Source organism: Salmo salar, chromosome 10 (genome assembly GCF_965601325.2).
Source record: "Salmo salar chromosome 10, fSalSal1, whole genome shotgun sequence".
Taxonomy (NCBI): Eukaryota; Metazoa; Chordata; class Actinopteri; order Salmoniformes; family Salmonidae; genus Salmo; species Salmo salar.
Window position 1 is genome coordinate 43,562,540 of NC_138300.1, and position 144,179 is coordinate 43,706,718.

The 144,179-nt window shown below is 42.9% G+C and overlaps 2 protein-coding genes, 1 long non-coding RNA gene and 1 pseudogene across 9 annotated transcripts; 2 read left to right on the plus strand and 2 right to left on the minus strand.

The window, feature by feature from the left end:
* Positions 1 to 50,231: 50,231 nt before the first annotated feature.
* On the plus strand, positions 50,232 to 64,394 carry LOC106560423 (uncharacterized protein C1orf87 homolog). The gene is made up of 6 exons (XR_014379034.1): positions 50,232 to 50,600; positions 51,010 to 51,161; positions 51,416 to 51,614; positions 51,987 to 52,861; positions 53,150 to 53,260; positions 63,284 to 64,394. It is a non-coding gene; the product is annotated as an uncharacterized protein C1orf87 homolog (long non-coding RNA).
* Positions 64,395 to 65,740: 1,346 nt separating this feature from the next.
* Positions 65,741 to 73,863, minus strand: LOC106560413 (cytochrome P450 2J5-like; annotated as a pseudogene).
* Positions 73,864 to 81,841: 7,978 nt separating this feature from the next.
* LOC106560426 (terminal uridylyltransferase 4) lies at positions 81,842 to 101,119 on the minus strand. 7 transcript variants are annotated; one of them, XR_001318602.3, is made up of 29 exons: positions 100,881 to 101,052; positions 99,554 to 100,124; positions 99,215 to 99,375; positions 97,807 to 97,935; positions 97,312 to 97,489; positions 96,948 to 97,036; positions 95,556 to 95,607; positions 95,173 to 95,242; positions 94,786 to 94,912; positions 94,333 to 94,452; positions 93,965 to 94,150; positions 93,443 to 93,617; positions 91,871 to 92,418; positions 91,581 to 91,731; positions 91,295 to 91,381; positions 91,079 to 91,182; positions 90,921 to 90,978; positions 90,690 to 90,793; positions 90,312 to 90,515; positions 90,090 to 90,167; positions 89,744 to 89,921; positions 89,619 to 89,666; positions 89,215 to 89,297; positions 88,849 to 88,985; positions 88,421 to 88,575; positions 86,791 to 86,888; positions 86,418 to 86,564; positions 85,457 to 85,633; positions 81,842 to 82,394 (listed from the first exon to the last, which is right to left on the minus strand). XR_001318602.3 is itself a non-coding variant. In XM_014123315.3 (29 exons), the coding sequence occupies exons 2-29, from the start codon at positions 100,047 to 100,049 to the stop codon at positions 82,306 to 82,308; spliced, it is 4,692 nt and encodes a 1,563-aa protein (XP_013978790.3). In that variant the 5' UTR covers positions 100,050 to 100,124; positions 101,038 to 101,119; the 3' UTR covers positions 81,842 to 82,305. The 7 variants fall into 7 exon arrangements, 6 of the variants coding, with proteins under 6 accessions (XP_013978790.3, XP_013978791.3, XP_013978792.3 ...); XM_014123315.3 differs by having other exon boundaries at positions 85,955 to 86,564; positions 101,038 to 101,119; XM_014123316.3 differs by having other exon boundaries at positions 85,955 to 86,564; positions 97,819 to 97,935.
* Positions 101,120 to 129,241: 28,122 nt separating this feature from the next.
* gpx7 (glutathione peroxidase 7) lies at positions 129,242 to 141,847 on the plus strand. The gene is given in 3 exon segments (NM_001140889.2): positions 129,242 to 129,402; positions 131,603 to 131,864; positions 141,580 to 141,847. Coding segments are annotated over 3 exon segments (555 nt in total). The 5' UTR covers positions 129,242 to 129,273; the 3' UTR covers positions 141,744 to 141,847.
* Positions 141,848 to 144,179: the final 2,332 nt, after the last annotated feature.

Below are 144,179 nucleotides of genomic sequence, written 5' to 3' on the forward strand. Positions count from 1 at the left end.
CCTTGCGCTTTCACTTTAGAGGCCCGCCTGCCTGCAGGAGTGATACATTTGGTAGAATATGTTAGGTTTATCGTAATTCTTCATCCCATAATATTGAAGGCAGTCCAATGTTATAGCTATCTTCAGAAAATAGCCAGTAGCCACCCAAACTGGGCCTATCTGAAATATGAAAATGATCAATAAAATCACCAGGTAGCCTAACATTATGTTCTGGCAAAGATGTGTCCGTAGTACATTGCTAAACTGTATATATACTGAACAAAAATATAAACGTACGTTTTTACTGAGTTACAGTTCATATAAGGAAATCAGTCAATTGAAATAAATTCATTAAGCCCTAATCTATAGATTTCACATGGGGTGCAGACATTTGTGGGTTGGGTTGTGGGGCCTAGGCCCATCCACTGGGGCCAGCCAATCAGAATGATTTTATCCCCAGAAAATGGCTTTATTACAGACAAAAATACTCCTCAGCAAATTTAAAGATAACAAAAACTATTTAGTCCAAATGTTGCTAAATATCATGTGGCTGTCCATGGAACTGATTTCTGTCTGTGTGTGTGTGTGTGTGTGTGTGTGTGTGTGTGTGTGTGTGTCTGTGTGCGTGTGCGTGTGTGTGCGTGGGTGTGCGTGCTTGCGTGCGTGCCCAAGAAAACAACTTTTTTTGGACTCACCCTACTGGTAGACTAGTTGAATGCCAATGCCATCCTTCTCTCTTTCATGTTGACAATATGGTCTATGGCTCTGTACGCTTTTAGTTTTTGTTTTCATTGGCTACCTAACAACATTTTTTGCTACCCTAACTAGCTAAGCTAGTTAACTAGGCTACATCTAGGCTACACATTGAACCTCAATCATCTCAGGCCAGTGGCACAATATATGAATTAAACTAAAACAGGAAGCTCCCACCCTCAGGTCTGTTCAACGCTGGTCCGATCAATCGGATTCCACGCTTCAAGATTGCTTCGATCACGTGGACTGGGATATGTTCCGCATTGCGTCGAACAACAACATTGATGAATACGCTGATTCGGTGTGCGAGTTCATTAACAAGTGCATCAGTGATGTTGTATCCACAGCATCTATTAAAACATTCCCCAACCAGAAACCATGGATTGATGGCAGCATTCGCGCAAAACTGAACCACTGCTTTTAATCAGGGCAAGGTGACCGGAAACATGACCGAATACAAACAGTGTAGCTATTCCCTCCGCAAGGCAATCAAACAAGCTAAGCGTCAGTATAGAGACAAAGTGGAGTCGCAATTCAACGGCTCAGACACGAGAGGTATTTGGCAGGGTCAATCACGGACTACAAAAGAAAAACCAGCCCCATCGCGGATCACGATGCCTTGCTCCCAGACAGACTGAACAAGTGTTTTGCTCGCTTTGAGGACAATACAGTGCCACTGACACGGCCCGCTACCAAAACCTGCGGGCTCTCCTTCACTGTAGCCAACGTGAGTAAAACATTTAAACGTGTTAACCCTCGCAAGGCTGCAGGCCCAGACGGCATCCCCTGCCGCGTCCTCAGAGCATGCGCAGACCAGCTGGCTGGTGTGTTTACAGACATATTCAATCAATCCTTATCCCAGTCTGCTGTCCCCACATGCTTCAAGAGGGCCACCATTGTTCCTGTTCCCAAGAAAGCTAAGGTAACTGAGCTAAATGACTACCGCCCTGTAGCACTCACTTCCGTCATCATGAAGTGCTTTGAGAGACTAGTCAAGGACCATATCACCTCCACCTTACCTGACACCCTAGACCCACTCCAATTTGCTTACCGCCACAATAGGTCCACAGACGACGCAATCGCCATCACACTGCACACTGCCCTAACCCATCTGGACAAGAGGAATACCTATGTAAGAATGCTGTTCATCGGTTACAGCTCAGCATTTAACACCATAGTACCCTCCAAACTCGTCATTAAGCTCGAGACCCTGGGTCTCGACCCCGCCCTGTGCAACTGGGACCTGGACTTTCTGTCGGGCCACCCCAGGTGAGGGTAGGTAACAACATCTCCACCCCGCTGATCCTCAACACTGGGTCCCCACAAGGGTGCGTTCTCAGCCCTCTACTGTACTACCTGTTCACTCATGACTGCGTGGCCATCCACGCCTCCAACTCAATCATCAAGTTTGCAGACGACACTACAGTGGTAGGCTTGATTACCAACAACGACGAGACGGCCTACAGGGAGGAGGTGAGGGCCCTCGGAGTGTGGTGTCAGGAAAATAACCTCACACTCAATGTCAACAAAACAAAGGAGACTTCAGGAAACAGCAGAGGGAGCAGCCCCCTATCTACATTGATGGGACAGTAGTGGAGAGTTTTAAGTTCCTCGGCGTACACATCACGGACAAACTGAAATGGTCCACCCACACAGACAGCGTGGTGAAGGCGGCGCAGCCGCGCCTTTTCAACCTCAGGAGGCTGAAGAAATTCGGCTTGTCACCAAAAACACTCACAAACTTTTACAGATGCACAATCGAGAGCATGCTGTTGGGCTGTATCGCCGCCTGGTACGGCAGCTGCTCCTCCCATAACCGGAAGGCTCTCCAGAGGAGGGAAAAAGGTCTGCCTAAGTATGGTTCCCAATCAGAGACAACGATGGACAGCTGCCTCTGATTGGAAACCACACTCAGCCAAAACAAAGAAATAGAAAAACTGCCCACCCCACATCACACCCTGACCTAACCAAACTAGAGGAAAATAAACGTCTACGGTCAGGGCATGACAGTACCCCCCCCCACCCCCCAAAAGGTGAGGAGTCCCGACCGCAAACCAGAACCTATAGGGGAGGGTCCGGGTGGGCATCTATTCTTGGCGGCAGCATTGGTTCGGGGCGTAGCCCCCACTCTGCCCGCTGATCCTCCCGCTTCTGTGTTGCCAGAGGAACCAGACCGTGGATCATCGCCGGAGGCTCTCAACTGCCGACCGCCGCTGAAGACTCCGGACTGCCGGGCGCCGCTGAAGACTCCGGACTGCCGGGCGCCGCTGAAGACTCCGGACTGCCGGGCCCTGCTGAAGACTCCGGACTGCCGGGTGCCGCTGAAGACTCCGGACAGCGGGCCGCCGCTAGAGGCTCCGGACTGGGGACCGCCGCTAGAGGCTCCGGACTGGGGACCGTCGCTAGAGGCTCCGGACTGGGAACCGTCCCTACAGGTTCCGCTCCATGGATCATCACTGGAGGCTTCGTGCCATGGATTATCACTGGAGGCTCCGGACCATGGATTATCACTGGAGGCTTCGTGCCATGGATCATCACTACAGGCTCCGGGCCATGGATCATCACTGGAGGCTTCAGACCATAGATCATCACTGGAGGCTTCTTACGTGGAGCTGGAACAGGTCTCACCGGACTGGGGAGACGCACTGGAGACCGGGTGCGCAGAGCTGGCACAGGGTATAATGGGCCGTGGAGGTGCACTGGAGGTCTGGAGCTTAGGGCTGGCACAACCCATCCTGGCTGGATGTTTACTTTAGCCCGGCAAGGGCGGAGCGCTGGCACAGGACGAACTGGGTTGTGCAGGCGCATTGGCGACACAGTGCGTAGAACTGGCGCAGGATATACTGGGCCGTGGAGGCGCACTGGAGGTCTGGAGCGTATGGCTGGCACAACCCGTCTTTGCTGGATGATCAATCTAGCTCGACAACTGCAGGGCGCAGGCACAGATCACACCGGCCTGTGAATGCGCACTGGCGACAGTGCTCATCATCGCATAACACGGTGCTTGCCTCGTCACTCGCTCCCCACGGTAAGCACGGGGAGTTGGCTCAGGTCTCCACCCTGACTCTGCCAAACTCCCCGTGTGCCCCCCCCCCCCCCCAAAAACAATTCTGGGGCTGCCTCTCGTGCTTCCGTCGATGTTCGTTCTCCCCGGTCCAGCTCGTCTTCCCAGTAAGCGCACGCTGCTTGGCTTTCTTGTGGTGGGATCTTCTGTCACAATCGCTATCTTCGAACTCCCGATCATAAATAAACCAAGGCGCAGCGTGCATGGAATTCCCCATCTTTTTAAAAACATGAGAAAAACATGATGTTCTGGGGCTGCTCAAAGGCAGCTACACAAAAACAAGATCCCACAACTCAAGGAGGGAAAAAGGGCTGCCTAAGTATGGTTCCCAATCAGAGACAACGATGGACAGCTGCCTCTGATTGGAAACCACACTCAGCCAAAACAAAGAAATAGAAAAACTAGATTGCCCACCCCACATCACACCCTGACCTAACCAAACTAGAGGAAAATAAACGTCTCTAAGGTCAGGGCATGACAGAAACAACCACATCATCAACATGGACAGCTGTGAGGAGGAGGGTTTGTTCTCACGGTCTTTCACCATTTTCCGGAACTTCTTTGGGTTAGACCCTCAGAGAGAACTGCTTCTTAAAGTAACTAACTTTTGTCTTCCGGATAGCCTGAGTGCACTTATTTCTCATTTGCCTGAACAACAGTCAGTCAGCCTAAGTATTTGTGTGCCAAGCCTTTCGTGAAATGGTGTTCTTGAAGTGGAATAACTCTGCCAGATCATGTTCGAACCAGGGGCTGAACCTGTTTTTAATTCTCATTTTCTTAATAGGGGTGTGCTTGTTAACAATGCCACCTTTATTTAAAGGTCTAAGCATCTTCGACTGAGGGGCTCAAACTGATCAAATTCCCTTTGAATTTTCTTTGAATGTTCTTAATCGACTGATAGCAAATAGCAGGTCTGATCTGATAAGAATCCAGGACTGGCTCCAGTTGAGAAAGGCACACACACACACCGGCAGTTTAAAACTACTTCCTAGCATTATCCTCTGAACTCATGAGCAGGTACCCATCCTAATACATTAAGCATATCAAAGCAGATAGCCTTATTCAAAAGAAGATTCATTTCAAAATAGGGATTTTTCAAACCTGACATGTTAGTGTGCAGGATATTCCAAATTGAAGAGAAAGATGTTTAAATTGTACAATTTAAAATGTTTAAATCGTACATTTTGTGTTCACATCTGAGCCTCTGCGCTGCTCTGTTCTGCTCACCAGAAGTGCCAGAGGACGATCCTATGGGAGCATACACAAACCCCTTGACTCCAGACTCCTTGACTTTTTCCACATTTTGATACAATACAGCCTCATTCTAAAATGGATTGAACACTTTTTTCCCCTTATCAATCTACACACAATACCCCATAATGATAAAGGAAAAATACGTTTTTAGAAATATTTACAAAAATATTTTAAAAACAGAAATATTGTATTTATATAAGTATTCAGACCCTTTACTATGAGACACAAAATTGAGCTCAGATGAATCCTGTGTCGTGTCTTTGGGGTACCATTAAACTGAAGACATGTTTATCAATTAACTCCCTGTAATTATCACGCGATTAAACTGATTAATCGTTTAATTGTAATTAACTAGGAGATCGGGGCACCAAGGAGAATATTCAGATTACAAAGCTATAATTTTCCTAATATAACTTTCCTATATTATAATATTATATTCTATTATAGTATAGGCCGATTATCTTGTGGTTTAAATGGTGTATTTTACCTCACGTCCAGTCTCATTCCAAACGTCGTAAATTGTTGTATCTGCACGAACCCAGTCTTTACTAAAATCATCCATACATCAATTGTCTTAAAATCATTTATTTACTAAACTAATTAATTCACAGAAAGTATACAAACAGTAATTATCGTCACAAAGAATTGGTAGAGTAATGTGCCCTAGTGGTCTAAAACAGGCATGGCTGGTGTCTTGTAGAACAATGGGTCATAAAGGTTCAGCTGAGGAGGTACACAGAGTTCATTAATATTAACAATTGACAATTGAACGCTCACTCATTCGGGAACAATTGCAATCAATATATATTTACGCTCAGTGTGTCGTCGGGATCCTGGTTGGAGCGTCGTTCTGTGGAGAGTTTTGTCTCTCCTCTCTCTCTCTCTCTCTCTCTCTCTCTCTCTCTCTCTCTCTCTCTCTCTCTCTCTCTCTCTCTCTCTCTCTCTCTCTCGGTTAGAATGGATCTTTCAAAGCGACATTCATTAATGTCGTCATAGAATGGATGTTTCGTTGGTCTTCGCGTTCAATGATATAATTTACTTAGCTGCAGACTAATAATGAATATCAAAGACTTGTTCTTATTCTGTCAGTATCAATAGTCTAAAAGTTAACCACGTGGTATAGTTCACTTTCAGTAGAGTACTTGGATGGTCAAACCTATTGGCCCACTTCTCGCAATGGAGTGGAGGCCTGGTCTGTTAGAAATGTAAATCAGGGTGTGTTTTATAGTGACCATAGAACAGGCTTGTCAAATGACGCCTGGTCCTGTCTGTGTCCCTGGGGGGCGTGCCGATGACTGAGTTAAGCTTGGTACAGAAATCCAATTCTATCACATTAACATCAGTACATAGCATCTCAATGTATTACAAATAGCTTTATCCTTATTAATACATTCTATACAACCATGTGGTGCAAGTCTCATCTCTGAGGCTATTATATAAACCGTTTTATGGTAATATGGCTATATTGTCTCTTCTGAGTATCACAAAATTTTACCAAGCGGACCAGTTCGTAGCTGGATTCTTCACCAGTCTTCCATACCTTCTCCAGAACACAAATGTCGCTTGGCTCCCCAATTCTGTGAGTTGGAAGAATTTCCTGTGTCTCTCTATGGGCCATGTGGCCAGAGACACTCCTGGAATTTTACCACTCTTTCACACAGGGACTGGGTGGGGGAAGGTAGGTTGGGGGATGGTGCAAAGGGGGGGAGGGGGTCAACTGTCCTCCCTGTACTCAAAGAGGCCAACGTCATGACACCTGTTTCCATTGATCATCCTTGAGATGTTTTTACAACTTGATTGGAGTCCACCTGTAGTAAATTCAATTGATTAAACATGATTTGGATAGGCACACACCTGTTTACATAAGGTCCCACAGTTGACAGTGCATGTCAGAGCAAAAACCAAGCCATGAGGTTGAAGGAATTATCCGTAGAGCTCCGTGACAGGATTGTGTCGAGGCACAGATCTGTGGAAGGGTGCCAGATTTTTTTGCACTATTGAAGGTCCCAGTGTCCTCCATCATTCCTAAATGGAAGAAGTTTGGAACCACCAAACTGAGCAATCAGGGGAGAAGAGCCTTGGTCAGGGAGGTGACCAAGAACCTGATGGTCACTCTGACAGAGCTTCAGAGTTCCTCTGTGGAGATCGGACAACCATCTCTGCAGAACTCTACCAATCAGGCCTTAATGGTAGAGTGGCCAGACAGAAACCAAGATTGAACTCCTTGGCCTGAATGCCAAGCGTCACGCCTGGAGAAAATCTGACACCATCCCTACGGTGAAGCATGGTGGTAGCAGCATCATGCTGTGGGGACGTTTTTCTGAAGCAGGGACTGGGTTGAGGGAAAGATGAAAAGAGCAAAGTACAGGGAGATCCTTGATTAAAACCTGCTCCAGAGCGCTCAGGACCTCAGACTGGGGCAAAGGTTCAGCGACCCTAAGCACACAGCCAAGACAACGCAGGAGTGGCTTTGGGACAAGTCTCTAAATGTCCTTGAGTGAACCAGCAAGAGCCCGGACTTGAACCCGATCGAACATCTCTGGAGAGACCTGAAAATAGCTGTGCAGTGATGCTCCCCATCCAACCTGACAGAGCTTGAGAAGATCTGCAGAGATCAAAGGGAGAACCAAACTACCCCTCACAAAGTTTACTATTGAGTCCACATTTTCAGCTAAGTTACTTACTCCTAGTATACAAAATATGTATTATTTTTCATTCCTCTATATTAACATGGGGGGAGGTCAATAACTAGTTGCTTGACAAAGTCCTACAATTTCAGCAGTAGCGGTGCATGGTTAAAATCACAGGGGAAGCCAAGCAAGGAAAAAATAGCAACATTACAACCTATGTGTTATGATAATTGCATTGTTTGCTCTATAACCTGTTAGTTTATATGCCTTCCCACCGTGATATACAGGCCTAAGGCCGAAACAATAGGAAGAAACAGTGGCAAAATAAATTGTTTCCCATCACAAAACCAGAGAGCAACATCTGTCCAATGAAGTCCAGAAAGCATATTGCATGTAACAAACAGTTACAGAGACAAACTTATCACAGAAGTCAGAGTTATACTTAAACTAAATATTTATTCACTTATTAATAAGGGAGCAGGTCAATACAATACAAATATACAAAGTGAATCGATTGAGTGCTCTGCGATAATAATGGCTGGTCGACGAATCACCCTCAGATGATTCATTGAGAGCCCCAAGACAAAGGTACAAAGGTCTTCTATAGCCAAAATGCACCCCCTTCAATCTACATGACAAACAACAGATGTACGGAATGGGTCACAAGGTTAAGATTTGTATGAAAGATACTAATAATTCACATCAGACAGTATCTGCTGTAAAGACTGTTCTCATTGTGTAGAAACCAGGGTCTGGCCCGAGTAATCTCGTTATAGAACAGAAACGTTAACTGATGCTATGGAATGCGATCTTGTTAGGTTTTTCACCCAAAGCATTGTAAATCTTCTGTCAGCATTAAGCCCCCCCCCAGAGGCCCACTTTCTGTTCACACAGACACAATAGAGTTATAACAACCATTTGATCCAATAACAGTATTATAACATAATCTTGTAATTTCTCTCACAATGTGTGTGCTTGCTTGCAAGTCCAAAAATATGTTGACTCACACTACTTGTAGAGAAACGCCAATGCGATCCTCCTCTTTCATGTTGAAGAAACGGTCTATGACTCTGTCAACCAGTACATGCTTTTAGTTTTTGATGCCCTAGACTGCCTGGCTAAAATGCTTGCTCGCTAGCCTAACTTCCTTTCATGGGCAATGATGAGCCATCAAGTTAACATTAGCCTCCATGTACAACATGAACTTCCATCCTCTCAGGCCAGGCGCACAATGTATGAATTAATGGTTAGATCAGTATCAGCATTACAATCATTGGCCAGTATAGAGAATTAAGTAAAACCACAAGTCCAAATCCCTATCTCCATCCATGGCTAATTTAGGAAAGGGACAATTTTAGCTCTCCACCAGAGGACAACAACACAACAATTGAAGTTTTTTCTATCAATAACATTGGGCTTTGATGTGGTGTGATTGGTGTGAAGCCAAATCGAAACTGGCTTCCCTTGACAAATATTTTTTGGTGAACCAGGACCATTCACAGTTTAGCTCACTCAGTGCTTTTTCCGGTGAGATACATTCAGTCTTTTGCGAATTGAAGGACAATTATTAAATGAAAAATCCATTGTTTGATATGTTTTTTTCTTTGTCAATTTTTGGAATCCCTTGGCATCCATGAATACACATCACTGAACTTCAGAAGGATCTAAATTGACCCCTGTTGGAGCTTTTAGGAACTTTGAGTGGTTCTGAAACAGTTCCGACCAATATTTCTGTGAACCGCACGCTATGTGAATGTCACAACATCAACTTCCTTATATTTCCTAAAAGTGCTGGCTGTCCCGATTTATATGCGCTATTGCAAGCACAGCTGTGAGTTTCACAAACACAGGAAATTGGTTATTTGCATAGGGAGCGACAAGTCACATTTTCTGGCCTACCCACACAAATGAACGATTTCCTGTGCCTGTGAAACTCACAACGCGCTTGCAATAGAGGCTACAGTCCAAACGCAAAGTAGACAGCCCTTTACCCTCAGCCCTTGAATGACATTTTACATTGTCATATCTGAGTGTACCTTAAAAAATGTATTTTATTTTATTTCACCTTTATTTAACCTGGTAGGCTAGTTGAGAACAAGTTCTCATTTGCAACTGTGACCTGGCCAAGATAAAGCAAAGCAGTTCGACACATACAACAACACAGAGTTACACATGGAATAAACAAACATACAATCAATAATACAGTAGAAAAATCTATACACAGCATGTGCAAATGATGTAGGATAAGAGAGGTAAGGCAATAAATAGGCCATGGTGGCGAAGTAATTACAATACAGCAATTAAACACTGGAATGGTAGAATGTGCAGAAGATGAATGTGCAAGTAGAGATACTGGGGTGCAAAGGAGCAAAATAAAGAAATAAATACAGTATGGGGATGAGGTCGATTGGATGGGCTATTTACAGATGAGCTATGTACAGGTGCAGTGATCTGTGAGCTGCTCTGACAGCTGGTGCTTAAAGCTAGTGAGGGAGGTAAGAGTCTCCAGTTTCAGTGATTGTTGCAGTTCATTCCAGTCACTGGCAGCAGAGAACTGGAAGGAGAAGTGGCCGAAGCTAAGGCTAGCTTTTTCAAGCAGAAATGTGCATCCTGTTGCACAAACTCAAAAACGTTCTGGGACACTGTGAAGTCCATGGAGAATAAGAGCACCTCCTCCCAGCTGCCCGCTGCACTGAGGATAGGAAACACTGTTACCACCGATAAAGCCACTATAATTGAGAATTTCAATAAGCATTTTTCTACGGCTGGCCATGTTTCCACCTGGCTAACCCTACCCCGGTCAACAGCCCTGCACTCCCCACAGCAACTCGCCCAAACCTCCCCCACTTTTCCTTCACCCAAATCCAGATATCTGATGTTCTGAAAGAGCTGCAAAATCTGGACCCCTACAAATCAGCTGGGCTAGACAATTTGGACCCTCTCTTTCTAAAACTATCTGCTGAAATTGTTGCAACCCCTATTACTAGCCTGTTCAACCTCTCTTTTGTATCGTCTGAGATTCCCATAGATTGGAAAGCTGCCGCGGTCATCCCTCTCTTCAAAGGGGGAGACACTCTAGACCCAAACTGCTACAGACCTATATCTATTCTACCCTGCTTTTTTAAGGTCTTGGAAAGCCAAGTTAACAAACAGACTACCGACCATTTCGAATCCCACCGTACCTTCTCCGCTATGCACTCTGGTTTCAGAGCTGGTCATGGGTGCACCTCAGCCACGCTCAAAGTACTAAACGATATCATAACCGCCATCGATAAGAGACCTAGGTGTCTGGTTAGACTGTACACTCTCCTTCCAGACTCACATTAAACATCTCCAATCCAAAATTAAATCTAGAATCGGCTTCCTATTTCGCAACAAGGCATCCTTCACTCATGCTGCCAAACATACCCTCGTAAAACTGACCTTCCTACCGATCCTCGACTTCGGCGATGTCATTTACAAAATAGCCTCCAACACTCTACTCAACAAACTGGATGCAGTCTACCACAATGCCATCTGTTTTGTCACCAAAGCCCCATATACTACCCACCACTGCGACCTGTACGCTCTTGTTGGCTGGCCCTCGCATCATACTCGTCGCCAAACCCACAGGCTCCAGGTCATCGACAAGTCTCTGCTAGGTAAAGCCCCCCTTATCTCAGCTCACTGGTCACCATAGCAGCACCCACCCGTAGCATGCGCTCCAGCAGGTATATCTCTCTGGTCACCCCCAAAGCCAATTCCTCCTTTGGCCGTCTCTCCTTCCAGTTCTCTGCTGCCAATGACTGGAACGAACTACAAAAATCTCTGAAATTGGAAACACTTATCTCCCTCACTAGCTTTAAGCACCAGCTGTCAGAGCAGCTCACAGATCACTGCACCTGTACATAGCCCATCTATAATTTAGCCCAAACAACTACCTCTTCCCCTACTGTATTTATTTATTTTATTTATTTTGCTCCTTTGCACCCCATTATTTATTTTCTACTTTGCACTTTCTTCTACTACAAATTTACCATTCCAGTGTTTTACTTGCCTTATTGTATTTACTTTGCCACCATGGCCTTTTTTGCCTTTACCTCCCTTATCCTGTTGGGGCTAGGGGGCAGTATTGAGACATTTTGAAAAAAATATGTGCCCATTTTTAACTGCCTCCTACACCAACTCAGAAGCTAGGATATGCATATTATTAACACATTCGGATAGAAAACACTCTGAATTTTCTAAAACAGTTTGAATGGTGTCTGTAAGTATAACAAAACTCATATTGCAGGCAAAAACCTGTGAAAAATAGATAAAAAAAATGTGAATTTTGTGACTGTACTATTTAGTGTCATTGTTTTATAGATACCATAGTGAGAAAGGATTCATTTCGCAACTCCTACGGCTTCCACTAGATGTCAACGATCTTTATAAAGTTGTTTGAAGCGTCTATGATAAACAGAGAGCAAATTAGAATGCAGGGAAGTTGACATGTCGTCACTTCATTTTTTGGCGCCTGCGCATAAATCTGAGAAGAGGGAGTTTGTCATAATCGTTTATCTAGACACTTGATAGGTTGTGTGAAAATATTACTGATGTTTACTGATGTTTCACGTTAAAAATGGACCAAAAGATTAATGCTAAACAACGTTTGTCATGTTTGAACGAACGTAAATAGATTATTTACTAGTTTTTTTTTAGCTTTTCGGCGTGATTTTACACCCCCCCACCACGTTTTGTGGGAGCCTACTGAACGCTAACTATTTGGTGTTATTTGGACATAAATTATGAACTTTGTCAAAATAAACCACATTTGTTCTGGACCTGGGATTCCTGGCAGTGCCTTCTGATGGAGATAATCAAAGGTAAGGGGATATTTACAATGTTATTATCGATATTAGATGATGCTAACTGTATAGCATAGCCTATTGTTCTTAGCATAGTACCCCGTTTATTGCAAAATGTGATTTCCCAGTAAAGTTATTTTGAGATCTGGCCATTCGGTAGCAATTACGAGATGATAATATATTATTCTTTGAATGACAATATTATAATTTACCAATGTTTTCGAATAGTAATTCCGTGATTTGTAACGCTGGATTCACTGGGAGCATTCGAGCCGAAAAAAATTCTTAATTTCACCGCGACTGTAAATGCTGTTTTTGGATATAAATATGAACTTGATGGAACAAAAAATGCATGTATTGTTTATCTCACCTCATTTGCTCACATTGTATATAGACTTATTTTTTTACTGTATTATTGACTGTATGTTTGTTTTACTCCATGTGTAACTCTGTGTTGTTGTATGTTGTTGAACTGCTTTGCTTTATCTTGGCCAGGTCGCAATTGTAAATGAGAACTTGTTCTCAACTTGCCTACCTGGTTAAATAAAGGGGAAATAAATAAAAATACAAATATGACACCTCCACTGTGTGGCTCTATAGCCCATGCAATAGCGCATGTATATGAAACAGGAGAGTCTAGCAGATGCAACAATAGTAGTTTCACCGCGCTGTGATGTTCTCAGATGGATTTATAGCTCTCAACAGAAAAATATATTATAATAATATCGTAGAATTGAAAGACCACTTTTTTTGTAGTCACAGACAGACAAAATCACTTTTGTTCAAAGCTGAAGTTATAACGAGTCTGCACACATTTGAATGCAGTCTCTGAGCCGCTCAGTGGACATTAAGGAGAGAAGTCTCGGTTGTTAGTTATGAAATAATGCCAATATTTTACTATCACTATGTATAATCATACTTATTTTACAGTTATAAGAAAGGTGAAATGTTATAGTAAATCGTTTATAATTTGATTGTTGCTATATTTAGAAAGTATTTCAGTAATTTCAAGCCCTATTGTCCCAGTTTTGTAGACTAGATAAAAAAAAATGTATATATGAATACGAATATTTGTACTATATATTTGAGGTTGCGTCCTCAAGAGTGAGTACACCTCAGCAATTTATCCAGGCCTTTCTAAAATACTACAACATTAACAGTTCTTTTTTATGGCCATCTCATTGTTCTTTCGAAGGCCAAACCCACCATTGGTGTGCGTGGCCAAATACCTCTATTTGATATAATCTAACCATAGCACAGCCTGGAGTTTATTAAACAGCATTACTGGCACTTGGATTGGAAACGGTGCTGTGGTCACATGCTGCTATTCTGTGGCTACAAGACAATCCTCATCATTATTTTGATTTTGATTTGAAATTTTGATTTGATTACCTTGGCTAATTAAGAAGCATGTATAATGATAACTGGCTGTCCTTTCTTTTTAAATGTCCTTTCTGCTCAGCCACATTTCCAATAAACACATCTCATCAGAAAGAGGAGGAGGCAAGGGATAGAGGGAGAGAGATGGGAAAAGGAAAACAGGGAGAGAGAGAATTAGGTGCAGAAGGAGGGAGGGAGACATAGGGAGATAGTGATAGAAAGAGAGAGAGCGACAGAGAGACAAAGATAGCGATAGAAAGAGAGAGAGGGAGACAGAGAGAGACAGAGATTCCCGAGAGTGAGAGAGAGTGAGAGGGAGAGAGACAGATAGGGAGAAAGTGAGAGACTGAGAGACAGAGAGAGAGGGAGATATGGTTGAAGTAAGGATTAAGGTTAGGGTTAGGATTATGTAAGAGTTATGGTTATTGTTGGGGATTAGGGTAGGGGTTAAGGTTAGGGTTTAGGGTATGGGCGTCCCAAGAATCCCAGATAGCAGTAACCATCTCATTATCCAATTCAATGGATTTTTAATGACACTCTATACCCAAACCAGACCAGCAAACAGGCTCTGACTGCCAGCACCACTTAAACAGTGAGAGAATAGTCTTTAATTTAATTTCATACAGGAGCTAGAGGTCCTGAGTCATCATAGGTTATAAAACTACTGATGTGAAGAATATCTATGAGTATACAGTAGGCTCTGCATCAACCTCTGACGGGTACACAAACTCTTTCTGTGTCTGAAATTACACCTTCTTCGCTATATAGTCCTCTTCCTTAGACTAGAGCCCAGGTACAATGAATATACATTGAATATACAATGACTATACAATGAACATACAAAGAATATAAAATGACTATACAATGAATATACAATGAATATACAATGACTACAATGAATATACAATGAATATACAATGAATATACAATTGTCATGACGTTGGCCTGTGGGTAAGGTTTATAACCCCCCCATAAATACCTTTCTCCCTTCCCCTCTCTCTCTGACCCTACTGAAGGACTTTTGAATAGCCTTTGTTAAATATAGAGTGTCTGGGAACATCAAACAAGTTGGGGGAAAGGAACCATATTTCGGTAATAGAACCAGTTGGAAATATGCGTTGGAACTTAATGAGTATGGATGTCAGTTCGGTTGTCATCTGAGACATTATGACTGATGACAGGACGACATAAACTGTACCTGGGAAAGTCTACACATTCTAGTTATCCGATTCACATGGAATTGTTGTGCAATTTAAATGTTTGATATTGAAACTGTTTGTTAGAAGATTAAATGTAATTTTAGCTTCCAAATGAGAGAATTGGGTTTTCATAAGGAAAGTGCCCTGCTTAATCAGTGGCCCGCCCCTGTGAAGAGACAGGGGTTATAAACGATGAAACACACCCTTCTCCCTCTCCACTATATAAGCCTTTGACGAAAAGATAACCACGAGTTCCGGGTACAGGAGGTCTGCAGCCTCTGCGTTAAAAGGACTAACATTTTAAGTACAGAAGTAAGCTAACCTCGGAGTGAGCTTTGATTGCGAATGGTATGAACTTTGAACCCTTATTCACTACAGAAGTGATACTTCCTAGCCGATGAGTTAGCAGCGGCCGCTGTAGACGTGGGCTAGGAAAGGACGGACAGCGTATACAGTCTAACACACCACGAAGATCTCTGTTGGCCAACCCGGCCAGCATCTACGACCAAACTACCGAAGCGCAGCTCAGAGTAAATATTTATTGCATTTTCCTTTTCCAAATGGGCGGTAATTTAGAATGCATACGATAATGTATTTACGATGGCATAGCAGCTTCTCCCTTTGTTACTCAGCCGTCATGTCGGCTGGTTACACAAAGAGAGGGGGTTGGGCTTGAATGAAAATGCCACCAGGGACATTTTCTGTATGACATAATTTGCATTCTGTGTATATGTAATTCTGTGTGATTAGTTTAGGTATTTGGTAAATAAATAATTAAACCCAATTTTGTATTGCTGATTCAACTTGTTAGCCAGGGTTTGTGAAGATAACCAACAATTTACAACGTTTGGAATGAGATTGAGGTGAGGTAAAGAATACGTCATTAAATCAGAAGACTCAGAGATCAGATATTATGATATCTGAAAGTTATATTAGGAAAATTATAACTTTGTAATCTGAATATTTTCCTTGGTGCCCCGACCTTCTAGTTAATTACAGTTACATGATTAATCAGTTTAATCGCATAATAATAATTACAGAGAGTTATTTGATAAACATGTCTTCAGTTTAATGATGCCAAAGACACAACACAATGAATATACAATGAAAATACTATGAATATACAATGAAAATACAATGAATATACAATGAATATACAATGAAAATACAATGAATATACAATGAATATACAATGACTATACAATGAATATACAATGAAAATACAATGAATATACAATGAAAATACAATGAATATACAATGAAAATACAATGAAAATACAATGAATATACAATGAATATACAATGACTATACAATGAAAATACAATGAATATACAATGACTATACAATGAAAATACAATGAATATACAATGAATGTACAATGACTATACAATGAATAGGGTGCCATTGGGTATGAACACTCTATTACCGGTATCCCCACTGACATAAGCACGCACGCACACACACACACAGAGAGAGAATGAGACAGTCATCATACACTCTGCATAGACACACCCACAGTGTGTTCATACAACAGTCATATATACACAATATGTTTTACTAAATAAATACTCCCTTCATCCAAACATTGATATATGGCATTGTTACAGAGATTAAACTGGATTTGCGTTATAGAAAGAAAACATCCTCAGCATGCACATGATATATAAGACATATGATACATAAGACACAATTGTTTCCGACCCTCCCTCCCTCTTTCCCTCCCTTCTCTTCCTCTCTCCCTCTCTCCCACTAGCCTTCTCTCCCTCTAGCCTTCTCTCCCTCTAGCCTTCTCTTCCTCTCTCTATCTCTCCCTCTAGCCTTCTCTCCCTCTCTTCCTCTAGCATTCTCTCCCTCTAGCCTTCTCTCCCTCTCTCTTTCCCTCCCTCATCCTATAGATATTAAACAGTAATGAGAGTCCCATCTTTACCCTAACTACATATTTCACAGTTCATCACAGCTTGTGGGGCGGGGGAGGGGGGTTCTCATTTCATCGCTCATTAACTCCAACGCCACTCAATTAATAACCGCAATCCATGTCTTCATCCCAAATGGCATCCTATTCCCTATGTAGTGCTTTACTTTTGACCAGGGCTCATAGAGGCGCCACCAATGCCCCTTTATTCACAGAACGGCACAGAGTATTTCCTCATGTGGACCGTAGGTTGAGAAAAACTGCTGTGTTCTAGCCCAGTGGTACTCAAACTTTATCAGCGGGACCCTCTTTTTTGGGCCAGAATTTCTGAGGACCCCATTTATGGGTGATCCCACCGCACCCCAAATCTAATGACATAAACGTGACATCGGTTAAAAAAAATTATAATCTACTTAACAAATAACTCATTCAATTTCTCTCAAATGATCTTTCTCAATAACGTTTGTATATTGTCCCCTAAAATAATATTTACTCTTATTTGTTTTATTGGTGACCCCACAACTTTGAATACCACTGTTCTAGCCTAATGTTGCAGTGGTTTAGAATAACATCTATATTTGTTTTCTGTACTCAGAGAGGGAAATCTGCCTAGGTGATGCCTGGGTGAGACAGTGTGGTCATGTCCATACAGGCCCTGTGGATGCCTGTCTCTCTCTGCCATCCTCTCCATCGTGATAATGAGATTTCGCAGAATGGATATGCGTCCCAAATGGCACCCAATTCCCTATTTAGTGTACTACTTTTGACCCTGATCAAAAGTAGTACACTATACAGGGAATATGGTGCCATTTGGGACACAAAATAGATTTTTGCCACCCTGACACGCGGAGGCCAGGTTGAGAAAATACCATTTCCCTGAGAGGATGTGTAAGGACGAGAAAAAGCCGAAGAAACAAATGTGTTTCATCAGGGGAAGACGGGAGGGGGACGCTCTGGAATGGGTATTCACGGAGAAAAAAAAACGACATTTATCATGGTTCCCTTTATCACGTCTGTGATTTAAGATATGGGGAGCGGAATGAAGATCACACAATGGAAAAAGGTATCTTCTCTCAAACCAGAAGATTGAGAACAGCAAAAATAAACGGAAAATGCACCTCTAACATATTTAACATGATTGTACAAATACAGTACAACGCTAGTAAAATAGGTATTTTCTTCAGTAGTATTTCAGACAGGAAACCCAAATATTCGTTGACCATTTATAAAATAGATGAGAATGCATTTGGTCTTTGTATTAGGCTCTGCTCCTTCAGGGGAGCTCACTGCCAGAGTAATGCTCAGTTATTACCATGATAATGAACTACATGTAGTGAGCGAGTTATAGCTGTACCCATCCCCGACAGGAACAAAAGCACAGCCAAACAGGGGTTTCCCGGCGGAACTGGCTTTGCCTAACTATTTCAGGTGTTTACCTTTAGAGAAATCTGATGAAAGAATGTAGATTTTCCAGACTACATTTTAGTCACTATCTTTAGAGGAAATGGCACATGTTGATCTGTAGAACCCTCAAACTTAAATCTGGGACTCAAAATCCCAGACTGATTTAGACCTGGAACACCAGGTGGGTGCAATTAATTATCAGGTAGAACAGAAAACCAGTAGGCTCCGGACTTGGTGGGGTAAGAGTTGAATACTCCTAATGTAAAACATTGTTTTATTAGAGTTAGTTGCTTGACATTCAAGTTGTCATGCCTTTAACTATTAATTATATCTTTTCAATAACTGTGTTAGGGGAAGTTCCTACCTTTTTAGTTCTCTTAAAGTAGATCAAGCAAAGAACCAGTCAAGTGTTTAATGATTCATGACTGCAGTGACTAAAGAAATGCAATGATTTTGCTGAGCAGGACGGGGAGAGATGGAAAAACACAAGTACCCTTGGAGGTGTGAGTGTGCGCATGTGTACATGTGTGTGTGTGTGTGTGTGTGGGGGGGGGGGGGGTGTGTGTGTGTGTGTGTGTGTGTGTGTGTGTGTGTGTGTGTGTGTGTGTGTGTGTGTGTGTGTGTGTGTGTGTGTGTGTGTGTGTGTGTGGTGCTGGGGAGAGAGAGAGAGAAAGAGGGAGCACAAGGGGAATGCATTAATGTGGTATTGATCAGTGTGCCTGTGACATCACTATCAGCTGAGACCAATTGGAAGGTCATGGTAACTCACTCTGACTTAACCTTACATGTCCATCTCTGAGAGAGAGAGAGAGAGAGAGAGAGAGAGAGAGAGAGAGAGAGAAGGTGGGAGAGGAAGAGATAGATAGAGAGGGGGCAGGGGGAGAGACAGCGAGAGAGAGGGATAGAGAGAGGGAGGGAAAGAGGGAAGGTGTGAGAGGAAGAGATGGATAGAGAGGGGGGGCAGAGGTAGAGACAGGGAGAGCGAGAGATGGCGAGAGAAAGAGAGAGAGAGAGAGGGGGGGGGGAGAGAAAGAGGGAGAGAGATGGAGAGATGGAGAGAGAGAAGGGCAGGAGGGGAGATGGGGAGGAGCATCCTGCACACACACGATCCAAAGCTATTTCCATGACAGAGAGAGGATAGAAAAATGTTGAGTCATTGTCTGCAGCCTTTACATTATGAAATCTCAGTAACTTAAAAACCCCCCAAAAAATGTATGCATCTGTAGGCCAGAAGAAATCATGCACTGTGAAAACCATGATAAAACTGATTGATCTGATCATGATGAATGCGCCATTAAATCCAGTCCAGTAGGGAACAAAGATGGAGTGTGACTAATAAAAGGGAAAGGACAGTGAGGGTCTGTACTCAGTCTGTGTGGAGACCTACAGCTTAAAGAAAATTATTCCTGTAAAGTACTGTGTGCTGAAGCCAGCTGGCCAGTAGGGGTAAATCTATGGGTGCTCAGGTCAGACTCAAAGGCAGAAGTTCCTAGAAAGGATTGTTGTTCACACTAAGATGCCCTGATCTGTCTCTCTCTGTCTATATCTGTCCCGATCTGTCCTTCTCCGTCCCCCTCTGTCCCGCTCTGTTGCTCTCTCTGTCTCTCTCTATGTCTCTTTCTGCTTCTCTCTTTCCCTCTCTGCCTCTCTCTGTCCCTCTCTGCCTCTCTCTGCCTATCTATCTCCTGCCCTGTCCTTCTCTGTCCCTCTCTGTCCCTCTCTGCCTCTCTCTGTCCCTCTCTGGCTCTCTCTGTCCCTCTCTGCCTCTCTCTGTCCCTCTCTGGCTCTCTCTGTCCCTCTCTGTCCATCTCTGTCTTTCTCTGTCTGTCTTTGTCCCTCTGTCCCTCTCTGCCTCTCTCTGCCTCTATGTCTCTATCTGCCCCTCTCTGTCCCCTTTTGCCTCTCTGTCCCCTCTCTCTTTCGCTCTCTCTCTCTCTCTCTGCCCCTGTCTGTCCCCCTCTGCCTCTCTCTGTCCCTCTGCCCCACTCCTTATCTGTCCCTCTGCCCCCCTCCCTCTCTGCCTCTTTGTCCCTCTCCGTCTCTGCCTCTCTGCCGTAGGGAGAGCATGGCACACTATAAAGAGGATTTGTGGTGGAGGGTTTTGTGAAGAGGCAAGCTGTGCATTGTTTGGAACCCATAACTCACCTTTAAGACTCAGGGCCTTCATGTCCTTGATTTTATGATGGGACAGGCTGCCAGCAAACCCAAACTTTTGGAAGTTACCAAAATCTATAATGTCCTGTCCATGCACACTTTGTGCAACCTATCAAACAAAGAATGCATGTTTCACATACTATCAATTCATAGCAAAAACATATATCAATCTAGCCTGGTCCCAGATCTGTTAGAGTTCCTGCAAATGTCAGCTCCATACTCTCAGATAAAGGAAATGACTAGATCTGTGCCTGTCTCAGAGCCCAAACTCCCCTGTTATCTCTCCTGTGAATCTCTTTTTGTTTGAAAGAGAGGAAGGCTGGTGGGTATAGGAAGGAGGGAGAGAGGATGGTTGGGTGAGGAGTGAGGAGGGATATTAGGAGTGATGGAGCCAGCCTGACCAATCTGGGTTTTGTGAGGGTGCCTTTTGGGACGTGGGCCCTATCTCTCTCCAATAAGACAAGACCTTAAAATGCCCCCTTTCCCATCTCTCTCCCATCTCTCCCCATCCCATAGATTACAAAGTCTAGGTATCACTGCTACAGCCACATATTCTTGATATTGTATGTATCATAGCAAAGAGACCAGGACAAGGGGATTGTGTGATATTAGCATGAATGAATTATTCTGATATTGATGATGGTATTTCCCATGCAGACATGAATGAAGAGGCCTGTTGTACTACCAGTGGAGTAACAAGTGAAAGCATGGGGACTCCCATACCATACACACAGGCTGGATAACTCCTCTTGTAATTACTACACAAGCCTGGCTCTTAGCCACATCTCACACCAGTGCAGGGCTAGTATAGGATTACAAAACATATCCAGGGCTTTCAACAGTAGCCTCCGCTGCAGGTTCCATTGCCAAACATACACATTTTAATAGGCTACTGTGTAAATACAACATAAAGTGATTACATTTTCATCATTATAAAGATAAAATGTAATTTCCCTCACCTCTCAATGGAGAGTAGCTAACTGTTCAAACACACACACACAAACACACACACACACACACACACTGGCTCAAACACACACACACACACACTGGCATGCAGGCACAAAGGCACATACACACACTAGGTAGACCAATCAGTATCTTCCAACAGTGCCATTTAGGAGGAGTCAGGTGTGTGGCGACCCGTTGACCCTGTTCAGCAGACGAGACTCAGCTCTGTGATATACAGGCATCATCATTAGCTCATCATCAGAGATTACATACTCACTCCCACAAACACAGCCATTCAGATCACACACACACTCCCACAAACACAGCCATTCAGATCACACACACACACACACTCCCACAAACACAACCATTCAGATCACGCACACAATCCCACAAACACAGCCATTCAGATCACACACACACTCCCACAAACACAGCCATTCAGATCACACACACACTCCCACAAACACAGCCATTCAGATCACACACACACTCCCACAAACACAGCCATTCAGATCACACACACAATCCCACAAACACAACCATTCAGATCACACACACTCCCACAAACACAGCCATTCAGATCACACACACTCCCACAAACACAGCCATTCAGATCACACACACAATCCCACAAACACAGCCATTCAGATCACACACACTCCCACAAACACAGCCATTCAGATCACACACACAATCCCACAAACACAGCCATTCAGATCACACACACACATACAGTGCATTCGGAAAGTGTTCAGACCCCTTGACTTTTTGGACATTTTGTTACATTACAGCCTTAATCTAAAATTGATTAAATTAAACAATTTCCTCATCAATCTACACACAACAACCCATAATGACAAAGCAAAAACTAGTTTTTAGAATTTTTTGCTAATTTATTACAAATAAAAACAGACATACCTTATTTACAGTCCACCTGTGGTGAATGGCACCTAAAGACTCTCAGACCATGAGAAACAAGATTCTCTGGTCTGATGAAACCAAGATAGAACTGAAGCCAAGCATCACGTCTGGAGGAAACCTGGCACCATCCCTACGGTGAAGCATGGCTGTGGCAGCATCATGCTGTGGGGATGTTTTTCAGCTGCAGGGACTGGGAGACTAGTCAGGATTGAGGGAAAGATGAACGGAGCAAAGTACAGAGAAATCCTTGATGAAAACCTGCTCCAGAGCGCTCAGGACCTCAGACTGGGGCGAAGGTTCACCTTCGGACAGGACAACAATCCCAGTGGCCCAGCCAAAGACTGGACTTGAACCCGATCGAGCATCTCTGGAGATACCTGAAAATAGCTGTGCAGCGACGCTCCCCATCCAACCTGACAGAGTTTGAGAGGATCTGCAGAGAAGAATGGGAGAAAATCCCCAAATACAGGTGTGCCAAGCTTGTAGCATCACACCCAAGAAGACTCAAGACTGTAATCGCTCCCGAAGGTGCTACAACAAAGTACTGAGAAAGGGTCTGAATACTTATGTAAATGTGATATTTCTGTTTTTTAAAACCTGTTTTTGCTTTGTCATAATGGGATATTGTGTGTAGATTGATAAGGGGGGGAAAAAACAATTTAATCAATTTTAGAATAAGGCTGTAACTTAACAAAATGTGGAAATAGTCAAGGGGTCTGAATACTTTCTGAATGCACTGTACGTGTAATTCAGAAAGTCATCTCCCGGCTGAGGCGCACAGCCTCCTTACATCCTTACAAGTACCAGGACAAAGATGTCTGAGGGGGAGGGAGGGAGGGTGAGCATATGTTGGTTTGTTTGCTGGACAAATTAATCATATCAAAGTGTTAGAGAGAATGTGGCTGGGTTTGAGTGAACTATTTAGCGTTTGGTTTAGCGGCGGCTATAACAAGCATGTATTTCTTTAATTGATAATGATGTGCACGGGTGTGTGTGTGCCTGCGAGCATGTGTTGTTGCATGTGTGTGTGAGTACAAACTGTGGCCTATATAGTGTGTCCCAATAACCTGTATAAAACATGTCTATAAAGATGTATGACAGTGGTGGTATGATATTCACACACTAAGATGCCATGAGAGCAGCTACTTCAGACTACAGTCCAGGGACTAATCATTAGGTCACACACTGATAATGGAGATCATAGCAAGAGTATATTAATCCACATTTAAATTCATTAATAAAACAAGACACCAACAGATCACTGACTGAACGGATGAGCGGACTGGATACTGGATGCATGATGCACTATCCACCAACAAGACTAAGCTAGGTAGCGTCCCAAATAGCACCCCATTCCTTATATAGGGAACAAGGATAGATAGGGACAGGGCATCTGGACATCTCACACCTCATTAACTTGATGGGATACTAATAATAATGAATAGTATTAATAATAAAAACTAATAATAATAAATAATACATCATACTAATAATACTAATATAAAATAATACTAATAATAATACATAATAATAATAATACATAATAATAATAAAACATAATAATAATAATACATAATAATAATAAAACATAATAATAATAATGCATAATAATAATAAAACATAATAATAATAAAACATAATAATAATAAAACATAATAATACATAATAATAAAAGCCATATAACAACAGCATACTAAGTGTGCAATTCATATTCTAAAATATATTGCACTGTATGTGGGAGGGTCATGCTTGAGTCTTCCTCGCTGGCTGTGTGGCGGAGAGGAAAGGAGCTGTCTCCCAGGGAGAGTAAAGGAGCTGTCTTCCTGGGAGAGGCAAGGAGCTGTCTCCCAGGGAGAGTAAAGGAGCTGTCTCCCTGGGAGAGGAAAGGAGCTGTCTCCCAGGGAGAGGAACGGAGCTGTCTCCCTGGGAGAGGAAAGGAGCTGTCTCCCTGGGAGAGGAAAGGAGCTGTGTCCCAGGGAGAGGAAAGGAGCTGTCTCCCAGGCAGAGTAAAGGAGCTGTCTCCCAGGCAGAGTAAAGGAGCTGTCTCCCAAGGAGAGTAAAGGAGCTGTCTCCCAGGGAGAGGAAAGGAGCTGTCTCCCAAGGAGAGTAAAGGAGCTGTCTCCCAGGGAGAGGAAAGGAGCTGTCTCCCTGGGAGAGGAAAGGAGCTTTCTCCCTGGGAGAGGAAAGGAGCTTTCTCCCTGGGAGAGTAAAGGAGCTGTCTCCCTGGGAGAGGAAAGGAGCTGTCTCCCAGGGAGAGGAAAGGAGCTGTCTCCCTGGGAGAGGAAAGGAGCTGTCTCCCTGGGAGAGGAAAGAAGCTGTCTCCCTAGGAGAGTAAAGGAGCTGTCTCCCCGGGAGAGGAAAGGAGCTGTCTCCCTGGGAGAGGAAAGGAGCTGTCTCCTGGGCTCCATTGAAACGTCAACACATCAGGAAAGGCACTAGGAGACTGATATAAGTCTGTACAATATCTGGGTTTCAGAAGTAGTGGGTATCTGGCATAAGGGTACCTGGCATCCCCCAAATAGAAATCAGCATGTGCATCAAATGGACACGTGCTTAAAGACACATTTGAAATGCTCTGTGGATAGCATTCATTTCAATTGTATTTCTAACTGCATTCACTTCTTCATTACCCTTGAATAACTCGTCTATTCACACTTCGTTCAGGGTCATCTTTGTTGTACTGTACCCAGTGGACTCCTAAAGTGTTAGACTCACACATCTATTATATTTGGCTCTCTCCAGGGGGCAATCTTCTCAGGCTGCTGTTGTGTAATGCTAATCTTTTTGAAGGTACAGACTGTACTGTTGTTTAATGCTAATCTTTCTTAAGGTACAGACTAAACTCTCTCTTCTTCTTCATGCATGGTAGGTGGCTGCTCCTGCCAGCTCCTGGCTGCTCCTGGCTGCTCCTGGCAGCTCCTGACTGCTCCTGGCTGCTCCTGGCAGCTCCTGGCAGCTCCTGGCTGCTCCTGACTGCTCCTGGCTGCTCCTGACTGCTCCTGACTGCTCCTGGCAGCTCCTGGCTGCTCCTGACTGCCCCTGACTGCCCCTGGCTGCTCCTGGCTGCTCCTGACTGCTCCTGGCTACTCCTGGCTACTTCTGTCTGCTCTTGGCTGCTCCTGTCTGCTCCTACTGTAGCTTCCAGTACACCAATGAGACTGCTGCATGTCCCTTCACCTGAGGTAGTTCTTGACAAATTCGCTGGTCCTTTGAAGACAGATATTTCACCAGATATTTACAGGCACTATGAGGCAATCCAACAGTTTTTTATTAACGGTATCTGTGGCATAAAATGTCTCACGAGATGCACATCCGTTCTCTATTTGAACTCACTGTCAGGGGTTGCGATTTAGTCAAGCAAGCAGGGATAAGAAGTTTTAATGCTGTCTGCCGCTCTGCTCTGTGCTGCTGTTGATGTTGTTATCTGGTTGCCTGCCTGCCTGCCTGTCTGTCTGCCTGTCTGCCGCTGTCTGTCTGTCTGTCTGTCTGTCTGTCTGTCTGTCTGTCTGTCTGTCTGTCTGTCTGTCTGTCTGTCTGTCTGTCTGTCTGTCTGTCTGTCTGTCTGTCTGTCTGTCTGTCTGTCTGTCTGTCTGTCTGTATGCATGTATGCATGTATGCATGTATGCATGTATGTCTGTGTTCAGCAGAAAAAGCAAGTCACTTTGAACGCTACAGGCCCTCCCTGTCCACTGCAGTAGGGTCAGGAAAAAATCAATTTGCATTTTAACACAAGGGCCTGTGTGTGTGTGGTGTGTGTGTGTGTGTGTGTGTGTGTGTGTGTGTGTGTGTGTGTGTGTGTGTGTGTGTGTGTGTGTGTGTGTGTGTGTGTGTGTGTGTGTGTGTGTGTGTGTGTGTGTGTGTGTGTGTGTGTGTGTGTGTGTGTGTGTGTGTGTGTGTGTGCGCGTGTGCGTGCTCCTTCTGAACCACACCAGGTCAGGGCTCACTGAAGGGAGGACTCTCTCATGGCTTCTGACATCCTCTTAATGGAGAGACAAAGGTTGCCACGGCAGCCTGCTGACTGACAGACCTGAATTTCTGTCCTGTCCTGCGACCCAGAGTGCACACTATTCCCTTTATAGTGCACTACATTTGACCAGGGCCTATAAGGAGTAGGGTGACATTCGGGATGCATCCCCAGTCACACTGATACACACTTCTGTGTTTTTGGTATTCAGTTCATCGGCTGAATACACACACAGTCAAATCAATGTTGTTTTATTCAGGGTACTGTAATTCACACAGATTCACACAGGGTACTGCAATTCACACAGATAAACACAGGGTACTGTAATTCACACAGATTCACACAGGGTAGTGTAATTCACACAGATTCACACAGGGTACTGCAATTCACACAGATAAACACAGGTTACTGTAATTCACACAGATTCACACAGGGTACTGTAATTCACACAGGGTACTGTAATTCACACAGATTCACACAGGGTACTGTAATTCAAAAAATAAATAAAGATTTTCTCCCCATGAAAATCGATAATACATTTGGAAATATCAAATCAAATCAAAAGTATTTATAAAGCCCTTTTTAAATCAGCTGATATCTCAAAGTGCAGTACAGAAACCCAGCCTAAAACCCCAAACAGCAAGCAATGCAGGTGTAGAAGCACGTAGGCTAGGAAAAACTCCCTAGAAATGCCAGAACCTAGGAAGAAACCTAGAGAGGAACCAGGCTATGAGGGGTGGCCAGTCCTCTTCTGGCTGTGCCGGCTGGAGATTATAACAGAACATGGCCAAGATGTTCAAATGTTCATAAATGACCAGCAGGGTCAAATAATAATAATCACAGTGGTTGTCGAGGGTGCAACAGGTCAACACCTCAGGAGTAAATGTCAGTTGGCTTTTCATAGCCAATCATTGAGAGTATCTCTACCGCTCCTGCTGTCTCTAGAGAGTTGAAAACAGCAGGTCTGGGACAGGTAGCACGTCCGGTGTACAGGTCAGGGTTCCATAGCTGCAGGCAGAACAGTTGAATCTGGAGCAGCAGCACGGCCAGGTGGACTGGGGACAGCAAGGAGTCTTCCGGCCAGGTAGTCCTGAGGCATGGTCCTAGGGCTCAGGTCCTCAGAGAGAGAGAGAGAAAGAAAGAAAGAATTATAGAGAGCATACTTAAATTCACACAGGACACCAGATAAGACAGGAGAAATACTCCAAATATAACAGACTGACCCTAGCCCCCCGACACATAAACTACTGCAGCATAAATACTGGAGGCTGAGAATAAACTGTGTGTCCGTGTTTTTCTGTATTCCACATGCTAAATACATACAGTTAAATCAATGACAGTGTAATGAAGCGTAATTCACATGGATGTACAGATGTAGGATCTTAGTTGGAGACAGTTTTCTACAGCAAGAAAACAATACTGCAGCATCAGCGCATGTGGATTATAATTAATGGAAATTTTTGTAGGGGTTGAAACATTTTTCGTAAGGGAAAAGTTATCCTGCAACAGGCTGATCAAATTAAGATTCTACTTCTGTAACAGAAAATGTAAGTTCTCCCATTTGAGTATAGGTGATAGATGTTTAAAACGGCGCTTTGACCTGAAATATTGAAATATGTTCCGTGTTAAAATATACTGAATAAAAATATAAACGCAACATGTAAAGTGTTGGTCTCATATTTCATGAGCTGAAATAAAAGGTCCCTGAAATGTTCTATACGCATAAAAAGCTTATTTCTCTCAAATTTTGTGCACAAATTTGTTTACTTCCCTGTTAGTGATAATTTCTCCTTTGCCAAGATAATTCATCCACCTGACAGGTGTGGCATATCAAGAAGCTGATTAAACAGCATGATCATTACACAGGGGCACCTTGTGCTGGGAACAATAAAAGGCCACTCAAACACAATGACACAGATGTCTCAAGTTTTGAGGGACCGTGCAATTGGCATGCTGACTGCAGAAATGTCCACCAGAGCTGTTGCCAAAGAAATTAATGTTCCTTTCTTTATCACATAGTTTTAGAGAATCTGGCAGTACGTCCAACCGACCTCACAACCGCACACCATGTGTAACCACTCCAGCCCAGGACCTCCACATCCGGCTTTTTCACCTGCGTGATCATCTGACACCAGGCACCTGGACAGCTGATGAAACTGTGGGTTTATACAACCGAAGAATTTCTGCAATGGTATGGGCAGGCATAAGCTATGGACAACAAACACAACTGCATTTTATCTATGGCAATTTGAATACACAGAGATAGTGTAACGAGACCCTGAGGCCCATTGTCGTGCCATTCATCAGTCACCATCACCTCATGTTTCAGCATGATAATGCATGGCCCCATGTCGCAAGGATCTGTACACAATTCCTGGAAGCTGAAAATGTCCCAGTTCTTATATAGCCTGCGTTCTCACCAGAGATGTCACCCATTGAGCGTGTTTGGGATGCTCTGGATTGACGTGTACGGCAGCGTGTTACAGTCCCCGCCAATATCCAGAAACTTCGCACAGCCATTGAAGAGGAGTGGGACAACATTCCACAGGCCACAATCAACAGCTTGATCAACTATATAATAAGGAGAAGTGTTGCACTGCGTGAGGCAAATAGTGGTCACACCAGATACTGACTGGTTTTCTGATCCACACCCCTACCTTTTTTTTAAAGGTATTTGTGACCAACAGATGCATATCTGTATTCCCAGTCATGTGAAATCCATAGATTAGGGCCTAATGAATTCATTTAAATTGACTGACTTTCTTATATGAACTGTAACTCAGTAAAATCTTTGAAATTGCTGCATGTCGCGTTTAAATATTTGTTTGATTATAGTTTGAAGTAAAATAGTCTGAAGAAAATGTTTCAGATGACCTTCAACAAGATGGCGGCTCGCTGTATGCCTCAGTAACTCCAACAGTTCTGTTCCACTAAAAAGGCTCAAGTCTAGCTGCTCCGGACGTTTCCCCCTTCCGGGCCGGGCCTGAGATTGTAAATGGATGATAGCTGCCATTTGTGAAGGTTACACACAATGTTCCCTGAATAATGCTAGTGCCACCAATTACTGTGCAGCCAGGTGGTTTGGTGCTCCCTCAGAGGCACAATGTCCAACCACAAACACCTTGAATTTAATATTCAAACACTGCAGTGCCAAAAGGATTCATTATTAAGAGTTGGCTACAATGAAATATGTCTTGTAAACAACTTTAATTGTATTGTCCTAGATCAACTTAGAATGTATTTGAAAGAATGCACACAAACCATGGTAATATACTATGAGCATGGTCTCTTTTCCTAAAATGACAAATGCTTGCAAATAATGGCTTCAATTAGGCTACTATATCCACAATTAAACCCACCAGACTTACTTTCATCTGAACGGTCACCTTTTAAATGTCCACTTTGTCCTTAAGAGGCCTATTTGAAAAAAAGTTGAAGCCTCCTTGAAGGACATTTAAATGTCTCATCATTTACATTTGGGCAGAAGGCATTTATAAAAATGTTAAATGAAGCTGCCCTCTGAACCAGACCTGGGACTGCTGATGGATCACCTGGAGCTCAGCAGGTGTGTGTGTGTGTGTGTGTGTGTGTGTGTGTGTGTGTGTGTGTGTGTGTGTGTGTGTGTGTGTGTGTGTGTGTGTGTGTGTGTGTGTGTGTGTGTGTGTGTGTGTGTGTGTGTGTGTGTGTGTGTGTGTGTGTGCATGCGTGTGCTCACCCAGGAGTGTTGGGGAGATCCTGGTCTGGACATGAAGCTTTGATTAATGTCTTTTCCACCACAGCCAGTCAGGAGATGTACTACCTGCCATGTTGAGAGCCCATTGTTTAATCCAACAGACGCATCATTTGCACAGCGACGTAGGTTAACGACAGAAAGATAACCATTAAAATATAAATTAATCACTACTACATTTATCTCCTCGTTCATTCTTTGTGCCTCTCCCGGTAGACAGACACTACACACAGCGGTGCGCACAGACACACACACACACACACACACACACACACACACACACACACACACACACACACACACACACACACACACACACACACACACACACACACACACACACACACACACGCGTTAAACAGGAGTCTGTCTCTAGCTCTGACAATTTTGGGACTTCCACCTTGGTTTCCAGCTCTGTGAGATTTGCCTGTTTTATCTTGGCTGAGGGATTCAGCTGGCTTCTGGGTGCATGTTTAGATTGAGCTGGCTTCAGGATGCATGTTTAGATTGAACTTCCTTCTGGTTGCATGTTTAGATTGAGCTGGCATCTGGGTGCATGTTTAGATTGAGCTGCCTTCAGCTGCTTTCTTGGTGAATGTTTAGGTTGACCTGGCTTCTGGGTCCATGTTTAGATTGAGCTGGCTTCTGGGTGCATGTTTAGGTTGAGATGGCTTCTGGGTGCATGTTTAGATTGCGATGACTTCTGGGTGTATGTTTAGATTGAGCAAGCTTCTGGGTGCATGTTGTGGTGGTTCATTTCTTTACTTTCAAATGAGGAGAGACAAACTTCTCACACAAGTCAGAGTTATACCTAAACTAAATCTTTAATAGTTAGAGCTATGCAATAGCAATGGCTGGTCGACGAATCACCATCTCTGATGATTCTTTGAAAAGCGGCGAGACAAAAGTACAAAGGTCTTTTATAGCCAAGATCCACCCCCTAGTCAACATAACAAACCACAGATGTTTGGAACGGGTCACAAGGTGAGACTTTTTAAATGAGAAAGGAGTATCCCGTAGCCAGATAGAATTCGCTATAAATTATCATTCAGTTTGGTCCCTAAAACAAGGTTCCAATCTCGTTCCTGGTACTTCATAGCACAAAAACACCAACTCATCCAATGGCATAAATCAATTGTCAACTCCAGATACTCCCATCTCAAGTAAAACCCATTCTTGACCCCACTCCTGGACAAGCTCACTGAGGGGAGTGAGCCTCTAGGTCATACACTATCCCAGGATAAGTGCAACATCAGAGATGACATACAATGGTTCCAGACACTACCACACACATCCCCCAATGTCAAAGGAGGGAGTGACTGGCGCACAGACATTGTGGAGACAAGTAATTGGTTCCCCATTAATCACGCCATCCCTTCACATGGTTTAAGAATAGGTAGACATATTCACATATGAAGACAATGTTCCTTTCTGTCCTCTTCCCTTTCTGATATTCTGCACAGCACCAGGGACATGTGAAAGACAAGCCTGACCTCTCCCCTCTCTGGGCCCCAGGTGACTGAGCCCCAGCTGAGAGAAGAAGTGCAACTGCCAACACCAGAGTCCGAAGGGATACATTCTCATAACAAGTATATCACATAAGTATATTATGCATATAAGACATCTTAATTATCTATGTTACACAACTAATTCTGATTCTTCCACCACAATGTTTAGATTGAGATGGTTTATGGGTGCATGTTTAGGTTGAGATGTCTTCTGGGTGCATGTTTAGATTGAGATGTGTTCTGGGTGCATGTTTAGATTGAGCTGGCTTCTGGGTGCATGTTTAGATTGAGATGTGTTCTGGGTGCATGTTTAGATTGAGCTGGCTTCTGGGTGCATGTTTAGATTGAGCTGTCTTGTGGGTGCATGTTTATATTGAGATATGTTCTGGGTGCATGTTTAAATTGAGCTGGCTTCTGGGTGCATGTTTAGATTGAGCTGTCTTGTGGGTGCATGTTTATATTGAGCTGGCTTCTGGGTGCATGTTTAGATTGAGATGTCTTCTGGGTACATGTTTAGATTGAGCAAACTTCTGGGTGCATGTTTAGACTGAGATGTCTTCTGGGTGCATGTTTAGATTGAGCTGGCTTCTGGGTGCATGTTTAGACTGAGATGTCTTCTGGGTGCATGTTTATATTGAGCTGGCTTCTGGGTGCATGTTTATATTGAGATGACTTCTGGGTGCATGTTTAGGTTGAGATAGCTTCTGGGTGCATGTTAAGATTGAGATGTCTTCTGGGTGTGTGTTTAGATTGAGATGTCTTCTGGGTGCATGTTTAGATTAAGCTGGCTTCTGGGTGCATGTTTAGATTGATCTGGCTTCTGGGTGAATGTTTAGATTGAGATGACTTCTGGGTGCATGTTTAGACTGAGTTGACTTCTGGGTGCATGTTTAGATTGATCTGGCTTCTGGGTGCATGTTTAGACTGAGATGTCTTCTGGGTGCATGTTTATATTGATCTGGCTTCTGGGTGCATGTTGAGATTGAGATGACTTCTGGGTGCATGTTTAGGTTGAGATGGCTTCTGGTTGCATGTTTAGATTGAGATGGCTTCTGGGTGCATGTTTAGATAGATCTGGCTTCTGGGTGCATGTTTAGATTGAGATGGCTTCTAGGTGCATGTTTAGATTGATCTGGCTTCTGGCTGCATGTTTTGATTGAGATGACTTCTGGGTGCATGTTTAGACTGAGATGTCTTCTGGGTGCATGTTTATATTGAGATGACTTCTGGGTGCATGTTAAGATTGAGATAGCTTCTGGGTGCATGTTAAGATTGAGATGTCTTCTGGGTGTGTGTTTAGATTGAGATGTCTTCTGGGTGCATGTTTAGGTTGAGATAGCTTCTGGGTGCATGTTAAGATTGAGATGTCTTCTGGGTGTGTGTTTAGATTGAGATGTCTTCTGGGTGCATGTTTAGATTAAGCTGGCTTCTGGGTGCATGTTTAGATTGATCTGGCTTCTGGGTGAATGTTTAGATTGAGATGACTTCTGGGTGCATGTTTAGGTTGATATGTCTTCTGGGTGCATGTTTAGGTTGAGATGTCTTCTGGATGCATGTTTAGATTGAGCTGGCTTCTGGGTGCATGTTTATATTGAGCTGGCTTCTGGGTGCATGTTTATATTGATCTGGTTTCTGGGTGCATGTTTAGATTGAGATGACTTCTGGGTGCATGTTTAGATTGAGATGACTTCTGGGTGCATGTTTAGATTGAGATGACTTCTGGGTGCATGTTTAGATTGAGATGACTTCTGGGTGCATGTTTAGGTTGAGATGTGTTCTGGGTGCATGTTTAGGTTGAGATTACTTCTGGGTGCATGTTTAGATTGATCTGGCTTCTGGGTGCATGTTTAGATTGATCTGGCTTCTGGGTGCATGTTTAGATTGAGATGACTTCTGGGTGCATGTTTAGATTGAGATGACTTCTGGGTGCATGTTTAGATTGATCTGGCTTCTGGGTGCATGTTTAGATTGAGATGACTTCTGTCCAGAGCAAATCCAATGTAGGTCCTCTGTAAAAAAATGACTCACTCAGAAGGAGAGAAAAAGAGCTGTGATTCTGGCAACCTCCTCCTCTGCTCCATCGCCAGCCAGGCCCCATCTATCTCCTGTGTTTAATTTGCCTGCTAATCAATTAGGGCCTGTGTGTGCACACACACAAGCACACAAGAACATGCACACACACAAACATACACACATACGCACAGAAGAGCACACATACACAGACACACACACGGTGCACGCACACACACAGTGCACGCACGCACACACACACACTTCCCTTCGGCCAGCCGCATAAATGAGGCCAAAGAAATTAAAGCCACATTACAAACCAGGGCCTTGAATAGATCTGACTAATGTATGACTAGACACTGGACAGGCAGCGTGGAGGTATTGCTTTTGTAATGAGCTTTGATTTTCTCCAGCCTCATCTATGTCAAACGAGTGTGTGTACAGAGGTTCTAATTGATTAGCAGGGCAAACGATGGACAAACAGCCCCGTTAGTTCCATTTGTGCCAAAAAAGTGTCTACTGCACTGTAAAACTTTTCCCTGTAAATTTGCAGCATTATACTGGCACCACAGTTGACAATTTAATACTTTTGCTTTACAGCAGAGATGCTGTAATATGTTTTACAGTACTATTTTCCTTACTGTAAAGACATATTACAGCATCCTTGCTGTACATTTACAGGGATACTGTCATGTTTTACAGTAAGGAAGACAGTACTGTAAAGTAAAATTACAGTATTAAGCTGGCAACTCTGGTGCCAGGATAATGTAGTAAATTCACAGTGAAATTTTACCTGAAATCTAAATGTAAGAAAAACAATAGATTTATACATAAAATGTATTTATTCAAAGTGGTAACAACATTAACAACAGAATTGAGACAACAGAAGTAACAAAAGTGAACACATACAGTACACTACATGCTCGTCAAAAATGAATATGGAGTTGGTCCCCCCTTTGCTACTATAACAGTCTCCACTCTTCTGGGAAGGCTTTCCACTAGATGTTGGAACATTGCTGCAAGGACTTGCTTCCATTCAGCCACAAGAGCATTAGTGAGGTCGGGCACTGAAGTTGGCCGATTATGCCTGGCTCGCAGTCGGCATTCCAATTCATACCAAAGGTGTTCCATGGGGTTGAGGTCAGGACTCTTTGCAAATCAGTGAAGTTCTCCCACACCGATCTCGACAAACCATTTCTGTATGGATTTGCTTTGTGCACAGGGGCAATGTCATGCTGAAACAGGAAAGGGCCTTCCACAAACTGATGCCACAAAGTTGGAAGCACAGAATTGTCTAGAATGTCATTGTATAATGTAGCATAAAGATTTCCCTTCACTGGAACTAAGGGGCCTAGCCCAAACCCTGAAAAACATCCCCAGACCATTATTCCTCCTACACCAAACTTTACAGTTGGCACTATGCATTCGGACAGGTAGAGGCCTCCTGGCATCCGCCAAACCCAGATTCATCCGTCGGATTGCCAGATGGTAAAGCATGATTCATTTGGGGCTCCCGAGTAGCGCTGCAGTCTAAGGCACTGCATCTCAGTGCAAGAGGCATCACTACAGTCCCTGGTTTGAATCCAGGCTCAATCACATCCAGCTGTGATTGGGAGTCCCATAGGGTGGCGCACAATTGGCCCAGCGTCGCCAGGGTAGGCCATCATTGTAAATAAGAATTTGTTCTTAATTGGCTTGCCTAGTTAAACAAAAAAAATAAAAAATAATAATCACTACAGAGAACGCGTTTCCACTGCTCCAGAGTCCAATGATGGCAAGCTTTACACCACTCCAGCTGACGCTTGGCATTGCGCATGGTGAGCACAGGCTTGTATGCAGCTGCTCGGCCATGGAAACCTATTTCATAAAGCTCTCAACGAACAGTTCTTATGCTGACGTGGCTTCTAGACGCAGTTTGGGACTCTGTAGTGAGTGTTGCAACCGAAGACAGATGATTTATACGCGCTACGCGCTTCAGCACCCAGTGGTCCCGTTTTGTGAGCTTGTGTGGCCTACCACTTCGCGTCTGAGCCGTTGTTCCTCCTAGACCTTTCCACTTCACAATAACAGCACTTACAGTTGACCAGGGCAGCTCAAGTAGGGTAGAAATTTGACAAACTGACTTGTTGCAAATATGGTATGTTGAAAGTCACTGAGCTCTTCAGTAAGGCCAATTTACTGCCAATGTTTGTCTATGGAGATTGCATGGCTGTGTGCTCATTTTATACACCTGTCATCAATGGGTGTGGTTGAAACAGCCGAAACCACTAATTTGAAGGGGTGTCCACATACTTTTGTATATATAGTGTATGTAACCAAATAAGATAATCATTACAACGCTAATGTAATAACTAGATTGTGTGCCTGTGTGTGGGCTGTGGGGGGAGAGAGAGACAAAGAGAGAGAGGAAGATGGAGTTAAAACTGGGACTGGGTACAATCCTAGATTATAGATGGGCTATGTACAGGTGCAGTGATCTGGGAGCTGCTCTGATAGCTGGTGCTTAAAGCTAGTGAGGGAGATAAGTGTTTCCAGTTTCAGAGATTTTTGTAGTTCGTTCCAGTCATTGGCAGCAGAGAACTGGAAGGAGAGACGACCAAAGGAGGAGTTGGCATTAGGGGTGACCAGAGAGATATACCTGCTGGAGCGGTGGGTGCTACAGGTGGGTGCTGCTATGGTGACCAGTGAGCGGAGATAAGGGGGGACTTTACCTAGCAGGGTCTTGTAGATGACCTGGAGCCAATGTGTTTGGCGACGATTATGAAGCGAAGGCCAGCCAACGAGAGCGTACAGGTCGCAGTGGTGGGTAGTATATGGGGCTTTGGTGACAAAACGGATGGCACTGTGATAGACTGCATCCAGCTTGTTGAGTAGGGTATTGGAGGCTATTTTGTAAATGACTTCGCCGAAGTCGAGGATTGGTAGGATGGTCAGTTTTACGAGGGTATGTTTGGCAGCATGAGTGAAGGATGCTTTGTTGTGAAATAGGAAGCCAATTCTAGATTTAACTTTGGATTGGAGATGATTGATGTGAGTCTGGAAGGAGAGTTTACAGTCTAACCCGACACCTAGGTATTTGTAGTTATCCACAAAGTCAGAACCGTCCAGAGAAGTGATGCTGGACAGGCGGGCAGGTGCAGGCAACGATCGGTTGAAGAGCATGCATTTAGTTTTACTTGTATTTAGGAGCAGTTGGAGACCACGGAAGGAGAGTTGTATGGCATTGAAGCTCGTCTGGAGGGTAGTTAACACAGTGTCCAAAGAAGGGCCAGAAGTATACAGATTGGTGTCGTCTGCATAGAGGTGGATCAGAGATTCACCAGCAGCAAGAGCGACATCATTGATGTATACAGAGAAAAGAGTTGGCCCAAGAATTGAACCCTGTGGTACCCCCATAGAGACTGCCAGAGGTCCGGACAGCAGGCCCTCCGATTTGACACACTGAACTCTATCAGAGAAGTAGTTGGTGAATCAGGCGACGCAATCGTTTGAGAAACTAAGGCTACTGAGTCTGCCGATGAGGATGTGGTGATTAACAGAGTCAAAAGCTTTGGCCAGGTCAATGAATACGGCAGCACAGTATTGTTTCTTATCGATGGCGGTTACGTTGTCGTTTAGGACCTTGAGCGTGGCTGAGGTGCACCCATGACCAGCTCTGAAACCAGATTGCATAGCGGAGAGGGTGCGGTGGGATTCGAAATGGTCGGTAATCTGTTTGTTGACTTGGCTTTCGAAGACCTTAGAAAGGCAGGGTAGGATGGATATAGGTCTGTAGCAATTTGGGTCAAGAGTGTCACCTCCTTTGAAGAGGGGGATGACAGCAGCTGCTTTCCAATCTATGGGAATCTCAGACGACACGAAAGAGAGGTTGAACAGGCTAGTAATAGGGGTTGCAATAATTTCGGCAGATAATTTTAGAAAGAAAGGGTCCAGATTGTCAAGCCCAGCTGATTTGTAGGGGTCCAGATTTTGCAGCTCTTTCAGAACATCAGCTGAAAGGATTTGGGAGAAGGAGAAATGAGGGAGGCTTGGGCGAGTAGCTGTGGGGGGTGCAGTGCTGTTGAATGCAGTAGGGGTAGTTAGGTGGAAAGCATGGCCAGTCGTAGAAAAATGCTTGTTGAAATTCTCAATTATAGTGGGCTTATCGGTGGTGACAGAGTTTCCTATCCTCAGTGCAGTGGGCAGTTGGGAGGAGGTGTTCTTATTCTCCATGGACTTTACAGTGTCCCAGAACTTTTTAGAGTTTGAGTTGCAGGAAGCAAATTTCTGTTTGAAAAAGCTAGCCTTGGCGTTTCTAACTGCCTGTGTGTATTGGTTTCTAACTTCTCTGAAAAGTTGCATATCGCGGGGGCAGTTCGATGCTAATGCAGAACGCCACAGGATATTTTTGTGTTGGTTAAGGGCAGTCAGGTCTGGGGAGAACCAAGGGCTATATCTGTTCCTGGTTCTAAATTTCTTGAAAGGGGCATGCTTATTTAAGATGGTGAGGAAGGCATTTAAAAAAAATAATCAGGCATCCTCTACTGACGGGATGATGTCAATATCTTTCCAGGACACCAGGGCCAGGTCGATTAGAAAGGCTTGCTCGTTGAAATGTTTCAGGGAGCGTTTGACAGTGATGAGTGGAGGGCGTTTGACCTCTGAACCATTACGGGTGCAGGCAATGAGGCAGTGATCGCTGAGATCTTGGTTGAAAACAGCAGAGGTGTATTTAGAGGGCACGTTGGTTAGGATGATATCTATGAGGGTGCCAGTGTTTGCGGCTTTGGGGTTGTACCTGGTGGGTTCATTAATAATTTGTGTGAGATTGAGGGCATCAAGCTTGGATTGTAGGATGGCTGGGGTGTTAAGCATGTCCCAGTTTAGGTCACCTAGTAGCACGAGCTCTGAAGATAGATGGGGGGCAATCAGTTCACATATGGTGTCCAGAGCACAGCTAGGGGCCGAGGGGGGTCTATAGCAGGCGGTGACGGTGAGAGACCTGTTTTTGGAGAGGTGTATTTTTAAAAGTAGAAGTTCAAATTGTTTGGGTACAGACCTGGATAGCAGGACAGAGCTCTGCAGGCTATCTCTGCAGTAGATTGCACCACCGCCCCCTTTGGTCGTTCTATCTTGTCTGAAAACGTTGTAGTTAGGGATGAAGATTTCAGAGTTTTTGGTGGACTTCCTAAGCCAAGATTCAGACACAGCTAGGACATCCGGGTTGGCAGAGTGTGCTAAAGCATTGAATAAAACAAACTTAGGGAGGAGGCTTCTAATGTTAACATGCATGAAACCAAGGCTATTACGGTTACAGAAGTCATCAAAAGAGAGCGCCTGGGGAGTAGGAGTGGAGCCAGGCACTGCAGGGCCTGGATTCACCTCTACATCCCCAGAGGAGCAGAGAAGAATGAGTATAAGGGTACGGCTAAAAGCTATAAGAATTGGTCGTCTGTGACGTCCAGAATAGAGAGAAAAAGGAGCAGGTTTCTGGGGGCGATAAAATAGCTTCAAGGTATAATGTACAGACAAAGGTATGGTGGGATGTGAATACAGAGGAGGTAAACCTAGGCATTTAGTGATGATGAGAGAGATATTGTCTCTAGAAACATCATTGAAACCAGAAGATGTCATAGCATGTGTGGGTGGAGGAACTGAGAGGTTGGATAAGGTATAATGAGCAGGGCTAGAGGCTCTACAGTGAAATAAGCCAATAAACACTAACCAGAACAGCAATGGACATTGCATATTGACATTGAGGAGAGGCATACTTAGCTGAGTGATCAAAGGGTCCAGTTAGATTCAGACAGCTAGCCGGGCCATAGGTAGCAAGCTGGTGGAAGATGGAGGGAGGTCTGTTTTTAGCCACCTCGTGCGTTTCCGTCTGTGGGTTAGTGGGGTTCCGTGTGGAAGGGGGGACCAGTCCAAGTTGGCAAAATAGTTAGTTATAGTGGCCCAAGAAAAGTGTCCGATAGACCTATTCAGATAGCAGCCGATAAGACAGCTAACGATTAACTAATCGTTAATCGTTAGCTGTGGGCCGCAGATGGGCGATCAGGTTACGTCGCGACGGAGGGGCCAGTTGGATAACTCCCTCGGGCAGATAAAGTCGGTGGTCCAGTCGTGAGTGCCCAATGGGGCTCCGCAAGGGCAGTAAAGCGGGTCAGGATAGGTGATTGTAGCCCAGGAGACACTTCAGCTGGCTAGCTCAGGAAAAGCCCACGAGTGGCTGACGGAACTCTTCAGCTGGCTAGCTCCGGGATAATGTGTGTTAATTCCGGGACTGACGTTGCCAATAGTCACTCAGGTAGCAGCTAGTTAGCTGCAAGATCCAGGTGTAAATGTCCAGAGCCTGCGGTAATCGGGGAAAGGAGAGAGAATAGGTCCGGTGTGCTCTGGTCTGAGTTGCGCTGTACAAAAACTGGCGATAGCTTTTCGAGCTAATGGATAGCTGAGGACAGCTAACCGTGGCTAGCTGAACTCCAACGTTAGCCAGTGAAAATGGCTAACCTCTGGCTAGCTTCTGTTGTGGATTTCGGATTTGAGGTAAATAATACTTTCTTTTTTAAATTGGTGAGGCGGGTTGCAGGAGAGTGCTTTGAGGTTGAGTTTTAGAAGAAAAAATGTAAAAAGATAATGCGAAGAAAAATATGTAAATATATATATACACGATACACGACAAGAGGAGGGTAAAGGACGTCTGAACTGCTACGCCCTCTTGGATAGATAAATGGATTGCCATTTATGCTCTCCCCTTTGAGAATAATATATCATGGTGACATCTAGATGGCGACTAATATTAGTTATTTCTTGTGAAGGCTGCTATCCTACTTGAAATACTGTATCATCTTGGGCGGGGAAAAAATGTGCCATGTTGCTAGCTTCCGCCGCCGACACTGTGTTAGGCTACAGCCGACCAGTTGCACTGCACCTTAGGTTGGCAGGCACCTCAATACAACATGATGCACTCATCATTCGCATCGGCTTTAGCAGCTCGTGAGTACGGCCCACAACGTGGTTTATGCAAGATGCGGCCCGTCAATACGAACGAAATATGGGTCATCTTTACAACTGCTAGAAACAAGCCATTTCTCTGTTGTAATGGTGGAAACATAGAGGTCACAAATCTGTGCTCAGTGTATTTTTATGGCACTCAGGGGCTGCGATACAGCCTATAATCACCAAAAAAATGTATGGGTGATGTTTTTCTACATCGCACTAGATATTTACGAGCAATTTAGAGCATACCATTAGCCAGCTGTCTAGTTAGGTTAGCTAAGGAAATGTACACTAAGTCAATGTTAGCTAGCAATAAATGTACTTATAAACAAGTCAACGTACCTACCCAGCAGCTGCTGAAAATACTCTTCCATTTCACAGCTGCTTCAAGAAGATATTTACCAAAACTCTCTGAGCTTCACGTGTCTCGCCTGACAACATAAGGTTGGCACCTGAAACTGATCATTTGAAACCTTTAGTAGGCATAAGCTATTCTTGTAAATAAATACAGTATGTTAAAGTCATTTTTACAGGAGGCTTCCGAATTACAGTTAATAAGAATATTTTTCAGCATTTTACTCATAATGCAGTGCCATCTACAGCATGAATGCTGTAAGACACATTTATGGTATTATACTGTGCATCGTACAGTGTCTTACTGTTGAAATTACAGAAAAGTCTTAGTGTACTTTGTATCATTCACAACCCCATGCCATTATTGTCTTACCGTTCACTTAGACACTTTTGGGGACAGAATTTGAACTCCATATGATAAAATCAGGATCACATCGTCTGTCGTAACATCCTTCCTTCCTGTCTAGGGTAGTGTCTCCTGTTGTAACATCCTTCCTTCCTGTCTAGGGCAGTGTCTCCTGTCATAACATCCTTCCTTCCTGTCTAAGGCAGTGTCTCCTGTCATAACATCCTTCCTTCCTGTTTAGGGTATCTCCTGTCGTAACATCCTTCCTTCCTGTCTAGGGTAGTGTCTCCTGTTGTAACATCCTTCCTTCCTGTTTAGGGCATCTCCTGTCGTTACATCCTTCCTTCCTATTTAGGGTAGTGTCTCCTGTCGTAACATCCTTCCTTCCTGTCTAGGGTAGTGTCTCCTATCATAACATCCTTCTTTCCTGTCTAGTGCAGTGTCTCCTGCTGAACATACTGTAAGTCTACCTGGAATTTTTAATCAAGTTGCTTCAGTTTTTGATTCAATACCCCATGCATGTCCAACCCAACATAGGATCCACAGTTCAATAAAATCCAGTATCATTTAACATAGTTAAATATTGTCATTTATGTGTTTTACTTATAAAGGTATGTCATTTTAGTTTATGGTTTTGGTCAACAGTTATATGTGACATTAGCTGACATATGTTACATTACTGTTTGAACTTACCTACTAGGTTTGATTGAATGGTCCCATGAGGTATCTGGAATGTTTGTTTTTTTTAATCTGGAGATTAGTAACCTCTTATGGACAGACAACATAACATAAATGGTATTGTAACATCTGATGCAACTACATGATATTTTAGTTATGGGTTTCTGAGATTAGGAGAGGAGTAAAGGAAGTATTTTGGTTTATAAACAGAAAAAATGCTAGTGCATGGCTGCATGTAGGAGAGTGACTGGTTTAAAGCATCATCTTGCATCAAGTCTTTCCTCGTTTCCTCTAGTAGTCTGTGGTTGAATGCTTCACGTCGACTGACTTTTCAGTTTGGATAGTGATTTCACGCTTTACCCACACCTACCCTGATGCACCTTTGAGGATTCTGCCATCTGTAATCGGGCCCTTAATTAACTGGTGTCCGATATCCGCTGAATCTCTCTTCTCTTCTCTTTTCCGAACCGCACCGCACGCACCTGCTTAGCCTTTTTGCGAGTGCTCGTTTGATCATTAAGATCAGGGATTTACCATTTGACTTTCACACTTCAATCGTATTAGGACGTTTAAAGGGGGATGGGGGCGTGTAGAGACTGACAATGCACTGAAGAATGAGGAGTCATTTCCACAGTCATTACCGTGGGTTCACGGTTTAATCCCTGCAAATCAAACAGAGTGGGGGACCACAGTGGGGTAGTAGACTATATTGAGAAATGTGTATCCTAGGCCCCCAAACCCTTCAAGGGAACAGCACAAAAGGCAGGAAAAGCAGGCAGGCAGGCAATGTCCCACTGGCTATATACACTACATGACCAAAAGTACCTGCTCGTCAAACATCTCATTCCAAAATCATTAATATGGAGTTGGTCCCCCCCATTGCTGCCATAAAAGCCTCCACTCTTCTAGATGTTGGAACATTGCTGCAGGGACTTGCTTCTGTTCAGCCACAAGAGCATTAGTGAGGTTGGGCACTAATGTTGGGCGATTAGGCCTGGCTCGCAGTCGGCGTTCCAATTCATCCCAAAGGTGTTCGATGGGGTTGAGGTCAGGGCTCTGTGTAGGCCAGTCAAGCACAGAATTGTCTAGATTGTCATTGTATGCTGCAGCATTAAGATTTCCCTTCACTGGAACTAAGCGGCCTAGCCCAAACCATGAAAAACAGCCCGACCATTATTCCTCCTACACCAAACTTTACAGTTGGCACTATGCATTGGGGGAAGAAGCATTCTCCTGGCATCCGCCAAACCCAGATTTGTCCGTCGGAGTGCCAGATAGTGAAGGGTGATTCATCACGTCATAGAACGCGTTTCCACTGCTCAAGAGTCCGTTGCCGTCGAGCTTTACACCACTCCAGCCGAAGCTTGGCATTGCACATGGTGAGCTTAGGCTTGTGTGCAGCTGCTCGGCCATGAAACACATTTCATGAAGCTCGCGATGACCAGTTCTTGTCAAAGACCCCAGCCACCCCAGTCATAGACTGTTCTCTCTACTACCTCATGGCAAGCGGTACCGAAGTGCCAAGTCTAGGACAAAAGGGCATCTCAACAGTTTTTACCACCAAGCCCTAAGACTCCTGAACTCCTGAACAGGTAACCAAATGGTTACCCGGACTATTTGCATTGTGTGCCCCCCCAACCCCTCTTTTTACGCTGCTGCTACTCTCTGTTTATCATATATGCATAGTCACTTTAACTATACGTTCATGTACATACTACCTCGATTGGCCCGACCAACCAGTGCTCCCACACATTGGCTAACCGGACTATCTGCATTGTGTCCCACCACCCACCAACCCCTATTTTTACGCTACTGCTACTCTCTGTTCATCATATATGCATAGTCACTTTAACCATACTGTCATAATGGTGGGTGTAGCTGGTGCATGCAGTCAGGCGCAGGAGAGCAGAGAATTGGGAGCAACGTAACTTTACTTAGAATAATGAATAGTGCAAGGTAAAACACTACACTTGCCCAAACACAAACACACGAACATCAACTTTTACGCACAGGCAAAAAACAGCACCCGTCGAAATAACCAGTCACCAACATACCGAACATGACATAAAACAATCCCGCACAACACCATGGGGGAAACAGAGGGTTAAATACATGAACAATAATTAGGGGAATGAAAAACAGGTGTGTAGAAACAAAGACAAAACAAATAGAAAATGAAAAGTGGATCGGCAATGGCTAGTAGACCGGCGACGCCGACCGCTGAGTGCCGCCCGAACAAGGAGAGGAACCGACTTCAGGTGACACATACCTACATGTACATACTACCTCAATATGCCTGACTAACCGGTGTCTGTATATAGCTTTGCTACTCTTATTTTCAAATGTCTTTTTACAGTTGTTTTATTTCTTTACTTACCTACACACACACACACACACACACATGCCTTTTTTTCTCCGCACTATTGGTTAGAGCCTGTAAGTAAGCATTTCACTGTAATGTCGACACCTGTTGTATTCGGCGCATGTGACAAATAAACTTTGATTTGATTTGTGTTGCTTGACGTTGCTTCCAGAGGCAGTTTGCAACTCAGTAGTGAGGGTCGATTTTTACGCGTTAAGTGCTTCAGCACTCGGCGGCCCCGTTCTGTGAGCTTGTGTGGCCTCCCGCCTCACGGCTGAGCCATTGTTGCTCCTAGACGTTTCACCTTCACAATAACAGCACTTACAGTTGACCGGGGAAGCTCTAGCAGGGCAGAAATTTGGCGAACTGACTTGTTGGAAAGTTAGCATCCTATGACGGTGCCAGGTTTAAAGTCACTGAGCTCTTCAGTAAGGCCATTCTACAGCCAATGTTTGTCTATGGAGATTGAATGGCTGTGTGCTCGATTTTATACACCTGTCAGCAACGGTGTGGCTGAAATAGACGAATCCACTAATTTGAAGAGGTGTCCACATACTTTTTCATATACAGTATCAATCAAAAGTTTGGACACACCTACTCATTCTAGGGTTTTTCTCTATTTTTACTATTTTCCATATTGTGGAGTAATAGTGAAGACATCACAACTATGAAATAACACATATGGAAACATGTAGTAACCAAAAAGGTGCTTTGCACACTCTTGGCATTCTCTCAACCAGTTGTGTTGTGACAAGGTAGGGTTGGTATACAAAAGATAGCCCTATTTGGGCTATTGCAGCAAATAAATGCTTTACAGAGTTCAAGTAACAGACAAATCTCAACATCAACTGTTCAGAGGAGACTGCTTGAATCAGTCCTTCATGGTCGAATTGCTGCAAAAAAACAACTACTAAAAGGACACCAATAATAAGAAGAGACTTGATTGGGCCAAGAAACATGAGCAATGGACATTAGAAATTAGAATGGTGGACATCTGTCCTTTGGTCTGATGAGTCCAAATTTGAGATTTTTGGTTCCAACCGCCATGTCTTTGTGAGACGCAGAGTAGGTGAACGGATGATCTCCGCATGTGTGGTTTCCACCGTGAAGCATGGAGGAGGTGGTGTGGCGGTGCTTTGCTGGTGGCACAGTTAGTGATTTGTTTAGAATTCAAGGCACACTTAACCAGCATTGCTACCACAGCATTCTGCAGCGATACGCCATCCCATCTGGTTTGCGCTTAGTGGGACTATCATTTGTTTTTCAACAGGACAATGACCCAACATACCTCCAGGCTGTGTAAGGGCTATTTGACCAAGAAGGAGAGTGATGGAGTGCTGCATCAGATGACCTGGCCTTGGACCGCAGAGTGAAGGAAAAGCAGCCAAGAAGTGCTCAGCAGACTGTTGGAAAAGCATTCTAGGTGAAGCTGGTTGAGAGAATGCCAAGAGTGTCCAAAGCTGTCATCAAGGCTAAGGGTGACTACTTTGAAGAATCTCAAATATAAAATATATTTTCATATGTTCAACACTTTTTTGGTTACTACATGATTCCATATGTGTTATTTCATCATTTTGATGTCTTCACTATTATTCCACAATTTAGAAAATAAAAAAATAATAAAGAAAACCCCATGAATGAGCAGGTGTGTCCAAACTTTTGACTGGTACTGTGCATTTATAGTGTATCTAGGCAAATGCCAGATATGACAAAAAAAATGTCTGTGCTGTATTCCATGACTTAATCAAAAGATTACAATGGTATAAGAACTTGAATGATTCAGACTGATTTCCATAAGGAATATAAAGTAATTATGTCAATTAGGCTCCCTCTTTATCTATATCCAGGCCTCTTATCAAGAGTTAGGCCTGTTTCCTTATCATGGACACACATTTAATTAGAAATCCATTCCAATTAATGATGATTTAATGAATTTACAGTTAGTCTGGCTCAAGTAGTAGGACAGATTTCCCTTTTCAGTAAAGCTAGAATGGGCTTTAGAATGGGGACAGCACATTCAGCTGTTTCCAAACAAACAAACACACAAAGACAACCTTTTTATCACAGGATATGACATAAGATTTTAGAGAAATCTGATTAACAAAAACTCAAAAGATTATGTTCAACAGGTGTGTTCAAGGCTATGGAAGTTCCATGGGGTTCAAAACCATGCACCACCACCTCATTGTAATGATTCATTTGAACTGACTAGCAATGGATCTTAATGTGGACAGACATTCTGCTAGCGGAACGCCGTTCCGCCAGCGGAACCCCTAGCCAAAAGCTAATGGAATCGCATGGCGCGAAATACTAAAAATACCACAATTCAATTTTCTCAAACAAACAACTATTTTACACCATCTTAAAGATAAGACTCTCTTTAATCTAACCACATTATCCGATTTCAAAAAGGCTTTACAGCGAAAGCAAAACATTAGATTATGTTAGGAGAGTACGTAGATCAAAATAACCACACAGCCATTTTCCAAGCAAGCATATATGTCAATAAAACCCAAAACACAGCTAAATGCAGCACTAACCTTTGATGATCTTCATCAGATAACACTCCTAGGACATTATGTTATACAATACATGTGTGTTTTGTTCAATCAAGTTTACATTTATATCCAAAAACAGCTTTTTACATTGGCGCGTGATGTTCAGAAAATGCATTCCCACCAAAAACTTCCGGTGAATTTACAAAAATACTCATCATAAACGTTGACAAAATACATAACAATTATTTTAAGAATTATCGATACAGAACTCCTTTATGCCATCGCTGTGTCAGATTTTAAAATAGCTTTTTGGCGAAAGCACATTTTTCAATATTCTGAGTACATAGCTCGCCATCACGGCGAGCTATTCAGACACCCGCCAAGTTCGGGGCAACATAAACTCAGAATTAGTATTAGAAATATTGTATTACCTTTGCTGATCTTCGTCAGAATGCACTCCCAGGACTGCTACTTCCACAAGAAATGTTGTTTTTGTTCCAAATAATCCATATTTATGTCCAAATATCTCCGTTTTGTTTGTGCGTTCAGGTCACTATCCAAAGGGTAACGCGCGAGCGCATTTCGAGACACAAAAAGTCCAAATGTTCCATTACCGTACTTAGAAGCATGTCAAACGCTGTTTAAAATCCATTTTTATGGTATTTTTATCGTAAAATTGCAATAATATTCCAACCGGACAATAGTGTATTCATTCAAGGAGAAAAAGAAAAAATTGCATGCTCGCGGGAACGCATATATCCAATCCCTTTGTCCTCAGGCAGACCACTCAGAAAGTGAGCTACTATACTCTGCCCAGAGACAGGAGAAGGCTCAATCCGCTTTCTGAAGTCTTTAGACAGCCAATGGAAGCCTTAGAAAGTGCAACGTAACCCCACAGATACTGTAGTTCCGATAGAGAATCAAAAGAAGAACTACAATTCTCAGACTTTCCACTTCCTGCTTGGAATTTTCTCAGTTTTTTGCCTGCCATATGATTTCTGTTATACTCACAGACACCATTCAAACAGTTTTAGAAACTTTAGAGTATGTTCTATCCAAATCTACTAATAATATGCATATTCTCGTTTCTGGGCAAGAGTAGTAAGCAGTTTAAATCGAGTAAGTTTTTTTCATCCGGCCGTGAAAATACTGCCCCCTATCCTAAACAGGTTAAAAATAAGTTATTTCTCTCTCTCTCCATTAAGTCCTGTTGATTTGACTTTAAGCCCCAAGTTCATCTTGCTCTCTGTTTCCCCGTCCCCATGCTTTATTATTTTGCCCTGATGCAGGTCATGTCAATAAAAACACACTACAATAAATCACCAAAGTCTGTACACTTAAATAACTCTCTCAGCCAGGCCAGCTAGTCATCTGACACACACAAGGTCATCTGGGTCGTATTCATTAGGCTCAAGCAAGGAACTGTCTGTCCAACAAGAAAGTTGTCCAATAAGAAACACTCGTTTTCATTTTCCATAATGATTATCAGCCTGCTGAGCACTGGGCCTATGTTGCTGCTCTGCTCACAGCTCAGGGGAGAGGCGGGGTGAGGCAGGTAACCAAGGTACAGAAAGAACATACACAGCACAGAAGCCAGAAGTTTTATGAGTCGGTCTACCTAGCTTCACCCTTCACACAGAGGGCTTCACAGTACAGTACATTAGCACCTGATGATTGATTGAGATGATGGACATAGCTCATGGTAAAATAATCTACATGGTGATTTTCAAAGGTTAACCTATAGCCTACAGGTGGAGACGTGTAAGGACTAATTGCTCATGTGAGTAATATTCTTTACTCTGTGATATGTAGTAGCTCTGAGGCATCCAATATGGAACATAGCCAAATATCTTTCACAATGCTGTGTAGAAGAGAGGTGGTTAAATAATCATACTACTCAGAACAAAGGACAAACAGTAAAATTATTTAATTTATAATTTTCAGGGAAGAATTCTTGTGAAACCTTGACTGCCTTCTTCTGCTCTGTATTCTATTCTGACCAACTGAATCTGTGCTGTTTTCCTCTCCCTCCATCTCTCTCTAGGGGATCGCTACATATCTCATTACCTGTATCATAGCCCTGAGAAATACCTCTGGAACTAAAGCAGTCCCCAGACTAGTTGTCAAGATCATAGGCAGCAAACAGGTCAAGTATTTCATCACAGAAGAGACAGACAAGTGAGTTGAATCAGGTCGATCAAAGATCAAGCTGTGTTCTAAGAATAGAAAATAATGGAATGGCATAAAATAGAATAGAATGGAATGGAATAGAATAACATACAATAGAATGGAATAGAAAAACATAGAATACTATACAATAGAATGGAATAGAAAAACATAGAATACTATACAATAGAATGAGTACTTTACTTTTCATTCAAGTAAAGTAGCAGTAAAGTCTCAATGGTAATTCTGCTTCAAAAAACTACATCTTACACTTGCTTATTACTGTGACTTAACTGGATCTCGATGCATATCTCTTTAACTTTGCACAAGGGTGAATGGAGCAGCTATTCCTCTGGCGGTTGTGGGTAATGTGATGAAGGAACCACCAGACAAACAGGACTCTATAGTGGCCAGATCACACAGACAAGCTGAGGCTGAGGGGGGTGTGGGGTCAGCTTTTCAGGCTACGCTCCACAAGGTAAACCCTGAACCGTAATATAGTCGTTATACTTATGTTATTAAGTTATGTTATTATTATTATTTATTATCATGTAGCTTAGAAAAATATATAATTGTACATTATTTAAAAAATGGTATCTACCCTCTTTTATATGTTGAATAAAAAAAGAAAATATAACAATAATACATAGTGAAAAGATGACATTGCATGAGTAGTATATTTCAAGATAGATAGACAAAGGTGACATAAACCCTATGGTTACGGGATTTCGTTGATGTATACGGTACATTGTTCCCAGTGAGCTGTATCTTTCTAGTGGAGAGCTCAAAACACTGAGTGTTGGGTTCACTTGACAGGCCCCAAACAGACTGTGTGTGACAGCTCCCTCTGGTGACCGTTCCCTGTCCTACATCCATCAGAAGAACCCAGCTGTCATAAGAACTGAACTCAGAGTAGGAACAGCAGCAAGGGCATCTGAGGAGGAGAAGGTTAATTCAAACTACGGCCTAACTGTGATCACTTGATTTAATTTTTATTTTACTCAAACAAAACCGTGGTCTGCACAGTGATCACCACTTTCATACATAAAACAGATGATGCCCACGCTTCATGAAGTTGTATGGCATTGTTTATTTCTACTGATTATCACGTCCTACTGGTGTGGAGCTCAACAAAGGCTTATTCTGATTCCCCACCATAGAAATAGAATCATTCTATATAAATATATTTATATGTAGCCCACTAGTGGTTAGAGCGTTGGGCCAGTAACCAAAAGCTTGCTGGATCGAATCCCCGAGCTGACAAGGTAAAAATCTTTCATTCTCCCCCGAGCAAGGCAGTTAACCCACTGTTCCCCGGGCACCGAAGACGTGGATGTCGAAGAACAGGAAGACTGTCTCTCATTGGCCATCAGTGAGCAGCTGGCTGACTGGCAGGCTTCTTCACCCCTGAGGACCATTCAGGAGGAAGTTGTTGCAATTGAACCTGCCCTCAAAGGGACCATCAGCCAATCACAGATCACTCAGGCGTTTCTGAGACACGAGGTTCCACTGGGATTAACAACGTTCCGTCAGCTCCTCCTAATGTTCTGTGATGCTGACCATCCAGCTCAGGTAGGGTTGAAATTAAACATCACAAAGGAGTTTATTTATGGTCTTGTTTTTTATAGGAAATACTTGTGGTTCACCACTTCAAGTATTACTGCAGCATGGCATTCAAGGTAGTGGCAAGCAGAAGGCCTCCAGTAAAATAAGTTGACTGTTACAACATTTTATAGTTTATAGTTGATATTTCATTCACATCAGTGCAACTGTATGAGAGCCTGAGACTTTACAAAGACCTTCTACAATTCCTCAGTGGTATTGTGTTACCCAAAGAGCTGCAAGATGACATTAAGGTTCTCTATTCTCTTCCATTTTCTTATTTTCTATAAAAATACATCTAGCTGTCTTTCTCAGCCCTTGCATCTCTATAGTTCTCTTCTTTAAATCTTGCTGAAAGTCCTTGTTGATATTTTGACAGGCAGAGTTTGGGCATGTGTCTCACACGAGGAGTCCCCAGGGGTTGCACTGAGCCCCCACCAGCTTCTGTGGATCCCATGGAAACAGAAAGATGGCTCCAAAGGTTCCAGAGAATGGAGAGAGCCATGCACATATGTGACAGCCAGAACACTGGTACAGTTTTAAAAGTTGATTTGTCAAAATAAATCATAATGGGCTGTTTTACCTGAAATATAGGGAACTAATGTACTAAATGCAAAACTTTTTTTTTTAAATCACTGATATAATTCTGATGATATAGATTTTCTTACTAAATGAATTGGGGATATTATTTGATGTACAGTAAACATTAATTTCAAAGAGACATCAGCACTAATGAACTACACTACCAGTATATGACAGAATTTGACATCTGTCTGCCATTTCAGGTTACATAGACCAGGACAAAGCCAGACGTCTGATTCAGAACTACAACCACATGTTCAACCTGAACCTGAGTCCCCTGGGGATCAGTGAGGTCACCCATGGTCATGGAGGGAGAAGACAGGGCAATGTCCACCTGGACACAGCCCTACAGTACCTAAAGGAACTGTGATGAAGGTGTTTGGTGAGGACTGTTTTATGTATGTAAGTAAATATTGGCATTATCTTTGTAGTAGCTACTATGTAATGTGAGTCTTGTTTAGAAAGCAACATTTGGGCAGATAAGGCTTATTACATGTAAAATATTTTACAAATAAAAATGTAATGATAATGCTGTAAAACACTATCTTAAATTTAAACCATTAACTTAGTTAATACCATTGGTGTTTAATATGAGGGTTTCAGCATGAAATGTATTTTATGTTTTTGTTTTACAATGTTAATATGTTTTGATGTTAAACTGGTGGCAGTTGTGAAAAAGTAAATAGTTGGAAGAGTTGCAGAGTTAATTGAAAATAATTCCATTGTTGATTAGATGCTTTTTTCCCCCCTTATGATTCATTATGATATGATCAGAGTGAGCAGAGACAGACCCTCCTTCAACCCTGTCCACACCTAAATAGAAGAGGCTATTTCAGCCACTCATGGAGGACAAAGCTGATTTTAAAATAAATATTTGTTTTGAAAAACCAATTTGTTTCAGCATGTAGCCTTCATCTGGATTTTATAGACAGAAGAGGTCATTTGGGACATACTGTAGAACAAAAGGGGCTTTTCGTCAACACCTCCTATGGCTCTCCCCCAGTCAGGCTCCACAGCAGGTCAGGGGCTACCAGGACAGTCAGTATAGCCAGGGCTAACAGCCACAGCATCAGTCTCACCAGATTCAGCACACACCACTGGGCCCACCGACGCATTGTATCTGGATAGAATAGGTCCTAAGGGTGGTCAATATAGTGGCATCAATACAATGATCCTATTGAATTATTCTGATTCTATGTGGAATTCTCTGTGCATCAATGTCAGTATAATTTGGAGTGAAAACAGAGAAAATGAAGGTGTTATGATTAGTGTCTTATCTTTTGTCCACTCACCTTGCAATCTTGACATAAAACTGTGCCTGATGTTTATGTTGTTGTGATTTTCCAAACATTGTGCTCTAGAATTCAGAGGTGATTTAGAACAGGTCAGCGGCACTTCCAGTTATGAGATGGGAAAATAACAATTATGAAAGCTGTACAATTTGTATGGATTAACGCAAAGACATTTAAAACCTAGGCTAGCCGACTGCTTGAAATCATACTATCTTTCGGGGAAGGTGTATTGCTGTTAAGAATGTCAATAAACCACTCCCATGAAGCGATGGACAACAAGGATGCATTTGATTGTTTCATTTCTGTGAAACCGAAAGTAAAATATCGACTTGAGGAGAGCAACTGAAAAACTGTTTGGTAAGTTTTATTCTACAATTACGTTAAGTATTCGTACCTGTTGTATCTTGTTTTATATGTTGCAGCTTTTAAATATTTAGTTATAACTTTAATAAATAGCAAACGAAGAATGAGCCAGTGCTCGAGAGCCTATGCCTGTAAAGTTGTCTGCCTAGTGACGACAGGTAGCTCAGTAAACACCTGAGTTTTGAACTTCATTGAACATAACCTCATTATTGTACTACAGTAGCCGTAAATGCCTGAGGTTTGAACATCATTGAACATAACTACGGTGTTGTACTACAACAGATATTCATTGTTGAAGTATCCAGCAGCAAAGACAGATGATGGGGAAAGAGAACCAACATAGACCATTAACCATGAGCTATAGAGACGCCCTTCAAACGCAATCTAACACAGGTGAGCTTTCTTTTTTAAATGAGTTAGGGTACTGTATTTTGTAAGGCCAGTATATGACAACCCAACCTTTTTGCATTGGGGAGGGTTGTGAGTTTTTTATTGGGCACAGGGAAGGGAAGTGCGTTTTTCCCTGGTTTACATTCACTCTTTTGCAGATTTTACTATATAATGTCTTCCATCCTAGCCAACTTTCCATGTCTGCTTGCATGCGCCTCCACTATATCAAGGTGTTTTGGTATTTCCCATATGCGCTATGGTTTTCTGCTCTCTAACTTTTATTATAAACTGGGTAGTTCGAGCCCTGAATGCTGATTGCCTGACAGCGGGGGTATATCATACTGACAAAACATTTATTTTTACTGCTTAAATTACGTTGGTAACTAGTTTATAATAGCAATAAGGCACCTCAGGGGTTTGTGGTATATGGCCAATGTTGTTATCCGCGATGCTTCGTGCATAAGAACAGCCCTTAGCCGTGGTATATTGCTTATTGCTTAACTATACCACAGGTCAATATAGTCTACCAGTCTAACCGTTTACCCTGCCCTTTATCCACCATTCATCGTGACAAAGTTGTTACGGAGTCTAGTTGATAGGTAATCGACTAGCCGGACTGTTCCCCGGACTCCGCGTGTAGGGATTTGTACAATGCATGAACAAGGCTATTGAACTAGACATTGGTGTCTGTCTTTATTACTTTATCCAATATATCATACAGAAACATGGTATCAGAAGTGGCTCGAAAACCATACGTTTGTTATTTTTGTAGCTAAGTACAGTATAGGCGCGGTTACGTTCCAAATGCGAACACACGCCGATTCCTACTCACAACACTGATCAACTAGTTGTTAGCTGGTTAGCTAGCATCACTACCTACCTCGATGACTGAAGGCAAAGAAGTCTCATATTCCATCGCTATGGCAGCGAACATTCCGCCACCTAATCCCATGGTTCTCACAGGGGACTGGAATACTAATTGGGACAATTTCAGGGATGAATTCGAGGACTATGCGCTGGCGACCGGTCTACATGAGAAACCCAACGAGGTACAAGCGGCAACTCTGAGGAGTTTAATGGGCAGCGAATGCAGGCATATCTACCGGCACAATCTCACCCTCACAGCGCGACAACAGTGTGATGCAAAGGCTATATTGGATGCATTGGAGAATTACTTCAAACCCGCCAGAAACGTAATTTACGAGCGGTTCGTTTTCGGAAGCTGCAAACAGGAAGAGGGTGAGTCAGTACACAACTTTGTAACCCGTTTGAGAGAAAAATCCGCCACTTGTGAATACGGGGGATTGAAAGATGAATTGATTCGTGACAAAATAGTACTGGGAATTGCAAATGAGGATACACGCCGGCGTCTACTGAGAGAGAGAGGCTTAACATTAGTAACTGCCATCGAAATGTGCCGCACTGCTGAAGTCACTGACATGAGAATGAGAGCAATGGAAATCGAAACCCCACGCTCCGACGTTGACACTGTTCACGCTGTTGCTAGGCAGACATTCAGGCAAAACCAATCAAGGCAGAGTAATTCACCACGAACGGTGAACACAGAGAGCCCAGTGGCATGTAAATACTGTGGGAATACGCACACACGTGGCAAAGAGCACTGCCCTGCCTATGGAAAACCATGCAGAGCTTGTGGAACTAATAATCACTTTGCAAAAGTGTGTCTCAAAAGCAAAAGAAGGGTGAGTGAGGGCAAGATTCACTGTGTTGATGATGTCACTCAATGTTCAGAGCTGAACAGTGAAAGTGACATTTACATGCATGAATCCATTGGGGCTGTACACTCAAGAGGGAAGAAATGGTTTGTGACACTACGATTACACAACAAGCAACAACAATGTCAACTGGATTCCGGTGCTACATGCAACGTAATGAGCTACAAAGACAAAATCAATCTGGCACCTGACACGCATCTATTGCCCAGCGATACTAGACTAAAGCTGTACTCAGGAGAGCTAATGAGCTCTATGGGCACCTTTGAGACCGAATGTGTTATTCGGGGACGCAAACACAAGCTGGAGTTTGAGATTGTGAAAACCAGTCAACATCCTCTCCTCTCAGGCTCTACATGCGAACGCCTGGGACTGATGCAGTTCACTGTACCAAATGACCTGCACATTGTGGATCATGTCCAGCATGGACCCCTGTCCAAAGAACAACTACTCAGCAGATATGACGATGTATTCAACATGCCCGTTGAATCAGTGCCTGGTGAGGTACACTTTGAAGTGGATGAGAGCATCACTCCAGTCCAGTGTGCTCCTCGCAATGTGCCCATTGCAATGAAAGTGGCTGTGAAGGCCCAGCTGGACAAGTATGAGGCCGATGGCCACATGACATCTGTGACCGAACCAACTGACTGGATCAGCAATATGGTCATAGTGAAAAAACCAGAGAAGCTGAGGGTCTGCATCGACCCAAAGCATCTGAACCAAGCATTGAAACGATCCCACTACATCATGCCGACACTAGAGGATGTCCTCTACAAGCTTCCCAAGGCCAGGATTTTCACCTTGGTGGATGCCCGAGATGCATTCCTTCAATGCAAGCTGGACGAAGAAAGCAGCTTCATGACTACCTTCTGGACCCCCTGGGGTCGGAAACGCTGGCTCAAGCTCCCGTTTGGTGTCTCAGTGGCACCTGAGGTATACCAACGCAAGCAGCACGAGTTACTGGCTGGGCTCAAGGGCATTGAACCCATCGCTGATGATGTCCTGATCGTAGGCTGTGGTGACACAGACGATGAAGCAGAACGCGACCACGATGTGAAGCTCCTGGCACTGATGGAGCGCTGTCGAACAGTTAAGCTTCGTCTTGGCCTGAAGAAGCTACAGTTCAAGGTGAAAGACGTCCACTTCCATGGCCACATTCTTTCGGCAAAAGGCCTGAAGCCGGACCCAGACAAGGTCCGAGCGATCCTCGACATGCCAAACCCATCTGATGCAAAAGGAGTACAGCGTCTCATCGGTTTTGCAAACTATCTTGCAAAGTTCATGCCACACCTATCAGCAGTCTGTGAGCCTCTGCGCCGGTTGCTGGACAAAGACACACCATGGCACTGGCTACCCAAGCACGAGGCAGCGGTGCAGGAGATGAAATCTCTGGCTTCATCCATGCCAGTGTTGCGCTACTACGACGTCACGAAGCCTGTCACAATCCAGAGTGACTCCAGTCAAAGGGGACTTGGATGCTGCCTTATGCAGGAAGGCCAACCCGTTGCGTTTGCCTCGAGAGCGCTCACCCCCACCGAACAGAACTATGCACAAATTGAGAAAGAGTGCCTCAGCATCGTCTTCTCTTGCCAGCGATTCCATCACTACTTGTATGGTCGAGAGCTGGTCACCGCTGAAACTGACCACAAACCACTCATTGCCATATTCAGTAAACCTCTCCTCAACGCGCCCAAGAGGCTTCAAAGCATGCTCCTGACTCTGCAAAACTACAGCCTGAAGGTCATTTACAAGCCAGGACCAGAGATGTACATCAGCGACACACTGAGCAGGGCAACGGCACAATGTACAGGCAGAGGCACTGCCTATCAGCGGCAGGCCATCTGTTCGCTACAGCAGGAACAACAAGATGTTCAACAGATCAATCAGGCAGACTACTTAAACGTCACAGATCACCGCCTAGCCCAGATCAGGCAACACACTGACAAGGACGAACACCTACAATCACTGAAGTCCATGGCTCTCGCTGGTTGGCCATACCTGAAAGAGGAGACACCTTTCACAGTGAGAGAATACTGGACCTTTCGAGATGAGATCAGCGTGCAAAATGGCGTCTTGTTCAGAGGTCAGAAGGTCATTATTCCCAAATCACTACGTCCAGAGATGCTTACCCGCATACACTCCAGTCACGTTGGAGGTGACGCATGCTACCGCCAGGCTCGTGAAACATTATACTGGCCAAACATGCAAGCAGAAATTAAAGACTTTGTCAGCAACTGTACCACGTGCAACGAGTACGCTCATGAACAGCAAAAGGAAACCATGATGTCACACGAACTGCCCACAAGGGCCTGGCAAATCGTCAGCATGGACTTATTCAGCCACAGACAAAAGGACTATCTTCTCATTGTGGATCACTACTCTGACTTTTGGGAAATTGAACTGCTCCCTGACTTGTCTGCAGAGACGGTCATAAAGCGCTGCAAGGCGCAGTTTGCCAGGCAAGGTCAGCCTGACAAGGTAATCACGGACAATGGCCCACAATTCACTGCACAGTTCAAGCGTTTCGCCTCAGAATGGGAGTTTGACCATGTAACCTCCTCTCCAAGACACCCAAAAGCAAATGGCAAGGCAGAGTCAGCTGTCAAGATTGCAAAAAACCTGTTAAGCAGGGCCGCGCGCGACAGCAACGACCCATGGAAAGCGATCTTACAGTGGAGGAACACACCCACCGAAAACATGGACAGCAGCCCAGCACAACGCCTTCTGTCCAGACGTCTGAAGACTACCATCCCCGTAGCTAACAAGCTACTTGAGCCCTGCGTCATGGTTGGCGTCACGGACAAACTGCGTCGCAGAAAGCAGCTCGCTAAGTGCTTCTACGACCGGACTGCTCGAGACCTACCAGAACTGGAGGTGGGTGAAACGATAAGGATGAAACCGCTGCCGGGAGACCACACAGGACTTTGGAGGCTGGGCACGTGCCTACAGAGAGTTGCACCACGCTCTTACCTGGTGGATGTTGGTGGCTCCCTCTACCGTCGCAATCGGGTGGATCTGCGCATAGCAGAGCGGACAAACCAGAACACGCCATACACTCACCTAGATGAGATGGATCACAGTCCAGGCCTAAGGGTAAGAGGTGCAGAATTGAGACATGAGCCAACTGAAGGTGAGGCTTCTACCCCACCAAGCTCTCCAGCTCGTGGCCCTAATCCTACCCCTGTCAGAGCCAATACTTACTCACGGGTGGGTCGGCTGTGCAAGCCACCGGACAGGCTTACTCTGTAAGCAAGAGACTGTGTTAACTTGTCCTCCTGTTTATAAAAATAAACATTTAAAAAAATAAAAATAAACAAAATAAAAGAAAATAAAGAAAAAAAAGAAAAAGAAAATTTAAAAAGAAAGGAAGATGACAACTGAAGTAAAAAGAAAATGTCATGCGTTCTTAATTGTTATGACTTGATTGTTAAGAATTTAATGTTATGCTGTTATGTTTGCACTTTCTATTGAAAAGGATGATGTTACGGAGTCTAGTTGATAGGTAATCGACTAGCCGGACTGTTCCCCGGACTCCGCGTGTAGGGATTTGTACAATGCATGAACAAGGCTATTGAACTAGACATTGGTGTCTGTCTTTATTACTTTATCCAATATATCATACAGAAACAAAAGTGGTAAGGTTGATCGTTTCTCCAGATCTGCAGAAGGCTAGCTACTAGCAGTCATGCAACACATAAAAGCAAGCTGCATAAATGTTCAATATGAATCCACTTGAACAAATAGGAATAGCTAATAGGCAGTGGAGGCTAAGTGCATCATTGCGCATGAAAGAACAGTGAAGAAATGAGACAAGCAGCTCAAAAGGTTCCCCTAATGATCTTGTTTGGGGACAATACAATTATCCAGTGGCGTGTATACTTGGATGCCAAGAAAACATTTACCAAGAACAAAATATATATACCTTTTTTTTTGTATCTTTCATCTCTCTATGTTTCATATATTTCCTTCAATTCGCAAGAGGCTGAATGTATTTCACTGGAGAAAGCATCCAATCGAAAGAAAAAGCACCTCTCTGTCTTATTATGTGAAGCACATCTATCTGATGCTGTCTGGTCAAAATTAATATGACATTGTTTCCGCCCGTTGCATTGAATGCAATAGAAGCCAGCGGACATTTGGCCTCCCTTGATAAAAAAAAAAGCTAAACTGAGTGAGCTCAACTGTGAATGGTCCTGTCGCAAAAAAAAAGTGTCAAGCTTGCTAAAATCGTCCCTTTCTTAAATTAGGCATAGATGGAGATAGGGATTTGGACTTGTGGTTATACTTAATTCTCCGTACTGGCCAATGATTATAACAGCGATTCTGATTCAACCATAAATTCATACATTGTGTCCCTGGCCTGAGAGGATGGAAGTTCAACATGTAGCTAAATGTAGCTAGCTGTCAACTAGCTGGTAGCCTAGGACAACAAAAACGAAAAGCATGTAGAGTCATAGACTGTTTGAGTAACATGAAGGAGAGGAGGATGACATTGGCGTTTCTCTTTTTCTACTTACACACACACATAAATTAGTACCGTGGACAGCCGCATGATAGTTTGCTGACGTTGATTGGACTAAATTGTTTTTGGCATCTTTGTTTTCACTGTATTAGATTAAACATAGGTGATTTGATGATGTTGAAATGTTGAAGTTGAAATGGTTCTGGAATAGTGGAGGCAGCTCCTGTTTTCTTTGCGACTTGTAGTAACTCTTCTGTGTTCTAAATCAATAGTTGTTTAGTAGTCCGAAAAAGTCGGAAATATTAACTTCATTGGCCATGTAAATAAATGTATGTTACATGCAATATGCTTTGTGGACTCCACCACTTATTGTCTCGGGCCTTAGGCCTACAGTGCATTCGGAAAGTATTCAAACCCCTTCCCCTTTTCCACATTTTGTTACGTTACAGCCTTATTCTAAAATTGATTAAATCATTTTTTCCCTCATCAATCTACACACAGTACCCCATAATGACAAAGCAAAAACAGGTTTTTAGACATTTTTGCACATTACAAAACAGAAATACTTTATTTACATAACTATTCAGACCCTTTGCTATAAGACTCAAAATTGAGCTCAGGTGCATCCTGTTTGCATTGATCATCCTTGAGATGTTTCTACAACTTGACTGGAGTCCACCTGTGGTAAATTCAATTGATTGGACATGATTTGGAAAGGCACACGCCTGTCTATATAGGGTCCCACAATTGACAGTGCATGTCAGAGCAAAAACCAAGCCATGAGGTCGATGGATTTGTCTGTAGAGCTCCGAGACAGGATTGTGTCGAGTCACAGATCTGGGTAAGGGCACCAAAGAATGTCTGCAGCATTGAAGGTCCCCAAGAACACAGTGGTCACCGTCATTCTTAAATGGAAGAGGTTTGGAACCACCAAGACACTTCCTAGAGCTGGCCGCCTGGCTAAACTGAGCAATCAAGGGAGAAGGTCCTTGGTCAGGGAAGTGACCAAGAACCTTATGGTCACTCTGACAGAGCTCCAGAGTTCCACTGTGGAAATGGGAGAATCTTCCAGAAGGACAACCATCTCTGCAGAACTCCACCAATCAAGCCTTAATGGTAGAGTGGCCAGATGGAAGCCACTGCTCAGTAAAAGGCACATGACAGCCCTCTTGGAGTTTGCCAAAAGGCACCTAAAGACTCTCAGACCATGAGTAACAAGATTATCTGGTCTGATGAAACCAAGATTGAACTCTTTGGCCTGAATGCCAAGTGTCACGTCTGGAGGAAACCTGGCACCATCCCTACGGTGAAGCATGGTGGTAGCAGCATCATGCTGTGAGGATGTTTTCCAGCGGCAGGGACTGGGAGACTAGTCAGGATCGAGGGAAAGATGAACAGAGCAAAGTACAGAGAGATCCTTGATGAAAACCTGCTCCAGAGTGCTCAGGACCTCAGACTGGGGCAAAGGTTCACCTTCCAACAGGACAATGACCCTAAGCACACAGCCAAGACAACGCAGGAGTGGCTTCGGGAAAAGTCTCTGAATGTCATTGAGTGGCACAGCTAGAGCCCGGACTTGAACCCGATCAAACATCTCTGGAGATACCTGAAAATAACTGTGCAATGACGCTCCCCATCCAACCTGACAGAGCTTGAGAGGATCTGCAGAGAAGAATGGGAAAAACTCCCTAAATACAGGTGTGCCAAGCTTGTAGCATCATACCCAAGAAGACTCAATACTGTAATCGCTACCAAAGGTGCTTCAACAAAGTATTAAGTAAAGGGTCTGAATACTTATGTAAATGTCATATCTGTTTTTTATTTGTAATAAATTAGCTACAATTTCTAAAAACCTGTTTTTGCTTTGTCATTATGAGGTATTTGTGTAGATTGATGAGGATTTGTATTTTTTTATCCATTTTAGAATAAGGCTGTAACGTAACAAAATCTGGAAAAAGTCAAGGGGTCTGAATACTTTCCAAATGCACTGTGGTGGCAAGGCATATGAACTAACAGGTTATTGAGCAAACAACTCAATTATCACAACACATAGGTTGTAATATGGCTTTTTTCCCCTCTGGTTTGCCTTCCCTGGTGATTTTACCTAAGCACCGCTTTTGCAATTGTCCTACCTAGAATTTATTTTCCAATTTACCGATTTTTATGTGAATATTCTAAAATCTGCATAAATCAATATACGCATTTTCCTACCGGAGATGTGTTTCCAACTGACTTATTGTGGATAAAAGGCTGTGCGTGATGACCTAGTGCACATAAAAATAACTTCTGCAGTTAAATTCCTATGTACCGAATGAAAAATACAAGTTAAATGGGTTCCATGGCATTATCAACATTACTGATGGTTTTGTCACAAAAACTGTTGCGTTATATAGCAAATGTGCACATTATTAACGGCAGCCAAGCATCGATCATCATGTCACCAGAATAAGACCCTCACTATTGATTGGACACACCACCTTGGATACTCACCACCCTGTGAAGTTCATAATTTCTTTCATCTGCTAATCAACTGCATGCTTTCACGAGTCCTAGTGGGAGGACCACTTAACATATCATCGCATGACTCCCAAGTTTACTTCGACATGGTCATTTTATCAATATTTGTGCATAAAGGCCTTTCCACTGCCATTTCTCACATAATTCATTCTACACACAAAAATATTCCACCATGTCGACCAAACAAATTGTCTGTCGGCATTTCTAAAATTGTACTGGCATTTGCTGTTTCATCAGCCCAGTTAAAAAAAATTCATGCGTCAGGTAATTAATCCTCATGAATTATTTGTATGGAAACCTGGTAAGTGTCTACAGCCGGCTCTTGTAGTGTAATGAGACAGACAGGGAGAGCGAGCTCGTCCATGGTGCTGGGCGAAACCTCAACATTCTTGCCGTTACATGCTGACCACACCGCTCACGTTACATGTGCGAGCTTTGCAAAATAAATGTACACATATATGTTATTCAATCATTGCATCCACACTGCTAGCGCGTGTCTGCGTAACCAGGTGCTAAAATAGAACTTGGTTCTATTTGTGATGCTTGATGCGCTGCAAGTCCCGCCTCTCCCATCTCCTCATTGGAGCATATACCCACGTGGGTGATTGAAAGATGAACTGAGGTGCACACTCCAGTCCAGTTGGTGGTGGTAATGCACCTTAAAGTTGGTTACCAACCACCATATAAATTCTAAAGAAGAAGCCTGAAGGAAGAGAGATTACTAGAAACAAACTCGGTTTACCCTTTTATCTGTGGATTAATTGTCGGAGGACCTTGTGCAATTCAGATAAAATAACAGCCCAATGTTTATATCCCAGGACTTTAGCTAGCAACAGCAAGCTAGCAAAAGCAAGCTAAATTGTCATGTTTGCTTTTAAACCTGTCCCCAAATTAATAGTTAGTTCAGAGTTCATTTTGATATTTCAACCTGCATGTCCTGATCGTGTCTGTTGTGGGTGGACAAAATCAACATGCGTGCTATGGCCCACACGAACACACGCGCGCCCGGTCTAGTCAGCATGTTAGCCCTATGTGGCATCGACTGTGCAACAAAAGCATGCTGAAGTGGAGAAGTCAATATCCACGTTTATAAACACAGGTTCATTACTCGTTTGTGGTTGTAAACATTATTGCGTTAATTCTGAGGGGAGAGATTCTGCAAGTGATTTACAGTACAAGGGGAGTCGTGATTGGATCAGACCCCCCCCCCCCCAGTACATTTTTAACTAGCCCTAATTTGGTTATATTTCAACAATGAGAGGATAGCACCTGACTGCAACCTCAAAATGATTATCTTTTCTTTTTCTTAAAAAGTAAGGACTTCTGCTAGACCAGCAGCCTCTACTACTGCCCAGAATAGTTACCTGACTAGACTGAGGAGCAGCCTGCATGACCTGATGAACCAGCACCCAGAGGGAGTACCCCTTTCCCGTATGAGTCAGGCCTGCTCTCTCCTCCTGCACCCGGAGGTACTTAAGCCCTACCCCTCCACCAGGTACCTCTTGGCCTCCCTCCCCGATGTGGTGAGGCTTCAGGGGATCGGGGTACAGACACTGGTGCTCCCAGCACTAGGCCATTGTGGAGGTGGGACGGATGCCGGTCGTGTTGGTTGTCGCTAGCCTTCTTGACCTATGCCAAGCAGGGACCAGGCCGTCCGCAAAGAGACCGATTTCAAGATTCCAATCAAAGTCAAGCCAACGGAAGAACCTCAAATGTACACGGCCCATAACGATATCAGGGAAAAGCATTAGGGAAGTCTACATACAAGACAATGGCACATCCTACAAGACGGGATACACACAATCAACACATTCTTACCATGAAAGTACACGCCTGTGAATTACAGATTGATGATTTTTTACATTTTTAGACTGTGGAAATACAATTCATTCAATGATTTTATATACATATATATATACATACACACACACATACATATACACACACACACACAGATATATATATATACATATATATACACACACACATACACATATATATAGTATACACACACAGATATATATATACATATAGATATACATACATATACATATATAGATATACATATATATACACACACACACATATATATACTATATATATATATATATATATATATATATATATATATATATATATATACACACATATATATATACACACATATATGATACAGCATGGCAAACAAGATTTCACTTTAAAGTGTACATGTTTGAACATAGACACTTTGTACCCAATTTTATTCATGTTTGACAGATTTTAGACAAGTAAACCTAGAACAATACATAAATCAATCATTGTTGTACAGCGTCAATTGGATTATATTTATCTTAGGTAATTACTTTATTTTGATAGAGTGATAAGCTACATACTTTACCATATCATACAGTTTTCTAAACATTTGAATAAAACATTCTGAAAGACATGGAACGTGCTTTTTTTCGCCTCAAACTGAACAGGCAAGGTCTATTCTGTCATGTTAAGTTCTTGGTAAAAGCTTAGCGTGCACAAGGTCACATCCATTCAACAGCACTGTACAATAACACACCCACTACCTCTCCAACACTCTAGTCATCTTACTTTCCCACACAACCTTTAACATACAGTACATTAAAGTCAAAATAAACCAAAAACATTGAATGACACTGAGGGGCAACGTTGTTACATTTAATGCCCGTACACATGCATACACACACACTCATTCACACGTAACTAGTGCCATACATGCACTCAAAAGTATTCAGTTGTCCTTGATTTCTTGCATATTTTCCTTTGTTTTTCACTTTAGTTCATTGTTGCTACATTGGGGGACGGGGAATGGAATCATTTTATTATGATTTTTTATTTTTTTCAGGGGTGGTGGGTCTCGGATGATTGAGGGGCAGCTCTTGGGAACTTTGGGGGGGGGGGATCTTGGAGGGCTGGTGGCCTGGCGGTTGAGAACTTGGGCCGGTGGCTGATAGGTTCCTGGGTCGGGTCCCTGTTTCTGACCATGTGGGAGATCTGTCGGCATGCCCTTGGGCAGGACGTTGACCCTGGTTGCTTCTGTGGGTCCCTCTGGATGGGAGTCTGTTAGATGACAATGGATTTTTGTTGAGCGGCTGTACTGCAGGTAGATTGTATGTTTAATATTCAGTCAAATAAAAAATGTAATTTAAAAAGTACAAACGGTGCTATATGGCTGTCTCCATACCTTTAGCTCCTCTCCCTCTAGTCTACTCTGTTTTAACATGATTACCCCACCACAGAGCAAGCTGTAGCAGTTACCCAAGATGGGTATCTAACTCTGTCAACATCATTTGTCAAAGGGCAAGGAACACCGTCACTACCTCGCTCTCCAACCAAGGGGCATTAATTAAGGAGCAAACTGAACTGAAGATACCATTCTGCAACTCTTGGAAGAGAGTGGAAGTTGATAGAAATGTGTCTTTATTGTTCAAAACAACACATTTCAGCTCATAGACACTGTCCTTCATAGACACTGTCCTTCAAGAGTTGCTGAATTTCCTCTTCACTTCAAACATCCCATTAGTTATAAAAATCCCTTGATAATTAAAGTCGTTCACACAGCATGTTGAGATGAGCAAAGTTTAATTCCATTATTCACCCTACTGCCCTAGCATTTTCATTAGCTAGCATTTGGTGTTAAGACTAAAGATGACCATTAGTTTCATCATATTATTCACTCATTGTTATACAATCTTGGCCTATGTGCTTACTAAACTCAGGTTGGGTTTTGATACAGATGCTTGATACATACGGGCCCTGGTCTCAGTGTTTGGTGCCTCGGCTGTGACAGAGCATGGTGAAGGGTTTGGGTTTGTGGATCAGGTTGAAGAATGCCCTCCGTGTCCTGGGGAGAAGTGTTGGGGGGCCAGGATAAACACAGGTGCTGCAACAGGGATGTGAAGAACACAAAACAGATCCAACTGGCCAGCTACTCCCCCAGACACACCCACAGGCCTGCAGAGGAGAGGGAGCCAGTCAAATTAGGGTTGGGGTCAATTCCTTTTCAATTCGGTCAATTTAGGAAGTAAACTGAAATTCTAGAAATGTAACTTCAGTTTACTTTTTGAAATATCCCCAACCCTGGAGGTAGCAAGGCAAAATGCTGTAGAGATGGGGAATTAGGTAAAGAAATGAGATGCCAACACAGAATATTGCTGCTCCCTAGTGCTTTTCATTCCTGCAATATGATTACAAACAACGTTCCGACTTCACAGAAGTCTTCCTCAGGTGGAACTAGGATGTGTGTTCCGAGGAGGAACTAACCACAAAAAAACACTCAAAGATCACAGAGACACAAAACAGTTATCACACAAGCACATACCTTGATGCAAACACATACAGTGCATTCGGAAAGTATTCAGACCACTTGACTTTTTCCCACTTTGTTACGTTACAGTCTTGTTCTAATATTGATAAATGTGTTTTTTTCCCCCTCATCAATCTACACACAATACAAAGTGACAAAGCAAAAACAGGTTGTTAGAAAATTCTGCAAAGAAAAGTGAAATATTACATTTACATAAGTATTCAGACCCTTACTCAGTACTTTGTTGAAGCACCTTTGGTAGTGATTACAGTTTAATCTTGGTTTCCTCAGACAAGAAAATCAGCCAAGCGGGCTGTTGTGCCTTTTTACTGAGCAGTGGCTTCCGTCTGGCCCCTCTACCATAAAGGCCTGATCAGTGGAGTTCTGCAAAGATGGTTGTCCTTCTGGAAGGTTCTCCCATCTCCAGAGAGGAACTCTGGAGCTCTGTCAGAGTGACCATCAGGTTCTTGGTCACCTCCCTGACCAAGGCCCTTCTCCCTCGATTGCTCAATTTAGCTGGGTGGCCAGCTCTAGGAAGTGTCTTGGTGGATCCAAACTTCTTCCATTTAAGAATGGCGGCGGCCACGGTGTTCTTGGGGACCTTCAATGCTGTAGACATTTTTGTGTACCCTTCCCCAGATCTGTGCCTCGACACAATTCTGTCTCGGAGCTCTACAGACAAATCCATCAACCTCATGGCTGGATTTTTGCTCTGACATGCACTGTCAACTGTGGGACCTTATATAGATAGGTGTGTGCCTTTCCAAATCATGTCCAATCAATTGAATTTACCACAGGTGGACTCCAATCAAGTTGTAGAAAGATCTCAATGATGATCAATGGAAACAGGATGCACCTGAGCTCAATTTCTAGTCTCATCGCAAAGGGTCTGAATACTTATGTAAATTATGTATTTGTAGGATTTTTAAGAAATTTGCAAACATTTCTAAATACGTGTTTTCGCATTGTCATTATGGGGTATTGTGCGTAGATTGAGGTGGAAGAAAACTATGTAATCCATTTTAGAATAAGGCTGTAACGTAACAAAATGTGAAAAGTCAAGCGGTCTGAATAATTCCCGAAGTCACTATGTGTAGTGCATTCAGAACGTATTCAGACCCCTTTTCCACATTGTTACGTTACAGCCTTACTCTAAAATGGATTAAATAAATAAATCCTCAGAAATCTACACAATACCCTATAATGACAAAGCAAAAACAGGTCTAGACATTTTTGCTAATTTATTAAAAGTAAGAAACAGAAATACCTTATTTAAATAAGTATTTAAACCCTTTGCTATAAGACTAGAAATTGAGCTCAGATGCATCCTGGTTTCCATTGATCATTCTTGAGAATAAGGCTGTAATGTAACAAAATGTGGAAAAAGTCAAGGGGTCTGAATACTTTCCGAATGCATTGTACATACAGTTGAAGTCGCAAGTTAACATACACCTTAGCCAAAAACATTTAAACTCAGTTTTTCACAATTCCTGACATTTAATCCTAGTAAAGATTCCCTGTCTTAGGTCAGTTAGGATCACGACTTTATTTTAAGAAGTGAAATGTCAATAATAGTAGAGTGAATGATTTATTTCAGCTTTTATTTATTTCATCACATTCCCAGTGGGTCAGAAGTTTACATACACTTAATTAGTATTTGGTAGCATTGCCTTTAAATTGTTTAACTTGGGTCAAACTTTTCAGGTAGCCTTCCACAAGCTTCCCACAATAAGTTGGGTGAATTTTGGCCCATTCCTCCTTACAGAGCTGGTGTAACTGAGTCAGGTTTGTAGGCCTCCTTGCTCGCACACGCCTTTTCAGTTCTGCCCACAAATTTTCTATACGATTGAGATCAGGGCTTTGTGATGGCCACTCCAATACCTTGACTTTGTTGTCCTTAAGCCATTTTGCCACAACTTTGGAAGGATGCTTGGGGTCATTGTCCATTTGGAAGACCCATTTGCGACCAAGCTTTAACTTCCTGACTGATGTCTTGAGATGTTGCTTCAATATATCCACTTAATTTTTCTTCCTAATGATGGCATCTATTTTGTGAATTTCACCAGTCCTTCTTGCAGCAAAGCACCCCCACAACATGATGCTGCCATCCCCTGTGCTTCATGGTTGAGATGGTGTTCTTCGGCTTGCAAGCCTCCCCCTTTTTCCACCAAACATAACGATGGTCATTATGGCCAAACAGTTCTATTTTTTTTAATCAGACCAGCGGACATTTCTCCAAAAAGTAGGATCTTTGTTCCCATGTGCAGTTGCAAACTGTAGTGTGTCTTTTTTATGGCGGTTTTGGAGCAGTGGCTTCTTCCTTGCTGAGCGGCCTTTCATGTTATGTCGATATAGGACTCGTTTTACTGTGGATATAGATACTTTTGTACCGGTTTCCCCCGGCATCTTCACAAGGTCCTTTGCTGTTGTTCTGGGGTTGATTTGCACTTTTCACACCAAAGTACGTTCAAATCTAGGAGACAGAATGAGTCTCCTCCTTGAGCGGTATGACGGCTGCGTGGTCCCATGGTGTTCATACTTGCATACTATTGTTTGTACAGATGAACGTGATACCTTCAGGTGTTTGGAAATTGCATCCAAGGATGAACCAGACTTGTGGAGGACTACCATTTTTTCCCCCTGAGGTCTTGGATGATTTCTTTTAATTTTCCCATGATGTCAAGCAAAGAGGCACTGCGTTTGAAGGTAGGCCTTGAAATACATCCACAGGTACACCTCCAATTGACTCAAATGATGTTAATTAGCCTATCAGAAGCTTCTAAAGCCATGATATCATTTTCTGGAATTTTCCAAGCCGTTTGAAAAGGCACAGTCAACTTAGAGTATGTAAACTTCTGACCCACTGGAATTGTGAATGATAAGTGAAATAATCTGTCAGTAAACAATTGTTGGAAAAATGACTTGTGTCATGCACAAAGTAGATGTCCTAAACGACTTGCAAAAACTATAGGTTGTTAACAAGAAATTTGTGGAGTGGTTGAAAAACCTAAGCGTATGTACACTTCCGACTTCAACTGTACAACAATATTCTCTATATGGCCATATTGTTTTCTCCAAACAACAAAGATAATTTGGGCCAATGAGAAGAGAGACTCACCCAGAGAAAAGGCCAGGAAGGAATCTTGTTTGCAGAACTGGCCCTTATCATCCAGAAAGTTAGCAGGATTAAAAGGTATCCGGGTACTTCCGGTGGTCTTTTTCCGTCAGGATCGCAGTCATGTTGACGAAGTTGGTACTTTTCACAGTAAGGTAGTAGGACACAGGTATCAAATAGCCTGGTATCATTCAGCCCCAACTGTTGCAAGTAAGTAAAAGCCAACCCTACAATAATTAATTGTGGTTTGTGTCCGGCTGTGTTTCTATGTGGTGCGCGTATTTATGAGCAGTGAAAATAATAATCTTGTAGGACAGTAAACATCAATCAATATTTGTAATGTAAGGCATCAGCTTATGGGGCTCCACATTTCTTTTTACAAATAAATCAAAACTTCACCTTAGGCAGGTGGAAGCCACTGAGCTGGCGGCATGGACCACCCCTAGTGGAACGCCGTTACCCCCCCTCTAGACCTCATGGACCGTGGCATAGACGTAGGAGAGGGATGCCCTGTTGTCCATTGAGGGGGTGCAGCCGAACCCCAACACATGAAAAATCTAAATGACATCGCTCTGGGATTTTATAATAAACACAGATAGGCAATAGAAGGACAGCAGGACTGAGTCTGAAATGGCTGCCTATTCCCTACATTAATATCAGCACTTTTATTCTCTCACACACACACACACACATATACCTTGAATGTATGGGTGCTCCATCATGTTGAGGAGTCCACATCTGATGGTGGTGAAGGTGGTGTCAGTCCCAGCCAGGAAGCGATCAGCCAGCGACAACACCATGTTCTCCTCAAAGTACGCTGAGTCCGGACTCGAGTCCGGCTGCTCCACAGAGATCAAGGAATAGTGACTGATATGACATCGAATTTATGACGACAGACATTTGAGACTTGAACAAAAATGTATAGTCACTATGGTTTCCATGTTTGATAACAGCTAAATCAGCCAGGATTCAAAATGTACAAAAATACCTTTTCCTCTTTTTTTAATTTTCATTCCAGACTGTAGCTTTAAGGATGACCTCCAGAGAGCCTTCTATTCACAGATTTACCACTTATAGGAAAAAACAAGCATTATATAAAAGATGGTGTTTGGAGAGACCTATTCGTCACTTAGCTACTCTTCATCTTCTATGGGTCACTTACTCTCTCCAATCAGGTAGGAGTCTATGAAGTCTCAGAGGTTGTCCCTGTCCAGGGTCTTCCAGTACTGCCTGGCCACCTCCGATATGAAGCCTTTCAGCTCTGACACATTCCTCTGGATCCTCTGGTGAGGCCCCGGGTAATGTTTCATAAATGGGAACAGATTAAAGATCTGAAGAAATGTATCAAGCCAAATATTTTGAAAGAAACTATCTGAAAAAACAGTTAAATACGGTATACCGGATGCTATAATCTTATTTTGAATCTCATTACCTGTTAAAAGTTCCTGTTACTAATAATATGGTAATTTTTCACCTATTGCCTCTACACATTTTTAGAGTAGGCATGAGGTACTCCCATAGTGTTACATTACTAGAGTGGCCCATGTCATAAACCTTCATAACTCTAGAAGGGCAGACATTTTGGTCAAAGATCAATTCCAAACAAGTCAAATTGCAACCATTCAAATGTTTTATTTAATTCTATGGGTACTCCGTACTCGTACCTGGCCGAGAGCAGATCCAGTCAGGAAGAGATTTTAATTGCGGATGTCCAGGAGGCTGTGGAAACGGTGTCCTTGTGCTCATAGCAGTCTCCGAACACCACTGAGCAGATGATGTTGGACACGGCCTTCACGATCACGTGTTGTGGGTCGAATGGATCTCTTCATGATAAACAACCACCGCAGATCACAGTGAAAACTTTACACAGTTGGTCAGCTTCCTTCATCACACAACAGTAGATATAATATTCCACTGACAAGATTCCAATAACCCAATAGAAAATGTCTATGTGGCACAATCAGGATGACTTTTCGGGGAAGTTCTGCCAAACAAACTAATTACCGCCCTCCTTCTGTAGCATCTGTATAAGGTAGTGGGCCTCTGTGACCCGCTGATCCAGAGATTTCTTGCCCAGACTGAAGGCCTTAAGAGTGAGACCTTAAGAGTGAGACCAGAAAGGCGAACTTCCTGTTGACGCCAACTTTCCCCTGTAGACATTAAAATCCCTGAGTGGCAAAATAAATCATATAGGGTCTGTCCAGCTGGCACCCTATTCACTATGTAGTGCACAACTTTTGACCAGGGTCGACTGGGCTATGGTCAAAAGTAGTGCACTTGTGATACAGACTGACTTGTCAATGCTTTACATCCATCCCAGCACTTGAGTGCTAGAGACCCAATCAAAACCAGCTGTTCCTGCACTGCAACAATCTTTGATTAATGAAAAGGAAAATGTGTGCTTTTTAGTTACACCTGGTGGCAAATATTGCAGAAATAATTCTAATAGTATCTCAAATATGCTTTCTTTTAGCACAGCAAAAGTGGGGTATACTGTCTCTTCAGTGCATGTTTGGTTGAATTCCAGCCTCATGAAATGCAGTCTCAGGTTGCGGTCCAAACACTTAAAAGACACACCCTATCCCCTCAGCCCTTAAATTAAGTGGACACTTCTGATGACGTATCATGACGTCTGACGAGTATACACTTAAATGCACCACCCTTGGCCGGAAATTTGTCACTCGTTCATCCCGCAATGATTGTGTTTTCAGCCACCGGTAGCTTGTGGCTGCTTTATATGCGCTACAGTCAATTATGACTGCATGTCTGTATGATAGCTAGCAAATGAATTAGCTAACTAACATTAGCCTGCCTAGCTGGAACTTCTGAAGGAACAAGTTTTAATTCTACAATTTCCAAAAGATAACCAAACAAAAACATATTTACGTGTTTGTGCCATCATATGCATTAGTAGCATAATTTCTAACTTATTTGCATTAATTTTTACTTACACTTGTTGGTTGACTTCTCCATTGATGTTGTTTTTAAGTTTTCGCAGACTTTTCTTAGCGACTGTACAATTGTCGCAATTTGAATAATGGGGAGTTTCAGGCCCCGGAGTGAACATAAATTGTACATTCGCAAAGCTGACTAAAAACGAGGGCTGAGAGGCTTACGTTGCAAACTTAAATGTTTGGACCACAGCCTCAGGTTACCACACTTCATGAGGAAGCCTGGGCTATGACCGTATTCTCTCCTTCCTCCCTAAAGTGTGCACTTGCTCACTTCCCTTCACTCACTGATTTCAAAGGAAATGACTGGTAGCCCATGCCCCTACCAATCCAATGCTTTTCGATTTGTGTGAAGTAGTAAACAAGTGTACACTTCAAGAGAAAGGGGATAATATTGTGAAAGCAGAGGCTACAGGAAATGTAATGTGATTGACCAAATGGCACCCTATTCGGGCTCTGGTCAAAACTAGTGCACAATATAGGGAAAAGGGTGTCATTTAGGACACAGATGTGATCATGTCACTGACCTCTGTAGATGATCCAGTCCAGAACAGGCATAGATGGCCTCCCTGAAAACACGGCTCCATTCCGGACCAGAGCCACATTGGTGACTTGGAGCGTGTTCAGCACTATAGACAACTTCCAGCTGTTAAAGGAATACTTCAAACTTTTTTTTTTCATTAGTCCCAAAATGTTTTGCATGTCAGCAGTCGCATTTTCAAGGTATAGGATTTTTCCAGAAGCAAAATGTCAATTGCATCATCATGATGTGGTAAGTGATACTTCGAAAATTTGAAAATCCTAAATCTTGAAAACGTGACTATTAACATACAGAAACATTTTGGGACTGTATTAAGTGGACTAATGAAAAACAATTCCAAAATATAGTTTGAGTGAATTTTCCCTTTAAAATAATTACTCTCTTTCGGGACGGTTTTACCCACACAAATGAAGCATAGTCCTGGACTAAAGATCCCTTTCAATGGAGATTATCCATTACATTTGTCTTTTAGTCCAGGACTAGGCTTAATCTTGTGTCTGAGAAACAGGTCCTTCGTCTATATTAGTTGCGAATCTGCAGAAAGTCAAACTGACTTGACTTAAACCCTTTTAATGAATAATAAATTGATAATTTGGTGGGTCAGTGGCATAGCGCAGATTCGCGGCCCCCGCACGGTCCAACTTTTTCCCCACAAATATTTATCTTAAAATTAACATTTCAAATATATAACAAATAATTATTTTACTAACTGGATTTATGTCAACTCCACGAGACACCATAAAAGCCTTTTCATTTTTACAATGATTGTCCAAGAAGTGTTTAAAGGCCTTGATTGGTTAATTCTAACATATTATTCAGATATGTAATACAAATCTCCAAACTTATTTTGGATTAATAGCCTTATTAAATGCTCCATGGATAATTTATTTAGCATTTTGTTGTTTTTCTAGATTTAGAACATAAAACATGTATAAAGCAAACAATATTCCTAAAAGTCTAGCACAGAAAATACTTCAATGTTTTAAGCATATGTTGCAGAACAGTGATTACAACACTTATTCAGAATATTGACAAAACAATATTGAGTCCATCAGTAGAGTTGACAACAGCTATTTGACCTAGATTGTGTGTATGCATTGATATATGTATCTAGTTCTGTCCTTGAGCTGTTCTTGTCTATTGATGTTCTGTATCATGTCATTCTGTATTATGTTTCCTGTTTTGTGTGGACCACAGGAAGAGTAGCTGCTGCTTTTGCAACAGCTAATGGGGATCCTAATAAAATACCAAATACTCAAAACAGACATGTTTGCCTCTAAAGAAATTTAAACATTTTTTAAAATATGGAAAATTCTTTTTAGCAAATTTGCTTTTCCTCAGTTGCTTTAAGACTCTAAAACCTAATTAAAATATACCAGAATATGAATTTTGGATCAAATATATATTTAAATTTATCAGGCAGATGGAGCTGACAGTTTATGGTTGTGACCGCAGTGATTCTAATATTGTTAAAATCTATCGAAAGTAGAGAACTTCAGACTACAAGTGGTCTTGTTGCACTACATGTAATGAAGAAATTAATAAGGAGTCCTAATGGTAAATAGCTGCCCCTGCTTATTCCTAATTTAGGATTTTTGACAAATCTGACAGACCAAATCTCCATACACATCTTTTAGGAATCATAGTTTTGAGAGAAATATTCTTTAAAGTCAGAGGGCTATTGCAAGAAACTACATAAGATAATGGCTATTAACTGAAAAATGATTGCCAGTTTGTAGAATTTTAAACACTTTTTTGGATCCGGACAAGGGCATTTCCAGGCATAGAAATGAATAACATTTAAAGTATTTAGAAAATACCAAAAACAAATATTTTCCCTTATAAAAAAATCACCCTAAATGTAAACATTCTCAACAATATATAAATATACTGCTCAAAAAAATAAAGGGAACACTTAAACAACACATCCTAGATCTGAATGAAAGAAATAATCTTATTAAATACTTTGTGGAAAATCACACTACAGGCTAATCCAACTTTGATGTAATGTCCTTAAAACGAGTCAAAATGAGGCTCAGTAGTGTGTGTGGCCTCCACGTGCCTATATGACCTCCCTACAATGCCTGGGCATGCTCCTGATGAGGAGCATGGTCTCCTGAGGGATCTCCTCCCAGACCTGGACTAAAGCATCCGCCAACTCCTGGACAGTCTGTGGTGCAACGTGGCATTGGTGGATGGAGCGAGACATGATGTCCCAGATGTGCTCAATTGGATTCAGGTCTGGGGAACTGGCGGGCCAGTCCATAGCATCAATGCCTTCCTCTTGCAGGAACTGCTGACACACTCCAGCCACATGAGGTCTAGCATTGTCTTGCATTAGGAGGAACCCAGGGCCAACCGCACCAGCATATGGTCTCACAAGGGGTCTGAGGATCTCATCTCGGTACCTAATGGCAGTCAGGCTACCTCTGGCGAGCACATGGAGGGCTGTGCGGCCCCCCAAAGAAATGCCACCCTACACCATGACTGACCCACCGCCAAACCGGTCATGCTGGAGGATGTTGCAGGCAGCAGAACGTTCTCCACGGCGTCTCCAGACTCTGTCACGTCTGTCACATGTGCTCAGTGTGAACCTGCTTTCATCTGTGAAGAGCACAGGGCGCCAGTGGCGAATTTGCCAATCTTGGTGTTCTCTGGCAAATGCCAAACGTCCTGCACGGTGTTGGGCTGTAAGCACAACCCCCACCTGTGGACGTCGGGCCCTCATACCACCCTCATGGAGTGTGCTCAAACGGTCAGAAACAGACAAATGCACATTTGTGGCCTGCTGGAGGTCATTTTGCAGGGCTCTGGCAGTGCTCCTCCTTGCACAAAGGCGGAGGTAGCGATCCTGCTGCTGGGTTGTTGCCCTCCTACGGCCTCCTCCACGTCTCCTGATGTACTGGCCTGTCTCCTGGTAGAGCCTCCATGCTCTGGACACTACGCTGACAGACACAGCAAACCTTCTTGCCACAGCTCGCATTGATGTGCCATCCTGGATGAGCTGCACTACCTGAGCCACTTGTGTGGGTTGTAGACTCCGTCTCATGCTACCACTAGAGTGAAAGCACCGCCAGCATTCAAAAGTGACCAAAACATCAGCCAGGAAGCATAGGAACTGAGAAGTGGTCTGTGGTCCCCACCTGCAGAACCACTCCTTTATTGGGGGTGTCTTGCTAATTGCCTATACTTTCCACCTGTTGTCTATTCCATTTGCACAACAGCATGTGAAATGTATTGTCAATCAGTGTTGCTTCCTAAGTGGACAGTTTGATTTCACAGAAGTGTGATTGACTTGGAGTTACATTGTGTTGTTTAAGTGTTCCCTTTATTTTTTTGAGCAGTGTAGTTTCCCTGCCGGACAATGATAGTCCGACTTTCAAAAATCTCTGGATAAATTTCCTACACATTTTGCCATAAGGCTGAGAGAAAATGTTGCAATTTTAAAGCAAATATAATTTAATTCTAAACATTTCTTCATGGCTTATGACGTGTTCATATGCTATCTGGGGAGGCCCGACCTCCGTGGGCCATGCCAGTGTGGTGGGAGCTTATATGTGTGTCCTATGTCACACATGTACAAGTGTGTATTAAGTGTGTAAACGACCACCCCTCATCACTGTCAAACACTCCCTAAAACACTGCGAGCGGACCCTTCTAATCGACCTGGCCCGGGTATCCTGGAAGGATATTGACCTCATCCCGTCAGTAGAGGATGCCTGGTTGCTCTTTAAAAGTGCTTTCCTCACCATTTTTTTTGTATTATGTCACCTTTATTTAACCAGGTAGGCTAGTTGACAAGTTCTCATTTACAACTGCGACCTGGCCAAGATAAAGCAGAGCGACACAAACAACAGTTACACATGGAATAAACAAACATAACACAATAGAAAAAGTCTATGTACAGTGTGTGCAAATGAGGTAAGGCAATAAATAGGCCATAGTGGCGAAATAATTACAATTTAGCAATGGCCAACACTGGAGTGAGATGTGCAGAAGAGGGGATGGGGATGAGGTAGTGGGATGGGCTATCTACAGATGGGCTATGTACAGGTGCAGTGATCTGTGAGCTGCTCTGACAGCTGGTGCTTAAAGTTAGTGAGGGAGATAAGTCTCCAGCTTCAGTGATTTTTGCAAGTCGTTCCAGTCATTGGCAGCAGAGAACTGGAAGGAAAGGCGGCCAAAACGAGGAATTGGCTTTGGGGGTGACCAGTGAAATATACCTGCTGGAGCGCGTGCTACAGGTGGATGCTGCTATGGTGACCAGTGAGCTGAGATAAGGCGGGGCATTACCTAGCAAAGACTTATAGATGACCTGGAGCCAGTGGGTTTGGCGACGAATATAAATCAAGGGCCAGCCAACAACAGCATAAAGGTCGCAATGGTGGATAGTAATGGGGCTTTGGTGACAAAACGGATGGCACTGTGATAGACTGCATCCAATTTGCTCAGTGTTGGAGGCTATTTTGTAAACGACATTGCTGAAGTCAAGGATCGGCAGGATAGTCAGTTTTATGAGGGTAGGTTTGGCATTATGAGTGAAGGATGCTTTGTTGCGAAATAGGAAGCCGATTCTAGATTTAATTTTGGATTGAAGATGCTTAATGAGAGTCTGAAAGGAGAGTTTACAGTCTAACCAGACACCTAGGTATTTGTAGTTGTCCACATATTCTAAGTCAGAACCGTCCAGAGTAGTGATGCTGGACAGGCGGGCAGGTGTAGGCAGCGATCGGTTGAAGAACATGCATTTAGTTTTACTTGTATTTAAGAGCAGTTGGAGGCCACGGAAGGAGAGTTGTATGGCATTGAAGCTTGTCTGGAGGTTCGTTAACAGTGTCCAAAGAAGGGCCAGATGTATACAGAATGGTGTCGTCTGCGTAGAGGTGGATCAGAGAATCACCAGCAGCAAGAGCGACATCATTGATGTATACAGAGAAAAGAGTCGGCCCGAGAATTGAACCGTGTGGCACCCCCATAGAGACTGCCAGAGGGCCGGACAACAGGCCCTCCGATCTGTAACTTCATTTGTTGACCTCTGTAACCGTAAAAGCCTTGGTTTCATGCATGTTCACATTAGAAGCCTCCTCCCTCAGTTTGTTTTATTCACTGCTTTAGCACACTCTGCAAACCCAGATGTCCTAGCCGTGTCTGAATCCTGGCTTAGAAAGGCCACCAAAAACCCTGAAATTTCCATCCTAACTATAAAAGTTTCCGACAAGATAGAACTGCCAAAGGGGGCGGAGTTGCAATCTACTGCAGAGATAGCCTGCAGAGTTCTGTCTACTAGTTCTGTCCAGGTCCAGGTCTGTGCACAAACAATTTGAGCTTCTACTTTTAAAAATTCACCTTTCCGGAAACAAGTCTCTCACCGTTGCCGCTTGCTATAGACCACCTTCTGCCCCCAGCTGTGCCCTGGACACCATATGTGAATTGATTGCCCCCCATCTATCTTCAGAACTTGTGCTGGTAGGTGACCTAAACTGGGACATGCTTAACACCCCGGCCATCCTACAATCTAAGCTTGATGCCTTCAATCTCACACAAATTATCAAGGAACCTACCAGGTACAACCCCAAATCTGTAAACACGGGCACCCTCATAGATATCATCCTAACCAACCTGCCCTCCAAATACACCTCTGCTGTCTTCAACCAGGATCTCAGCAATCACTGCCTCATTGCCTGCGTCCGAAATGGGTCTGCGGTCAAACGACCACCCCTCATCACTGTCAAACGCTCCCTAAAACACTTCAGCGAGCAGGCCTTTCTAATCGACCTGGCCCGGGTATCCTGGAAAGATATTGACCTCATTCCAGTCAGTAGAGGATGCCTGGTTATTCTTTAAAAAGTGCTTTCCTCACCATCTTAAATAAGCATGCTCCATTCAAAAAAAATATAGAACCAGGAACAGATATAGCCCTTGGTTCAGTCCAGACCTGACTGTCCTTGACCAGAACAAAAACATCCTGTGGCGTACTGCACTAGCATCGAATAGCCCCCGCGATATGCAACTTTTCAGGGAAGTTAGGAACCAATACACACAGGCAGTTAGGAAAGCAAAGGCTAGCTTTTTCCAAGCAGAAATTTGCATCTTGTTGCACAAACTCCAAAATGTTCTGGGACACTAAAGTCGATGGAGAATAAGAGCACCTCCTTTCAGCTGCCCACTGCACTGAGGCTAGGAAACACTGTCACCACCGATAAATCCACTATAATTGAGAATTTCAATAAGCATTTTTCTACGGCTGGCCATGCTTTCCACCTGGATACCCCTACCAACAGCACAGCACCCCCCCCAGCAACTTGCACAAGCCCCCCCCCGTGTCTCCTTCACCCAAATCCAGACAGCGGGTGTTCTGAAAGAGCTGCAAACTCTGGATCCCTACAAATCAGCTGGGCTAGACAGTCTGGACCCACCCTTTCTAAAATTATCCACCAAAATTGATGCAACCCCTATTACTAGCCTGTTCAACCTCTCGTATTGTCTGAGATCGACAAAAATTGGAAAGCTGCCGCGGTCATCCCCCTCTTCAAAGGGGGAGACACTTTAGACCCAAACTGTTATAGACCTATATCCATCCTGCCTTTCTAAAATCTTCAAAAGCCAAGTTAACAAACAGATCACAACCATTTCGAATCCCACCGTACCTTCTCCACTATGCAATCTGGTTTCCGAGATGGTCATGGGTGCACCTCAGCCATGCTCAAGGTCCTAAACGATATCATAAACACCATTGATAAAAGACAGTACTGTGCAGCCATCGTCATCGACCTGGCCAAGGCTTGACTGTCAATCACCGCATTCTTATCAGCAGACTCAAAAGCCTTGGTTTCTCAAATGACTGCCTCGCCTCATTCACCAACTATTTCTCAGATAGAGTTCAGTGTGTCAAATCGGATGGGCCTGTTGTCCGGACCTCTGGCAGTCTATGGGGGTACCACAGGGTTCAATTCTCAGGCTGACTCTTTTCTATATCGCACCCGCCCGCCTGATTAGCATCACTACTGTGGACGGTTCTATATCTAGGTGTCTGGTTAGACTAAACTCTCCTTCCAGACTCACATTAAGTTTCTCCAATCCAAAATTAAATCTAGAATCGGCTTCCTATTTCACAACAAAGCCTCCTTCACTCATGCGGCCAACACTTCCTCTGGCCGCCTTTCATTCCAGTTCTCTGCTGCCAATGACTGCAACGAATTGCAAAAATCACTAAAAAGGTGGAGTCTTATATATCCCTCTATCTTTTAGCATCAGCTGTCAGAGCAGCTTACCGATCACTGTACCTGTACACAGCCAATCTGTAAATAGCACACCCAACTACCTCATCCCCATATTGTTATTTATCCTCTTGCTCTTTTGCACCCCTGTAGCTCTACTTGCACATCACTCCAGTGTTAACGCTAAATTTGTATTATTTTGCCTATATGGCCTATTTATTGCCTTACCTCCCTAATCTTCTACATTTGCAAACACTGTACATAGATTTTTATATTGTGTTGTTGACTGTACGTTTGTTTATGTGCAACTCTGTGTTGTTTATGTCGCACTGCATTGCTTTATCTTGGCCAGGTCGCAGTTGTAAATGAGAACTTGTTCTCAACTGGCCTACCTGGTTAAATAAAAGGTGAAATAAATAAAGTATTACACTAGTGTAAATTGAAAATTCGTGTTTTGCATATCCCATAGTGCATTCAAACTGACATTGGGTCTTCTGCATGTAGTCAAAGTATGCATTGCAGTACATAAGCACTATAGCAAGTTTAATTTATGCAGTATGGCGATGTTTGGTGCTGCTGCCTAAATTACACGTGTTACAATAAAAATACCTTAATTGCCCACACTGATCATACAACTGTGTGATTTCAAGTTCCAAGTCTTGTGCCATGCAAGTTCAAAGTAATAGTTTAAGCTCTATAATTATTAAATAAGCCTACATGTCCCGATTCATTTTTATTACAATTTGTATTTGTATCCACTATTACTTGACCCTCCCACAAGGATGTGAGTGTTTAGAGGAAATAAATAAAGGTAGGCTAAATCAAACAATGGAACCCTACAAACGTATGGAAGGGAACGAACACTAAATTGGCAGTTACATATAGGTGGTTATTATTTCCTGAGGCTAATAGGAGAAATCCTAGCTGACTGTACAGACTACTTCTACTTCCTTCCTTTCAATACAAGAGCTCTGGGCTGGGCAAAGGAGGGAGAGCCCAAGCTCAGTTCAGAGTGTTTCCATCAGTGCAGGACAATATACTACAAGAGCTTGTTTATACTGCTAGACTGGTGTGACAGCTCCTGCTATTGAACATTGAGAAAAAACACATGCCAGGGGTGTATTCATTAGTGCACACCATAGGAAACTGTTGCAAAACGTTTGCAAAGAAAACAAGAGTTCCTTACTGGAAAAGTTCCGCTGATCCCTCTGGCATTAAGGCCAGTTTGGTTCTGAGTAAATACACCACAGGGGCTTTTCTAGGAAAAGGTTCACTTTGGTGACACAACCACTACCCATTATGTAATAACAGAAATCCGTGAACCAAAGTAAAGTTTACTATCAACGAACAATATGAATAATAATAGTAGTGACTTTGCTATAAAAGTCGATAGAGTCTATGTCCTGCTGATTAAACTCATTCTCTAGTAGTAGAGCAACTGCAGTTCTGACCATTATTACTAATGCTGGATTGTAAACATCTGTACACATATCATGAGTAAAATCATAAAACTCACCGATCATAAATTATGTGTATTGATACTATACTGAATTGTATGTAGAGCGACCATGGTTTGCGGTCCTGACCAGGCTATATCAGGGCATGCAATTAAAAAAAATAAAAATTAATAATCTCTATTAGAAATACTTTTAGAACAGGAATAGACTTAAGATGCCTAGGAAACTGACCGAATTTGCCTGCCGTCAACAAATAATGTCACCAAAAACCAAATGTTTGCTTTAACTTTATTTATTTTTTATGGCTTTGTTTTTTTCTCTTATTTTTTTTCCCTTACTATAGGTCTTTTTGGCTCTACATAATTATCTGATAGGATTGGGCATGTTCAAATGTTGTTTTTTGTTTGAACAAAAGTCTATTCAAAGCTTTTATCCTTAAGCAAGCAAAGTATGAACACAGCTAATAAAAATAAAGGATCATTTTTACCTCCTTACTTTACACAAAATAAAAACGCTTTTTGGACCCCTTCAGAAATGGGGGTATTAAAATATTTGACATTTGTATCACAAATCAATGTAATGAGACAAAACACGTAAAAACTGTACAAAAATGATAAAATTCATTTAAAAAAGTTTTGACCAGATGATGCAAAGTTAAGATTATATAGTTTTTGTTTTGTCAGGGTGAAGGACCATAACGCCTAAATGAAAGAAGATGCTATGGGAGCAGAGTTCACAATTCATTTCTTCTGCTGGATGTAGTTGAGGTTGACGTGATGTCGTCCATGGGGGAGGAGCGGGAAATGCTGATTGGGGTGCACCACAGAACCTGGGGCGGGGCCAAGACAAAGAAAGAAGTAAAGTTAACTACAGTAGGGGCATTTTCGTAAGATCGAAGGGGAGAATTATTTAGAGTAGACCAATCAATGAAGTATTACAAATTATACTAAATGAGAGGTGGATCCGTGGCTTTCCCACCCCACCAGATATGCAATAATTAATTGTATTTTTTAAATGGACACCCGTTCTGAATGGACTCGAAGACAGTCCGACCCGTTCCGAAAAGGACAGTGGTAAACTGACCCAAACAGACCCATGCTGGTTCAGGTTCTGAGAGACCCGTTCGGATTCTAAAAGAAAACAATTTAAAATATCCAACCGGGCGCTGCCAACGCCATCAATAAACAAGCGATGTTGGCCAGATGAACTACAGTTACGTATCCATAACTGCCTATAACAAATTATTTAAAAAAAACTATTAGTTGTATTTCGACGTGTAGCGTATGGACTATACTTTGCTAATACAAAAGTTGTTTACCTCACGGTTCAGCTGTCAGCAATTTGAGCGATAAATGCATCTGGGCATTGCATGCCTATAGGCCTAGGCGTTCAGTTCATGATATTCGTATTTAAAAAAAATATATATATTTTTTAAAAGAGACAAGCTTAGGCCTAGCCCGACAGAAAAAGATAGGTATGCCGGTGTTGTGCCCGAAAATCTCCCCCCTGCCAGAACCCCCCCCCCTCTTCTAATTTCCTTAATTTTGTGGCTTGTCAAATACTTTGTGACACGCATCAGTCAAATACTTTCTATAGAACTTCACGTCAGGATAGGTAACCAAAATGAATAATTCATGCATGTGTGTTTTATTAAAACAGAGAGAGTAAAATGTTGGCAGGCAAACATTTCAGAACAACTACGGCTGAATTATTACCCATAGACTTTCAAAAATACTAGTCGAATAAGACATGGGAGAGATGACGAATTTTGGCAAAGAGATTTAGTTAGACCAATACAAAAATCAGTAGCGGATTTAGGTATGGGTGACAACGGCAGCACGGGGCGCCCCCGGGTGTGTGCGCTGAGGGGGGGGGGGGGGGGGGGGGGGGGGCTTCACCCAGGGCACTATAGAAGCTAGAACCGCCACATACACTTGTAACAAATAGCCAAACTGAAAACTGCAGTAGCTTAATTCGTACATTTTCAATCCAAATATTGTTTTATAAAGATAAGCATTATATTGTTAGATTAAAACCTGTTTGGGATAGGGGGCAGTATTTTCACGGCCGGATAAAAAAAACTTACCCGATTTAAACTGGTTACTACTCTTACCAAGAAAAGAGAATATGCATATAATTAGTAGATTTGGATAGAAAACACTGAAGTTTCTAAAACTGTTTGAATGGTGTCTGAGTATAACAGAACTCATCTGGCAGTCAAAACCCTGAGACAAATCCTAACAGGAAGTGGAAATCTGATTTGTGGAATCACTTTCAAGCCTTTGCCCATGAAACACACCGTGAGTTAGGATTCATTTAGCACTTCCTAAGGCTTCCACTAGATGTCGACAGTCTTTACAAAGTGGTTTGAGTCTTCTCCCGTAAAAACTGACCGAACGAGAGGGCTGGAAAGTTTGTCATAGAGGGAGGGCCATTACTACTATGATGCGCGTGCCCGTGGGAACTCTTTCGTTCCGAAACGTTTTGTAAGACAATGCAATCGTCCACCTTGAATATTATTGAAGTTCTGATTGAGAAAGGCCCTAAAGACTTATGTCTTCACTCAAAATGACTTACATTTTGAGTAGCCTTCGGAACGCGCTAACAAGGAGCTATTGGGACATAAATTATTAACTTTTTTGAACAAAACTACATTTGTTGTGGACCTGGGATTCCTGGAAGTGCCTTCTGATGAAGATAATCAAAGGTAAGTGAATATTTACAATAGTATATTTGATTTTAGATGAGTCCAAGATGGCGCTAACCTGTATCGCCTAGCCTATTTTTCTGAGCATAGCACCTCATTTATTGCAAAGTGTAATTTCCCAGTAAAGTTATTTTGAAATCTGGCAAATCTGCCGGTTGCATTCACGAGATGTTAATCTATAATTCTTTGAATGACAATATTATATTTTACCAATGTTTTCGAATAGTAATTTTGTAAATTGTAGCGCTGATCCACCGGAAGCATTTGAGGGAAAATGGACAGGTTAAAGGTGTAACTCAGGTAGGCATAAAACATTCTTCCTCACCTCAAGTTCAACTGTTGGTGTGCACTGCCTTCATAGGTCTGCAGTACCTACGCCAAATAGGCATACCACACCAAACCGTCACAAAAGTTGCTTAACTTTATTAGGGTAATATCAAAAGTACGTCACTGTTCACCGGGAAAATACGAACAGGTTATTATATTGCCGCAATAATTTCAATACTAAACAGGCGATTGCCTACCGCAGGCCTACCCAACAAATGACAGTACGTAATAGGTTAATGCTATTTCTTTTACAACAGGCCAACTTTTAGCCTTAAACTAAATACATTGCACAAAATTATTGATACGTTTTCATTGACAAAAAAATTAAAATATAACACTTTTTGCATTGGCTATTTAAAGAACTGGTTTAGATAATTAAAATAGACCTACAATAGTAATAAATAAACAATAATGGACTAGACAATTGATAATACGAAAATAAATAAGGTAGAAAATTGCATCAAACCTGAATAGTGAATTGCACACAGTCCATTTGGCTGTGCCAACATTCTCCTCATCTTTGTCAACTACAATGTCACAACTTGTCCCTGAGGACATTCACCTTGTCGACTTCTTTTCACTATACTCTTCCTCCTCTAACTTTCGTTATACTTCAATGAAAAAGGACTCAATCTTCATGATCAACAGTAGCCAAGGCTAATTAACAGAAGACCGGTCCAAATCGGGACCAATCGGTAATACATTTTAATTGCACATACCTGGTACCCGTGGCAATTGTGTCAGACCTTGACCCAGATCCGAGACAAAAGTCAGATTTTAGGGCCAGGGTCGGATCTCAGGTCTGTTGAAACCGTGAAGACCTCTAATTCGCATCTCTCTATCGCAGAGCCTCTTACCTTGGGACATGAAGGGCTTGCCGGGTTGTGGGTAGCCCCCGTTGCCCTGCTGGATGAAGTTCTGTGGCATGCGGTAAGGCCAGGACGGGGACAGGGAGTAGTGGGCCGCGTTGCTGTGCTCCCAGGTCCTAGAACCCTGCTGGCTCATCCCCCCAAACTGGGTCTTGTAGCCTGGGTCTACAGGGAAAGGGAGGTCTTTAAATTTGGTCCACAAAACATAATTGGAAAATTGAAACAAGAAACTACTCAGCCAACCACAATAATTTGATATCATCCTTCTGTCCCAGCACCAGTTTAAGCGCACAGTGAATTAAGTGTGTAGCCCAAAACCACTGGTGTCTCTTACCTGACCACACAATCAGCACCGTTAACAAGGAAACAGACAGTTACTGCTAAAGACAAGGACAAAATCTGACCAGTTAGTCAGACAAACCAACAAAGACTGACTGTTCCGACAACTAGAAGAGACAGAAAGAGACGGAGCCACCCAGTGTGTACCTGACTTGCCCACAGTGCCGTTAGCCACCATTGCCCCCTGTTGTGCCAGGTGGTTGTGCCAGTGCCTGTCCCGTCCCTGCCCTCCTCCCAGGCCCATGGGCCTCCCCGCCGGCTGGGCGAAGATGATGCTAGGGTCGTTTAGGTTTATAGGGCTAGGGCTGCCACCCCCCAAAGATCCCCCTGGCCCTGTGTTCCCGTTCCCTGGCCCAGGAGCCTGGCGCAGAGGGAATTTAAGGCCGGGCGGGGAGGGCCCTCCAGGGCCGCTGGAAGTCTGGAGGATGGGGCCGTGGATGGGCCAGGAGTTGGAGGGGTGATGGTGTTGGTGATGAACCTGGTGCCCCTGGGACTGATGTGACTGGTGCTGGTTGTGGTGGGACGGCAGCAGTCCCAGAGCAGTGAGAGCTGCAGAGTGGTGGTACTGGCCCGGGTGGGAGGGAGGGAAGCCGAAGAGAGAGAGGGGAACCTGGGGTTGTTGGGACTGCTTGGGGGGTCCCACTCCAGCGGAGGTCTTGGAGGAGGAGGAGGATTGGGGGGAGCTGGAGGATTGGCTGGAACCCTGGGAGAACAGGTTGGGCTGGGGGGAGTAGGGCGGAGTCTGGTGGGAATCAGACTGAGGGGGGGGGGGGGGGGGGGGGGGGGGGAAGAGACAGCAGGGTAAGGATGCAGTGGAAAAGACAGAAAGGGAAAAATACAGGAAGGGAAAGAGAGAAATCAATTAAAAGGCATCACCATACATAGAGGTCTGTACTGATAGATAAAGAAGCTAGCTGCAGCAGTATGTTTGAACATGGTTAGGGTGGCTAAGGGAGAGACAGACAATGCCCAGTTGTACTCACACATTCGGAGGGTTGTCTGGTGCGTCCGGGGCGGTCCTGTGGAGGCTGGGGGATGGGGATGGACTGGGAGCTCACCATGGCTTGCACCATGTGGGGAACTGGAGGAAACGGAAGCCAACCATTACATCACTCAGTCAATGAGCCACTGCTGCCCTCTGCTGGGAGGTAGTAGTCATGACAAAACTCAGGGCTTTAAAATCAACAATTAGATACTGTACATGGGCTCCTATACGATACAGGAACGATACGTTTTAGTTTGAAATGATACCATCGGTGCCATTCGGTTTGATTACACAACGAATCGATGCGATTTGGTTCAATGCAATACGATTCGATACACTAACATTTGTTGCACAAACACATTCATTTTCCATTCTAAATTAAAATGTGCTGGTGATGGAGCTCATCAGCTGGGATGCTTGGAGCTGGATCTGTCTGAGCTTGTTATTTTTTGCAGATTCATGTTTGAGCTTTTAATATTTATCATTTACAAATTAGCTATGACATAGCCAATGAATATATAGCACAACTTTGGATTTCACTCCCATCTCAAAATCAAATGGGTTTGACTGTTTTTACAGATTGATCTTCTCGTCGTCTCTAGTTTTGGCCATGCAGTGCGACTCGCAAAAGTGATTGCTGGGCTTCCCGAGTGGAGCAGTTGTCTAAGACACTGCATCGCAGTACTAGCTGTGCCACTAGAGATTCTGGGTTCGAGTCCAGGCTGTCGCAGCCGGCCGCGACCGGGAGACCCATGGGGCGGCGCACAATTGGCCCAGCGTCGTCCAGGATAGGGGAGGGTTTGGCCCGGCAGGGATGTCCTTGTCTTCTGGGTTAGGTGGTCAATGTGTCAAGAAGCAGTGCAGCTTGGTTGGGTTGTGTTTCGGAGGATGCACGGCTCTCGACCTTCGCCTCTCCTGAGTCCGTACGGGAGTTGCAGCGATGAGACAAGACTAACTACCAATTCGATACCACGAAATTGGGGAGCAAACGGGGTAAAAAAAATACATTTTTAAAAGTGATTGCTGTCCTCGTTATAAAGTAATGAACTTCCCCTATATATCCAAAAATTACCATATACACTGATTGTTCAAAGCAAAACTACTGCTGATGGTGAACCTGAACAATCAAAATAAACTGTATTGCAACCGCCAATCAGCAGGTAGGCCTACAGCCAGTTGCCTCTCCGATAGCTTACTGTTATTCCAGTAAATCAGTGCACAGATGACAACCTAAATTACATCTGAAAGATGCATGCTACATTTGGATCGGTTTAGGGTCCGCAGACCGATACACTTGTATCTTAAACATTTGAATTGGGGACCGATGCGTATCGGTGAATCGTTACATTCCTACCTGAATTTGTCCAAATGAAACTCTTGTTTTGATCCGTTTGCTTCTCAAAAGGTAAACTGTTTACGTAATGAATTCACCCCAGAGGAGTAATTAGACCAAGACGGTAGCAAACAGTTGCAAAACCCTTTGAAACGGAAACAATTTACTCCTAACAGAAAAAGTGTTGGCAACGAAAACAGGAGTCGACAAATTCAGGTAGGTCCCTCCGTTTCATTTCTGTTTTCTTCCTAGCGGATACACCCCCGATCAGGTGTGTGTGTGTGTGTGTGTGTACCTAGTCCCCCTGCGGCTCTCTGTCTAAGATGACGGTACTCTTGGCAGTCCCTCCGTACGTGACCCATGTCACCACACTGGAAACAGCGACGCTCCCGTGGCTCATGTTCGTCTCCCTCCTTCACATCCTCCTCTTTCTCGTTCTTCCTCATCCCCCTGTTCAGACAGACACACAGAAGCAGAGGATTAGCTCACTCAAACATGCAGCCACCACTTGACATAGTATTTGAACCTATTATAAATCATTTCAAATACTGTTATAAATAAGTTCAAATACTGTATCTGTGCTTGATTGAGCTCGTCTTCAAAAGAACCAATGCAAAAAGTCTCAAAAGTGCAAAGCCCTTCCACCTGGAATTATTTCAAATAGTATTTGAACCCAGGTCTGTCACACACACGCTCACACACTAGTTCCCGAAAGAAACTCACTGATGTTCTCTCCCAGTGTACCTGCGTCTCTTGGGGCAGTCCTTCATGTAATGGCCGATCTTGCCACAGACCCGACAGCACCTGTCATTAGGTGCCAGCTCCCCGTCCGTTAGCACCTTGGAGTCAAAGAAGTAGTACTGCACCACAGAAGAATCAATGTTAGACATGAGAACAGGTCTTCTATAGACAAATGGAATAATTTCACATCAACAATGTACAGCCCAGGCAACAATGCCCATAATTACAACAGGTCTCAGAGTGCAGATCTTGGATCAGGTCCCCCTCTTGTTCATTATCATTTAAAAAGGCAAAAATGATCCTATATCAGCACTCTGAATAAAGCCCTGTTTCTAGTGTGTGCCGTACCGCCTCCAAGCCAGGCTGGGGGTAGAAGGGGGTACCAAACAGCTTCCTGCCGTTGATGAAGGCCTTCATGATGAAGTTAGTCACTAAGGAGAGACAGAGAAGGGGTGTGTTGGGGACCATGATCACTGAACTACTACAGAGAGTACAGACCATAATCACTGAAGTACTGTGGTAGACGACACATACTTGGCCTGATAAGGATAACTTAGGAGTAGGGTTGCAAAACTCTCGTAACTTTCAATAAATTCTGTGATTTTCCAGAAATCCTGGATGGAGTATTCCAGATTTCCTGCTCATCATCTCCTGACTCTGGGAAACCTCCAACTGGGATTTCGGGAAAACTAGGGATTTGTTGAAAGTTCCTGAAATGTTGCAACCCTACTTAGGAGACATAGTTCACTTACTTTTGCGAGAAACTCCAGCACCAAGATTGTGATTCAAGTCAAAGGGATCTAAGGAACAAACAAAAAGTAATCAATCGGTCCTTTCATCATCACAACCATGTGAGTGAGAAGGATAGTTTCACTACCTTCAATAGCGATGCACTTGGAGGTCCACTGCTTCTCGAAGGTGGTGAGTCGTTTCCTCTGGCGGATGCTAATGACATGCTCCTTAAAGTCAAACTCCTCGGTGTAGAACCTGAGCAGGCCCAGCCACAGCTCCCCCACAGACTCACGGTTTTGCTGCAGCTCTGGCAGATGACGACGCTATGAGGGAGGACAAGGGACAGTGAGCTTTATCAGAACTCTTTAATAGAATGCTTTAGACTACAACGACAAGTAAGCAAAACAACAAGCGTATTCAAGTTCATCATTTAGGAGAGGCAGGTGTGTGTAGGATTTGCTACATTCAGTTGCGTTGATGACTGAACTCACCAGTTCCTCGAGGTCATCACAGAAGAAGGCATTCCAACCATCCACCATCCTCTGTGGTACAGTATGTCCGTCAAAGATCTAAGGAACAGGTTGACATTGGGTTATTTCCTAAAGCTTTTACAAAGACTGAGTGGGTTCTGTTGGTGTCAGCTACATCCACACTGACTGGCTATAACAGGATGGACTTGTTACAAGGGTTAGCAGAGGGTAAGTGAACAGTACCTCTTGGAGAACAGGGATGACAGGGGGCTGTCTCTGCTGCAGGAAGTAGAGCACCATGAGGATGTATGCATAGGACGACAGACTTCCTCTGGACGCGTCACCTATGTCACAGCGCTTTGCAAACACCTTCATGGTGTATCCCAGGAACTGCACGCGAGGGTCTAGAGCCGCGTAGGTAGCCAGCATTCTGGTGTTGTGTTGAGCCTGAAAGAGGACCGACGCCAATGAATCCATACAGATGTATAGTACACAATCACTGATTACACAGCAACTTCGCTTGACTTACAAAGGACATTTTACCCAATGATAGTACTCTGTCCCTTACCAGTCCTTGTTATGGCTATCTGTAACGTTAAGTAATGATCTCCGTTTACTCACCAGCGTATTGTAGAGGCTGATGTCTGCCTCCAGTCCGCTCGGTCTGTGTTCAAACTTCACAATAGGCACTTTGGCTGTTGTAATAGGCAGGATGTTCCTCAGACCTGACAGAGGAAAACACAGGTCATCAATCACCAAGTCACAAAATATGACAGTCTGCCTTCATAACAAGTAGTCAAACCACGCATCCTGAAAGGGGTCAATGTAATGTGCTGTGAAAGAACCTCTTACCTGCATGTTTCTTTAGCACCTTGGCTAGGTCTTCGATGATCTCTTTGCAGTTCAACTTCTGTTGAGTAGAGGGGTAGACAGATATACATCTCAGAATGACTGGGGAGACAAAGACCTGCGGGAAAGAGTTTCACATTCAAAATGGACACCCCACGTACCTCTCCGGTGTCGTGGCCCTCCAAGGTCATGCAGATGTCCAGGTCACTGTCACGGAAACCAAAGCCGTTCTTGGAGGAGCCAAACAAACACAGCTGGGCCTTGTCTGTGGGATGATATCATAGATGTTTTATAATACCGAGGTTGTACTACACAGAATAGTAAGTTCCATATTCTTGTGAACTGCTGTTACATATGCAATTCAGTTCTGTACGTACCATTGTATTCCTTTCGTATAAACCTCTCCAGACTACCCATGACCTGCTCTCTCTTCTGCTGCTCTCCAAGAGAGGGGGACAGCTCATCTACAAACAATCAGAAAAAGTATATTTAGCATGTTTGAGTATTCCTATTTGTGCATGTGAAGTCTATATATACAGGTTTTACCAGTGTAGTGTTCAAGACATGTCTTAGCTCCATAATATAGAAGATCTGCTTGGACAAAATCACTCAAACAAACTCCTTCCAAGACAGGAGAATGATGTTAAGCAGCAAATGACTTACGGTAGCAGAGTCTACAAAGGCCATCCAGGATGTCTCTGAAGCGGTCGGTCATGGGAGGCAGCGGTTTGAGCTCGATCTTCTTGAAGTCCTCAGGACAATCGTCCTTCAGATGCCCATCTCTCTTACAGATGCTGCACACGACTGTAGGAGGCTGCAGGGGAGAAAAATAAAGATAATTAAGCAAATCCTGTGAACTTAATTCTGGAACTTACACTAAACGTCTGTCAAAGCAAGTCTAGAATTTTCGTTATCCAATTCAAAACAATCAAAAAAGCATTTTGTACAGGTACCTTTCCTCCTGTGAAGATCATCCTGTCAAATATATAATGCAGGTCCTCTGGTGCAATATGTCCCTGCTTCTCAGACACATGCTTAGCTTCCTCTTCCTCACTGTCCAGCAGGCCGTTCTGGGGCGAGGGGGAGGCGGAGGAATGCTCCAGGGTAGTGCCAGGCTCAGCTCCAGTTCCATCTGTAGAACTGTCCCCCTCACTGAGGACCAAGTCCATAAGGCCAGCGTTTAATGCCCGCTCTGCTCCATCCTCTTCATCACTTTCACCCTCCTCCTTCTGTCCTGTCTCAGAGCTCAGACTGTTCCCTTCCTTCCCATTGTGCTCTCCACCTCCACTCTTCTCAGCCACCTCTTCTCCATCTCCTTCCTCTGGTTTCATGTCGCCATGTTTGCATGTCTTCTTGCCTCTCTGGCGCCCTCCTGTGTCCCTGTCCTTGCTCTGCGGGCAGGCAAAGTATTTGTAGGCAGTACGAAAGCGCTCCTGGACATACTCAAAGACCATCTGACTGTTCAGGCTGCGGGCAACATTCCTCTTCAGGGCAAACGGATCTGAGAAGAAATGGAGGAGGATAACTTTAAAGGTGATAGAGCAGTGGTGTGTAGAAACTGACGGAAAAAAAGTCCCTTCTGACCTTTCCACCACATTACTTTAAGCTATTCACACCTAGTAAGTCAGCACTCTCATTGAGGGAAACAAGTAGAAAGGACAAAAAGCGGTAACGATCGAAGGGAGCTAGTCACATAGAAAACAAATCTGACTGTCTGCTATTTAGAATTGTGTGTGGGGGGGGGGGTCACACAGAAATAAGAATGAACAGAAAGGGCTTGGAACCTCTATCCCTGGCAATTTAACTGGTAAACTCATGGGTACACTCACAATGGCTGTCTGGTATTGTGAGGTAATCATTTCCATTGTAAAGTAGAATGTTCATTCAAATGATGTTAACTGATGTGGTTCATGCAATGGTATGTATTTTTTGTAATGACATTTGAGTTGAATCAACAAATCCCAGTACAAATTGATAGGTACACTTTCCTGCTTTGCGCCTATGGGTACACTCACAATGGTCGCCGGTCCACCCATTATGCCATAATTGACTTGAATGGGGACGACCCTTCTATTAATTCTTATTTCCATGGGGGATCATGTCAGCTCTATTCATTACATTTCTATCTGCAACATTCTGAACGTTTCAACTCTGAATACCCTGTTCAGTGGTCTCTCTCCCTTTGTCTTACCGTTGATGGCCAGCCTGTCTGTTCAGTGGTCCGTCTCCCTCCCCAGCCGGTCTGTTCAGTAGTCTCTCCCTCGATGGCCAACCTGTCTGTTTAGCGGTCTCTCTCCCCTCAGTCTTACCCTCGATGGCCAACCTGTCTGTTTAGCGGTCTCTCTCCCCTCAGTCTTACCCTCGATGGCCAACCTGTCTGTTTTAGTGGTCTCTCTCCCCTCAGTCTTACCCTCGATGACCAACCTGTCTGTTTAGTGGTCTCTCTCCCCTCAATCTTACCCTCGATGACCAACCTGTCTGTTTAGTGGTCTCTCTCCCGCAGTCTTACCCTCCCGCAGTCTTACCCTCGATGGCCAGCCGTCGTCGGGGCCAGTTCTTCATCTCTCTGGAGAGGAGCTCTTTGAGGCGGATGCTGATGATGCGTTCCTCCAGGGCGAACTCCAGAGTGTAGAACCGAAGCAGCTCCAGCCACAGCTGGCCCAGGGACACCCCTTTACCCAGGTCCAGGGCCAGGCGCGTCTGAGAGGGAGCAGAGCGAGAACACAGAGTGAGATGGGACATATGAACTAAGCCTAAGACTACATGGACAGTAGCCACAAAGAATAACAGAGGCACTCTGAACGCCATAGGTGGCATGGATAAAAAAGGAAATGGACTGGTAAGAAATATGGTGAGTAATCAGTCTAGCTAACACACCAATACAATGCTTTGTAGCACTTCTGAGAAAAGGGGATACACTCAATCCTTTGAAGAACTCTGCTTTTACCACTGCAGAATATAAACATATTACAATGTGCAGTCATATCATTTCTTGAATTAAAAAACTATTTGAAAAAGAAAATGAAAGCCTTGTCTAGAGTACTCACCATTCCCTCTGCATGCTGGTTCTTCACAGCAGGTTTCTTCTGCTCAGGCTTGGTCTTCCCTCCTTCCCCCCTGCCATCCCCCCGTCCCTCTGTACTGGGGGGCCGGTGCTCCCATCCCACAAATATATCCATCTCTATCCCCGTCAGATGGTACTCATCCACAGCCTTCACATCAAAGCCTTCGATCTGAATTCAACCACGTAAGTTATAAACAGCATTAACAAAAACAGCAACAAGCACAGTAAAAACATCTTAAACAAAAGCAAAAAAAATATTATGACCTGAAAGAAAATGAATCAGTTCAAATATGTGCAGCAATAGTGGTGACTATTTTAATAAAATATCAACCTTTGTGTGGTGTCACCTACCCAGTAGCCGAAGTAGACAGGAAGGATGGGCTCTCTGCGTTGTTGGAGGAAGAAGATGACCATGAGGGAGAAGGAGTAGGACGGGATTCCCCCTTCTGCCTGGCAGTCAATATGGCACAACTACAGGGACAAACAAGCACACAAACAATATAGTCTTTATTTAAATGAGGTAAGTCATTAAGAACACATTCTCTCTGGTCAGGGGCTGTCGTTGTCATCAAAACCACTAAAGCGACAATATGCTAAGCTAGGTAAAGCAACCATATAATTTACAATGAAATCCACTCTACTCATAAATGCTGAAGAAAACATTGGTATGGTTTAGTCATCAAAGGCCAAAACATTTAGTTACATTTGCTATTTCCACTAAAAGCACTAGTGTCAACTAGACAGATGCTATTTACATCATATGCTGGTATCCATAAAATACTATTTTCCCCAGACCAGCCTTACCTTAGCCCAGAGGCGGAAGGCCAGGACCAGAGGCACCAGTCTGGGTTCCAGTCTAGCTAGGGCAGCCAGGTGGTTGGTGGTGAGGCAGGCCACATCATTACCTGCACTCACCTTGCACATCAACCCACTGTGGAGATACAACACACTGATCAGGGTTGTATTCATTATGCACCAAACGGAAGAAAACGGACTGAAGCAGAGATGGGTTACCTGAACTTGTCCAATAACGAACTCTCATTTTTATTTTGTTGCAAAATGTTTTGCTACGCTGTGCCCAGGAATTAAAAATACACCCAGGAACCACTAACTCAGAGGATATTTCAAAAAAGTAAGTTGTAAATGGATAACAGTAGAGCTCATAGAAAACAGAATTGACCTTCCACTGACCTGTTGACATCTCTGCAAAACACTACCGGAACTTTGGCGTGAAAGTCAGACTCAACCTCAGAATATTGAGCTGGGAAAAGAAAGGCCAACATTCTTTGACTGCTCCCAAACCCAACACAACTATCTCCTGGCTGGCTAACCAATTTACATAGTTTACTGCCTGAAAAATATTAAACAAATCTAATTTACCAAAGGGGGTTGTATTAAAACTACTGTGCATTAGTTCAGAGTTCTATTCATTTTATTTTCTCATAACCTTCATTCGAGGTGGTTAATATGAGCTCTCCAAGCTAACAAATAACTTCTTATGCTGAATTTACAGTCTCTCTCAACACTGTGTGTGTGTGTGTGTGTGTGTGTGTGTGTAGGGCTGTTTAACACACCACTGTTCTTCACGATTTCCAGTACTTGTATCAGCACATCTGGTTGAGTCATCTGGAGAGACAAAAACATTACATTTATTATTAAGAGGCAAGGCATCAACATTTGTCATTAAATTCAATCAAATGTCTTCATAAAGCAGTTTATACATCAGCAGTAGTCAAAGTGCTTTTACTGTGACCCCAACCTAGAACCCAAAGACCTAACAGGAGTGGCGGCAAATAACATTCAGTCCACTGTTAATTTGAGTCCTGTTTTAGTGTCCTGTCTAGGAGTCCAATCATTCACAGGTTCTTGGATCCCTCCAACTGATAAATATACCCAATCAGTTAAATCCTATCCAAGACAATCAAGGTGAAAGCGATCAGAGATCATCTGATACAGACTGACAATAAGGCGATAATGCAAATCAAGGCTGTGTCCCAATAGTCTTGAATAACCTGCTTCCTGTTTCCTACGTTGATTACCACTGATCTTACAATCATTTGACTTGCACCCACATTGCATTTAACACCTGCACACTTCGCATTTACACTCAGCGGCCAATTTATTAGGTACATCCATCTAGGTCTGGGTCAGACACACCTTTGCTTCCAGAACAGCCTGAATTCTTCAGGCCATTGAATCGTTGCTCAATTGTTATCAAGGGACCTAACGTGTGTCAGGAAAAAAATAAAAAAAATAAAACATTCCCCACACCATTACAGCACCGCCACCAGCCTGTACCATTAACACCAGGCAGGATGGGGTCATGGTCTCATGTTGATTTCGCCAAATCCTGACTCAGGAACCGGGATTCGTCAGACAAGGCACTGTTTCTCCAGTCCTCAATTGTCCAGTGTTGGTGATTGTGTGCCCTCTGGAGCCGCTTCTTCTTGTTTTTAAGCTGATAGGAGTGGAACCCGGTGTGGTCGTCTGCTGCAATAGCCCATCCCTGACCAGGACCGACGAGTTGTGCATTCTGAGATGCCGTTCTGCGCCATTTGTGGCCCGACTGTTACCTTGCATGATTCTCCTTTGACCTCTCATCAACAAGCTGTTTTCACCCACAAGACTGCTACTGACGGGATGTTTTTTGTTTGTCGCACCATTCTCGGTAAACCCTAGACACTGTCATGCGTGAAAAGCCCAGGAAGACATTTGAGACACTGGAACCGGCACGCCTGGCACAGATGATCATGGCACACTCAAAGGTCACTTGTTTTGCCCACTAATGTTCAATCGAACAGTAACTGGATGCCTGTCTGCCTGCTTTATATAGCAAGCCAAGGCCACGTGACTCACTGTCTGTAGGAGCGAACCATTTTCGTGAACAGGGTGGTGTAGCAAATAAACTGGCAATTGCGTAATTATAATTTGCATTAGTGAGTTGTTAAGAAACAGTCAAGACTTACAGTGGAGGGGTAGGTGACGTCAATGTTGATGTCACTTGTCTTGAAGGCAAATCGGGTGAGACAGGAGCCGTACAGGCGGAGGGCGCAAACTGAAGAAAAAAAAAACACCAACAAAAGCCATTCATTATCCAGGGATCTATTGATACCATACATCAAACAGTATTCTATTCATGCCATACATTCAACAGGATTTCATTCATACCATTTCCCTACTATTGCATTATATTTGTTTATTGCCACCCTGGGAACCTTTGCCACTCCTGTAAGCCTATACTTACAATAAGATACTTTCAACCATCTAGACATGGCAGATGAACAGTCTAGATGACAGGAAGAAGACAGGAGGATAGAAATACTTGGTTACCTGAGAGGTGCTGCTGGATGATGATCTCCATCCTGGTGACCACTTCCTTTCGCATCAGGAAGTCCTGGTCAGAGATGCCATGTTGTTGGGTGACCTGAAGGACGGCTGCGTCCACGGCTCTGAGCTGGGCTGGGGAGGGGGCAGGCAGAGCACGCAGCTCATTCTCCTCCTGCTTCTCCTAAACACAACACAGGGGAGAGGGACAAAGGAAGGGTGAATCCAAATCCCCTCTAATGGCACTGTCTAATCGATTGGAGAGAATGTGGACAGAATTTGGAGTTTGGGGGAGATACAAAATGGCCGACGTAGGCTAAGGAAGCAGCAAAATAGTAAGAACGCATACAGATACACCAATAAGCTCCACCTCAATTAACCATTTCCACTTCTGAAATAACAAAGATGGAAATAACAGCCTAGGATTTTCTTTCAAGTCACAGTACACATCAGTTGTTGGAGAACATGACAATTATGACAAAATAAATAAAAGTTGCTAACTTTTTCTCTCACCATGATGTTCTTCTTGTGTCTCTTTTCCTTGATGTGTTTGTGTGCCCCCTGTACGTTCTCTATGTGTATTGAACATAGCTTGCATAGGTACTGGAAGTTAGGGTACTCTGGAGACGGCTGTAGAGACAGGAAGCAGTGAAACCAATTATATATGTGAGAGACCAGCTACTGATAGTGCCCCTCACTGTACACACATGCACATTTTTTAAACCCCTCAGCGATGTGTTGAACTGTTGACTATTAACATTGTTATTGTTTTTCCTGGTGGAGGGTTCTCAGCAACGAACAACAAGTTGATAAGACATCTGACCTAAGAAGTTGCCTTAAAATGTAAAATTGTGTCCACAAATTCCAGTCAACTGTTACAGACAATACAATGGCTTCAGGAAGTATTGCCACCTTGACTTTTTCCACATTTTGTTGCATTATAATCAGAATTTAAAATTGATTAAATTGAGATTTTGTGCCACCTATCTACACACAACATCCCACAATAATCAAAGTGGATTTTTTTCAAAGAACTGTTTACAAATGAATAAAAAACTCAAAGCTGAAATGTCTTGACTCAATAAGTATGAAAAGAATGAGAAAAATATTCCAAAACATGCATCCTGTTTGCAATATGGCACTAAAGTTACACTGCAAACTTTTTGTCCTGAATACAAAGCATTATGTTTGGGGAAAATCCAACATATCACCGAGTACCACTCTTCATATTTTCAAGAATGGTGGTGGCTACATCACATTATGGATATGCTTGCCACCTGCAAGGACTAGGGGGTTTCTTTTAGGATACAAATCAATAGAAGAGCTAAGCACAGGCAAAATCCTAGAGGAAAACATGGGTCAGTCAGCTTTCCAACAGACACTAGCAGACAAATTCACCTTTCAGCAGGATAATAACTGAAAACTCAAGGCCAAATATATTGGAGTTGCTAAGCTTACAAAAAGATGACAGTGAATGTTCCTGAGTGGCCTAGTTACAGTTTTGAATTACATCTGCTTGAAAATCTATGGCAAGGCTAAAATGGCTTTCTAGCAATGATCAACAACCAACTCGACAGGTGTGTGAAGCTCTTAGAGACTTAACCAGAAAGACTCTCAGCTGTAATCACTGTCAAAGGTGATTCCAACATGTATTGACTCAGGGGGTTCAATACTTACCTAATCACAGATTATTAGCATTTATTTATCTTTAAGAAATGTTCACATTTTTTCTTCCACTTTGACATGAGTATTTTGTGTACCTCATTGACAAAAAAAGACAATTAAATCAATTTTAATCCCAATATGTAACAAAATGTGGAAAAAGTTAAGGGGTGTGAATACTTTCTGAAGGCACTGTAAATACAGACAACTGATAAACAAACTGAAGTAACTTATTTTCTCGCTTCACCTTGACCAGTCTGTGTATGTAGTCTCTGTAAAGGCGATCCTCAGCCTGTCTGAGACCCAGCTTCTGCTCAGAGGTCATGTTCCTCCCATGACCCTCCTCATTGACCCCTGACCCCTCCACAGCAGATTGCCCTGTCTCCAACACAGCACCGGCCTTCACGCCTGCAAACACAGACAAACCAACTCTTCACTTATAGTCAGCATGTAGATAAATGTTATGACCAGGAAGTGTTTATATGACAAAAAAAAAAACAGCAACAGGTCTCTAACACAGACATATTGTAGCGGCAAATGGCTCAAACATTAAACAGCTATGTAGCTAAAGAATAGAATAACGCACCAGGTGACTTCTCCTTCAACGGCCCCATCTTGGGGGTCTTGGTCTGTGCAGTAAGGACATCGTCAGATGAGGTGGCCACCGTACCTGCCCCTGTGTCTCTCCCTCCACCAGCCGGGCTCCCGCCTGTAGCCACCATGGCCCTAGCGTCACCCCCCTGCCCAGCCTGCTGCTGGCCTCCCAGTCCCACCATCCCCTTCCTCCTCTCCCCAGAGCTGGTCCTTCCAGTCAGCCTGCGAGGCTTCCCTGGGTCCTGAGGGCTGGCAGTGGAGGCTCTGCCTGTCCCACGGTTACTGCCTTGGTCCTTATGGTCCTCCCTGGCTGTGGTGATGTTCTCCTTGCTCCGGCAGGCAGTGGCAGGCTTGGGGCCAGGCCCCTCTCTCTGTGTCGCTGGAGCCTCTTTCAGGGACCTGGAGCTGGTGGAGGATGGAGCTGTGGCTCCCCTGGCCTCATTGCGAGAGGGCTTGATTAATTTTAGGGGGCTTTTTGATTCCTCCATGCCTCGATCCAGTCCTCTCCCTCACCCGGGCTGAAGAAAACTAACTACTACTCTGTATTGAGGATGGGGAGGCAGCTAGTCCAATGAAAATCGGAAGAGATGAAAGTCATACATTTTTGGCATTACCTACATTGATCTTAAAAGAACAATAGCCTAAACTATTCATAGACACTTAATACTATCAAAACATAGCATATTGAACTAATTGTACATCTGCTAGGAAGAACTGAGAAAGTAGCCAGTGGCAAAACATTTAGCTTGCAATGAAGCCCCAAAGGCCTGATCAAAACAACTACATCCTAGTTAGGAACATATATGGTTACAGTAGTTAGACCAATGCATAAAGGGTAGTAATATAACTTGCTAATTTTATTGCAAATATACATTATTACGATATAACGAAGAGAGTGGCTAGTTGGCTAGCTGAGAAAAACCTAGGCTGAAGCACTTGTGTTTGTTATGAAACGAAACCAACCCACAATATCCTGCAAGGGCCTTCTCGCATAGCGAGACACCCTGCAAATGCAAACAAACGGGGAAAGTGACATTTAAAATAACAGCTAGACAAATAAATACCGTGCAGCTCGAGCAGACTTGCTAGCTACCTGACAAATGTTTTTTATTTGCTAACGGTAGCTAACTAGCCAACTCGTAAATCGAAGTACCTGATAAATGGCTAGCTTGTTAGCTAGCAAGTTAACCATCTATCCGCTAGCTGGCCAGCGGCTGGTAAGCCTTTCTATAGACAAGTGTTTGACTAGCCACCCGACCCTATAAAACTGACACACGACAAAAGCGCCAGAACATGAAAAACAATATACAATGCCTTACTGTAATATGCAGATTTTAGCTCTAAAATACGTCTAATTTCTGTTAATCTTCCTGCTCAGTATTTTGTTGTTTTCATTCACGGATCAAAACCATTGCGGTATGATCAAAACAGCACCATAGACGCCATGTTAATTCTTGCATAGGGCATTGTGGGTACCTTTATTGAATGTAGGTGTATCAAAGAATATGTATATACTGACAAGAAACTTGTCCCTCCGCCCTAACAATGGGAGTCGGCACCGCGGGCTGTCTTCCTCCCGCCTATCTTTCTTTGGATTGGTGCATACATCTAATTATTTTAATACATTTTTGAATATTCGATGAGGGTTGTCGTCAACCGCCAGTAATCCACGGAGATAGATGGTATGCTGCCAGCCTCATGCCATGAATATCTATATTTATCTGCCCCTTCCTCTCTGGTTGTATTCATGAAAGTATTATGGGATGAAAGCCATTGACATTTTAAGGAAGTATTTTTAATGTAAAGTAAATTAAAATTCATAGAAAATTGCCAAAAAATACAGAAATATTTTGAGGGATTTGGAGGGATGGGGTCCATTTAAAGTGGGTTGTATTCATGAAAGTCTTATTGATAGAAAATAGCCAAAGCCCAAAAATACAAAAGCAGGGTGAATTCAGTAAAAGGGAGACACGTTTTGCTTTTCCATTATATATTATATTAGCGCAACACCTGATACATTTCTGAAATGCTCAAGATGTTTCCTAATCACACAAAAAATGAACACATGTTGATATGATATTCGCAGGAGGCATGACACACATTTGTGTACACAACCAAACCCATATTTTCTGTTCACATTTGGTAAACTGGGACAGCAGGTTAGATCAACTGGGACACAATTATCATAGTCCTAATAGTTTATTTTTATTTTATTTTTATTTCACCTTTATTTAACCAGATAGGCTAGTTGAGAACAAGTTCTCATTTACAACTGCGACCTGGCCAAGATAAAGCAAAGCAGTGCGACACAAACAACAACACAGAGTTACACATTGAATAAATAAAACAAACATACAGTCAATAATACAATAGAGAAAGTCTATATACAGTGTGTGCAAATGAGGTAGGATAAGGGGGGTGAGGCAATAAAGAGGCCACCACCGATCCATGTTTCTTTGTCCATTTGTTATGTCTTGATTGTTCACATCTCATTATGATTATTTCCCTATTTAAACCCTGTGGTTCTCATGATGTTTTTTGCGTTATTGTTTTCCTGTTTGTCGGGTTAGTTGTGTCTTGTCAATATTGTTCATCCCTGTGTGGATTTTGACTGATGAGTTTTTCTAGAGTAAATTACGTTATTTTACTCAGTTCGGTGTCCTGCGCTTGACTCTATTCCTCACCTCCACTATACTGACAATTATCATCTTGAGGATTTCAGAAATGTATCATGTGTAGGACTAATATGTTGGATAGATGTCGAAAGAGGTAGAAGACAGAAATGGAATATATATATATAAATTAAACAGGATAACGGTACTACAAGAACCAGAGCCCTGCCTAACCTAAGTACAAGGGGTCCCTATAAATGGGATCTGTCCCACTTTAGGTACTCCATGCTATCTTTAGCTAGCTATGGTTGGTAAAGTGGGACAACAACAAAAATGACAATTACAAAATTGAAACATAATATCAGCAACTTGTTTTTATTTATTTTCAAGCACCAGTAGATTGTATGACCATTTACATCACAATATGGCACAGTGCATTATTTATTACCGTTTTATTTATAACTAACCCAAGATAGTGCATCTGTGTCATTTTCAATGGGAGCAAATGAAGCATAGTGGGCAGAACAAGCAAGGAGGTGGGCAGATCCTGTTGTTGTGTTCTAGCATGTTGCATATTTCTGTTAGGGGATGACTTCTCTGTGAAGTGCACGTGTGCAATAACTCAATTCGCTCTAGAACTTGGAAATAACACTTTGGCAAAAGGCCATATCTACAAAATGTTGTGCACTCTGTTCGTAACAGATTTTAGTTTTGGGAACAGAAAGCTGTATTGAGATTAGGCTTTTCTTTGATCAGAAAATCAGCAGAATGTTGGCCCAGTTCCATCTTGCTCCAACCAATTGGAAGCTGGGGTGTCTGATCTGTGTGCTAGTAGTTCAAACAGACAACTCGGTGCATTCAACATTCAATACCTCTCACAAATACAATTAGTGATGAAGTCAATCTCTCCTCCACTTTGATTCAGGAGAGATTGACATGCATATTATTATTGTTAGTTCTATCTTTCCATCAAAAGGCAAGCCGTGCTGCCCTGTTCTGCGCCAATTGCAATTTTCATAAGTCCCTCTTTGTGGCACCTGACCACACGACTGAAAAGTAGTCCAGGTGTGACAAAACTAGGGCCTGTAGGACCTGCCTTGTTGATAGTGTTGTTAAGAATGCAGAGCAGCGCTTTATTATAGACAGACTTCTCCCCATTCTACCTACTGTTCTATCAATATGTCTTGACCATGACAATTTACAATCGAGGTTTACTCCAAGCAGTTTAGTCACCTCAACTTGCTCAATTTCCACATAATTCATTACAATATTTAGTTGAGGTTTAGGGTTTAGTGAATAATTTGTTCCAAATACAATGCTTTTTAAAAAATATTTAAGAATAACTTGTTCCTTGCCACCCATTCTGAAACTAACTGCAGCTCTTTGTTAAGAGTTGCTGTCGTTTCAGTCGCTGTGGTAGCTGACATGTATAGTGTTGAGTCATCCGCATACATAGACACTTTACTCAAAGTCATTAGTAAAGATTGAAAAAAGTAAGCGACAGCTGCCCTGTGGAATTCTTGATTCTACCTGGATTCTGTTGGAGAGCCTCCATTAAAGAACACCCTCTGTATTCTGTTAGACAGGTAACTCTTTATCCACAATATAGCAGGGGGTGTAAAGCCATAACATATGTTTTTCCAGCAACAGACTGATCAATAATGTCAAAAGCCACACTGAAGTCTAACGAAACAGCCCCCACAATCTTTTTATCCTCAATTTCGTTTAGCCATTCATCAGTTGTTGAATGTCCTTCCCTATTTTTAACTAGGCAAGTCAGTTGAGAACAAATTCTTATTTACAATGACAGCCTAGGAACTGGGGGTGTTCTACTGCCTTGTTCAGGGGTAGAACAACAGATTTTTATACCTTGTCAGCTCGGGATTTCGATCTAGCAACCTTTCGGTTACTGGCCCAACGCTCTAACCACTAGGCTACCTGCCGCCCCAATAGGTGTGCTGAAAGTCTGCTGTCAATTTGTTTACTGTAAAAGAGCATCGTATCTGGTCAAACCCAGGTTTTTCCAAAAGTTTACTCAGGGTTGGTAAAATGGGTCGGGTATTTGAACCAGTAAAGGGGGATTTACTATTCTTAAGTTGGGGAATAACTTTTGCTTCCCTCCAGGACTAAGGGCACACACTTTCTAGTAGGCTTAAATTGAAGATATGGCAAATACAGTGCCTTCAGAAAGTAACCCTTGACTTTTTCCACATTTTATTAATTTACAGACTTATTCTAAAATTGATGAAATAAAAAACAATCCTCAGACATCTACACACAAAATCCATAATGACAAAGCGAAAAAAAGTTTTTGGAAATGTTTGCAAATATATATATATTTAAAAAAAAGACAGTAATATCCAAAGGTCTGAACACAACTACTCATTCCAGGTTTTTTATTTAGTTTTGACTATTTTCTACATTATAGAAAAATAGTGAATACATCAAAACTATGAAATAACACATATGGAATCATGTAGTAACTAAAAAAGTGTTAAACAAATCAAAATATATTTTATATTTGAGATTCTTCAAAGTATAGTCGATGACAGTGTCATGACTGTCCTGATCAGGTCAGGGTACAGGAGACCACCACCCTACAGATTATCTCCCAAACCCCCAACAGAGGAGAGATCTAGGGGTCTGAAGATGTGGGGGTTTTATGACCCCTCACGCCCATAATAAACCTTAGGCCACAGAGAAATTCCTTTGTCCTCACAATGGAGAACTGGCCTCAGAACATTAAACATGCAATAAAGGGACTTTGGAACAATGGTTTCCGTCAGCCACAATGGTGGTCATGACGAGAGGTGGAATATGAAAATGTTTGTAACTTTTGTATTGTTATTAAAGGTTAAGAGATGACGTTATTATGAAAACATTGTACCTTTAAGAGTTTTCCCAGTATATGCCTGACGTTTATACATTGTACGTTGTGTGGAAAATATCCAAATCAAAGAGAATGTTTTGGTAAAGATGAGATGTGAAGGTAGTGTCTAAAATAGGATTTTAGTCAAATCTAGGCCTTGCCCCTTAACTTGGTCCGCCCAGAGAATTGCCCTAAAGGCGGTTACGCCCACTTCTGACCCGAGGGTATAAGACAGGAGAGTGAAGAATTAACATATCAGACTAATTGACCCCAAGTTGCAGCGAAGGTCTAACAAAGTCAATGAACCCCAAAACGAAACAAGGTTGAAGACAAAGAAATCTTTTTCTACACGAGCTACGGACAAGTAGCTGTGTCTAAGCGGGTGAATTCAAGCCGAACCACCCAGCCTCCACTCTCCATTGAATCGTGGTATCTACACCGTTCGAATCCTAAGCTGTGAGCTCTGAGCTACAGAGCTGTCTGTCCTCAGAAGACCCCTTTCAGATCAAGGGCGAGGGATCAGACCACTAAGCCAAGAAGGACACTGACATCGTGAGGACAACCAGAGAGTTGCGCCGGAGAAGTGCGTCATTGAGAAGCCTAAACGACCCACGCGGAGCTTCCCACCTAAGACCTCCAACACGTAATTACATCATTATATTCTGACCCATAAGAGCGGCAGTTCGGGGCAAGGCTAGGTTTAAATAAGCATGGATGACAAATGAACCCAAATGTATATTTCTCTCGTGTACTTTCTTGGTTTCTCTCTTTTAAATCTCCATTTTGGGTAACACGTGCCATAGTGTGTTGGCCCGTTATACTAAGTCCTAATCAATAGCTAGACTGTGTATGTGTATTTTTATCATCATTTTAGCTTGCTAGTAAATAAATAATCAACTAAGATTGGTGTGGTAAACTCATTGGTGAAGCCTGGGTTCGTGCAGATTCCCGGATTATGCGACGTTCAGACATGAGACAAGAGGTTGATTAATTTAGCGACTGTTGTAAAATCGATATTCTGATATCCTTTGAGTTAATTTGGGAAATAGAAACTCAATCAAAATAATGTTCCCATGGTGCCCCAGGTTAATGAGTTAATAATTGCTTAATTCATTTAATCACGCAATTATAAACCGTTAATCATTCGATGAGCAACAGTCGTCACATTAACTAATACAACGTCACGACAACAGCTTTGCAAACTCTTGGCATTCCCTCAACCAGCTTCATGAGGTAGTCACCTGGAATGCATTTCAATTAGCAGGTGTGCCTTGTTAAAAGTTAACTTGTGGAATTTCTTTCCTTCTTAATGCGTTTGAGCCAATTAGTTGTGTTGTGACAAGGTAGGGGTGGTATACAGAAGATAGCCATATTTGGTAAAAGACCAAGTCCATATTATGGCAAGAACAGTTCAAATAAGCAAAGAGAAACGACAGTCCATCATTACTTTAAGTCATGAAGGTCAGTCAATCCGGAAAATGTCAAGAACTTTTAAAGTTTCTTCAAGTGCAGTCGCAAAATCCATCAAGCGCTATGATGAAACTGGCTCTCATGAAGACCGCCACAGGAAAGGAAGACCCAGAGTTACCTCTGCTACAGAGGATACGTTTATTGGAGTTACCAGCCTCAGAAATTGCAGCACAAATAAATGCAGTAACAGACACATCTCAACATCAACTGTTCAGAGAAGACTGCGTGAATCAGGCCTTCATGGTTGAATTGCTGTAAAGACCACTACTAAAGGACACCAATAAGAAGAAGAGACTTGCTTGGGCCAAGAAACACGAGCAATGGACATTAGACCGGTGGAAGTCTGTCCTTTGGTCTGATGAGTCCAAATTTGAGATTTTTGGTTCCAACCGCTGTGTCGTTGTGAGACGCAGAGTAGCTGAACGGATTATCTCTGCATTTGTGGTTCCCACCGTGAAGCATGGAGGTGGTGTGATGGTGTGGGGGTGCTTTGCTGGTGAAACTGTTGCTGATTTATTTAGAATTCAAGGCATTCTTAACCAGCATGGCTATCACAGCATTCTGCAGCAATATGCAATCCCATCTGGTTTGCACTTGGTGGGACTATCATTTGTTTTTCAACAGGACAATGACCCAAAACACACCGCCAGGCTGTGTAAGGGCTATTTGACCAAGAAGGAGAGTGATGGAGTGCTGCATCAGATGACCTGGCCTCCACAATAACCCGACCTCAACCCAATTGTGTAACACCCTGATCAGTTTCTCCTGTCCTCGTTGTTGTCTACACCCTCTCCAGGTGTAGACAACCCCAGTGTTTACACCTGTGTATTTGTTTTCCCCAGTGTATTTATCCCTGTGTTTCCTGTCTCTCAGTGCCAGTTTGTCTTGAATGTTAGTCAAGTCAACCAGTGTGTTTTCCCCCGTACTCTTTTTGCTATTCTTCCCAGTTTTGACCCCTGCCTGACTCTGGACTTCTTTCCCACCTGCCTGTCCGATTTCAAAAAGGCTTTACAGCGAAAGCAAAACATTAGATTATGTTAGGAGAGTACATAGATACAAATAATCACACAGCCATTTTTCCAAGCAGGCATATATGTCACAAAAACCCAAACCACAGCTAAATGCAGCACTAACCTTTGATGATCTTCATCAGATGACACTCCTAGGACATTATGTTATACAATACATGCATGTTTTGTTCAATCAAGTTCATATTTATATCAAAAAACAGCTTTTTACATTAGCATGTGATGTTCAGAACTAGCATACCCACCGAAAACTTCCGGTGAATTTACTAAATTACTCATGATAAACGTTGACAAAATACATAACAATTATTTTAAGAATTATAGATACAGAACTCCTTTATGGAATCGCTATGTCCGATTTTAAAATAGCTTTTCAGCGAAAGCACATTTTGCAATATTCTGAGTACATAGCTCGGCCATCACGGCTAGCTATTTTGACATCCGCCAACTTCGGGGTCACCTAAACTCAGAATTATTATTATAAAAATTGGATTACCTTTGCTGTTCTTCGTCAGAATGCACTCCCAGGGCTTCTACTTCAACAACAAATGTTGTTTTGGTTCCAAATAATCCATACTTATATCCAAATACCTCTTTTGTTTGTGCGTTCAGGTCACTATCCGAAGGGTAACGCGCGAGCGCATTTCGTGACAATAAAATGTCAAAATATTCCATTACCGTACTTAGAAGCATGTCAAACGCTGTTTAAAATAAATTTTTATGCTATTTTTCTCGTAAAATAGCGATAATATTCCAACCGGGCCACGTTGTATTCATTCAAAGAGAGAAAGAAAAAAATGGCGAGTTCTCGTGACCGCGCATCTCCAGTCTCACTGTCCCCAGGCTGACCACTTACAAACTCTGCTCCTATACTTTGCCCAGAGACAGCAGACTCCCCATTCCACTTTCTGGCAGCTTTAGAAAGCCAATGGAAGCCTTAGAAAGTGTCACGTACAGCACAGATGCTGTAATTTCGATAGAGATGCAACAGAAGGACAACAAATTGTCAGACAGGCCACTTCCTGCATGGAATCTTCTCAGGTTTTGGCCTGCCATATGAGTTCTGTTATACTCACAGACACCATTCAAACAGTTTTAGAAACTTTAGAGCATTTTCTATCCAAATCGAATTATATGCATATTCTAGTTTCTGGGCAGGAGTAGTAACCAGATTAAATTGGGTACGTTTTTTATCCGGCCGTGAAAATACTGCCCCCTATCCCAAAGAAGTGTTAATCCCATAGAAAATCTATGGAGGGAGCTAAAGGTTCGAGTTGTCAAACGTCAGCCTCGAAACCTTAATGACGTGGAGAAGATCTGCAAAGAGGAGTGGGACAAAATCCCTCCTGAGATGTGTGCAAACCTGGTGGCCAACTACAAGACACGTCTGACCTCTGTGATTGCCAACAAGGGTTTTGCCACCAAGTACTAAGTCATGTTTTGCAGAGGGGTCAAATACTTATTTCCCTCATTAAAATGCAAATCATTTTATAAAATTTTTGACATGCGTTTTTCTGGATTTTTTTGTTATTCTGTCTCTCACTGTTCAAATAAACCTACCATTAAAATTATAGACTGATCATTTCTTTGTAAGTGGGCAAACGTACAAAATCAGCAGGGGATCAAATACTTTTTTCACCCACTGTATGTTTTGTTCGATCAAGTTCATATTTATATCCAAAAACAGCATTTTCCATTGGCTCGTGATGTTCAGAAAATGATTTGCCTCAAACTTCCGGTGAATGTGCACATTCATTTACAGAAATACTCATCCTAACCGTTGACAAAATATATAACAATTATTTAAAGAATTATAGATATACTACCTCTTAATGCAACCGCTGTGTCAGATTTCAAAATAACTTTACGGAGAAAGCACATTGTTCAATATTCTGAGTACAGAGCTCCGCCATCAATGCAAGCTATACTGTTAGCCGTCAAGACACGGCGTCGTCAAAACTCTAAAATACTGTTATATTTTCTTATCTTTGCTGATCTTCGGCGGAATGCACTCGGAAGGACTCCCACTTCCACAAAATATGTTCATTTGTTTGATAAAGTCCATCATTTATGTCCAAATACCTCCGTTTTGTTGGCGCGTCCAGAACACTATTCCAAAGGCACGAGACAGGGGCGCAAATCAATAGACGAAAAGCTCAAAAGTTCCATTACCATTTGTAGAAACATGTCAAACGCTGCTCCAAATCTACTAATAATATGCAAATATTTGACTCTGGGCCCGAGTAGTAGGCCGTTTAATTTGGGTACGTTTTTCATCTGGCCGTGAAAATACTGCCCCCTATAGCAAAGAGGTTTTAATGGGTGTGTGCTTATTAGTAACTGGAATAAGTAGTTTCATAAATGCGTCAAGTGTAGCATCTGGTTGCTCCTCATTACACACCACAGACCAGCAAATATTCTTTACATCAACATATGAATCACTACAAAACGTATTGTATGACCTCTTATACACTATATTAGGCCCAGCCTTTGGAACTTCGGTTTTCCTAGATATGGCTATTATATTGTGATCACTACATCCCATGGATTTGGATACTGCTTTGAAGCAAATATCTGCAGCATTAGTAAAGCTGTGATCAATACATGTTGATTATTTAATTCCTGTGCTGTTTGTAACTACCCTGGTAGGTTGATTGATAACCTGAACCAGTTTACAGGCACTAGTTACAGTTTAAACCTCTCTCTTGAGTGGGCAGTCAATATTTAAATCACGCGGGCGGCTCGGGGCAGGCGGCTCGGGGCGGTCGGGCCACGCGGGCGGCTCGGGGCGGTCGGGCCACGCGGGCAGCTCTGACGACTGTTGACTGGCGGGCAGCTCTGACGACTGTTGACTGGCGGGCAGCTCTTGCCCCGTCAAACAGCCCTTGTGCCCCCCCCTAAAAAATTCTTGGCGGTGCCTCTCGGTCTCCCTTACCCATCGTGTCTCCCAGTCCTCGCCAGCCTTCTTCCGCTGCTTGGTCCTGGTTTGGTGGTGGGGAATTCTGTCACAGAATAAGTCGTACTCATCATTGAAAATGTCATACATGAGAGAGAAGGACCAAGGCGCAGCGGAAGTGTGGACACTCATGTTTCTTTAATTAACAAAGAAAGTAAAGTATCCACTGGAAAAACAAAAACAAAACCATGAACAGTACTCACGATATGACAGTGCAGCAGGCTAAACCAAAAAAAGCAGTGCTCACAACAATTCCCCACAAACACACAGACAAACACACCCAACTAATATAGGACTTCCAATCAAAGGCAACACCACACAGCTGCCTTCAATTGGAAGTCCACCCCAATTACCTCTACATAGAAACACCCAACCTAGACAGAACAAAGAAAACCCAACTTCTTCTGCCACGCCCTGACCAACACTTGTACACCTACTCCACCTGCTGGTCAGGACATGACAATTATCCAGATACTGACTGTTAGCACTTGGTGGTCTATAACAGCTTCCCACAAGAATGGGCTGTAGGTGAGGCAGATTAACCTGTAGCCATATTACTTCAACAGTATTTAACATGAGATCCTCTCTTAGCTTTACAGGAATGTGGTTCTGAATATAAACAGCCACACCTCCACCTTTGGCATTTCTGTCTTTTCTTTAGATCTTATAACCATGTATTGCTACCACTGTATCATAAAAGGTATTATCTAAGTCAGTTTCAGAGATTGTCAGAATATGAATGTCATCTGTTACTAGCAAATAATTGATTTCATGAACCTTGTTTCTTGAGCCACATATGCTGACGTGGGCTATTTTTAACACTTTTCTGGGATGCTTGATTGTTTTTCTTGCTTTACTGGGAAGCTTAGCAGAGGTAGACATGCTCAGGTTATTTTTATTAGTGCGGGTGAGCTGCACACAGTGGACTACTTACTCGGGCACACCACCTCAGTGCTAACAGTAGTACTCTGGTTCATAGGCATATGATTACTGCATACAATAGCTGTAGGATCAGCAGAGGCATTCAGGGCTGTAAGAGGGACATAAATTAGGTTACTTACATTGTGTCGTCCAACTCCCCTAGGATAATGTACATTTGCTGAAGCATTATGAGAACTCAGTGACACAATGGTAGGGATTCAATGAGCTGGACTTGGGTCATTGATAAGTCCTTGTCTCAATACAGGCTTATAATGCTGTGAAATGATCCAGGAACCCATCCTCCTTATAATACAACCTTTGTTTCCAGACGGTATCAAAATGGTCAATAAATGTTACACCCACAGAACTGCAATAATCTCTTAGCCAGTTATGGAGGGCTAAAAGTTTGCTGAACCATTCAATGACACAATTTAGGGAGAGCAGAGGCCCAGATAGTATGGTCCTGTGGGAGGTCCTGTATAAACACAAACTCATTTCCTTGACAACTTCCTTCACTGTAAATGCTGCACGGCTAATGCAGACATCAGATTGACCATCCAGCTCCTTTAAGTGCAGCCTTCATATATAGGCATACAGTCATTGAGTGAAGCACTGGCCTGTTGTCCATTTAAATGTAACTGTTACTTTAAATGTCAATCAGAGAGAATTGTGTCTTTGTGGAACAATTAATACAAATATAGGTCTGTGTTAATTTTGCACATAAAACGTTTTGTTGAGCACATTAATAATAAACATAATGCCTGATTTATCGCTGATTTATCGCTGACAGGGCAAATCAATGAGTCAGGAAAAAAAGTTCAGTGAACGCAGCATGCCTCCCCAGAGGCGGTGAGAAGAGTGGAAGAAAGGAGTGAAGTTGACGAAATATTAGTAGTAGGAGTAGAGACCAGATAATATTCCTTGTCAACCGAGGGATCCTGATATGTTGTATGTTAGGAAGGTGGATTTTTTTGTTGTTGCGTGTATTGCATTGGGTAGCAACTGCACAGCATAAACAAAGAGGAAATCTGAGAAAATTGGAGGGTTTGCAGAAAAAAAGCGTTTTTTGGAACTGAGATATTTTACAGCATTACAAGGAATACTGTCGATGAATGCTCCGTTCTCCCAGGTACCTGAGCCTGTTTAGGGATGTGATTAGAACTGGGACTGAATGTCACGTCCTGACCAGCAGAGGGCGTATTGCTTAGTCTAGGTCAGGATGTGGCAGGGGGTTTGTGTTTGTTAAATGTTGGGTTGATGATTGGGACTTCCAATTGAAGGCAGGTGTGTATAGTTGCCTTTGATTGGAAGGACTATATAGGTGTGTGTGTTTGTCTTTGGGGTGGTGGGGAATTGTTCTGTGTTGAGCCTATGCTTTGCCAGACTGTTGGTTGTTCGTTCATTCTTGTGGTTTGTTATTTTGGCATTCATTTTGAAAATAAATAAACGTCAAGATGAGCCTGCACTTACCTGCTGCGTTTTGGTCCTCAATGTCCAACGACAACCGTGACACTGAAGCAGTGCGATATTTGTATTTTTAATTTATATGACGTCCGATCGTCGTCCCCTCCCTGAATAGAATATATTTTTTTGTTTCAATACCCGGAAGTGATGGTTCGTCTGCGACGAGTCGGCTGTAAGAGCCGGCTCTTGTAAATGAATGTTGGGAGCCGGCTCGTATATCAGAAAAGCCAGATCTATTTATACAAAAATCAAGATATGAATAATCAAAGATTTAAATGAATAGAATTAACTAATTCAAAGAACGAAAAAAGAAATAAAATAATATAGGCCTAAATGATCAAGCGCACACATTCATTCTGACTGTCTGCTCAGACTAACAGCCTCACCTGTTCCTGTCAATCAGACACGCAGTGTCAACCAATGAACCAAAGATGCGTGAGGGAGGGCCGAGCCAACTCACTCACAATCACACACTTAGCAGCCGAGGAGAGAGAGTAAGGACAGCTGTGAAAACAACAGCTGGAAAATGAGTCGGAAGCACAGTAGCATTTGGATGCATTTTAATAATGTAGACAATGTTAGAGCACAGTGTAGAATTTGCCAAAACAAAATCTCATATAAAGCCGGTTCTACACACAACCTGCACCGGCATATGCGAACTGTGCACCCAACTGGGAAGCTAGCTGTAGCGGAGCTTCGAGAAACTAGCGGGCCTGCTAGTGATAGTGGTGGAGCCAGCACCTCCACACGTGGAGATGTATCCACTCAGTCAAGTAGGCCTACTCTGTACCCGCAGCAACGCAGTCTTCTATGGACCAGTTTATGCCAAAGTCTATGTCTGTAGCAAAACAAGGCCAAATTGATATTGCATTGGCTAAAATGATTGCCACCGATTTCCAGCCATTTTCGATCATGGAGGACAGAGGTTTTTATAAATTATAGCAATAGTCTAAATCCAATGTACACAATTCCAAGCAGGAAAACCCACTGCTGGACATCAAGGATAACCACTTTTTACATGTCTGTTACGTCACTTCGTTGAAGATTTTTCAATGTCTAGCTGTCTTCTGGACTGCTTTGAGTTCAGCGACAGACACACCTCAGAGAACTTGGCAGAGGAACTGTTGAGAGTGGCCAGAGAATGGCAATTAGATGGAAAAGTGGTCTGTGTTAGCGACAATGCAGCTAACATAACCAAAGCCATGAAATTGATAAAATGGACCCATCATCCATGTCTTGCCCACACAATCAACCTGATTGTAAGAGATGCTCTGAAGGTGATGAAGCCCACTGTGGACAAAGTGAAAGCAGCTGTGGAATACTTCCACAGGAGCACAGTAGGTGCTGAAAAACGAAAGTCTACACAACGGCAGATGGGGATGCCTGAGCTGAGGCCTAAACAAGACTGCACTACAACGTGTAATTCAACATTTTATATGTTGAAGTGGTTTCTTGAGTCAAAGGATGCTATCATCTCTACCCTGGCCATTATCAATGTACCTGTTGATGCTCTGACCCAAGAGGAATGGGAGATGGTGGAGGAGGTGTGCAGAGTCCTGGAACCCTTTGAGCAGGTCACTGTGGAGATCAGTGGAGAAAAGTACAGTAAGCAGTTATTACTACATCATTATTTAATCCAGTATTTTATATGTATATGAGCAGTAGATGAGAATGTAGTAACAGTAGACAAAACATGAACCTGTCATGACGTTGGCCTCTTTTGGTACAGGGAGGACAGTTGACCCCCTCCCTTCTGCAAAACCACCCCCTACCTTCCCCCCAATCCACCCTGTGTTTAAAGGGTCGTAAAAACTCTAAAATTCCAGGAGAGTCTCTGGCCACATGGCCCATAGAGAGACACGGGAAATTCTTCCAACTCATAGAATTGGAGAGCCAAGCGACATTTTGTGTTCTGCAGAAGGTATGGAAGATTGGTGAAGAATCCAGCTACGAACTGATCCGCTTGGTACAATTTTGTGATACTCAGAAGAGACAATATAGCCATATTACCATAAAACTGTTTATATAATAGCATCATAATGGTTGTATAGAATGTATTAATAAGGATAAAGCTTTTGTAAGACATTGAGATGCTATGTACTGATGTAATGTGATAGAATTGTATTTCTGTAACCAAATCTAACTCAGTCATAGGCACGCCCCCAGGGACCCATACAGGACCAGGCGTCATTTGACAAGCTGTTCTATGGGCACTATAAAACACCCCCTGATTTACATTTCTTCAGACCAGGCCTACACTCTATGGCCAGAGGTTTGACCATCCAAGTACTCTACTGAAAGTGAACCATACCACGTGGTTAACTTTTAGACTATTGATACCGACAGAATAAGAACAAGTCTTTGATATTAATTATTAGTCTGCAGCTAAGTAAATTATATCATCGAACGCGAAGACCAACGAAACAACCATTCTATGACGACATTAATGAATGTCGCTCTGAAAGATCCATTCTAACCGAGAGAGAGAGAGAGAGAACGCGGACAAAACTCCCCAACAGAACAGAACTCTCGAACAAGGATCACGACGACACATGAGCGTAAATATGTATTGATTGCAATTGTTCCCGAATGAGTGAGCCTTCAATTGTCAATTGTTAATATTAATGAACTCTGTGTAACTTCTTAGCGGACCGTTTATGACCCATTGTTCAACAGGCCGACCTGCCTGTTTAGCCCACAAGGGCACATTCCTCTACCAATCCTTTGTGACGATAATTACTGTTTTGTATGTCTTCTGTTAATTACTTAGTGTAGTAAATAAATGATTTTAAGACAATTGATGTATGGATGATTTTAGTAAAGACTGGGTTCGTGCAGATACAACAATTTACGACGTTTGGAATGAGACTGGACTCGAGGTAAAATACACCATTTAAACCACAAGATAATCGGCCTATACTATAATAGAATATAATATTATAGTACAGGAAAGTTATATTAGGAAAATTATAGCTTTGTAATCTGAATATTCTCCTTGGTGCCCCGATCTCCTAGTTAATTACAATTAAACGATTAATCAGTTTAATCGCGTGATAATAATTACAGGGAGCTAATTGATAAACATATCTTCAGTTTAATGGTACCCCAAAGACACGACATATTTGGAGCCCCCGTGCGAGGAATCTAAGATAGAATTGGACTTTGCTGTGAAATTCTATATATCAATTGTGCAAACAGAATTGTACAAACAGCCTGCTATGTAAACAAAGTGATTGTGCATTTTCCATTGAGAGAAGCTATTTAGAGTAGCTCCAGTCTTATGTCGATAGCAGTGAGGATTAAATTCCAGATTTAGTCCGTTCGGCCAAACGGTACTATTTCTGTCGGTCAATATTAACTTCTAGAGTAAGGTTAGAAATTAGAAGTTAACTGTCCGGTAAACCGAGCCGAATAATTTGCCTACCGCACTAAGACAGTGTGGGCAGACCGTATGCGTATTTTGTATTTAAGTACCATGTCGCTCCGGTCAGCATAAACGACAGCAGAATATGCTGAATGGGGTTAAGGTGAGACGTCACTAGAAAACCCACCCTTTCCATAAGTGAAAGGATCCTATTTTGGTGCTTGGAAGGATACTCCTGAACCAAGTAGCAATAGCTTAGCATTACGGGTAAGCTAACAGAGAGGGAACATTTTACCCTCCCCCGTAACACGTTTAAAATTTCTCCGCTAGCGCGACGGAAGTCCGACCTTTGTACTTCCGTTTAATTTCAGCATTCTGCACCCTGGTGGTGAAGAATTGCCAGTACATCTCTAGGGGAAATTCAAACGTGGAGCACGGTAACATATCCAGACAATCACAATTGACTGGATATGACGTCTCATTCAATTTAACTAACAAGTGAAATTGCCAGATTTACCTTTTCAAGTGGATCTTTCAAATAATATCCAAAATTGATTGGGCGTCTACAATGAGACATGATTAACTTTTTCAAAACTTAACTTAGATGAAGCAATGCTCTCAGGTTAATTGAAAGTTAATTCCCAGATAGCCTATACAGGTTTGATATATCATAAATAGATTAATCAGTAAAATCTGCTTTAGCAAGGCACAGTCAGTAAAACCCCTTTACGGACGCTCAGCCCCAGGGAGGAGCGTACCCTAGTGGTGAAGGGTCCCAACATTTGAACTACGGTTTACACTTATGATATCCAATCAATGGAGATTGTATGGATTATCGTCTCATTCAATTTATTTAGTTAAATTGTCGAACATACCTTTCTAGGTTCTTCCAATTAAATGAGACAACTTAAACTTTGCATATTAACCGGGATGAAGCAACCTCTCAGGTAATTCAAAGTTAATTCCCAGATAGCCTATACAGGTTTGATATATCATAAATAGATTAATCAGTCAAATCTGCTTTAGCAAAGCACATTCACCAAACCCATTACTGACGGGAGTGAATCCCATGTGGCTCAGCCCCAGGGAGGAGCGTACCCTAGTGGTGAAGGGTCCCAACATTTGACCTACGGTTTACACTTATGATATCCAATCAATGGAGATTGTATGTGTAGTAGAGTGATGTTGTTCCCCTAGATTATGCACCAAGTTGCGCACAAGGACAGTTCAAGTAGGCCAGGTCAAGAGGGGATGTTAAAACCTGTTAGGGCTAGGGGGCAGTATTTGCACGGCTGGATAAAAAAATATACCCGATTTAATCTGGTTACTAATCCTACCCAGTAACTAGAATATGCATATACTTATTATATATGGATAGAAAACACCCTAAAGTTTCTAAAACTGTTTGAATGGTGTCTGTGAGTATAACAGAACTCATTTGGCAGGCAAAACCCTGAGACATTTTCTGACAGGAAGTGGATACCTGATGTGTTGTATTACCTTTAAACCTATGCCATTGAAAAACACAGGGGCTGAGGAATATTTTGGCACTTCCTATTGCTTCCACTAGATGTCACCAGCCTTTACAAAGTGTTTTGAGTCTTCTGGAGGGAGATCTGACCGAACAAGAGCCATGGAACGATGATGGCCCATTAGACACCTGGCGCGCGAGTTCATGTTGGGTACCCTCGTTCCAATACGTTATAAAAGAGAATGCATTCGTCCACCTTGAATATTATTCATGTTCTGGTTAAAAAAGGCCCTAATGATTTATGCTATACAACGTTTGACATGTTTGAACGAACGTAAATATATTTTTTCCCCTCATTCATGAAGTGAAGTCCGGCGGGCTTAGATCATGTGCTAACAAGACGGAGATTTTTGGACATAAATGATGAGCTTTTTTGAACAAAACTACATTCGTTATGGACCTGTGATACCTGGAAGTGACATCTGATGAAGAGAATCAAAGGTAATGGATTATTTACATAGTATTTTCGATTTTAGATCTCCCCAACATGGCGGCTAGTCTGTATCGCAACGCGTATTTTTCTGGGCGCAGTGCTCAGATTATTGCAAAGTGTGATTTCCCAGTAAGGTTATTTTTAAATCTGGCAAGTTGATTGCGTTCAAGAGATGTAAATCTATAATTCTTTAAATGACAATATAATATTTTACCAATGTTTTCTAATTTTAATTATTTAATTTGTGGTGCTGACTTGAATGCCGGTTATTGGAGGGAAACGATTTCCTGAACATCAACGCCACAGTAAAACGCTGTTTTTGGATATAAATATGAACTTGATAGAACTAAAAATGCATGCATTGTCTAACACAATGTCCTAGGAGTGTCATCTGTTGGAGATTGTGAAAGGTTAGTGCATAATTTTAGCTGATTTTATGGTTTTGGTGACGCCTGTCTTTGAATTGGCACAACATTACACACAACTCTTGTAAATGTACTGTCCTAACATACTCTAAATTTATGCTTTCGCCATAAAACCTTTTTGAAATCGTAAAACGTGGTTAGATTAAGGAGATGTTTATCTTTCAAAGGGTGTAAAATAGTTGTATGTTTGAAAAATGTGAATTTTGACATTTATTTGGATTCAAATTTGCCGCTCTTGAAATGCACCTGCTGTTGATGGAGTGCACCACGGGTGGGACGCTTGCCCATAGAGGTTAATAAGTTAATAACAATAATAATAATTCAATGTGTTTTCTTTATTTAATTACAGCAGCATAGTTAATGTTATTTTTCGGTGTACAAACATTTTTTGATATCTATATTGTAAATACACCTAATTGTAAAAGTTTGTATATTTTGGTTTGGTCCATCGCGGGTTATCCGTACTTACGTACCCTTTTATCGTTCTCTTTTGCCGGACCTTCAGCTAGCAAGGTATGTTGTCCTTGGCGTCGTAATTTGTGGTAAAAACTGTGGTAAAGTTACATAAAGTGCTGTTACGCAACTATAGGTTTTGTTACAATGTGAACAATTATAAAGATTTATGTTAACAACTTTCACCAAGCTCGCTAATTAGGGTACCTATTGTAACTTGGGAGTATTTGGGACCGTGTTTGAGTGAGTTGCTATGTGCTCACGCAGGTGCCCGAGAGCTGTGACTGCACCGAGGGCTAACATATTGTGTGTTGTCTCTTCGTGTGCAGGTATGTCTTTTATTTTGTTCCGAATATGTTGTATATCATTTTAATTGTATAGTGTGCTGTTGGGCACTGAATGTATGTATGCAGTTCCCGCCCTTTTGCCGGACCTTCAGCTAGCAAGGTGCCCGAGAGCTGTGACTGCACCGAGGGCTAACATATTGTGTGTTGTCTCTTCGTGTGCAGGTCGAATAAAAATGATTCTACCAACAGAATTCCAGTTGTGGCAGTGTCCTAAATAAAAATACACAACGCAGAACGAACCACGCTACATATGGATTATCGTCTCATTCAATTTAATAAGTTAAATTGTCGAACATACCTTTCTAGGTTCTTCCAATTAAATGAGACAACTTAAACTTTGCATATTAACCTGGATGAAGCAACCTCTCAGGTAATTCAAGTTTAATACCCAGATAGCCTACCCAGGTAGGACTAATCATTGGCATTGATTAATTCAATTTGCTTTTGCAAATTCATTCACGTCCAACTTCCACAGTACTGTACAGTACTGATGGTTCATTAACATCTATAAATAGATTAAAATCGTCTTTGCAGTTTTCCACATTCCAAAACCAAATTTTGGAAAATTAGGAAAAACATTTTTTTTTCCTTTCAAATGTTCTAATAATGTGCAAGCTATCAGAGGGGGTGGTCCCCACTCGCCCGCTAATTAGTGAACCTCCACCCGTAAATGGATTGATCTCTGACCTCAGCAGCGATAACAACCCTAATTATGCCATTAGTGGAAAAGCAGACAACAATGTTTTCCAAAATCAACCATCGGGCGCAGGCCTCGTAAAGGTTCTCTCCAGTCTAGCTCTGATGTCTTGCCATCCGAGATTGCCATCTGTCCAATACTGCAGTGCACAGCTGAAGCACGAGCAGGTAACGGTAGACATAAAGGGACAGGTGGAGAGAACCGGGAAACCAATGACCAATGCAGACAAGGGAAAAATTCTGCTAGCTATGGAACTGCGTTCGAAAACTGAACAATTAAATGTAATTGCAAAAACGTATGACGATGAACAAGCACAAGCTCTTCAACAAAATTGTTTTCTACAGGAACAAAATCATATGCTACAGGAACAACTCGATTTAGCCAAAACTAAATACGATGATGTCCATGCCAAACTAGATAAATCCGAAGAGTTATCTACAAACAGGAGCGCTCAACTTGACAACATGCATGCTGTTTTGTTGAATGTTACTCAAAATAACATGGTGCTCCTCAAAGCGCTGCAAACCAAAGACGATCAGTTAATGAACACAATGACAAAGTTGGATGATAAATCAGCAGAACTTATTGAAGTCGCTGACCAAATGAATGAAGAGAGAATTCAGGTGATGAGGATGGAAATATTGATTTCTAAGCAAGCAGAGGAAATCTCATCACTGAATCTCTCGCTCCGTACTCAAGACCTCTATCTGCAAACCATGACAGATAAGTTTGAGACCGAAAGGAGCAGGTGTGACACTCACGTGTCCAAAATCAGTACTCTAAGCGCTCAAGTGGACTCTGCAATGCAGCAGAATTCCACCCTTAGGTACCATCTGGAGGAAATCCAGAATGGCCACGCTCTACAGCGCGACTACCCATCCAAGCAACCAGACTCCGGTACTCAAAGGAGTGAAGACGATAGGTTTCAGACATTGCCTCCATCATGTGTCCCTCAGTCTTCTCCTCTTGGCCATTCGGCACTGAGTAATATGGAGCCTCTTGGCCAACAAAGCCAAAGCTTGGCTTCTCCTCTTGGCCTGTCGGCCCCAATTTCTCCACAGGATGAAGCCAACCCTCTCCGCCCGCTTTGCGCGGAATACCTTGACAAACTCGTCAAGAATTTCCCCACCTTTGACCCCGTTCCAGGTCAGCCAAACGATACTGAGATGTTCCTAGCTGACATAGAGGACGCGTTGGGTGGCTACCCGAATGCTACGGGTTCTGACAGGGTTTACCTGTTGAAGCGAACGTCGAATAGACACGTGACGAGGTTCATTCGTCTACAACAGCAACACGTGCTAAATGACTATGCTAAACTTGCCACAGCTTTGAAATTAGAATTCAGTGGTTCTGCGACTCGCAAACACGATAGCTCACTGGCTAACACCGTCAAACAAGCTCGGAACGAACACCCACAAGCTTTCTATCATAGGCTTCGTTCAGCTTACTTTGGCCTACTCACAGAAACAGGAATGGAAGAGCTGTTACCATTCAAACAAATGTTTCTGTCGAACATGTATCCCACCTTCATTACCTACTTGGGCCCTGCAGCCCACGTTGGCTTGCCTATCTTACAACTCAGAGAGCTTGCAAGCACAGCTTTTGAGGCATCAAAAGTTCACAACGCTAAGAGCCCTGACCACTCACTTTTGAAGTTTAACCAGGAGCACTCACTCCAGTTAGAGGGTGCATTATCAGGTATTGGAGCGTCGAGAGATGACGCACAACAACAGTTTCTACCACGAAACCATGATTCCAATAACCTCCGCGGTCGAAATAACTGTAAAGTAAGTAGCCATCAACATGACTACCGCTACAATCGACCCGTTCGCTACGTTCCTGCACCCAACCCACAAAAAGTGTCAGAGCACAAGGGTAACAAAGGGTTGAAGGACGATCAAAACGTAGACCAATGTTCTCCAGAAGTCCCACTACGGGAAGAACTTAAGCGAGAACAATTTGAGAAAAGGGTAAAAGATAAGTCACAAGGACTAGACGGGGAATTACCGGACACCAGGTCCGCAGGAATTAACACCCATAGCATGGACGTTAAAGTTCAAATTTCTCCCGCTCTCATTCAAGACCCTATCCAGGGCCCGCTTGATCAAGAAACAAGCCCCCGGGCTCTGTCTATAGACTCTGATACAAAAGTTCCGAAGAAAAAGGTCAAACGCTTCGTTAAAGCCAAGCCCACTCAAAATCGGAAAAGTCAATCTACTTCCATCTTGAACAGACATGGCACATCACGTCGTTGCGAACGACCACTCCACTTTGTGGGGAATATGTCCACTAACCACGAATCTAAACGGCCATACCTGGAAACAGTCCTGGAGGACTGCTTAGCTTGTCATGCGCTAATTGATTCGGGTGCGACAATATCACTCATCTCTCAAACATTGTTTGATGATCTCAAAAGGGCTTTGAAGCCAACTAAACGTTGGTTAAAAGTGGAACGATGCGACACTAAACTTCGATGGGTCACTCAGACTACCTCGCCTCTCACATTTAGAGTCATGCTGAAACTACACTTCCAGGACGTATCGCTCGTTCACCCTGTGTATGTTACCAGCCTCGAAACTGTAACCCTGCTACTTGGAGCAGACTTGATGGATCGGTTACTCCCATTGATGGATTGGAAAACCAACCAGGTATGGTCACAGGCCACAGTGCCTTCTCCACTGACCACACCGTCTCCCCCTAACTATAGCTGCAACGCAGTCCTTCACGAGGGGTATCTGTCGAAAGCACCCCTTGGGAAAAAGACGTTTAGAAACCTCTTGGTACAGAATCCGATCCACGGAGATAGTACGATATCTCGACACATTCCATCAGCCAACCTGATTGATCATTCTTTTCATGATTTCGAGCCAGCTGTCTCTGTGAATAAGCAACTTCCCTCCTCCTTGCAGTCGTGCAATACGATAGTTGAGATGAACTTCTCTTGCCCTTTGGACACTTCCGCAAGCACTGCGGCCGTCTCAGCAAGAAAAACATTGATGCGCAGAGTATACTCTGTTTCCGATGATACACCTTCCGCTTTGTTGGGGACTGTCACCCCTTACAATGACACTAATGGCGTCAGTCCAGCAACTGACCCGATGACTCCCACTGGTGAAACACTTTGCGATATCACAGACCGATATCCTCGTCTCAGTTCGCAGGTAATGAAGAGGTTGCCACACGCGGACGCGGTGGTGACTGACATGCCTCGACAGCCACTGAGCGTTTTGAAGCACAAACACCAGGAGATTTGGTTGAAAGGTTACAGCCACTCTCATAAAAACGCAGCCGCTGACAACTCGTACATAGGGTCCGACCTTTTCATTTGCGCATCGGACACCAACACCACCCGCTGGTGGGGGGGTTCCGAGGCACAAAGGGGGGGAATAGTAGCCCAGACCCATGATGAGCCTCATCGAGGCCGGTGGGGGGGTCAAGACTACGGACAACACCGTACGAGGCCGCCAGAGCATAAATCAAATCTAGTTGTAAACTCTCCTATGAGAACAGTGAGGAGCAGACAGGCCCCTAGACGGGGATTATCTTAGAAGACATCTAAGATAGTACTGAGGTGTACCACACTGGTCGTAAAGGAAGTCCAGTGGACTTGTCCACCTCCAAAACTAATGGCATCAATAATCATTCTTTGCCATGCGTAGGTTCAACTACAATACAACTAGTAAAATGCTCCAATCATGTGTTCCGGTAGATAATATTTCAGAATAAATCGGTAGGATAACTGGTCCCCTTGAGTACCAGTACCAATACTAGCAACAGTCAGTCCAGCTACAATCAGTAAGAAGGTTAGAGACTTAACCAATCAAATTACCATTGACAACAGCGACATAGGAGTCACTCAGAGTGCAACACGTGGAGGGGAATCTCCAGTGCACTCTTCCAATGGTTAACACACATGTCACCAATAAATAGGACCCTCCATTCAGGAGTAAAATTATTAGAAGTCATGAACCATGATCACACCACGTATGACTGGTCCAATACTTAAAGAGTACTTCCGTCGTGAGGTTAGCTCCTCCGTGGATAACATAGCTATGAAATAGACTTCATACCTATCGCCACTACAATAGTGGAAGACAGTGACTTGTAGAAAAACTACTACAGACTCCCTTGACACCAATTCTGACTGACCTCCAGGCATTGACCTGAAAATTACCTGACTACGTCAGACTCATTCTGAACAAGTTGTAATCTGCCCGGATACTTGGTTTTCTTCCCTTGACATGCGCGCTTGTGTAAGCATAAGCGCACATGCACAACGGAACATCCAATTAGGATTTATGCTAGGACCACTTAAGGGCCCAAGCAATATACCAGCCTTAGTAAAGTTGAACATTTACTTCTAGGCCTTTGACTCTTATTTGTATTGCTCTTAAATCTTTTTAATGAATTTTAATCTTATTAACACTTTGTTCTAGCTAGCTATTTGTGTAGGTAGCTATCAAGTAAACACAATGATATAGTTTTCTTCCCAGAAGTCCGTAGGTCATACCTGTAGACTGCCCAAAACTGGTGCATTACAGCTGTAGACTTATCATATAGTTATCAACTTAGGATAGCGCCTAAGCAACACACCAAGTAGGAAAAACCCTAGATATGGCATTAGAGACAATGCCATGATAATCATTTTGCCAGAACATTGGACGTATATAGAATACAGTCCAATTAGATGATTTTTTTTGTGTGAACTATATTTTGTATATTTTTGTTTTGTTTATGCTTTCATTCCTTTTCGGTTCAGTTCCTTTGACACTTAGGAAGTGATAGAGCCATAAACAAAGTCCCCATACAACCATCACTTAGTGCCACAACGCCGCTCATTGGGGAATGAATGTAATTATATATATTTCATGAGTGTGTGTGCGTTGTTAACATCTGCCTAAGTTACTGCCCAGATCTTCCAGTCTGGACGACGGGTCCGGAACGGCGACCCCAAATCCGGACACCCACAGCCTATCCTTGTGGCGGCATGCCCGCTGTCAGAGAGACTACCAAGGTAAACCACCAGAGGGGGGGACCGCAACGGCGATCACCAACCAGGACATCCCCTGGCCCTTCCTGGGGTACTTTACAGCTTCCAGGGAACCGACCAAGGTACACCACTAGAGGAGACCGCAACGGCGATCACCAACCGGACATCAACTGCCCATCCTTGTGGTGGATGGCTCCGCTTTCAGAGAGCCTACCAAGTTCAACCACCAGAGAGGACTGCAACGATGATCTACCAATGGGACATCACGTGGTCATGATTTTATGTTGATTTGTAACTTGCAGGATAAACAAGATCCAAACCACCAGGGGGGGTATGTCATGACGTTGGCCTCTTTTGGTACAGGGAGGACAGTTGACCCCCTCCCTTCTGCAAAACCACCCCCTACCTTCCCCCCAATCCACCCTGAGTGTAAAGGGTCATAAAAACTCTAAAATTCCAGGAGAGTCTCTGGCCACATGGCCCATAGAGAGACACTGGAAATTCTTCCAACTCATAGAATTGGAGAGCGAGGTGACATTTTGTGTTCTGGAGAAGGTATGGAAGATTGGTGAAGAATCCAGCTACGAACTGATCCACTTGGTACAATTTTGTGATACTCAGAAGAGACAATATAGCCATATTACCATAAAACTGTTTATATAATAGCATCATAATGGTTGTATAGAATGTATTAATAAGGAAAAGCTTTTGTAAGACATTGAGATGCTATGTACTGATGTAATGTGATAGAATTGTATTTCTGTAACCAAATCTAACTCAGTCATAGGCACGCCCCCAAGGACCCATACAGGACCAGGCGTCATTTGACAAGCTGTTCTATGGGCACTATAAAACACCCCCTGATTTACATTTCTTCAGACCAGGCCTACACTCTATGGCCAGAGGTTTGACCATCCAAGTACTCTACTGAAAGTGAACCATACCACGTGGTTAACTTTTAGACTATTGATACCGACAGAATAAGAACAAGTCTTTGATATTAATTATTAGTCTGCAGCTAAGTAAATTATATCATCGAATGCGAAGACCAACGAAACAACCATTCTATGACGACATTAATGAATGTCGCTCTGAAAGATCCATTCTAACCGAGAGAGAGAGAGAGAGAGAACGCGGACAAAACTCCCCAACAGAACAGAACTCTCGAACAAGGATCACAACGACACATGAGCGTAAATATGTATTGATTGCAATTGTTCCCGAATGAGTGAGCCTTCAATTGTCAATTGTTAATATTAATGAACTCTGTGTAACTTCTCAGCGGACCGTTTATGACCCATTGTTCAACAGGCCGACCTGCCTGTTTAGCCCACAAGGGCACATTCCTCTACCAATCCTTTGTGACGATAATTACTGTTTTGTATGTTTTCTGTTAATTACTTAGTGTAGTAAATAAATGATTTTAAGACAATTGATGTATGGATGATTTTAGTAAAGACTGGGTTCGTGCAGATACAACAATTTACGACGTTTGGAATGAGACTGGACTCGAGGTAAAATACACCATTTAAACCACAAGATAATCGGCCTATACTATAATAGAATATAATATTATAGTACAGGAAAGTTATATTAGAAAAATTATAGCTTTGTAATCTGAATATTCTCCTTGGTGCCCCGATCTCCTAGTTAATTACAATTAAACGATTAATCAGTTTAATCGCGTGATAATAATTACAGGGACCTAATTGATAAACATATCTTCAGTTTAATGGTACCCCAAAGACACGACAAACCTGAACTAATAAGTTACTGTTCTCTCTTTTCAGCTATGTGACAGCCTCAAAAATGATACCGTCCCTGGGAGGGGACGGTATCACTTGAGTGGGTTGAGTCACTGACGTGGTCTTCCTGTCTGGGTTGGCGCCCCCCCTTGGGTTGTGCCATGGCGGAGGTCTTTGTGGGCTATACTCGGCCTTGTCTCGGGATCGTATGTTGGTGGTTGGAGATATCCCTCCAGTGGTGTGGGGGCTGTGCTTTGGCAAAGTGGGTGGGGTTATATCCTACCTGTTTGGCCCTGTCCGGGGTTTTCATTGGATGGGGCCACAGTTTCTCCTGACCCTCCTGTCTCAGCCTCCAGTATTTATGCTGCAGTAGTTTATGTGTCGGGGGGCTAGTGTCAGTCTGTCACATCTGGAGTATTTCTCTTGTCTTTTCCGGTGTCCTGTGTGAATTTAAATATGCTCTCTCTAATTCTCTCTTTCTCTTTTTCTTTCTTTCTCTCTCTCGGAGGACCTGAGCCCTAGGACCATGCCTCAGGACTACCTGGCTTGATGACTCCTTGCTGTCCCCAGTCCACCTGGCCGTGCTGCTGCTCCAGTTCCAACTGTTCTGCCTGCGGCTATGGAACCCTGACCTGTTCACTGGACGTGCTACCTGTCCCAGACCTGCTGTCCCAGACCTGCTGGAACCCTGACCTGTTCACCGGACGTGCTACCTGTCCCAGACCTGCTGTTTTCAACTCTCTAGAGACAGCAGGAGCGGTAGAGATACTCTCAAAGATCGGCTATGAAAAAAACAACTGACACTTACTCTTGTGTTACTGACTTGTTGCACCCCCGACAACTAACATAATTATTATTATATGACCATGCTGGTCATTTATGAACATTTGAACATCTTGGCCATGTGCTGTTATAATCTCCACCCGGCACAGCCAGAAGAGGACTGGCCACCCCTCATAGCCTGGTTCCTCTCTAGGTTTCTTCCTAGGTTTTGGCCTTTCTAGGGAGTTTTTCCTAGCCACCGTGCTTCTACACCTGTATTGCTTTCTGTTTGGGGTTTTAGGCTGGGTTTCTGTACAGCACTTTGAGATATCAGCTGATGTAAGAAGGGCTATATAAATAAATTTGATTTGATTTGATACTCCTGTGTAAGGGTCTGCAGCGAATCACAGCCAGACACAAGAGAGAAGCAAATGTAACCACAGGACATGTGACAGTGTTGATGGACACCCTATGTTCATAAATGGACAGAAAGTTCCACAGAATGGAATATAATCACATGTTATAAGAAACTGCTGCACTTGACCCCAGGTTTAAGAAGTTAGCCTTCAGTGATGCCAGAGCGTTTGATGAGGTTCTTCAAAGAATAACCTCAGCAGCAGGGAGGAACAGCCCCAGCAGTCAGCTGGCTCAGGTACCAGGGCAACAGGAAGAAGAGGGATCAGTTGGAGCAGAAGCACCAGCAGTAGCGCCACAAACGTCTGTTGTTTGGATGCTGTTTGACGAGAGAGCAACTGGGGATGCAACACAAAGAAATCCCTCAGCAGATGCCATAATGGAGGTCCGATCCTATTTGGAGGATCCCCTCCTCCAAAGAGCTGCAGATCCTCTGAGCTGGTAGAAGAACAAGGCCTCTGTCTACCCACGGCTTACTAAAGTCATGGCAGGGAGAATCTGCATAGTGGCCACATCCGTTCCCTCTGAGAGGGTCTTCTTGAAAACGGGACAAATAATTACTGAAAGAAGAAACCGCATCAGCCCCTCGAAAGTGAGGCAGCTTGTATTTCTGAATGCAAATCACTCATAAAAGCAGCATTGGTCAGCATTGCTGTGTGCTGCTGGTTAAAACATAGCAATAAAGAAGAGAGAGAAAAGAGGGACCAGTTTAATGTTTTAAGTGGGATGCTGCAGTTTTGCAAATTGTTATTTATTTTTCTTTGATATGGTGCAGTATTCTATTATGCTGTTCAGATTGTATTCATTTTGAATGGTTAGATTTATATGCACTTTGTTTAGATACATTAAAAAGTTATACTTTAAATGCAAATGTTTAATAGCATTCTTTTTCATAACAAACCAATGCATTTTTAAATACATTGTGGTTAATATAGAGTATGATTTCATTTAATAATTTAATTAGAATCGTTTTAACACCAATCATAATCAAACTATCGCAACTGTTTGACTTGAAAAAATACAAAACATATATTTTTTTAAGAGCCGTTTGGGAGCCAAAAGAGCTCACTGAAAAGAGCCGGAATGCCCATCACTAAACCCGGTACAGTAGGTGGCAGCAATTCACCAAAAGATGTAGTCTGCCATAAAACCTTGATGAAGAAGAAGAAGTTCAGTTCACAGAAGTTTCTACAGTAAATAGCTTACGTTGTACATTGATAAATAAGAAGACATGCTTTCCGTCCTCACATTGCTTTTGATATTATTCAGTCTAAATGAGGCCAAACAGAAAGATTTGTACACTTTCAAAGTTGTTAATAGCAGAGGGAGATTAGTCTCTTTGGAAAAATACAGGGGTTCGGTAAGTTTGAAACTCGAGCCTACCAACTTTTGCACGGTGGCCTATGCAAATGTGCCATTTGTTACCGGTGAATGCATGCTGCGGAATTTCCTTTCATAAGGCATGCATAATCTATGCATGTTTTATATCAATAGCATCTTACTCTTATGAATAAAATGCTAAGTTTAGACCAAATTCTTTGTGTCTATCATCTGTATACGTGGCAACTGCTGCTGGACTCCAACGTTACTTAGAATAGTAAATTGTTTTATAGGCCAATAGCTAGCCTTAGTTTGATCCAACTGTTATGTCTGGTTGTGTATTACTGACAATAATGTAACCTGCATAAAGTTATTATTTCATATGCCTTATAAAAGAGAGGTAATATTCCTTTTCTGTAGTCAGTGATAATTTAATATTTTTAAAACATCAAGATGGGCCATTGTAATACATATTTAAAACTTGTATTTACTAACTGTCAACTTTTTTCATTGGTTATAACCATATCACAGGACACATTCTATAGACCGTCTGCATGCTGCATAATATGAACAGAATTTAAAGTGTGATACAGTAGAAAGAGGCGTTCACAAATCTGCCCATTTTCTATCCTTACCACGTGTAGTTCCGTCGTATTGACACTAGAGGACAGCAATACCATATGAGCACTACAGGCAAAACCTTTTTTTTCTCGTAGCGTTTCCCCCCGAGCTGCATTTATTTAAAGGCCGGGTGCACAGCCAGGGATACTGATGCAAACACTTTTTGACCTAAGAAGTCCAAGTAACCTATTAATAAACGAAAACACAATGCACAATGAAAAGTGCACGTCTGCTAAATGGAGCATTCATGAGGAATTTATTGCGAAGCATTTATTTATTTCTCCTTTTAGAGTTTATTATTGTGCAGTATTATTCTAGCGCTTTATACAATTTTACATGTATGAAAATGTATGCACTTACTATTGTAAGTAGATCTGGAGTAGTGTAAAATGTAAATTAAACACTTTAGAAATTGAATAGCAACTTTTCACTTTGATGGATACAATTATAGACCTTGAAGAGGAAGGTAGATGTATAGAAAAATACAGAAATATAAAGTTGGCCATAAACATGGCTCACAAAACCAGGCTCACGAATCACTTTTTTTGCTGCTGTCTCCGATGAGTCACACATTCACATAAGAGAACATAGGACAGCCCACAGGGCACAGACATCACTTCAACATCTATTCCATGTTGGTTCAACATAATTTCAATGAAATGAAATGGAAACAGCATTGATTAAACCAGTGTGTGCCCAGTGGGAAGTAATGGCTCAAACATTCACCTCAAGGATGTTTGGAATGTGTTGGTGCAATTCTATAATCCCAGTGTTCAAGTGATATTTTGGAAAAAATTATTTGGCACAAAAGTAGTGCACTGGGCCTTTACTATTCCTGCATTAGAGGACCCATATAGCCATCTGTAGTGCAGGCAAAAAAAACATGTTTCATAGCAAATCACATGTAATGTAATATATCTTCTATTTTATCAAAAAGTCACTGCATCTGTTCAATACTAAAACCGAGCTATTGGCCCAGAATTGCTAAAATATTTTAATGGATATAAAGAATTGGACTTGACCAAACATTATTGCAACGATTGACCATTTTCCAGGGCTTCTTTCACTATCACCCTCATTACTACCTGGCCTGAACCTCCACTATTCACACTGCTCAGAGACTGCTCATCACTTACATTCACCTCCAAACCTTTGATCTTGTTTTCCTTGAAACCATGCCCACTCAATTCTTAGCCTTGTAGCTCTGTGGTAGTCCCTACACACAGAGCAGGAAGGATAAAAGGGTAAAACTATTTTATGGAATAACCCCTGTGCCCTTACCAAATGTGTCATCTGGTCACATAGCCAATAAATCATCACATTGAAATAGTCAGTGTGTGACTTTGGCAGGAGCTCACTGGAGCTGAGTAACAGCACCTCAAATGTTCTAATGCTTGAGCTCCTGTTCCTCTTATAGAATATTTGCTCAAAAGTATTGTGGAGCTCCTCCACCTAAATATAACAAGTACAAGCACCCAAAATGAGTACCGGTACCTATTTCAGTCAGGCACTGGAAATAGCATTCAGCACCAATGAAAGGCTACTGGTTATTTTCATATTATCGATAACAGTTTTCATCAGTACAACATTTATATTTTTAGTATTATGGTTGCCTGCAGGTGTCTCTTGTGGTGAATGTGGCCAGTGACTGTGGCTTCACTGAGGATCACTACACGGACCTGCAACAGCTGCAGAGGGACTTTGGGCCGTCCCACTTCAACGTCCTGGCCTTCCCCTGCAACCAGTTTGGCCAGCAGGAGCCTGGCAGCGACAAGGACATTGACGCATTTGTCCGGCGTGTCTATGGAGTCTCCTTCCCCCTCTTCAGCAAGATTGCTGTGGTGGGCACCGGGGCCAACAATGCCTTCAAGTACCTTGTGGGTGAGTGAACAGATGAGGGATGGATGGGGGCAGAGGCATATACACATACACACATATACATCGAGATGTATGGGTGGCAGGTAGCCTTGCGGTTAGGAGCGTAGGGCCAGTAACCGAAACGTCGCTGGTTGAAATTCCCCAGCCAACTAGGTGAAAATCTGTCGATATGCCCTTGAGCAAGGCACTTAACCATAATTGCTCCAGGGTCACTGAAATAGTCAGTGTGTGATTCCTGGCTCTGACCCCATTCACAGGGGGAGTGGGATATTCATTTGTGAAAAAGGACAAATGTAAGCACCCACCTAATTATCTTTATAAGGTGTCTGTGTATAGTTAACTGAATGTCCTTTGGGTGGTGGGCCATTAGTAAATTAAAAAGAAAAGGGGAGCTCTAGGAGCTCAGATGAAATCATTTAATAACCTAATATCCAATGTTTCCACAGACAAGCTGTCTTTATCAGGGTATAATGACAAACACTGCGGGTCACTAGTTTATATAGTGTCAAAGGACACACACAGGTGTCTGTAATCATGGCCGGGTGTGGCCTGATATCATTGGTTAATTCTCATATAAAAATAACATACAAAAACATAAATGGATAGCATATGATCATAGATACAATTTGGCTACATAGGCCTACAAACGTTTACAATGAGTAGCAAAATCACAAGAATGGCTTCAGGTCAACGTCTATGTTGAGACCGAATGGAGCAAGGGTCTTTAAATTAAAGGTCCAGACAGCCTCTCGTTTTAATAATAAATTGTCGAGGTCACGGCCTCTCCTAGGGAGGTTGACATGTTCGATGCCGATATAACGTAGGGACAAAATCGAGTGGTTTGCTTCCATAAAGTGGGCCGCAACTGGGTAAGTCGAGTTCCTGCACCTAATGGTGCTACGATGCTCCGAGATTCATACTTTTAATTCACGCTTATAAGTTATAAGATAAATAACTGCCTTAGTGGAGCACGTGATAACACCTTTGACTGGGATCTGTTTCCCTGTTTGGGGGAGTTTGAAAGATCTACATTTATAAGTGCCATTGCATTGAGCACAGCCATTACACTTGTAGTTTCCATCCGGTAGAGGCGCAAATAGACGTTGTGCAGGGATATTTTGGGGTGGTAAATCAGAGTTTACCAATTGATCGCTGAGATTTCTGCCCCGCGAGAATACGACCAAGGGAGGGTCTGAAAACACATTACCGATACTGTCATCGGATCTTAGAATGTGCCAATGTTTGTGAGCGATTCCCTTAATTTGTTCAGAGCACTTTGAATGGCGGGTAGTTAGAATGCAAGAATGCTTCTTTTTGTGAGACTGTCCTTGTAAGAGATCATGTCTCGATTTGTTTTGAATTTTCTCAATGGCAGTATTAATCTGACAATTTCTATACCCCCTCCTTTAATTTTCTTTGTGTCTCAGCCATATTTCTGTCGAATTCTGATTGTTTTTTTGCAATTTTTTTTTTATTGCATCCTAAGATGCTGGGTTCTTTTACTGAAGACTCCGAAGCGTACTTATAATAAACGGAACAGATATATTTAATGTTCTCCTTAACACATTACAGTCGACACTCTACAGTGTCTTCAGCCCAACTCTCCCATACATCATTGAACTTTTACCGCCCTTGCATTTCGGAATCCAATCACTTCAATGCAAGAACGGAAACCCCATTGTCATTTGGTAATTCAAATAACTCAACCTCTGCATACAAATCCCATTGGTAATTGGCAACCATTTAAAATCTAAACTCATTGACACATAATACATTTCTCAATACACCACACTCCTCCCCAGAATTTCTCACTTCCTCTGAAACATCCTTGATGAACATCATGGGTTTTCCAAAACAGTTTTTCACTTATCAAGTCATATACAACCTGTTTACAGATCCACTCGGTCCGGAGGCCTTCTGACCCTTTTTGGCCTCTTATGACGCTCTGGGCCCTGAGGCTCACGGCCTGGCACAATCTGTGTCTCTGTATGCATGCCCGTCAGTCTTAGTTCCCAAGTCCCAATCAGAAATGTTCCACTCTGACACATTCAGGTCTTCTCTTTCATTGTGTTGCATCATCATTTGATCCACATGCTTCTTACACAATTTTCCCTCAGTCTGCACTAAGCAGGTTACAGGACCAAGTACCCTTTTCACAACTCCGGGTACCCATTTCTCTCTCTGTCCTCCCTGGTAATCTCGGACAAGTACTGTTTGTTCCCACTGAAAAAAACGAAGACGCTTGCCCACCCCCTTGTCCTGTATCTTAGACTGTGTGTCAGCTGAAAAGCTGGGATAACCTTGTTCTAACCTGTCTTTTTAGGAACAACTCTGCTGGAGTTATTCCAGTTATGGCATGCAGCGTATTCCTGTAGGCAAACAGAAAGTTATCAACACTATGCTGTACAGACCGTCCTGATGACTTGTCCTTCTGAAGAGCATGTTTTAGATTCTGTACAAGTCGCTCTGCTGCGCCATTTGAAGCAGCATGATACGGAGCCAATTTTATGTGTTTCACCCCATTCAACTGGAAGAATATCTCCATCTCTTTTGACACCAGCCCTCGGCCCATTGTCTGAAACCCACTCCTCAACTAACCAGTAGGCTGAGAACATTCCCCGGAGTGTCTCTACCGTGGCTGTAGCTGAAGTATTACTCATACACTTTACTTCTGGCCAGTGTGAGTATACATCTGTAACTACTAAGAACTGGTGCTTTCCCTTTTGAGCAAAATCTATATGAATGGCCTCAGGCCATTTCCAAGGATGCACTGGTGCAAGGTTCAGCATATGTGTCACGATTCTCTAAAGCAGAACCCAGAAACAGACCAGGACCAGGTGAGTTGAACGAAGGTGAGTATTTATTTACAGACTCAAATGTGAAAGCAGAATAATCCAGGAGACGGAGCGGGCAGCGGAGGTGAGTTGGTGAGAGTGAATCGGCAGATGCAATGATGTCACAGAAGCCACCGACGACCAGGCAGGGGTGGGGTGAATGTTCCGGGAGAATGATGTTCATTGCTAACAATCCGACAGGGAATGGATGTCAGGTCAGAGCTTATGAAGTGGAGAGGTGATGATCAGGACCAGGTGTGCAGATAGCTGATGAGATGCAGGTGTGGGTAATCGAGAAATCTCCCGCCTAGCTTCATCGCCGGCAACCAGACAGGGTTCGTTCAGGAACCTCAGGAAACAGACTCCAAGACAGAAAACAGGCAACTCAGGCAGAAAACAGTCTCAGGAAGCGGGATTCATGACAATATGTCTATTAGACTGACACAACTGGCATCTCCTTACCATGTCTTCAATGTCTGTGTCTAACCTGGGCCACCAAAAGTGGCTCCTGCAAGAGCTTTCATTTTGACCATGCCCCCGTGGTTTTCATGTAGCTCCTTCAGTAGGTCCCTCTGTAGAGTAGACCGGCAGCACCTCTCTCATACCCCATAACACACAATCACTTTCTACAGTCCTTCTCACTCAATGAGGCTTTAGTTCAGGATCAGTAACATGGTTAGGGCACCATGTAAGTATGAAGTGCTTCACTTTTGCCAAACCCTCGTCCTTGGTAGTTTCCCTGGCTATGTCCTTAGCTAAAATGGGAAGTACATCTAAAAAAGACACTCGATAGTTTGGATTGCTCTGGGACCCCCCCCCCCCCCCCCCCTATCAAATCTATCAAGCCTATCAAATCAAATTTTATTTATTTCATACACATGGTTAGCAGATGTTAATGCTAGTGTAGCGAAATGCGTGTGCTTCTAGTTCCAACAGTGCAGTAATATCTAACAAGTAATCTAACAATTCCCCAACAACTACCTAATACACACAAATCTAAAGGGGTGAATGAGAATTTGTACATGTAAGTACATGGATGAGCGATGGCCGAGCGGCATAGACAAGGTGCAATAGATGGTATAAAATACAGTATATACATGTGATATGAGTAATGTAAGATATGTAAACATTATTAAAGTGGAATTATTTAGAGTGTACGGTATAAAGTGACTAGTGATCCATTTATTAAAGTGGCCAGTGATTGGGTCTCAATGTAGGCAGCAGCCTCTCTGAGTTAGTGATTGTTGTTTAGCAGTCTGATGGCCTTGAGATAGAAGCTGTTTTTCAGTCTCTCGGTCCCAGCTTTGATGTACCTGTACTGACCTCTCCTTCTGGATGTTAGCGTGGTGAACAAGCAGTGGCTCAGGTGGTTGATGTCCTTGATGATCTTTTTGGCCTTCCAGTGATATCGGGTGCTGCGGCCTCTGTCACACTGCTTCTACGTTCTGTAAGTGGTCCTCTGTCGATTTCCCTATGATAAGAATATCATCCAGAAAGCACACAACCCCAGGTAAACCCTGTAAAACCTGGTCCATACTACGTTGGAATATAGCTGGAGCACTTGATACTCCATAAGGCAGGTTATTCATCTGGACTAAACTCTTCAACGTGTTTATAGTCAGGAAATGCTTTGACTCTTGATCTACCTACACTTGCAGGTAGGCCTGTGTAAGGTTTAACTTTGTGAACTGTTTACCCCCCAGCTAGAGTAGCAAACAAGTCCAGGGTCTTTGGTAAGGGGTACTGGTCCACATCCACCCATGCATTTACAGTCACCTTGTAATCATGACACATTCTGACACCGCCGTTTGTCTTTGGAATGCAAACTATAGGTGCTGCCCATTCACTGGATTCTATGGGTGGGGTCACTCCTTGTTTTTCTAGCTTTGTAAGCTGTTTGTCTACTGCCTTTCTGAGTGCATAAGGTTACAGGTGCAGCCTTACAAAACTTTGGAACTGCTTTCTCTGACACTTGAGTTTTGGCTTTAACTCCCTTTACCACACCCAGTTCACCACTAATCACCTCAGCATATTTATCGCACAGCTGCGCAACTGGGTCTGACACATGGTTCACTCTTGACCAATCTAATTTGAGGTGCTGAATCCAGTTCCTCCCCATTAGCGTAGGACCCTTCCCGTTTGACACTAATAGAGGTAGTGGTAACACCTGAGCACCACATTTCATTTTAACCTCCAGCTGTCCCAATAACTGAATAGGCTGAGCTGAGTAAGTTCTCACCATTACCATGTACGGTTTCACATACTCACGATCACTACACACAGTAAAAAGTCCCAAGTCCTTTTCTGACTAGTGATTTCTGACTGTGCTGGAGCCTGTAGGCAGTAGCAGTTCTGCCTTCTCAACTTGATCTGTTGTCCATTAGCGTGTCCCCTTCACTGGATTAGAATGCACTATTTGAGAGCGTTGCTTAGAAAATGTGCTGCTCCCTGCAGATACTCTCACCCTGCAAGCCCTTTTAACATTGGAACTCCTTGTAACGGCAGGTCTGCTGTGAATGTCCTGTCCCCAAACAGCCAAACAGCGAAAACAGGGCTTTGACGTCTCCCCCCTCTGGTCTGACATCCACTTTTCTCCCGTTCGGATACGGGTCGATGCCCCTCCCATTTTGTGGTCAACTGATCGGATCTCAACTGAGTCGATGTCTGCTGGAATTTCTGCATACTCTGGGCTGTGCACTCCAAGTTGTTGACAATGTCCAATACTTTTGCCCATGTTAAATTCTTCCCATATGCCGCGCTTAACATCTTGCCATGCAGCTCCTTACTGGCAACTCCATAAACTAGCTGGTCCCTAAGCTGCTCCTCTAGTGCAGCACCAAACTCACATGTAGCTGCCATTTCCTTTAGCGATGCTATATACTCAGCTAACGTCTCTCCCGCCAACTGTTTCCTATTCCGAAAAACATACCTCTTACTCAACATAAAAGTCTCTAAGAGCTGAAATGAGCTCCTGGAAGCTAGCCTCTCCCAGCTTTTTCAGCGCTACCAAATCTTTCAGCAGCGTAAACATCTTTGAACGCACGACTGATAGAAACACCGTACTTCTGCGGTCGTCAGCTATCTCGTTAACTGCAAAAATTGCTCCTCATATGTGCTGAAGCTCTAGTTAGCCTCTTGGAAACACAAACCGGTCTCACTACTGAAAAGTGCCATAGCTCTCATTAGCCCATGCGCCATTTCTTCCCAGCTGACCAACTCAACTCACTTTCTAGCTCGTTCACTCAGTTGGTCCTCAGTAGTCTGAGGATTTTGCCTCAGAATTCCGTTATCCTCGTCGCCAGTTGTTGCATCCTAAGATGCTGGGTTCTTTTACTGAAGACTCCGAAGTGTACTTATAAAAAACAGAACAGATATATTTAATGTTCTCCTGAACACATTACAGTCGACTACTCTACAGTGTCTTCAGCCCAACTCTCCCATATATCATTGAACTTTTTCTCATAATCCAATCACTTCAATGCAAGAACGGAAACCCCATTGTCATTTGGTAATTCAAATAACTCAACCTCTGCATACAAATCTCATTGGCTATTTGCAACCATTTTAAATCTAAACTCATTAACACATAATACATTTCTCAATACACCAGACTTTTGATTCGACAGAATTGTCTGTAGGGCAAACTGCTTTTCAAGGGAAACGGGTGACAACTATCAGCCCTCAACAAACTGTTAGGATCAGTAGGTTTCCTGTAAAGATCAGTGTATAGAACATTATCCTCACATAAAATCAGAAGATCAAGGAAACTGATTTGACGTGTGTCAGATTGCATAGTAAATCTCAGGTGCTCAGAACAAGAGTTAAGAAAAGCATGGAATGCCTGGAGCTGTTTTGCATCAACCCTCCATAGAACAAAAATATCATCAATGTACCATTTCCAAATAATAATGTTCGGCAAGAAAACATTTTTGAGAGGATTGAACATGGACTGTTTCTCCATGTAACCCACGTACAAATTACCATAGTTAGGAGCCATAGGGGATCCCATCATAGGACCCTTTGTCTGAATAAAGAAATCATTTAGAAACATGAAGTAGTTGTGTGTGAGTACTATTTCAGCCAATGTTATAATGCATGCACTGGAAGGTAATTCATTAGGGTCACGTGGCAGAAGAAAATGTTCCATGGCTTCAATACCGCCCTCGTGTGGAATATTCGTGTATAATGACTCAACATCAAAAGTGACTAACAAAGTATTATCAGGGAGAGGATCAAATGATTTAATAATAGAGATCATACTGTTGGTGTCCTTTACAAAGGAGGGGAGCTGTTCTGCGAGTGGTCTAATAAAAAAGTTAACGAAAGTCGATAAAGGGGCCTTTACTGCGTCAGTGCCCGCTACATTCTTGTGTAATTTTGTATCGAAAGTGGCAATTTTAGGTTGTTGAATAGCAAAAAAGTTGTGTTCTTTTTTGGTGATCTGACCAGAAATTAAATGCCCATCTAGGAGAGTAAAGACAGTGTTCTGAAATTGGGAAGTGGGGTCACTTCTGAGTTTGTTGTTAAAGGTGTTGTCAAGCAGTTGTCTATGACACTCATTTACATAAGCTGTCCTATCCATGAGTACAACCGACCCACCCTTAACAGCAGGGCGGGTAAGGACTGACATATTGGATCAAGGCTTGTTTTTCATCCTTGGGTAAATTATGGAAAGATATGTACTCCTATTTGTTCTTAAGGAGATTATCAACATCTTTTTCAACGAGTCTGCAATATGTCTCAATAGAGTGATTGTGATTGGCTGGAGGTACAAAATAACTCTTACTTCTAAAAGAAGTCGAAGTATGTGCAGGTGAGCAACCTACATGTTCAGTAGAAATATAACGATTAGGGGAGCTAAAGTATCCCCTTAAACGCATGTTACTACAAAACTTAAACTTGTCTACCTTAACATCGAAATCGTTGCACTGAGTTGTAGGCACAAAATAACCCAAGGAGAGATGGGCCGGGCTCAAAATCTTGCTTGATAAATTAAAGACATTCAATCCCATGGATTCTGGGACCTTGTGTTACGGTCCCCTCTGCCTCTGGTAGTAGTTTCTTCTTACCCCGTTGGGTACGGCATCTCGTCGGTACGCGTGGCCACTGCCACCTCCCCGCTTCCGTTGGCCCAGTCTCTCATTGGATAAAAAACTACCACTGGAAGCAGATGAGGTGCTGGTTGTAGAGCGTTGGTCAGACGGGAGTGGATAGAAGTAAGCGGCATCCCTCCTGCGTCTGTCATGGAGAGGAGGAGCAGGACCTCTTGTCAGGGTTTCTCCAGAAGTAGACTTTGTTCTCGGCCTTGTCTTTTTTGTCTTGGTTGAATTTCTTGATTTTAAGTTCCTTTATTTCTGTAGACAACTTGTCCTGGAGCGCTTGGTTAGTTTTCATCAGTTCATTGAATATGCCATCATCATTAACAGCTCCTTGCAGAGCTGTGCGTTTCTCTTCAATTGTTATCCATTTCAATATAATCCCTTTTCAACTGGTCAACATTTAATGTCATTAAATCAATAGAGCATGTGTTCAGGATGGCACACCAGCGCTGTCCCAATGACGGTTCTATTTGCCACCTGTGTCCCCGTGGAATAATGCCTTGACACATTCTTAATGCACACGGGAAACTGTTGAGCGTGAAAAACCCAGCAGCATTGCAGTTCTTGACACAAACCGGTGCACCTGACACCAACTACCATACCCCGTTCGAAGGCACTTAAACCTTTTGTCTTGCCCATTCACCCTCTGAATGACACACATACACAATCCATGTCTCAATGGTCTCAATGCTTAAAAATGCTTCTTTAACCTGTCTCCTCCCCTTCATCTACACTGATTGAAGTGGATTTTACTAGTGACATCAATAAGGGATCATAGCTTTCACCTGGATTCACCTGGTCAGTGGATGTCATGGAAAGAGCCAGTGTTCTTAATGTTTTGTACACGGCTATGGGTGGGGGATGCATTTTCCAACGTTTTCCTGAATAGCTTGAAGTGTGAACAACAAGTCTATAACCCCTGACTGACATGGGCAGACAGCGACCGTCTTTGTGGACTCATTAGCAAGCCTAGGCCAGCTCAGAGTGTGTGTGTGTTTGGTTTATTATGGGTTTGAGTGGCAGGTTGGGTCCCCCAGCGGGAGATAAAATGGCAGGCTACTGGCAGACTGCAAGTTTTTACAAACGGACCCTCAGAGCGTAGGTGATTCAAACGTCAGGAAAAATCATGGGGAAGGAGAAAAAGAGGCAAATTACATTTTTACCACACTCTTGTCATATTTTCCTGAGGGAGTGCTAGTGAAAGGCTGGAGGAGAAAGGAAGGAAGGAAGGAAGGAAGGAAGGAAGGAAGGAAGGAAGGAAGGAAGGAAGGAAGGAAGGAAGGAAGGAAGGAAGGAAGGAAGGAAGGAAGGAAGGAAGGAAGGAATGATGATTGCAATCTTCTCCTCACCTTTAAGTGTACTATGTCTAAATATTTTATTCAATGCATTTTTTCAAATCGCAACAACTAGGGGTTGAAACATGGCTTTTGATCAGATGCTAATTTGTATTCACGCTATATTAACACACAGTGAATATACTGTATATATGGTTAATTTCCAATTCATTATCATGATATTTTTTTTAACCTTTATTTAACTAGGCAAGTCAGTTAAGAACAAATTCTTATTTTCAATGACGGCCTAGGAACAGTGGGTTTACTGCCTTTTTCAGGGGCAGAACGACAGATTTTTACCTTGTCAGCTCGGGGATTCAATCTTGTAATCTTTCGGTTACTAGTCCAACGCTCTAACCACTAGGCTACCTGCCGCCCCGAAAACACATAATAAGTATATATGTTTTATGGAATTGTCACAACATTTTTTTTCTCTTTTGATTCTTTACAGAGATGTCAGGAAAAGAGCCTGACTGGAACTTCTGGAAGTACCTCATCGATACAGATGGGAAAGTCGTGGATGCCTGGGGGCCCAGTGTCTCTGTCAAAGAACTCCGACCTAAAATAGCTGAAATGGTACGGAATATCATCCTCAAGAAGAAAGAGGAACTTTAACTCAACACCTCAAGACCATTCTGACAATCTATTCAGGAGTATCCTATGTGATTGAAATCCACTGTCTGCAACAAAAACACCCTGAGCATCACACAAATACGCTCCAAGCAGCACACACTCCAAGCACTACACACTCCAAGCACCTCACACTCCAAGCACCACACACTACATACTGTAAATGTTGTATTCTACAGATGTAGGATCTTAATTTGAGCCAGTTTGCAACATCAGGAAAATAATCCTGCAGCAATAGCAAATGTGAATTATTATGTGGATTATAATTAATGGGCATTTTTGTATGGGTTGATACATTTTTAGGGAAAATCAAGTCTGAAATTTCAAATGTGAAATTACAAGCTTCAGAAGCCTTTTTAAACACAAATACACAAAATAGTTAAAAATCTCCTGCAACAGGGTGATCAAATTAAGATCCTGTATCTGTGCCCCTATTAACTTTTATGAAACCACCTCTATGACTGCATTCAGCATACTGATATCTTCTTTTGGAAGCAGTTGATCTGCCTGCGAAAAACTCTCATCAGTAATCAGAGCTTATTGTTGTCCTGTTGAGAGGTTCTTCGTATTAGATTGCCTTTTCATGGTATATGTGTGCACATTAATAAATATACTTTTACAAAGTGGCATGAATGCTTTCATCTGTTTTTTTTCTACACAAAGCTGTACATGGAAATGTGTAGGAGGTCAATTTAGGTCAAACTTGACTTTTGCATGAACGTTTTTCTCAAATAAGATTTGTTTGTTTTTTGACTGTCTCTGCCTGTAAGGAATACTCACATTCCTTTGTAGATAAGTCTTTCACTCTCTAATGTTTTCAAGGTTAACACTGTGCATTGTGCTTTTGTGTTAGTTCTTTACCTTGTTGTCATTTACGCTTTTCTTACAGACTGTGCTTGTCCTGCCACCGCTTTGCTTTCATCTCATTTGAAACCATATCTTTGGAGAATGAAAATACATTTTGGATATTGTTTTAGCAGCCTTCCCCTATTACCTGTCCTGAATGTGTTTTCTATGGTACAAGGTGTCATTTCTCTGTTCAGCAAAGTGTTTTTATCCTTGGAAGATTTCGGTTGATTACCTTGGTACAAAATAGGGCTATTGATTTCGGAGAAGACCCAGTTTGGCTGACACTGCATTGTCAGTAGGGTTGAATTCAGATGAAATAACAACCTGGAATGTTGTACCAACATACAATGCATTCAGAGCTCTGTTTCATTGAACAGCAAGAAAGTGGGAATGTACCATAGGCCTCGGATCTCCACCACTGACATAATTATCGTTCCCTCTCTTGTCCCTATCAGGAACGGGTCTGTAAATTAGCCCTTTCGGATGAATGAGAGCCGGGGACACATATATACTGTAGGACCTTTGAGACTGTCATGACACACCCCTAAGGGTATACAGTTGTGGCCAAAAGTTTTGAGAATGACGCAAATATTAATTTCCACAAAGTTTGCCTCTTCAGTGTCTTTAGATATTTTTGTCAGATGTTACTATGGAATACTGAAGTATAATTACAAGCATTTCATAAGTGTCAAAGGCTTTTATTGACAATTACATGAAGTTGATGCAAAGAGTCAATATTTGCAGAGTTGACCCTTCTTTTTCAAGACCTCTGCAATCCGCCCTGGTATGCTGTCAATTAACTTCTGGGCCACATCCTGATTGACGGCAGCCCATTCTTGCATAATCAATGCTTGGAGTTTGTCAGAATTTGTGGGTTTTTGTTTGTCCACCCGCCTTTTGAGGAATGACCACAAGTTCTCAATGGGATTAAGGTCTGGGGAGTTTCCTGGCCATGGACCCAAAATATCGATGTTTTGTTCCCCGAGCCACTTAGTTATCTCTTATGCCTTATGGCAATGTGCTCCATCATGCTGGAAAAGGCATTGTTCGTCACCAAGCTGTTCCTGGATGGTTGGGAGAAGTTACTCTCGAAGGATGTGTTGGTACCATTCTTTATTCATGGCTGTGTTCTTAGGCAAAATTGTGAGTGAGCACACTCTCTTGGCTGAGAGGCAAACCCACACATGAATGGTCTCAGGATGCTTTACTGTTGGCATGACACAGGACTGATGGTAGAGCTCACCTTGTCTTCTCCGGACAAGCTTTTTTCCGGATGCCCTAAACATTTGGAAAGGGGATTCATCAGAGAAAATGACTTTACCCCAGTCCTCAGCAGTCCAATCCTTGTACCTTTTGCAGAATATCAGTCTGTCCCTGATGTTTTTCCTGGAGAGAAGTGGCTTCTTTGCTGCCCTTCTTGACACCAGGCCATCCTCCAAACGTCTTTGCCTCACTGTGCGTGCAGATGCACTCACACCTGCCTGCTGCCATTCCTGAGCAAGCTCTGTACTGGTGGTGCCCCAATCCCGCAGCTGAATCAACTTTAGGAGACGGTCCTGGTGCTTGCTGGAC

What these genes read in the sequence shown, in the direction of transcription:
- LOC106560426 (XM_014123315.3), bottom strand. Translation starts at nt 100,049, where the DNA reads ATGGAGGAATCAAAAAGCCCCCTAAAATTAATCAAGCCCTCTCGCAAT. An exon ending in TTTTGCAGAGATGTCAACAG is followed by an intron (nt 94,913 to 95,172) that starts GTCAGTGGAAGG and finishes GTATCTCCACAG; the next exon opens with TGGGTTGATGTGCAAGGTGA. An exon ending in ACGACGGCTGGCCATCGAGG is followed by an intron (nt 92,419 to 93,442) that starts GTAAGACTGCGG and finishes ATTTCTTCTCAG; the next exon opens with ATCCGTTTGCCCTGAAGAGG.